Source organism: Artemia sp. Qi Xiang Cuo, chromosome 2 (genome assembly GCF_049724085.1).
Source record: "Artemia sp. Qi Xiang Cuo chromosome 2, ASM4972408v1, whole genome shotgun sequence".
NCBI lineage: Eukaryota > Metazoa > Arthropoda > Branchiopoda > Anostraca > Artemiidae > Artemia > Artemia sp. Qi Xiang Cuo.
The window spans coordinates 12939835-13084013 of record NC_142795.1 but is presented as its reverse complement, the minus strand read 5'-3'; the positions used below and the strand labels follow the sequence as shown (position 1 = coordinate 13084013).

The 144179-nt window shown below is 35.6% G+C and overlaps 4 protein-coding genes across 5 annotated transcripts in view; 1 reads left to right on the top strand and 3 right to left on the bottom strand.

Moving 5' to 3' along the window:
• Rab39 (RAS oncogene family member Rab39) overlaps window positions 1–14459 on the top strand; it is a 21632-nt gene extending 7173 nt beyond the window's left edge. The window contains exons 2-3 of the mRNA XM_089099150.1: window positions 2771–2880; window positions 11735–14459. Coding sequence (XP_088955276.1) covers window positions 2771–2880; window positions 11735–12155 — 531 coding nt within the window. The 3' untranslated portion in view covers window positions 12156–14459. The remainder of the gene's footprint in view (window positions 1–2770; window positions 2881–11734) is intronic.
• Window positions 14460–36435: 21976 nt separating this feature from the next.
• LOC148954918 (uncharacterized) lies at window positions 36436–47533 on the bottom strand. Its single transcript, XM_089107988.1, has 3 exons — window positions 47442–47533; window positions 42947–43061; window positions 36436–39072 (listed from the first exon to the last, which is right to left on the bottom strand). The coding sequence occupies exons 1-3, from the start codon at window positions 47454–47456 to the stop codon at window positions 36494–36496; spliced, it is 2709 nt and encodes a 902-aa protein (XP_088964114.1). The 5' UTR covers window positions 47457–47533; the 3' UTR covers window positions 36436–36493.
• A 9579-nt stretch (window positions 47534–57112) lies between these two features.
• Window positions 57113–98979, bottom strand: LOC148954917 (uncharacterized). 2 transcript variants are annotated; one of them, XM_089107986.1, is made up of 5 exons: window positions 98840–98979; window positions 92375–92502; window positions 67714–67822; window positions 59008–59144; window positions 57113–57670 (listed from the first exon to the last, which is right to left on the bottom strand). In XM_089107986.1, exons 1-5 carry the CDS (start codon window positions 98847–98849, stop codon window positions 57179–57181), a joined length of 876 nt encoding a protein of 291 aa, XP_088964112.1. In that variant the 5' UTR covers window positions 98850–98979; the 3' UTR covers window positions 57113–57178. The 2 variants fall into 2 exon arrangements, with proteins under 2 accessions (XP_088964112.1, XP_088964113.1); XM_089107987.1 differs by lacking the exons at window positions 92375–92502; window positions 98840–98979 and adding an exon at window positions 86271–86407.
• A 19711-nt stretch (window positions 98980–118690) lies between these two features.
• LOC148954916 (uncharacterized) overlaps window positions 118691–144179 on the bottom strand; it is a 47556-nt gene continuing 22067 nt past the window's right edge. The window contains exons 2-3 of the mRNA XM_089107984.1: window positions 124468–124607; window positions 118691–119290 (exon numbers count right to left, since the gene is read on the bottom strand). Coding sequence (XP_088964110.1) covers window positions 118775–119290; window positions 124468–124607 — 656 coding nt within the window. The 3' untranslated portion in view covers window positions 118691–118774. The remainder of the gene's footprint in view (window positions 119291–124467; window positions 124608–144179) is intronic.

The following is a 144179-nucleotide window of genomic DNA, read 5'->3' as shown; positions in this document are numbered from 1 at the left end:
TTATATAGTGTATAAAGCTTAGCATAATAACACTGGCCTTGAATTATTTACTGCTGTTCATGAAATCTTGATTGTCCATTTTGGTTTTTAAAATTTTTGAATTATGATGCCTATACAAAATTACTCTTCAGCTGGTTTGACGTTTTGTAGCTCTGTAGAAGACTAACAAATCAGTTCTCTTCAACAGTGGCCAGGGAAAGATTTTAAAGCCAAGGTGGCCCTGAATGGTCTATGTTTCCTTTCTTGTTTCTTAATGTTGGTTTGCTAAATGAGTTTGAAGAAGTATTAAATAAAGTATTGTCTGAGAAGCAGTTATTTACTCTATTGCAGTTAATTTTAAGAATTGAACAGTATAGCATAAACAAATGTTTTAGACAACTGAGAACAGGAAACTGATAAAATAAATAACACAAGTCTATCTCTAAAATCAACATCAAGAACTACCCTTGTAAAGGTAACTATCAAAATGTCAATAAAAAAGATTGTATTGCTCCAAATATAAAAAAACAACTTTTACCCAAAGGGCTCAGTAGAGAAATTTGCATACTTTGTGGAATTGCAACATAGTTTAAAAGACCATTTAGAACACAAACCTCTAATCTTTCCTATTATAAAAATATTCTTAGTATTATTTTTACTAATAGTTTTTTCTTATCTGCAAGCTGTTGCTTCTGTTTGTTATTAAAATTCTCTTTGTAATTCAGAACACTAGGGAAAATTATTAGTGAATTCTGAATGTGAAATTCAAAACGTTCAAGGAAGTATGGACAATCTTTGTGTTTTATTTTTGTACTGGCTCTGAAGCTCAAAATGATGTAGTAAATATTTTTGTGCATGTGAAGGTTTTATTTTTGAATTTCCATCCCAATCAAATTTTTAGTTACAATTAGGACAGTAGAACCACACCTTTTAACATAGTTATAAAGAAAGTAAAATAAACCAAAAGGTTATTTTGAAATTTATCAACTTAAATTTTACGAATATTTTTGCATAATCACCTTATGATAATTCAATTGCATCTTGTAATGACTTTCATTGTGTACGCCTATCACTAGATAATGCATATATTGCCAAACATTCCTAAGTCTTTCAAGTCCTTTTCCATTATTGTGTGTTGTGTTGTTTTTATGAATTAAGAAGCAAGAGAATATGTCAATTTATTCTTCTTTCTGTAGTTTTTTTTATAGGACCTTTTGGTCTAAATCTAGGATGTCCAATCTTTTATTCTACTGAGCTGCATTGTCACTAAAAATAATTTAATAAGCTGTAGAGTCTATTAAATTTTAAAAAAAATGTGTAGGCTATATAAAGAAACAATTAAAAGCCTTTAATTTCATCTTTGAAAATAGGAACAAATAAGACACAGAAAGAAAAAAAAATATTCCTTTAATACAAAGTCAATGAGATTTTTTATTTTGCCTTCACAAATGAGACAATTTATTGATTGTCAATCAAGTTTTCCAACGTGTCAGAAAACAGTGAGCACCCTGTGATTGAAAGCTTTTCAAACACAAGATTCAAGAGTAAGATTGAGTGTATGGACCCTACTTTTGCTTTAACATATGAAGAAAGGTGAGCAGTCACAGAGCTGCATACTAAAGTATTACATAAATTTTATTTAGGAAAAAAAAGGAATGTAGAGCCACATGCAACACGTTTAAAATAAAGCATTATTTTGCTGCTTATCTTGATAAAATAATTTGGCTTATAATAGATGTAATTGTGACATTGTATTTGGGTATATACCATCTGAAAATGAAGCTTGGTTGTGAAGCACCATACCAAGGTAAGAAATAAAATCCAAAATTGCAAAGAAAAAAATAATTTGAAATAAGTGTCCTCTATAGGTGTGTATAAACTGGGACTAGCCACAGCAACAGTAACTCAGGATTAAGGGAAAGCATCATGAAACATGTCAACAAGATGAATTACAATTTACTGAGTAAGACAAAATATTATCAACATCTACCCGCCAGCAGTAACATGGTAAAGAGCAATGTGCCTGCCATGTAGACTTTGTCCCAGTCACTTTGTAGTTAAGTTAAGGTTGTAGAAACTGAGGAGGGGATCATTTAATCAAGAATTGGAAGGCTACTGTGTTTATAAGGATCAAATTTAATGGGCAAGTAGCCAGACATTCTTCCTTCTTGTCCATTTTTTTGCCCCTGGGCACCCCTGTAAGTAGGCCAATAGTAAATATATACCATAGCCCATGTGGCCCCAGGAGCAAGGGCCCTAGTTATTCCTAGGCCTATTGTTCACAGATAGGTTTGATAGTAGAAAAAGGCAACTATGAGTGGTTTTGGCTGTCCAATCAGCTTGAAACTTACAGGGATAATTCTGAGACCAAAGTGCATCTCAAATTTTTATGATATATGAAGGAGAGTGTTATGGGGCCCACAATTAGCCCAACAAACCCTTTGTCTCTTGTTGGCTAAAGGTTATATTTTTAAGCTCTTTTACCATATAAGGACTACCAATGCTGCACAGCTTTTTGTTACAATTGGCAGTTTCTGGGCTCAATTGAACCTAATTTGCAAAGAAAAAAGTTCTCTGAATTCTACCAATAGGCCCTTGTTCCACAATCCTATCGGTAAGGAGTTCTAGTAAGTAAAACAAATAAAATTCTGATTTATCAAAAAAAAAAATTATAGGAAGTTCTGCTTCATCTTAGATTATTTTGTCAACTTCTGAAGTTCATATGAGATGCATTTCTCTTAGTTTTTCTCTTCCTTTTTACATTGTCTAAGATTTTACTTTTGTTTTCTAGTCATCAGACCCAACAGTAGGGGTTGATTTCTTTGCAAGGCTAGTTCAGCTTACAGATGGAACAAAAATCAAGCTGCAACTTTGGGACACTGCTGGCCAAGAAAGGTTTAGGTAAGTGCTGATCTTTCTTTAAAATGATGAATGATAAGAAATAAGACTCATCACTATTTCAAGGAATTCGCTGAACTTGAGAAATGGTCTTCTTGCCAGTTGAAGCAATGACTTGGGTAGAAAACATTAATATTGACTGTTTGGTTGTTTCAAGTCAAAACAACTGATTAAAGTAACTAGTAACCTAACTAATCAAACTACTAATATACTAATAATGCCACCCAAGTAATTAAAGCTTCTTATATCCATTTGATCTAGTTTTTTTTCGCTTAATATGACCTCGTCAACCTCATTTATTCCACGTCTAAGCAATTTAGTATTCTTAAAATAAAGCTTTAAACCTCTTATTGCACCTAGAACTCTCAAAGCCTTGGTAACAATTCTATCTAGTACATTCAAATGAACTTACAAGATTTTTTTTATCTTCGCGTTTGGCCCCCTGCTCTCCCATAGCATTTGCTGTGCTCCTTAGGGTAAAGTACATCACTATAATCATAGGCAGCGCAATAGCGCTCCCTAAGTAAAGAACAATGTTGGCACAATTAATTATTGATTTATTTTTTTTTTGGTTTCCATACCAGGGCACTTTGTATCGAAGGAGTTATCGTAGAAACTTGGAAAAGGGCTCATTCAATTGGAAATTGGAATGGCTAGTGCCCTTTTTAATGCTCAAATGTGATTGGAAGGCAACTAACACCCCTTCCACACTCAGCATTTCCCCAAACACATGCAATCAAAATTTCGAGATAGCTATTTTGTTGAGCATAGTTGATTTCCAGATAAAAATTATATTTTTGAGGACGACACTCCCCCACAGCCCCCATGGCAAGGGTTATAAGTTATGCCCTGGGTGCACATTAGGACGATGTTGGCAGAATACAATATATATTATTTTTTTTACTTTGAGCAGGGGAATTCGCATTAAAAATTTTTTCGTAAGGACTTCGAAAAGGGTTCATTCAATGGGTAACTGGAGTGGCTTGTGCCCTTTGTAATAGTCAAAAATGATTGGAAGGCAGCTAACACCCCTTCCACGCCCGCTATTTCCAGAAACACATCCAATCAAAATTTTGAGATAGCCATTTTGTTCAGCGTAGTTGATTTCCAGATAGAAATCATGGTTTTCAGGAGGACACTCCCCCACAACCCTCAGGGCAAGGGTTGTAACTAATGACCTGGGGGCCTATTAGATTTTTATAGAAAGCGTTGTCGTAGAAACTTCAAAAAAGGTTCATTCGATTGGAAATTCTAAGGGCTAGTGCCGTTTTTAATAGTCGAAAGCGATTGGAGGGCAACTACCCCCCCCCCTCTCATGCCCACCTTTCCCCAAACACATCCAATCAAAATTTTGAGATAGCTATTTTGTTCAACGTAGTTGAAAGCTCTGAAAATTAGATCTTTGAGGATGACAACCCCCCCCCAATTCCTCAGGGCAATTGTTGTAAGTTATGCCCTGGGGGCATATAAGGTTTTTATAGAAACCGTTGTCGTAGAAACTTCAAAAAGGGCTCATTCGATTGGAACTTCAAATGGCTAGTGCCCTTTTTAATAGTTGCAAATGATTGGAAGGCAAGTAACACCCCTCTCACGCCCACCATTTCCCCAAACACATCCAATCAAAATTTTGAGATAGCCATTTTGTTCAACGTAGTTGAAAGTTCTGGAAATTATACCTTTGAGCAGGACACTCCCCCACAAAGTCTTCAGGGCAAGGGTTAAAAGTTATGCCCTGAGAGCATATAAGGTTTTCATTGAAAGCTTTGTCTTAGAAATTTGAAAAGGGGCTCATTTGATTGGAAATTCAAAGGGCCAGTGCCATTTTTAATAGTCGAAAGTGATTGGAGGGCAACTAACCCCTCTCTCACGCCAACCTTTTCCCCAAACACATCCAATCAAAATTTTTATATAGCCATTTTGTTCAACGTAGTTGAAACCTTTAGAAATTAGGTCTTTGAGGAATTAGGTCTTTTAAGTTATGCCCTGGGGGCATATAATGTTTTTTTATAGAAAGCGTTGTTGTAAAAACTTCAAAAACGACTCATTTGATTGGAAATTGAAATGGCTAGTGCCCTTTTTAATAGTCACAAATGATTGGGAGGCAATTAACACCCCTTCCACGCCCACCATTTCCCCAAATACATCCAATCAAAATTTTGAGATAGCCGTATTGTTCAACGAAATTGAAAGTTCTGGAAATTATACCTTGAGCAGGACACTCCCCTCACAGTCTCCAGGGCAAGGGTTATAAGTTATGCCCTGAGGGCATATAAGGTTTTCATTGAAAGCTTTATCGTAGAAATCTGAAAAGGGGCTCATTCGATTGGAAATTCAAAGGGCTAATGCCATTTTTAATAGTCGAAAGTGATTGGAGAGCAAATAACCCCTCTCACGCCCACCATTTATCCAAACACATCTAATAAAAATTTTGAGATAACCATTTTGTTCAACGTAGTAGTAAGTTCTTGAAATTAGGTGTTTGAAGATGACAACCCCTTCCCCTCAGAGCCCTCAGGGCAAGGGTTACAAGTTATGCCCTGGGGGCTTATAAGGTTTTTATTGAGAGCTTTGTCGTAGAAACTTAAAAAATGGTGCATTCGTTTGGAAATTCAAAGAGCTAGTATCTTTTTTAATAGTCCAAAGTGATTGGAGGACAACTAACCCCCCTCTCACGCCCACCTTTTCACCAAACACATACAATCAAAATTTTTAGATAGCTATTTTGTTCAACGTAGTTGAAAGTTGTGGAAATTAGGTCTTTAAGGACGACACCCCCCCCCCCCACAGCCCTCAGGGAAATTGTTGTAAGTTATGCCCCGGTGGCGTATAAGGTTTTTATAGAAAGCGTTGTTGTAGAAACTTCAAATAGGGCCCATTTGATTGGAAATTGAAATGGCTAGTGCCGTTTTTAATAGTCGAAAGTAATTCGAAGGCAACTAATCCCCCTCTTACGCCCACCATTTCCCCAAACACATACAATCAAAATTTTGAGATTGCCATTTTTTTCTACGTAGTTGAAAGTTCTGGAAATTATGTCTTTGTGGATGACACCTCCCCCCCCCTCCACAGCCCTCAGGACAAGGGTTGTAAGTTATGCCCTGGGGACATATGAGGCCTTATAGAAAGAGTTGTCGTAGAAACTTCAAAAAGGGCTCATTCGATTTGAAATTTTAACGGGTAAAGCCCTTTTTAATAGTCGAAAGTAATTGAAGAGCAACTAACCCACCTCTCACGCCCACCATTTTCCCAAACGTAGTTGAAAGTTTTGGAAATTAGATCTTTGAGGATGACACCCCCCCCAACCCTCAGGGCAAAGGTTGCAAGTTATGCCCCGGGGGCATTTAAGGCTTTTATAGAAATTTTTGTCGTAGAAACTTCAAAAGGGCTCGTTTGATTGGAAATTGAAAGGAATAATGCCCTTTTTAATAGTCAAAAGGGATTGAAGGGCAACTAACGCCCCTCTCACGCCCACCATTTCTCCAAACACAATCAATCAAAATTTTGAGATAGCCATTTTGTTTAACGTAGTCGAAAGTTCTGGAAATTAGGTCTTTGAGGATGACAACCCCCTAACAGCCCTCAGAGAAAGGGTTGTAATTAATACTCTGGGGGCGAATAAGGGGTTTATGGAAAGTGTTGTCGTAGAGACTCAAAGAGGGCTCATTCGATTGAAAATTGAAAGGGCTAGTACCCTTTTGAACTGTCGAAAGTGAATGGAAGGCTTGACATTTGTATAGTAAAGATCGATCTTAGTACAATGTATTATTATTATTTTTTTTTTTTTTAGACCATGGCACTTCGTATCGAAGGAGTTGTCATATGAACTTGGGCTCATTCGATTTAAAATAAAAAGGGCCAATGCCCTTTTTAATAATCGAAAGTGATTGGAGGGCAACTATTCCCCGTATCACGCCCACTCACCCAATTTCCCCAGATTTTTAAAAAATAAATGTTGCCTTCAGATTAAATAAAAATGAACTGTGTTAATGCTATTTCCCAATAAGACGTCTCAGCAGTATCCCAAGAACGACTGAGGGTATTATGTTCAAACTTTCTGGGATATTTCTGCTCTTAAAATTTAACCAAATCAAAATAGCGTAAATGTATCCAAGCTATCAAAGAAAGTTAACAGATTTTTTTTGAGAATGGTGTCATGTTTTATATTTCAGATCAACTAGAGGAGGTATGAAACTAAATTAAACACTTCTATTTCTGTCTAGATTTTTAAAAGGGTGTATGTTGTTAAAAGTTGCTGAAAATTTTCCTCCAGCATAGAAATAACAGGCCAAACTATAAAGTCTTAAAAAAAAAAAGATTTAAAGTATTATTTTCTTTTTCCCTGAAAAGGCTATGTCAATATAAAACGAACATAAATTAATTAAAATAACTTTTTCCTAAAAATAGGTTTTTCAAAGAAAAGTAAAGAACTCCATTAAACCCAAAAATGAGCAAAAAATAAAATCAAATAATCTACCAAGCACGAAACCACCACAATCATCATCGATAAATAAATGAGACCCTAAACGAACAGAGATTACAATGAATAACCGATTCCAACTCAAAACAATTAGCAATTAACATGAGTAGGGCTAAAAATCCCTATGCCTTCCCAAGGCCGGAACATAATTTGCACTTTACTGAAAACAATACAAATGAATGTGAATTGTCAGGTTTAATATACATATACGGATATTTAGTAATCAAAATGTTAATATTATTTGATTTTATAAAATTATGAAAGTAAAAACATTTATATTTTTTAGTAAAGTGCAAATTATGTTCTGGCCTTGGGAAGGCATAGGGGTTTTGAGCCCTACTCATGTTAATTTCTGCTCGTTTTGAGTTTACCCCTCATGGATAAAACTCATTTGACCATTTTTCGAGTTTTAGGCAAGACAGTGTTTCTGTATCGCGCCGAAAGTCTTTGATGAATTGCGCCCCCCTGATACACCTTCCAACTACAAAAACCGAATCACTGCTCGTTGTTCCTCATTTGCGCAAATTTCTAATGGAGCGGTCATGATCTATCTACAATATAAGGAGTATACAAACTAAATTGTAAGGAAAATGAGAAGTTTTGCATTTGTAGATAGTAGCTTTAGGGCTATCATACATGTTATTTCATGGCGTAGTTTCCATCAAGATTACACCCATTTTTGGGTTAGTTTAATTCCTCTTTTCAAAATTATACCAATTTTCACGTGCTAGTAATTAGTAATGAACAACTTTAGGATTAGTGCATTGTGATATTAAAGAATCAGCATGAATAATAGACTGTTGTTGTATATAGGCCGAATGTAAACAGAACTTTGTTTTTTAAGAATTACGATTTTTATTGACAAGGGTCATCCTTCGCTTATAGTTTGTTACTACGAGTTGTTTGATCCAATACTCTCTTAAAAGTGAAGGAGGCTACTGCTCCCTCTTTCAACTTGTTTATATATATATATATATATATATATATATATATATATATATATATATATATATATATATATATATATATATATATATTCCTCTTTAATATTTGCGAAGCAATACCCTAAGAATGGCAATAATCTCTGAAAAATATATCCCTCCCAATATATTTAGTAGTGGTGGGTCGGGGGCTCTGAAATATGAAAATTAATTACAGGGTCATCATTTCCACCCTTTTCAAGGCAAATTCTTCAAATAAAACTTTTTTTTATAGGGATGTTCCCTATGGGTGCCAGTAAGGGGAGATGGCCCCCGGGAAACAAGAAGTCATTAAACAACGTATATAAAAAGGAAAATTAGGAACATTCCCATCTAAATATCAGCAAAGACGGTAGAACTTACCCTAGTCCCCTACCTTTCCGAGATAGTTCTTGGCAGCGCTTATGATATCCGCCGTCCGCCCTTTTTTGCACCTTTGTGGGGGTTGCCATGTAAATGTAAACTTTTATGTTTCTTTAAAAAAAGATTTTCTTCAATAAAAAAAGGGCTATTACCCCCGCCCCAGTTGACTCGAAAGTTTTCCCCATGAATCAAGGCTGATTATATATTAATTTGTACTACCCTTACTCTATGCCTACTTATACGTATATTTGAGGTATTTTCCCTTCTTTCGATCAATGAGGCAAATTATGTCTGGATTGGTACTTTTGGTGGGTAACGTGAATTTGGAATCGCCTTAAAAGAAAGGTTCTTTTAATGTGTGGGCTATATTGTTATCAAAACTTCTTATATTTTAGAGTTTCGATTATTATTAGCTCAAGTCGCTCATTACTTCCAGCTTGGTAACAAAAATTGTATAATATCTAAAAAATGAACATAAAACGCAAAATTTCTATTTAAACATCGATAAAACTATGTTTCTGATGACACCTTTCTCTCCCTCCTGGAAAATTTTCTTACGGCGCTCATGATGCCCTCGTCCCCCTCTCCACCTTTTGTGCCGCAATTATATGAATGTTATCTTTTATGTTACAAAGAAAACACTTTTCTAAAATAAGATGGGGGCTATCACCCCGCAGCACCCAGATTCAGGTGTAGTCCAAATAAAGGGTGATTACAGATTAATTTCTACCCCACCCCTTCTGGGCCTTTTGTATATTCTTCTGAAGGATCACGGGGAATTATAAAATTTGGACCGACTCTGCTCCAAAATCGAGTGAATTAGTAACTAAAATCAAGTGAATCAGCTTGGTTAAATGAAGTTTTAAATAAATCTCTATTGATCGTTTGTTTTGTATGGACTACGTGACTTTAGGAACGAATACGCAACCATGTGGTATTACTGCCTCCTAAACTGGGAAGTTCATAAATTTTTCAGTTGGTAGCACCTTGGTCCTCTTTGGGACAAAATCGTAATTTTGTGTCACAAAATGGCAGAAAACGCCACATTGCTGTGGCACAATATATTTTGCTGCTTAAGAAGAGCACTAGAACTGTTAGTTTCTGTTTTATTTCCTTCATATCTACGAAGTTAGTATTGCTTATGTTCTGGACATGACGACATAAAAACAGAGAAGAAGACGATATGAAATTATAAACCCAGTTTAATCCAGGATGTTATTTTTAGCAAAATATGGTTTCCTTAAATTTTATTTGGTAATGGCTCCTTAAATCACTTTGTCGCTAGTCCCTAGATCCCTATGAGCCTGTAATTGCATACATTGTGTTCAATCAATAATAACTAGGTTCTTATGCATTTTAACTAAACCAGCGCTATAGACTGTACAAAGAAACCAGACACGAAACCAGACAAACGAGTATTTGCTATATAAATTGATGGCAAAGCGTGGTTTCTCATTGAGTTTACAATTTTTAAACGATTGTTTTTTGGGGTTTAGGGGGGGGGAGTTACCTAGGTTAGGTTACGTATTTAATATATGCTATGCTTACCCCCACCCCTAATATGCAAATAAATAGCCCAAATTTGTTTCTAAACTATTATATATTCATCTTATTTTGTTTTATTTCATTAGCATTAACCAAACTTGACTTCTTTCGTATATAGCGCTGGTTTAGTTATAATGCATAAGTACCAATAACTATTAGGAGCAGTGGTGGATCCAGGGGATAGGGGGACCCTGGGGCCTCCCAAGATTTTTCTGGCGCCCTCATTCCTTGTTTTTTTTCACTCTTTTTTTTAATTTGTCAATTTGGTCAATTATTGGCACGCTTGTCACAATGCCCTCCTTCAAATTTTGCCAATTGGTGCCCTTGTCACATTACCACCCCCTCCCCAATATTTTGCTCTAGATCCGCCCTTGTGAAGGAGTACCTCGGCTGTGATAGTTGAAGGCTCTTTCTGTTCGTTCATCTTTCTCAGACGTTTTAAAGTGGAAAGTATTTCAAAAGCCTTGCTACAATCAACGTTGACGTTAGTCTTTTTTAAAATTTAAAAGAGGAATACAATTTTATTTCTAACTAGGCATCGGTAACTGATATTTTGGTTGGAGACAGGGGAATGGGCGAGACCCCCAGCCCCACCTGGATATTCCAAAAGAAATCCTCTGTAAGACATTTTAGATTAGTGACCTAACATGAACGGTTTTGGTATTAAACCCCACAAAAAAACCTTTAACCCTCCTTCCAAAGGTTCTGGTCTGTGTACACTTATGGCTCCGAACCGAGGATTAAGTTGAGCCCAGCCATTCTCAAATGTTCAGGAAATTTCAAAGGTAAAATTCGCTCTTTCAAAAATACTCCTTTTGGGTTAAAAAAAAAATGATTTGTTATTATAAATAGATGCTTGATTTGCTCTTGAATACTGCGATTTCCATGTGGTCTATAAAAAACCATAAAAATAAATTGTTGTTTGAACTTCTCGCTCCCTTAACTAAACATTAGGTCTAGAATTTCAGCTTATTTTTACCTCCCGATCCTCAAGCACAACTAAACAGAAAAGACAAATGCGTGCATTTTTTTTCACCGAATGTCTCATTCAGCGCGAATATTGGCCAATACAGATTTGACCAATAGGACGTGTATTACGTCGAAATTATTAAACCTTGTACTTTTAGGCCTCAGTTTTCTCTCGAAGCGCTCATTTGAATCAATCTGGGAGCAATTTTCCCTTTCCCTCTTTTTACAAACGCGATTGCAATTAAAATAAGTAATGTATATTCTTCATCTTTTTATTTTTCGTTAGTGTGTTTTGTGTAGTTGATTGATTTCAAGGCCGTATGCAGGGAGGGTTTGACCCCCCTCCCCCTCTTAAGTCTATGCCCGGCTCCTAAAAAAGTAACAAAAATGCATATAAACAAATGTTTGATACATTTTTTAAAGTTTTTTTTTACCCCTCCCTGTACAAAAAATCCTGGATACGCCCTTGGTGTATGTGTATGTATGTATATCAGAGGCTCTCATATGTAATTTTTTTTTGCAGATCGATTACAAGGTCCTATTATCGAAATTCGGTAGGTGTTTTGCTTGCGTATGATATATGCTCTCGTGAAAGTTTTGAGCATATCCCTCAATGGATGTCAGAGGCCAGTCAGCATATTGAGCCCCATTCTCCAGTTTTTGTACTAATTGGTTGTAAAAAAGACAAAGAATTGAACAGGGTTGTCAGCCAAGAAGAAGCTCAAGCATTCGCTGACTTTTATGGAATGAATTTTGTCGAAACATCTGCCAAGCATGGAGATAATGTGGAGTGTGCATTCAAATTGTTAACAGAAGAAATTTATTCAAGAGTTCAAAGCGGAGAGTATGTTGTGCAAGAAGGGTGGGACGGAATTAAGGCTGGGTATGTCAGAGTGGGACTCAAGGGGAAAGGAGGAGAAAGTGAGAAAGTATCTTGTTGTTAAAAATGGAAGTTCAGTGACAAAGTAAGGGAATAGGGGAGTATTTTCTCCCCGATTTCCCCAAAAAGATTCCCTGGAATAATTTAAGAGTCACGACCTAACACGAACTGTTTTTTTGTATTTAAACTACTACCCAAAGAAAAGTCTTTTCTTTTCTTTTCTTCTACCCAAAGAAAAGTCTTTTCTCTACTACCCCGTATGACTGTATAGGAGGCAGGTGGCTATGATTAATCAAAGATTAAGTTAAGATCAGTCAATTTTTCAAATGTTTATGAAATAATTCAAAAACCGAATAGTCATGAATCGACCCATATCCATTGTGCAGGCTATTTCTGATTTATATTGAATTTTGCTGTTTTCTTTGTATTTTTACTGCAGACATCGCTTTTTACTTGTTATGACTGATCTTGAACATAAAACCAAATAAGATGTTTATTTAGGAATATTAATCGATGCTAGTGAAGTTATCAATATCCGGTGAACGTCAGCATAGATTACTTTTACTGATGGCTTGAATAAGGAGTGATTAAGTAAGGAAGAGTAAATATTAAGGGAAAGACTGTCCCTTTGAGATCAGAGCATATTTCCTTTTCTTTGACCATATTAGTGGAGTTTCTGTTACATAAAAAATTAGAATTTTACTTAATGACGAAACTGATTACTAATGAAGCTATTAGTATGTGGAAAAATGCTAATCTTACTTGTAGTCAGGTAATCATGAATTATTAATTGATTTCAATATGAGGCTTATATGACAATTTTAAACTAGTTTTAGATTGGTTGTATTACTCAAGCTTGACTGCTTAGTTCAAAAATACTTAATACTAGTAAAAATAATTTAAACTGCCTTATTAGTTTGTAGAAAAATATAGGCATGGCTCCAAGCTCCCTCACAGGAATTTATTTAGGTGCGGGGGGGGGATTAAAGAAAAATCTTAAACAGGTGATTAATGTGAAAAATACTGGAAATTGTGGGTCAAGTTAAAAATATGTTGAGATTGGGTAGGGAAAGAGGCCAGATTCGATAACCTTTTTCGATTTGCATATATGTGTCTGATTTTTTGAAGCCTTGGACATTGTCCTCCTTCTTCATAATGAAGATTTTAGATAAGACCCAAAAGGGTCTTATTGGTGTATCGGTTTAGTGAAAACTAAGTGAAAATTTGTCTTTCCCTCGCTGCTAAAATTCAGTTTCTGTTTAAACTACGTTTACAGAGGCGCGTCAACTGGAAGGGGTGGCTGCCCTCCCTCACCCTAAATTATAAAAATAAATATTTTTTATTTTGATTGAAAAACAGCAACCTTGCAACCCCTAGATCCAGAGTGAATGAAATCTCATTGCATAGGTTAATAGATCGACTTAGGGTTCATGCTAAAACTGCGTATATTTATCAACCTCAAATCAATATCTCCCAGATATATAGTGGCCAATAGAAAATTTTATTTCAAAATTTTGACAGGCCCATATATAGGCTAGAAAATGCTTTCAGATGTATGGAAATGTTGTTTTTAAATCGGGAAGAATAAAGCGCAGGCAAATTTTACAACTAAAGATTGAAAATTATGTGGGAAATTACCCCCTCCCTTTGTCTTTGTAAATATCATATGGTATTGGTTTGTAAATAAGACAAAATGGCCAGTCCATCGCAAAATATGTATCTATATCGTTTATATTGTAATTTATGATCGTATCGAACTTTTCTGTAAATTTATTCGTTCTTTGTTTTAATTCTAGACCAAAGTAAAACTCACAAAAAAAAAAAAATACTCCTTCTTTTCTTTGCTTTAAGCCTTTTAATTTAAAATAAGAATTTTTATGCGAACAGCACTATAACCTTCATACGCTACTAGGTAGATGAAAGGAGATATAGCCAATTTAGGGGGAAATTGTTAAACTCTCCAAAATTTTATCGTGAATAATGTAGAATTTGCATACGTGCGTGGACTTTGGCTAATTTATAGCCATCCTTAAAATCTATTCGAGATTTTTGCTGCTATTATGACAAAAAGCATATAATTGGATTTATGGGCATAACTAGGTGGATTTCGGGGTAGATTATTCTGTGTTTAAACCTTATATTAATTAATAAGTATAAAATCTGTATAACTCCTCCTGTATATATTGTTTTTTTTTATAGTTATTGTTGAATAACAACAATGTGCACTTTTGGTTTTGGAAATTGTCCATGCTATATTAGTTTAAATCGTACTAATTTCTTTGTAGTTTTGGTATTGAAAGCGTCCACTATATATACTCGTAGTTCTTTGTTATTTAGCAATTATAATAAAATGTAATTGAGATGTCGTTTTTTTACTATTTTTTGTCTTCAAGATTGCTCATTTTACAAAATACGATACACATAATCGTGTTGACTTAGTAAAGTATGTGAATTTTTTTTTTTTTTTTTTTTAATCATTTCTCCCCTACCTTGCCTTATAAATTCAGGGGTTGGATAAAGTTGAAGGAGGGCATAAAGATTTGTTACATCATTTTGAATAAAGGTGGCATGATGAGGTTGGTCCTGGCACGTACGCAGGGGAGGAGGGGCTCTGACCCCCCCCCCCCCCGAAATCTCACAATATTTTGTTTTATTTTCCCATGATTTTCTGATTAAGCATGGGCATCGTTTCTGTTTTCTGTTCTGTTTTTAAAGTACCTGTTTCTGTTCTGTTCATGCAAAAAAACAGAAACACAACAGAAACAGATGACCTGTTTTTTATTTACCTGCTCTGTTCTGTTTCTGTTTTTATAATAGCTATTTCGTCCTGTTTCTTTTTTTTTCTACCTGTTTTTCTTCTGTTTCTGATTTTATTTATGTGATTCGAGAATGAGGTATTTGAGAATTTCGAACTTACTAAATGATTTTTTAAATCATAAATTGAAATTATGAAGAAGCGTGATTACGCCTCTTGCGATTTTTAGAATTGGAACGTCAGTAAAATGATGGAACTTAGTCTGTTTGGAAGATCTAGGGGTACCCCGCTCCACCCTCCAAGATTTTCTCTGGCGCCCTCATTCCTTTTTTTCACTCTTTTTTAGAATAAATTTGTCAATCTGGTCAATTATTGGCACCTTTTTCACATTGGGTCCCCCCAAGATTTTGCACATTGTCGCCCTTGTCACATTAGGCCTTCCCAGAGACTTCACTCTAGATCTGCCCCTGAATGTTGGTACGGTAAAGGTGCAGTTTAATTCCACTAAAACAGCGTTTATTTTACATTACGTTATTCCGTCAATTGAGCAGGAAAGTTGCACAGGAAGCAGGATACAAACAAATCACGTATTACTGTATATGTTTCCCTATGTTTCTAGGATTATAGGGAACAAGCACTATACTGAAAACACAAAATAACAGGAGTTTTGGTACAGTTAAAGCAAACCAATTAAGGACACTTTTTACGGAATAAAAATAAAGTATTTTAGGATTGTTGCTTTATTTTTTTTTATGTTTAATTTGGTATCACTTCTGCACAATGGCTCAGTTCAATGACTGGCTCTCGTTTTGGTTTTGAAAAGGACATGTCATTATTAGTTATTAGACAAGTTCGAAGTAAAGCCATCTTGATAGTAATAGGACTATAGACTAGCTTTAGAATTTGTATCATAGCTTGAAATTCACTGTTGTATAGAGAGAAATAACAGGATTTCCAGAGTTCATATTATATCTTATTTGATCTTCATTTCAAGTAATACTTAGATATATTTCTTATAGTTTAAGATTGTATATTACTTACTATTGGTATTATAGCTGGCGAGACCAAAATGCTACCTGATAAATCAATCCAATATTTCTGTTTACTGAAAGTTACTGATGTGACAACTGGTGTAAGACTATAAAACTGAGGCAGTGTCTACGGAAGAGAGTGGTGAAACTGATGGAGAAGAACAATGGGGAGCTGGAGTCTGTCAGAAAGCGAGGTTGCAGCCCAGGCTATCCGATGACCTGTTAAACTTACTCAAACATTGATAAAATCTCGAAAATTATATAGAAAACTTAAAGTTTCCGCTGTCCAGCATGGTAACTTTAAAAGATGTTACAAAAAGAGTGGCCTTCGTTCTCATATACCTCTTGACGTAAAAGTGCGATGGAATAAAACATTGGAAACTAGTAGAAAGGCCTCAATTGATCCCACGAGAACACCCTGCTGCCACCTACAACTTTTTTTAACATCAAATATGGGCATAGACTCCCTAGGGAGAACACGTGGTTAATGGGGTCAATGACCTCTTTTTCCAAGGTCGATGTTGTTGTTGTTGTTGTTTTGGCCATGTGCATAGAGTCATTAGGGAGAACACGTGGTTAATTAAAGCGATTGGGAATTTGGAACACCTGTGCTGTCAGTCATTAATCAAATTGTTTCCGGGCAAAGTTTAATAATGTCTGACAGGTACTGTCAATCATTAATCAGATTGTTTCCAGGCGAAGTTTAATAATGTCTGACAGGTGATGTCATGAGTGATTGATTGACATTAAAGGGGAATTAATTTGTTGTTTCTAAAGAGAATTGATTCACGAGAGGGGAATTAATTTGTTGTTTCTAAAGAGAACTGTCTCCGAGCGAATGTTTCGATCTTAGCAATGAAGAGATGGATTCACGTAAGGGTTTCCAAATAATTTGAAATGTATCAGCGCGGAGATGCCAAACAAAAGGAACACGCTGAAATTACATTTAGGAATTATTTGGGCGAAACTATTTTAGTCATTATAGGGAATTATTTCGGCGAAACAGTTAGAGACATTTTAAAAGAGGATTTTAGAAGAGGATTTGAGGGCGAAATTATGTGGACGTTATACTACACAAGTTCCATTTGAACAGTGTCATGGGGTCCTCTACCACAACCCCAAAGGGTTCCAATCCCCCCACCCCAACCCCGAAGGAAGCCCCCAGTACTCAAAGGTCCCCCAAGCTCCCAAAGGGCCCCCAGACCCCGAAAACGCCCTCCCCAGACCCCCAAAGGCCCTCCCCCGGTCCTCAAAGGTCCCCCAGGCTCCCAAAGGGCCCCGGACCCCCAAAGGGCCCCCGGACCCCCAAAGGCCTATCGGGCTCCCAAAAGACCACCGGGCTCCCAAAGGGCCCCCCGGACTCCAAAGGCCCTCACCCGGTCCTCAAAGGTCCACCGGGCTCCCAAAGGACCAATCGGTCCTCAAGTGCCCCCAGACCCCCGAAGGCCCTCCCCGGGCCCCCAAAGGCCCACCGGGCTCCCAAAAGACCACCAGGCTCCCAAAGGGCCCCCGGACCCCCAAAGGTCCTCACCCGGTCCCCAAAGGTCCACCGGACCCCCAAAGGCCCTCCCCCAGCCCCCAAAGGTCCCCCAGCCTCCCAAAGGACCACCCGGCCCTAAAGGGCCCCCCCAGACCCCCAAAGCACCCCAAAAGCCCCTGAGGCTCCATTTTGTCATACTTTTTTTGGCTTTATTATATCTTTTCAGAACAAGTTATTTTCTTAATGTCCATCCTAAACCCATTTTACAAGTAGAAGTACCCATCCCTTTCACCCACAACTTTACTATACTGATTTTTGAATGCTCCAACACCAAGCAATACTTTTCAAAGCCATTTCAGAACAAGTTATTTTCTTAATATCCCTCTTAATCCCATTTTAAAAATCCAAGTACCCATCCATTACACCCACAAGCTTACTACACTGATTTTTGAATAATCAAACATCATGCAATAATATTCAAAGCCGTTTCAGACCACGTTGTTTTCTTAATATCCCTCCTAAACCCATTTTACAAGTTGAAGTACCCATCCGTTTCACACACAAAATTATTTTACAGCTCTTGAATGCCACAATCCCAGGAAATGCTTTTCATAAGGCATTTCAGAACAAGTTATTTTCTTAATGTCACTTCTAAACCCATTCTCCAACTTGAAGTACCCATCCTTCTCACCCACAACTTTACTTTACAGCTTTTGAATGCTCCAACACCAAGCAATACTTTTCAAATGGCATTTCAGAACCAGTTCCTCTCTTAATGTCCCTCCTAAACCAATTTTACAAGTTGAAGTTCCCATCCTTTTCACCCGCAAGTTTACTTTACAGCTTTTTGAATGCCCCAACTCCAAGCAATACTTTTCAAAAGGCATTTCAGAACAAGTTATTTTCTTAATGTCCCTTCTAAACCTATTTACAACTTGAAGTACCCATCCTTCTCTCCCACAACTTTACTTTACAGCTTTTGAATGCCCCAACACCAAGCAATACTTTTCAAAAGGCATTTCAGAACCAGTTGTTTTCTTAATGTCCCTCCTAAACCTATTTTACAAGTTGAAGTACCCATCCTTTTCACCCCCAAAATTATTTTACAGCTTTTGAATGCCCAAACAACAGGAAATACTTTTCAAAAATTATTTCAGAACAAGTTATTTTCTTAATGTCCCTTCTAAACCCATTCTCCCACTTGAAGTACCCATCCTTCTCACCCACAACTTTACTTTACAGCTTTTGAATGCTACAACATCAAGCAATACTTTTCAAATGGCATTTCAGAACCAGTTCTTTTCTTAATGTCCCTCCTAAACCCATTTTACAAGTTGAAGTACCAATCCCTTTCACCCACAACTTTACTTTACAGCTATTGAATGCCCCAGAACCAAGAAATACTTTTCAAAAGGTATTTCAGAACCAGTTCCTTTCCTAATGTCCCTCCTAAACCCATTCTACAAGTTGAAGTACCCATCCTTTTCACACACAACATTACTTTACAGCTCTTGAAGGCCACAACACCAAGCAATACTTTCAATGCATTTCACAACAAGTTAATTTCTTAATGTTCCTCCTAAACCCATTTTACAAGTTGAAGTACCCATAATTTTCACCCACAACTTTACTTTACAGCTTTTTGAATGCCCCAACACCAAGCAATACTTTTCAAAGGGCATTTCAGAACAAGTTATTTTCTCAATGTCCCTTCTAAACCTATTTTCCAACTTGAAATACTTATCTTTTTCACACACAACTTTACTTTACAGTCTTTTGCATACCACAACACAAAGAAACACTTTTCAAAAGACATTTCAGAACAAGTTTTTTTCTTAATGTCATTCATATACCAGTTTTACAAGTTGAAGTACCCATCTTTTTCACCCACAACTTTACTTTACAGCTTTTTGGATATCTAAACACCAAGAAATACTTTTCAAAAGACATTTAAGAGAAAGTTTGTTTCTTAATGTCACTTTTAAACCCATTTTACAAGTTGAAGCATCCTTCCTTTTCACCCACAACTTTACTTTACAGCTTTTTGGATACCCCAACACCAAGAAATACCTTTCAAAAGTCATTTCAGAGCAACATCTTTTCTTAATGTCCCTTCTAAAACCATTTTACAAGTTGAAGCATCCATCCTTTTCACCCACATCTTTACTCTACAGCTTTTTGGATACCTCAACACCAAATATACCTTTCAAAAGGCATTTCAGAGCAAGTTCTTTACGTAATGTCCCTCTTAAACCCATTTTACAACTTGAAGCACCCATCCTTTTCACCCACAACTTTACTTCACAGCTTTTTGGATAACTCAACACCAAGCAATACTTTTCGAAAGGCATTTCAGAGCAAGTTCCTTTCTTAATATCCCTCCTAAAACAATTTTACAAGTTGAAGCATCTATCATTTTCACTCACAACTTTACTTTACTGCATTTTTAAATGCTCCAACAGCAAGCAATACTTTTTCAAATGGCATTTCAGAACAAGTTATCTTCTAAATGTCCTTCCTAAACCCATTTTACAAGTTGAAGTTCCCATCCTTTTCACCCACAACTTTACTTTACAACTTTTTGGATACCTCAAAACCAAGCAATACTTTTCAAAAGGCATTTAAGAGCAAGTTCCTTTCTTCAAGTCCCTCCTAGAACCCATTTGACAAGTTGAGGCATCCACCCTTTTCACCTACAACTTTATTTGACAGGTTTTTGGTTCTTTTGAATGCGCCAATATAATGTAATACTTTTCAAAGACATTTCAGAACAAGTTCTTTTCATAATTTCCATTGTAAACCCATTTTACAAGTTGAAGTAACCATCCTTTTCATCCACAACTTTACTCTATAGCTCTTTGAATGCTCCAACATTAAACAATACTTTTCAAAGACATTTCAGAACAAGCTCTTTTCTTAGTAACCATCCTAAAACCCATTTTACAAATTGAAGTACTCATCCTTTTTACCTAAAACTTTACTTGACAGCTTTTTGAATGCGCCAACACCAAGCAATACTTTTCACAGGGCATTTCAGAACAATTTCGTCTCTTAATTTCCCTCCTAAACCCATTATACAAGTTTAAGTACCCAAATTTTTCACCCAAAACTATACTTCACAGCTTTTCGAATGCCCACAACACCAAGCAATACTTTTCAAAAGGCATTTCAGAACAAGTTATTTTCTTAATGTCCTTCCTAAACCCATTTTACATGTTGAAGTTCCCAACCTTTTCACCCGCAACTATGCTCTACAGCTTTTTGGATACTTCAACACCAAGAAATACTTTTCAAAAGACATTTCAGAGCAAGTTCCTTCTTAATGTCCTTTCTAAACCCATTTTATAAGTTGAAGCATCCTTCCTATTCACCCACAACTTTATTTTACAGCTTTTTGGATACCACAGCACAAATAAATACCTTTTAAAAGACATTTCAGATCAACTTAACTTCTTAATCTACATTCTAACCCCATTTTTCAACTTGAAGCATCCTTCCTTTTCACCCACAACTTTACTTTACAGCTTTTTGGATACCCCAACAACAAGAAATACCTTTCAAAAGGCATATCAGAGCAAGTTCCTTTCTTAATGTCCCTTTAAAACCCATTTTCCAACTTGAAGTACCAATCCTTTTCACCCACAACTTTACTTTACAGCTTTTTGAATGCTCCAACACCAAGCAATACCTTTCAAAGGCATTTCAGAGCAACTTCTTTTCTTAATGTCACTTCTAAACACATTCTCCAAATTGAAGTACCCATCCTTTTCACTCACAACTTTACTTTACAGCTTTTTGGATACCTCAACACCAAGCAATACCTTTCAAAAGGCATTTTAGAGCAAGTTCCTGTCTTATTATCCCTTCTTAAAAAAATTGTACAACTTGAAGCATACATCCGTTTCACACACTACTTTACTTTACAGCTTATTGGATACCTTAACACCAAGATATACCTTTCAAAAGACATGTCAGAGCGACCCCCTTTCTTAATGTCCCTTCTAAACCCATTTTCCAACTTGAAGTACCCGTCTTTTTCACCACAACTGTACTTTATGACTTTTTTCCACACCCAAACATCAAGCATTACTTTTCAAAAGGCTTTATTATATTTTTTCAGAACAAGTTTTTCTTAATGTCATTCATAAACCAATTTTTACAAGTTGAAGTAGTTATCTTTTTCACCACAACTTTACTTTACGACTTTTAGCGCACCTCAAGATCAAGCAATACTTTTCAAAAGACATTTCAGAGCAAGTTCTTTACGTAATTTTCTTCATAAACCCATTTTACAAGTTAAAGTACTTATCCTTTGCCCCACGACTTTACTTTATGACGTTTTTCCACACCCAAAAATCAAGCAATACTTTTCAATGGCATTTCAGAGCAAGTTTTTTCTTAATGTTTATCCTACACCAAATTTATAAGTTGAAGTACCAATCCTTTTCACCAACAACTTTACTTTAAAGGTTTTTGAATACTTCAACATCAAGCATTACTTTTCAAAAGACATTTCAGAACAAGTTCTTTTCTTAGTGACCGTCCTAAATCCATTCTACAAATTGAAGTACCCATCTTTTTCCTCGCAACTGTACTATAAGGCTTTTCGAATACCCCAACATCAAGTAATACTTTTAAAAAGCATTTCAGAACAAGTTCCTTTCTTAATGTCCTTCCTAAACCCATTTTACAAGTTGAAGTAGCCATCCTTTACAACCAACACCAAGCAATACTTTTCAAAAGGCATTTCAGAACAAGTTCCTTTCTTAATGTCCCCCTAAACCCATTTTACAAGTTGAAGTACTCATCCTTATCACCACAACTTTACTTTACGACTTTTTTCTCAATGTCCATCATAAACCCATTTTCCAACTTGAAGTACCAGACTTTTTCACTCAGAACTATACGTCAGGGCTTTTCGAATGCCCACAACATCAAGAAATATTTTTATAAAATCATTTCAGAACAAGCCCTTTTCTTAATGTCCTCCGTAAAACCATTTTACAAGTTGAAGTTCCCAACCATTTCACCCACAAATATACTTTACAGCTTTTTGAATGCCATATCATCAAGCAATACTTTTCAAAGACATTTCAGAACAAGTTCTTTTCTTAATGTCACTTCTAGGCCCATTTTACAAGTTGAAGTACCCATCCTTTTCACCCACATTTACACATGATATCTTATTGAATATTACAACACCTATAGGTGCTTTTCAAGAGGCAGTTCTCATAAAGCTCCTGTCTTAGTATACATCTACACCCCATTTAACGAGTTAAAGTATACATCCTCTTTAACAAAATTGATGTGTCCGACTTTTTCTTAATGTCCCTCCTAAACCCATTTTACAAGTTGAAGTACCCAACTTTTTCACCCAGAACTGTACTTCACAGCTTTTTAAATGCCTACAACACCGAGCAATAATTTTCAAAAGTCATTTCACAACAAGTTCTTTTCTTAATGTTCCTCTTAAACCCATTTTAAAAGTTGAGGTACCTATCCTTTTCACCCGAACTTTACTTTACAACTTTTGTGCACACCACAATATCATGCAAGTTTCCACTTCAGGTCAGATTTTTTTTTGTGCACGCCACAATATCATGCAAGTTTCCACTTCAGTTCAGATTTTTCTCAAAGAGATGAAAAAATTTAAAATACTGTTCCAAATTTTTTCATAGAAGATAGATAGTTCAAGTTATCTTCTGAATTTTATTAAAGAGCTTACAGTTCAATTCTAATTTGTCCAAAGCAAATAAAAATCTTCCATTTCAGTTCTTAATTTCACAAAGACACAAGGAAATTTAAAGTTCTATTTGAAATTTCTCAATGAAGTGAAGAAAAGTTCAAGCTCTCTTATGAATTTTCTCAATGAAAAAGAAATTAGTTTTTGATCAATTCTATTTTTCCTAATAATATAAAAAAGTTCCACTTCAGTTCATGAGTTTCCCCAAAGAAATAAAGTTAAAATTCTCCTCCAAATTTTTTTGTTGAAAATAGAAAAAGTTACTCAATGTTCGTGATTAGTTCAATATGAACCTAAGGAGCAAATTTTCCCATTGATTCAAAAAAAATTTCAGATTCTTTTCCTAACTATCATATGAGAAGGAACAAGTTACATATCAATTTTATTTTTTATGAAAAATTAAAAATTTCCACGTCTGGTCAGACTTTTCTCAAATAAATGGATAAATATCAAAATACTATTCTACATTGTTAATTTAATATAGAAAAAGTTTTACAGTGATCATAAAAAGCTAACTCAAGTCTAAATTTTATAAAATTAGTCACAGTTCGATTCTAATTTCTCCAGAGAAAAATTAAAATCTTCCGCTTCAGTTCTTAATTTCACAAAGACACAAAGAAATTTAAAGTTCTCTTCTGAATTTTCTTAGAGAAAAGAAAAAAGTTATAGTTCAATTCTAATTTTTTTCAAAGAAAATAAAAAATCTACAACAAGCATGCATAGTGCAAGAGAAAGACAAAGTCGACCTGGGGGATTTTCCGGCGAGTATGGTTAGGTTAGATTAGGTTAAACTAGATTAAGTTAGGTTAGACTAGATTAAGTTAGGTTAGATTAGTTTAGGTTAAGGCAGGTAAGGTAGTTTAGGTTAGCTAGCTAACCGTCTAGTTCAAGTTCTTTTCCTAACTATCCATATGAGAAGAAATAAGTTACAGATCAATTCTATTTTTCAAGAAAAATAAAAATTTTCCACTTCAGTTCAGATTTTTCTCAAAGAGATGGAAAAATTTTAAATTACTTAAGTTACGTTAGGTTAGGTTAGCCTACGTACGCGCGCGTACGTAGGCTAACCTAATCTAACCTAACTTAAGTAATTTAAAATTTTTACATCTCTTTGAGAAAAATCTGAACTGAAGTGGAAAATTTTTATTTTTCTTGAAAAATAGAATTGATCTGTAACTTATTTCTTCTCATATGGATAGTTAGGAAAAGAACTTGAACTAGACGGTTAGCTAGCTAACCTAACCTACCTAACCTGCCTTAACCTAAACTAATCTAACCTAACTTAATCTAGTCTAACCTAACTTAATCTAGTCTAACCTAATCTAACCTAACCATACTCGCCGGAAAATCCCCCCCGGTCGACTTTGTCTTTCTCTTGCACTCTGCATGTTTGTTATATATTTTTTATTTTCTTTGAAAAAAATTAGAATTCAACTATAACTTTTTTATTTTCTCTAAGAAAATTCAGAATAGAACTTTAAATATCTTTGTGTCTGTGAAATTAAGAACTGAAGCGGAAAATTTATATTTTTCTCTGGAGAAATTAGAATTGAACTGTAAGTTCTTTAATAAAATTTAGACTTGAGTTAGCTTTTTATGATCAATGTAAAACTTTTCCATCTTCAATGAAAAATTTAGAACAGTAATTTGAAATTTATCCGTCTTTTTGAGAAAAATCTGAACTGAAGTGGAAAATTTTAATTTTTCTTGAAAAATAGAATTGATCTCTAACTTATTTCTTCTCATATGGATAGTTAGGAAACGAACTTGAACTTTTCTTCACATCAATGAGAAAATTAGCTCCTTATCTTCATAGAGAAATATTCATGATCAATGTGTAACTTTTTCTATTTTCTACACAAAATTTGGAGGAGAATTTAAAATTTATGTCTGTCGGGAAACATCTGAACTGAAGTGGAACCTTTTTATATTATTAAGAAAAATAGAATTGATCAAAAACTAATTTCTTTTTCATTGAGAAAATTCATAAGAGAGCTTGAACTTTTCTTCACTTCATTGAGAAATTTCAAATAGAACTTTAAATTTCCTTGTGTCTCTGTGAAATTAAGAAATGAAACGGAAGATTTTTATTTTCTTTGTAGAAATTAGAATTGAAGTGTAAGTTCTTTAATAAAATTCAGAAGATAACTTGAACTTTCTATCTTCTATGAAAAAATTTGGAACAGTATTTTAAATTTTTTCATCTCTTTGAGAAAAATCTGAACTGAAGTGGAAACTTGCATGATATTGTGGCGTGCACAAAAAAAATCTGACCTGAAGTGGAAACTTGCATGATATTGTGGTGTGCACAAAAGTTGTAAAGTAAAGTTGTGGTGAAAAGGATAGGTACCTCAACTTGTAAAATGGGTTTAGGAGGATCATTAAGAAAGAAAAATGTTGTGAAATGCCTTTTGAATATCAGTGTTTGGGTTCGTGTACATTTAAAAAGAATTGGAGTATAGTTGTGGATGTAAAAACATGGTTCTTCATCTTATAAAATGGGCGTAGGGTGGAAATTAAGAAAAAGATTTAAAGTAAAATATGGTTGAGAAGGATCGATACTTCAACTCGTAAAATGGGTTTAGGAGGGACATTAAGAAAGGAACTTGTTCTGAAATGTCTTTTGAAAAGTATTGCTAGGTGTTGGAGCATTCAAAAAGCTGTAAAGTAAAGTTGTGGGTGAAAAAGATGGGTACTTCAACTTGTAAAATGGGCTTAGGAGGGACATTAAGAAAAGAACTTGTTCTGATATGTCTTTGAAAAGTATTGCTTGATTATATGGCATTCAAAAAGCTGTAAAGTATAGTTGCGGGTGAAAAGGTTGGGAACTTCAACTTGTAAAATGGGTTTAGGAAGGACATTAAGAAAATAACTTGTTCTGAAATACCTTTTGAAAAGTATTGCTTGGTGTTGTGGGCATTCAAAAAGCTGTGAAGTATAGTTTTGGGTGAAAAAGTTGGGTACTTCAACTTGTAAAATGGGTTTAGGAGGGACATTGAGAAAAAAAGTCGTAAAGTAAATTTGTGGTGAAAAGGATAAGTACTTCAACTTGTAAAATGGGTTTAGGAGGGACATTAAGAAAGGAACTTGTTGTGAAATGCATTTTGAAAAGTATTGCTTGGTGTTGGTTGTAAAGGATGGCTACTTTAATTTGCAACATTGATTGAGAAAGGACATTAAGAAAAGGACTTGTTCTGAGATACCTTTTAAAAAGTATTTCTTGAGTTTAGAGCATTCGAAAAGCCTTACAGTAAAGTTGTGAGGACTCGAATAGGTGCTTCAACTTGTAAAATAGATTTAGGACGGTCACTAATAAAACAACTTGTTCTTAAATGTCTTTTTAAAAGTATTGCTTGATGTTGGAGCATTCAAAAAGCGGTAAAATAAAGTTGTGGGTGAAAAGAATTGGTACTTCAAGTTGGAAAATTGGCTTAGGAAGAGCATTAAGAAAAAACTTGTTTTGAAATGCCTTTGAAAAGTATTGCTTGATGTTTGGGTGTGGAAAAAAGTCGTAAAGTAAAGTCGTGGGAAAAAGATAAGTACTTTAACTTGTAAAATGGGTTTAGGACGGTCATTAGGAAAGGAACTTGCTCTGAAATGTCTTTTGAAAAGTATTTCTTTTTCTTGAGGTTTTAAGAAAGTCTTAAAATTAAGTTGTTTTGAAAATGATACCTACTACAACTTGATAAATTCGCTTATGAATGACATTAAGAAAAAACTTGTTTAGTCAATATATAATAAAACCTTTTGAAAGTATTTGATTGATGTTTGGGTGTGGAAACAAGTCGTAAGTTAAATATGTGCTGAAAAAAGATTACTACTGCCAGTTGATGAATTTTCCTAGAATTTAAATTATGAAGAAATGTTGATCTGATATGTTCTTTTAAAGTTAGTTTTTAGTGTTGAGTTATTCAAAAAGCTGTAAATTAAAGTAGTGTGTGAAAATGAAGTATGCTTCAACTTGCAAAATGGTTTTAGGATGGGCGTTAAGAAAGAAACTTGCTCTGAAATGCCTTTTGAAAAGTATTTCTTGGTGTTGAGGTATCCAAAAAGCTGTAAAGTAAAGTTGTGAGTGAAAATGGTGGGGACTTCAAGTTGGAGAATGGGTTTAGAAGTGACATTAAGAAAAGAAGTTGCTCTGAAATGCCTTTGAAAGGTATTGCTTGGTGTTGGAGCATTCAAAAAGCTGTAAAGTAAAGTCTTGGGTGAAAAGGATTGGTACTTCAAGTTGGAAAAAGGGTTTAGAAAGGGACATTAAGAAAGGAACTTGCTCTGAAATGCCTTTTGAAAGGTATTTCTTGATGTCGAGGTATCCAAAAAGCTGTAAAGTAAAGTTGTGGGTGAAAAGGAAGGATGCTTCAAGTTGGAAAATGGGTTTAGAATGAATATTAAGAAGATAGGATGCTATTAAACGTCTTTGTGGATGTATTTATTTTTGTGGTGGTATTCAAAAAGTTGTAAAATAAAGTTTTGGTAGAATAGTAAGAATTCTTCAACTTATAAATTAGGATTAGAAGGTATGATAAGAAGAAACTTGCTCTGAAATGTCTTTTGAAAAGTATTTATTGGTGTTGAAGTATACAAAGAGCTGTAGAGCATAGTTGCGGGTGAAAAGGTTGGGAACTTCAACATGTAAAATGGGTTTAGGAAGGACATTAAGAAAATAACTTGTTCTGAAATGCCTTTTGAAAAGTATTGCTTGGTGTTGTGGGCATTCGAAAAGCTGTGAAGTATAGTTTTGGGTGAAAAAGTTGGGTACTTAAACTTGTAAAATGGGTTTAGGAGGGACATAATTAGAAGAAATTGTTCTGAAATGCCTTTTGAAAGTGACTGATTGGTGTAATCGCATTAAAAATGCTGTCAAGTAAAGTTTTAGGTGAAAAGTATGAGTACTTCAATTTTTAAAATGGGCTTAAAACGGTTCTAAGAAAAGAACTTGTTCTGAAATGTCTTTGAAAAGTATTTTTTGATGTTGGAGCATTCAAAAAGCTGTAGAGTAAAGTTGTGGATGAAAAGGATGGTTACTTCAACTTGTAAAATGGGTTTACAATGGAAATTATGAAAAGAACTTGTTCTGAAATGTCTTTGAAAAGTATTGCATGATATTGGCGCATTCAAAAGAACCAAAAACCTGTAAAGTAAAGTTGTGGGCGAAAAGGATGGATGCCTCAACTTGTAAAATGGGTCTAGGAGGGACTTTAAGAAAGGAACTTGCTCTTAAATGCCTTTTGAAAAGTATTGCTTGGTTTTGAGGTATCCAAAAAGTTGTAAAGTAAAGTTGTGGGTGAAAAGGATGGGAACTTCAACTTGTAAAATGGTTTTAGGAAGGACATTTAGAAAATAACTTGTTCTGAAATGCCATTTGAAAAAGTATTGCTTGGTGTTGGAGCATTCAAAAATGCAGTATAGTAAAGTTGTTAGTGAAAAGGATGGATGCTTCAACCTGTAAAATTGGTTTAGGAGGGACATTAAGAAAGGAACTTGCTCTGAAATGCCTTTGGAAAAGTATTGCTTGGTGTTGAGATATCCAAAAAGCTGTAAAGTAAAGTTGTGGGTGAAAAGGATGGCTACTTCAAGTTGGAAAATGGGTTTAAAAGGGACTTTAAGAAAGGAACTTGCTCTGAAATGCCTTTTGAAAGGTATATTTTGTGTTGAGGTATCCAAAAAGCTGTAGAGTAAAGATGTGGGTGAAAAGGATGGATGCTTCAAATTGTAAAATGGGTTTAGAATTGACATTAAGAAAAGAATTTGCTCTGAAATGCCTTTTGAAATGTATTTGTCGGTGTTGATGTATCCTAAATGCTTTAAAGTATAGTTCTGGGCGATAAGGAATGATGTTTCAACTTTTAAAATGGGTTTAGAAGTAACATTAAGAAAGAAACTTGCTCTGAAATGTCTTTTGAAAAGTATTTCTTGGTGTTGAGGTATCCAAAAAGCTGTAAAGTAAAGTTGTGGGTGAAAAGGATGGGTACTTCAACTTTTAAAACTGGTCTATGAATGACATTAAGAAAAAAACTTGTTCTGAAATGTCTTTTGAAAAGTGTTTCTTTGTGTTGTGGTATGCAAAAGACTGTAAAGTAAAGTTGTGTGTGAAAAAGATAAGTATTTCAAGTTGGAAAATAGGTTTAGAAGGGACATTGAGAAAATAACTTGTTCTGAAATACCCTTTGAAAAGTATTGCTTGGTGTTGGGGCATTCAAAAAGCTGTAAAGTAAAGTTGTGGGTGAAAAGTATGGGTACTTCAACTTGTAAAATGGGTTTAGGAGGAACATTAAGAAAAGAACTTGTTGTGAAATGCATTGAAAAGTATTGCTTGGTGTTGTGGCCTTCAAGAGCTGTAAAGTAATGTTGTGTGTGAAAAGGATGGGTACTTCAACTTGTAAAACGGGTTTAGGAGGGATATTAATAAAGGAACTGGTTCTGTAATGCCGCTTGAAATGCATTTCTTGGGTTGTGGGAATACAATGGCTTTAAAGTATAGATGTGAGCGAAAGGTATTGATATTTCAACTTGTAAAATAGGTTTAGTAGGAATAGTTAGAAAATACCTTGTACTGACATGTCTTGTGTGAAGTTTTTATGGGTTTGGGAGAATTCAAACGCTGTAAAGTAAAGTTGAGGGTGAGAAGGATGGGTACTTAAAGTTGGAAAATAGGTTTAGAAGTGACATTAAGAAAATAACTTGTTCTGAAATGCCTTTTGAAAAGTATTGCTTGGTGGTGTGGCCTTCAAGAGCTGTAAAGTAATGTTGTAGGTGAAAAGAACGGGTACTTCAACTTGTAAAATGGGTTTAGGAGGGACATTAAGAAAGGAACTGGTTCTGAAATGCCTTTTAAAAAGTATTTCTTGGTGTTGGGGCATTCAAAAGCCGTAAAGTAAAGTTGTGGGAGAAAAGGATGGGTACTTCAAGTTGGAAAATAGGTTTAGAAGGGACATTGAGAAAATAACTTGTTCTGAAATGCCTTTTGAAAAGTATTGCTTGGAGTTGGGGTATTCAAAAAGCTGTAAAGTAAAGTTGTGGGTGAAAAGGGTGGGAATTTCAACTTGTTAAATGGGTTTAGGAAGGATATTAAGAGAGGAACTGGTTCTGAAATGCCATTTGAAAAGTATTGCTTGGTGTTGGAGCATTCAAAAGCTGTAAAGTAAAGTTGTGGGTGAGAAGGATGGGTACTTCAAGTTGGAAAATAGGTTTAGAAAGGACATTAAGAAAATAACTTGTTCTGAAATGCCTTTTGAAAAGTATTTCTTGGTGTTGGGGCATTCAAAAGCTGTAAAGTAATGTTGTGGGTGAAACGGATGGGTACTTCAACTTGTAAAATGGGTTTAAGAGGGATATTAAGAAAACAACTTGTTCTGAAATGCCTTTGAAAAGTATTGCATGATGTTGGAGTATTCAAAAATCAGTATAGTAAAGTTGTGGGTGTAAAGGATGGGTACTTCAATTTGTAAAATGGGTTTAGGAAGGACATTAAGAAAAGAACTTGTTCTGAAATGGCTTTTGAAAAGTATTGCTTGGTGTTGGAGCATTCAAAAATCAGTATAGTAAAGTTGTGGGTGAAAGGGATGGGTACTTCAACTTGTAAAATGGGTTTAGGATGGACATTAAGAAAATAACTTGTTCAGAAAAGATATAATAAAGCCAAAAAAAGTATTAAAAAATGGGGACTCAGGGGCCTTTGGGGTGCTGGGGGTCCTTTGGGGTCTGGGGGGCCCTTTAGAGCCGGGTGGTCCTTTGGGAGCCTGGGGGACCTTTGGGGGCTGGGGGAGGGCCTTTGGGGGTCCGGTGGACCTTTGGGGACCGGGTGAGGGCCTTTGGGGGTCCGGGGGCCCTTTGGGAGCCCGGTGGTCTTTTGGGAGCCCGGTGGGCCTTTGGGGGCCTGGGGAGGGCCTTTGGGGGTCTGGGGGGGCACTTGAGGGCCGATTGGTCCTTTGGGAGCCCGGTGGACCTTTGAGGACCGGGTGAGGGCCTTTGGAGTCCGGGGGCCCTTTGGGAGCCCGGTGGTCTTTGGGAGCCCGATGGGCCTTTGGGGGTCCGGGGGCCCTTTGGGAGCCTGAGGGACCTTTGAGGACCAGTGAAGGGCCTTGGGGGGGCGGGAGAGGGCGTTTGGGGGTCTGGTGGACCTTTGGGAGCTTGGGGGACCTTTGAGTACCGGGGGCTTCCTTCGGGGTTGGGGTAGGGGGATTGGAACCCTTTGGGGTTGGGGTAGAGGACCTCACAACACTGTCCAAATGGAACTTGTGTATTATAACGACCACAGAGTTTCACCCGCAAATCCTCTTCTAAAATCATCTTTTAAATCATCTTTTAAAATGTCTCTAACTGTTTCGCCGAAATAATTCCATAAAATGACTAAAACGGTTTCGCCCAAATAATCCCTAAACGTAACTTCAGCGTGTTCCTTTTGTTTGGCATCTCTGCGCTGATACATTTCAAATTATTTGGAAACCCTTACGTGAATCAATCTCTTCATTGCTAAGATCGAAACATTCGCTCGGAGACAGTTCTCTTTAGAAACAACAAATTAATTCCCCTTTCGTGAATCAATTCTCTTTAGAAACAACAAATTAATTCCACTTTAATGTCAATCAATCAATCATGACATCACCTGTCAGACATTATTAAACTTCGCCTGGAAACAATTTGACTAATGATTGACAGTACCTGTCAGACATTATTAAACTTTGCCCGGAAACAATTTGATTAATGACTGACAGCACAGGTGTTCCAAATTCCCAATCGCTTTAATTAACCACGTGTTCTCCCTAATGACTCTATGCACATGGCCAAAACAACAACAACAACAACATCGACCTTGGAAAAAGAGGTCATTGACCCCATTAACCACGTGTTCTCCCTAGGGACTCTATGCCCATATTTGATGTTAAAAAAAGTTGTAGGTGGCAGCAAGGTGTTCTCGTGGGATCAATTGAGGCCTTTCTACTGAAACTATACGCAAACAAAAACTCAGAAAATGCCTAAAAAATTTGTTTATATCCATTTTCGTTACATTTTTACGAGTCAGACAAGCATTTTTGGGGAGGGGGGGTGAAACCCCCCTACCCCCCCCCCTTTTGGGTACGGCCTTGGGTTTCACTACCCCTTCTCCTTTGGGAATGGACCATGAAAACGTGACTACATAATCAAAAGCATGTCCGCTCGTATTCTTAAAACCGAAGTTTAAAATAGTATCGGTTTCTATGATAGAGCAAGTGCATGCATTGGAGGAAGTATTTTCTGCCGCAAAGCAACAAAAATTTCAAAATAAGTTGTCAAGAATTTCAATTGTCCTGTATTTGCATCCCTTTGAAAACCTATTTAAGAGAAGAGAATACTTAAAAAAAAAACGTATTATGTAGCAAAGAGTCTAAATTTCTTTGAATTCAGAATTTGAGAAATGTCATATTACTTGTTTACTTAAGAATGAAGTTGGTCGAGGGCCTAGAACAATATTTTCTAGCGCAAAGCACCGTCAAATATGTGAAGTACCCATAAACCATTAGTTTTTCTTTTGAAAAACTTTCACACAAATTGGATAGGAAATAATTAATCTTAAAAGGCTGTTTTAAGCCGTGAGGTAACGAAAAATTTTGAATTGGCAGTAAGAAATGTCATTTTTCCCGTGTACTTTTCTTCTTTCAGATTTTTGTTTAAGACGGCTTCCAAACATCAGGATCGGGGGAGAGGAAAGCATGGTCTGGTGGGGAAAGCAGTCCCCACACAAATCAACTACATGCTCTGCTTAAATACTAATGACTTTGAGCTGATTGCGTAATTTCAGGATGAAAATTAATTTCTTTTCGAAATGTCTCAAGTAAATAGTATACATTTCCGGACAATTTGATTAGATTCTTTTTAAACATAGAAATGTATTTTTGGAACGGGAAAACGGGAGAAAATAACCATAAAAAAAATCATGGCGATATTTGAGTGCACAGACAATTTTTCGACTCTTTATTTGAAAAAACTGCTCTTTTTTGTGGAAAAAATTATGCAATAGTACTAGGTTTTTTAAAAAGTGTTACCAACAGACAAAAGCGCTACCAGTGGCAAGTGGCATTCCTGACAAAAAGTCTAAAAGTGAGAATGAGAGACTAAAAGGTTATTTTTTTCATATTGGAGACCCATTCATTTTATGGACTCAAACCAAGAGATCTTTCCGGAGGTGCCAGAAATCGCTAAAAAGCCTCTAGTGTACTACTACTAGTGTATCGAGCGATCATGCATTTTTGATTATTGTGCAGATTATTGCAGATTATTTCGTGCGGAAGCAGTATACCAGACAATGTCTGAAGAAGGGGAAAGCACAATTTTTAAACGATAATCTTTAAGGCTTTAACAACTGATGTTATAATTAGCTTAACGATAATAAGCCAAAAACTTATCATTAAGATTTTTTCTTTCTTTATGTTTAGGTATTCGAAAAACAGCTGTTTTCTGTTTTTACCAAAAAACAGAACAGAAACAGGTCTTCTGTTTTTTTGGTGACCTGTTCTGTTTCTGTTCTGTTTCATTCAAGCCCTGTTTATTTTTTTCTGTTTCTTCAGAAAAACAGAACAGTGCCCATGTCTAGTTCTGATACTTCTCACAGATTAAGGAATTTGAAGGGTTTGGACCCCCTCCCCGAAACAAATTCCTGTGTTACGTGCCTGGGTTGGTCTATCATAGTTGCATAAAGTGTTTATTTTAGAAATAGATAGAGCTAAAAAATTCGAAGATCCATTCTTAAATTTTAATAATTTAAAACTCTTACAAGAGGAACTTCTCCTCCTTTGCTGCTCAACCTAAGTTAATAGAACTCTCATTTGTTTGATTCCTGTGATATCGTTAAACAAGTGAGATTGTAGTCAGCATGTGTTTTAGCGTGCTCCTTGCACTTTTTATTAAATGCTTCCAGCAAAGGTGTCCTAACGTTGCCTTTCCAGGTGATTGAACCAGCAGCAAAACTGTGTTTAGGTCTGCCTCCCTAAACTCATCGGGAGCAGTGTTATCAGATGCCAGGTGTAATATAGCGCGGCCACAAAAGCAAAAATACGCTGAATGCACTGATTCTTGTGCGAAATGCGCTAAAACTTCAGTTTTTCAGAAAAAATCGCCTTGAAAAAAAAATTTGATTTGATTTGTGATTTGTAAATCAACAAGTAATTTGTTGATTTGTAAAAATTAAATGTGGAATCACCTGAAAAATGTGCCAAATGCTCTTGATCTGGTATTATTATTGATTTGTGATTATCATTTTTTGGTTCATGTTTTATTGGGGGGATTTTTTTTATATTCCTAATTTGGTAAGTAAAATGTCTAGTTATATTTTTCTAAGATATATTTGATGCTTATATAATCAATCACCATTCATAGCATAGCAAAGTGACAATGATTGCAAATGTTTCATTGTGAGTGAATAATTGTGATAATGACTTTTATGCAATTAAACCGGAAACAACTTTCAAGATCCAATAAATGACATTTTGTGAAATGAGGTAAGAATTATGTTACTACAATGTTTACATTTAAAATTTTTAGTACAAGATTTTTTTTTTAAACTGGCAAAAATACCTACAAAAACGTCCTTTCATATGATTGTGCTATTCAGCACTCTTAACATAATCTTAAGTATATTGGCGAGCTCCTTCTGTTTCTTAGTGCATCAGCAAAGGTTTCCTAACATTGCCTCCCGGGTTTTTAAAACAGCAGCAACAGTGTGGCCAGGTCTTCTTCGCTGTGTTGACTGATGCCTGGTGTAAGAAAGTGCAACCATAAGAGCAAAAATGTGCTGAATGCGCTATTTCTTGAGCGAAATGTGCTAAAATTGTAGTTTTTCAGAAAAATTGCTGTAAAAAATGCGCTAATTTGAAGAAATTAATGCGGAACCACCTAAAAAAAGTGTCTCCTATCTGGCAACACTGATCGGGAAGCAAAAGAAATTTGGTTCCCTATTACCTATGATTGCCACTATTTTTGTTATTTAACTGTCGGCTCTTTACCTACTAGTATAAACACTACTTTTGCATTGTTTGTGTCTACTCAGATATATGCCTATAAATCAAATAAAAAAAAAAAAATCATGACAAATTATTGTCACAAGCGGTTAAGCCAAGCCTCGATTGTAAATCAATAATTCTTATCGAGGCATCCTATTCTTTTTCAAATCGTGTTTTGCTCTTAAAAGTGCCTTTTGCAGGCAAAAACCGAATAATCCACTCAGGTTACTCAACCCTATTTAGTTGCATCCTTTCTTCTAATCGGCTACTCAACATCGTCTTGGATCACAGCAGCTCGTTGCTAAATACATATTTTTTATTTGAAGTCCCCCATTGTCTTGTCTTACCTGACATTTCTTGTTATCAATGCAAGCACTAACAGATCGATTGTGTGACTTCTGATCTGAAATGAAAATCCTGGTAGAGTAACCTTTTGCTAACAGGGTGTATGATCTGGAAATGTTGCCAAATTTGTAGATGAATCGATGAAAAGCAAAGTAATGGCTATTGAAATAAAATAATATTTATCTGCTTTAAAGTGACTGTTTTGAAAAGTTCATTTTAAATGCGTCATCACCTTTGCGGAGTTATTTCAGTGCTATGTTAAGAGGTGTTAATCATAGCTGTAGCGGCAGCGGTAACCTAGCAAGAACGAACCATGGCTCATGTTTACCAACAATTATTTAAAGCGTTTTAATAAAAATGGCCTAGTGAGAAAAAATTGTCATTTGTTGCTGATTCAGGAATGGTGACTATTATCTCGATTAGTCTTAATTGTAAAATGTTATGTCGAAAACAAATTTATGGGAATTTCGAAAAATAGCCTGAAACTTTTATAAATTGGCGTCGTATTGAAGAATACGCCGCTTGCACAAAATGCGAGAAGTTTAATGGTTTTTCTAAGATTTTCGATAAAGTAGGTGTTGGGTTTTTGTTTTTTACTAGGGTATTTACATCCTGGGAGGGTGTAAAAAGGGAGGCTTTGATAGAATGGGATGGAGGAGGAGCGTGCGTAGCTTTGTTGGCCTCAGGCGACTTGGTGCTGCGGCGAGTTGTTAGTAGTAGTAGTAGTAGTAGATGGGAAAGACAAACCCAAAAAATATTCTTATGATGGAAGATAAACATTTTAAAATGTCGTCTTTGGAGAAAGGGTCATATTATTGTCCGTATTTGTAAAATTGTGAACTTTTGATCTTCTAAATTGTGATAGGAGGGACGGAGGGAAAATACCTATTTTAAACCTTTTGTCAGTACCTCTGTCTTATGATTTAAATAGCACACTTTGAAATATAAAATAAATAACTGCTTATCTTGCTGTCATAGATAATAAAAAAAAACCAAGGTGTAAGAAAACGAACGTTTATTAAGAGATGAGATAACAAATCAAATAAATAACACAAATTGGCAGTGATACAAGTTTATCCTGACTCTATTGTTGCGAAGTGAGTAGCTCCAGGATTCTGTGCAAAATGAACAATTTTGTTATGAGGTGGAGCTACAAAGTTAGCACCGTTAATATTGGCTCCTTGCTGAATATTATTGTTTTGTCCAATTTCGTTGTTCTGGCTTATTGAATTATGCTGATTAATATTATTTGAGCTTGTAATTCTGTTCTCTTGGTTTATATTGTTAGCCTGTTGAATGGAATTATTTTGGGTGATGGAATTTTGCTGATTTATCTCATTGTTACTGTTGATACTGTCGGTTTGTTGTATTTTATTATTTTGCTGAATGTTATTCTTTTGGGAAATTGAATTTTGCTTTTGTATCCCATTACTACTGTTTATAAAATTCAAATCATTAATTTTATTATTTTGATTAACTTGATTGTGTTGATTTATAGCATTTGCGCTATTGGTTCCACTATTATGAGTAATTGTATTTTGCAGTCTTGTGCCATCATTATTACCTATATTATCTCCGCTGCTGATATTATTTCCCTGATTGATGTTGTTGTTTTGATTTATCTGGTTTTGGACTTTTATTTCATTAATGCTGCTAATTTCATTGTTCTGAGCTAATGAATTTTGTTGATTAATAGCATTCAAACTGCTAATGTCATTAGCTTGATTTTGGAGGTTTTCGTTGTGGTGTTTATTATTATTATTATTCTGAGAGACAAAATTAGTATTTTGACTGTTTATATTACTAATGCTTTCAAAATCCTGGTTTGAATTCAAGAAAAATTGAGGATTTGTCTGAGAATTAGAAAGATTTTCGAAATGGCTAAAGGTTGAACCTTTGCTTGGAGACTTGGTGTTGTCTTTTGCAGTTTGAGAAGTATCGACTGTATTTTTGGACCCCATTAAAGTTGGTCTTTTGTCATTGCTTGTCAACGTGGACTGACTATGGAAAATAAATCCGGCAAGATCTCCGTGATTATTTTGGTTATTGATATTTAGGTTATTGTGACTTTTGTTTGTTTGTTGAGGACTAGCATTATTCAAAAAGCTGGCTGTTGCCGCTGAATTAATTGCATTTTGCTGCTTGATGGCATTTTCGTTTGCCAACAGATTTTGCTGGTGTATTTGTGCCATAAGCTCTACGTGCTTTTTGTTACTCATCTCATTATTTGTATTGGCTTGATTAATCTGATTAATTAAGTTTTGATGCTGAACTTGATTGCTACTACTACCAACATGAAGCTGGCTTTGCGGTGACACAACTTGTTGCTTGACTGCTGATGGTTGAAAAACAACTGTACCATCTGATAATGCTGAATTACTGCTATCACTTCCGAAAGAACTGGATGCTGGAACAGTTTGAAAGAAGTCATCTTCAACGAAGGGGTTTTGCATAACGAACAAAGGGGGTGGAGATCTTTGAGGCATAGCAGAAGGTATAGATGGTTCAAATGGTTTTCTTATGTTACTTTTACTTGGCTTTGCGTTGTTATCCAGATTGATTATACTGCTTTCACCTTTGTTATTATTTAGGGAACTGGAAAAGGCCAAGTTTTGAGGCTGGAATAGACTCTGGTTCTGGATTATAGATTGTGCTTCTAAACCTTCTATTTTATCGGCATTGGGAGAACCTGTAGGCTTTGATCCACTTTGTATAACACTTAGAAAGCCTTCTTGTTGGATCATCGCATTAATGTCTGGGGAAGGCATTCCCATTTGAGTTGTTGGGGAAACTAAACTGCTTTGTTTGTGGTTTCCTGTTGCTGAAGCACCTACAGATTCACTGCTGGTGCTGCTCACCCAAATAGGTTTATTATCTTTTGTTGATTGACTGAAGAATGTGGTGAATGAATGTATTGGCTTAGTGCTATTCACTGGGAAATGGTGTACAGGAGCTTGAGATTTTGAAGATGACCCCTGGTTACCGAGAAGAGTCACTGGCTGAGACATGCCTAATTGGTCCTGTGAAATAAGAAACCCTTGATTCATTGCCAATTTTTCTGCTGATGATGGGGGCCTGATATTTACTATTGCAGAGGCCTGAGCAGTCGCTTGTGCTCCTGCCTGGGCAGAAGCTTGAGCTGACGCTTGAGCTTCAGCCATAGACAAGGAAAAGGGCTCCAAACTTCCCTGTCCCTTCTCAAAGTTGAATGATTGCTGGGACTGCGGCTTATGTTGACTAAACGACGTCGGTCTTAGCCATACTGGCTGGACAGGTAGGCTTTGTATAGGTATAAATTGTGATGAAGCTGTAAATGAAGGCTCACTTGGGAATAAAGAACCTTGCATCGTGCCAAATTGTGAGCTTTGGCTTGCACTTGCTGATGCTTGAGATTGAGAACTGCTGAAAAAGCTTGGCATAAGTTCAAATGAATTTAATCCTGACCCGAATCGCTGCGTATCTCTTTGTGCTACGGGACGCATTGAACCATGAGTGAACACTGTGTGAAAAACAGGTGACCTCTTTGATCTCAACACTATGGATTGCTTTGGGTGGCTTACTACTTGAAAAGATTCGTCGAAGTTTCCTTTTTTGATTACCTGATGATCCCCTGAACTTGTCTTGGATTGCATGGCAATAGCTCTTCGGTATTCTGAAAAAAAAATCGAGGTCAATATTTCGTCCAACACTTATCAGAGAAGTGTAATTAGGAATCAAGGGATTCATGCTTTAGACAAGCTCTCTATCTATATGGTTCAAGCTCTCTATATGTATGGTAAAATTACATATTGCTTCCCGATCCCCCCCCCCCCTGATTACCGCCTAATCACAATCTCTTGAATGATTTGTGCTAATGAAAAAGCATACTTTTTCGACAATAAAAAGGAAAAAATAAAACGCGATAAATTACTTCAGGTGTATTCTTTGGCCTTTTCGGCGTGTTTAAGATTTTCCAAGATAAATATGGTTTAGATGTGTCTTTATTTGTAAAAATCAAAAACAGAAACAAGTTTCTTCAAATAAAAGTAAAGACCAGAGCGAACAGAAATTGTTCGGTATGTGATGGAGGCTAGTGCCCCTGAACCTCCCTCATAGTTAGTGCTTAGCTGAATATAATGTTTTTTATATTTGATAGGGGCTGTCCCATCTCCCCTTAATCCCCACTCTTCACGCCAAAGTTTAACTTTTTGCTCCCTATGTTTTGAAAACGACTGCTTAAACAAGGGCAGTTGGAATGGAGAGAAATTATTTTTTTAGAATGCGTCGAGAATGGAAGAGCTTTTTGTGTGCATTTTCCTTGACCAATAAAATTTCCTATTCAAATGTTAAAACAAAAAATCGATAAACAAAACAGCTGTAATTACTCATTAACTACATTAGTTGCACTCATGAATGCTTTCAGTAGAGCTGTTGTATTAACAACAGCTGTTGTATTAACAGTAATCCTGTTGTATTGATAAAACTGTTGTAAACAGCGGGTTATTTATGAGAAAAAGGCAGCATTAGTTAAAAGATTTAGTTAAAAATTACTGTAAAGAGTGGGAAATTGAGGAACGCCCCCCTTCGTAGGAAAGGGAAAAGCTTTAGTTAAAAATTACTGTAAAGAGCGGGAAGTTGAGGAACGCCCCCTTCGTAGGAAAGGGCAAAATTAACTTTTCAAAATCTAGAGGAAGTGGGGGGGGGGGTTAATTTTAAAATTTATCAATGAAAATACTAATAAAAGCCATTTTCAATGAAAATGCCAAAAAAGGTGTTTTTTCAAATTCTTGAAGGTTAATTCCCCACCCCTATCTGCCCCTCCCCTCAATTGAAGCCATTTCAGGGAATTCGTTTGAAATAGAGCTCCTGGGGTTTAGCCCCCTTTTTCTTCCACCTTGGTTCAAGTGAGCATATCATATGATATTTATTATAAAAAATGCCACCGAGGTATTACAGCAAACAACAATAGAAAATAATCTATGAATGACCATATTATCAATATTAACAACTTTACATAAAAATTAGCCTAATATGTCCTGATTTTAAATGTACTTCATATTTATCCTGAGGAGTCTACCCAGCCTCTTAATAGTATCATGTAAATGTAGTTTTTACTTAGTACTAAAAATATTTCTGCAGTAATGAGACCATTCTCCCCTTAGCATCTATATTACATGCTTAATCCAAATTAAGTATGTAATTAAGCAACTTTATTCCAAATGAGAGGATACTAGAGATTCAATCCTCTCTACATTGGTCGGAAGGACTTCATACAAGAAATGGGAAATTTGGCCCTAAAAATTCATTTCTGAAGATTTTGGCACCCTCTCTCCCCCCCGCGCAAAGACCCACTGACCTTCTACCCTTCCACAATGCAATAATGTATAACCGTTAGCAATATTGAATATGCGCTGCAAGCAATAGAACTTCGTTGTGAATATGTTTGGGAAGGAGTGCAGCACCTTGCGGCAGGAAAACCTCTAAAACCTAAAGGATATTCATGTGGCTTTTCGATTGTTCTTAGTAGATTTGCTGTCCCAGACTTTTTGTTCGGTAGCATTTTGGCCGGGATCAAGTCAAAATTTCTGTTTTGCAAAACAAAATAGCAGAAATCAAAATGGTGGAAAAGACAAAATGGCAATTGGCTTTGGTAAGGTTTGCAACTTTAGACTATGTGTAACCTGTTCAATACCTCCAAACCCCAATCTACAAATTTTAACTTGATAGCATTTTTGTCCTCTTTAGGTCAAAAATTTTAACTTACAACCCTAAATGAGACATCAACACTTTTCTGTGGCATGATCTCTCTTGTTACTTAAAAAGGGCACTAGAACTTTTAATTTCCATTTCAATGAACCGTTTCCCAATGTCCTACGACCACTACTTCGGTATGGTCACGTCCGGAGAAAAAAAATGGATACGCACCTGTTATCAATTTTTTGGGTGGGAAATGCAGAATTTAATGTCTTCCATATATTAGCCTAAAAATCCGCTATGGAGAACTTGTGAATATGATGCTACAATTTTCGTCAAGAAAACACTTTTTTAATTGATATTTCTCCCATTCTCTCAAACTACGCAAATTTTCTCATGTTTATAACTTTCTATGGGTAATTTAAAATTAATGAGTTTCGTCTGTTTAGAATCACTATAAAAAGGGGATGCTTTTGATACAATTCCTTACCAGGTTAAGAACTCAGTCCTAACCACGAGCTGTTTGATATCAGTTAAAACTTGATAAGCATAATTTGGGAAAAAGTCTTTTCCGCACAATGTTTTAGGTTTGATAAAGTTTTGATGTCAGTTTCGATACGACACCGTTTTTTGGCGGGTTTCAGCCTCTTTTTCAAAATTCGTTTAAATTTGTATCCAAAAAATATTAAGATTAATTGAAATAAAAGTTACATTCCTGAATCAACTACAAATGGCAAGTTTTTGTCACTAGACAGTTCTTTTAAACACATTTAGATACTTTTGGTTACTATGGACCGTAGTTCATTGTTTACTAATTTGCAGCTATTAGTACAACCATTGTAATAAAGGAAATAAAACAAATGGAATATAGAGACAGAGGAAGAGAAAGAGATCGAGTGAAAGGGTTAGATGGATAGATAAAGAAAGAAAGAGGGAGAGAGAACGAGAGTGGGAGAAAAAGAGGGAAAGGAGAGAGATATATAGAGAATGGAGTTTCTAATTTAAAAGAGAAACCTGCTGTTAAGTTTAAAATAAGTTTATTCAGAATCTTAGTGGGAATTAGCAAAAGAACTAGTTTTTCTGACTAAAGTAAAGAGCCAAATTGAAAATTGACACGAACAAAATTTGCTTTTAATCTTGTGCAATGTCTATCTATAAATATAGTGTTAATAAACAGACTGTTGATAAAACCTTAAATTTTGTAGGATAATGCAAAATAGGGCTTTACGAAAACGCAAAGCCCACGCAGAGAAAACTATTGTTAAGGATAAACACAAATAACAAGTAGAAATAACAGGGAATTGTTTCCTTAAGACAGTGGAACCTTAAGCCTAAACGAATATTTCGACCCTATATCCAAGGGTCGTCCTTAGCAAAATAAATGAAAATATGGACCATAAAATCTTTTTAAAACAGTCCTAGCATCCTTACGTCCGGGAAGTTCAAACAGGACTGGTACTTCAAGTGAGGTGAAAAAAGAGAATTCATTCGAATGAACTAAAAATAAATAAAAACACGCTTTCCCTGAAGTAAGGATGCTAGGACTGTTTTAAAAAGATATTAGTTTTAGTGGTCGTATTTTAATGGGATCTGCCATCGTATTTTAATACTAAAAATTTTTTGACTTCTAGTTTTAATTTTCTTGCCTTACTATGCGCCAAAGTTAAATATTTACTAGGCTAAGCTGCTTCTGCAACGTTACTCCGAAATGATAATACAAAACAAAATGCAAATATAGGGTAAGATGCAAAATGCATAAAAATGAAAAGCACTGAAAAAGAAATTAAAATTAATTCATTCAAAAACCAGATTGTTTTTATTAATGTATGGGGACAAAAATAAAAGAGACTCACCTTTGGGATCTTTCACTAGTTGAGTCTGAACTTGTGTTTCCCATTTATCCTTTTTGGAGGTCTTCTTCTCGCTAATGATAGTTTCAGATGAAGGTTTAGGAAAATGCTCAGGCTTCTAAAATGATCAAGAAAGTTAAAAATAAATATTTCTACGTTTAAAAAACTGGAACTTTTATGCTATTAAATGCGAAAAATAAGTATTTACAAATTAATGTAAAGAGTATTGCTAAAGTTTTAAACAAACAGATATCACCAACTGCATTGAGTAACAGCAACTCAAACCCAATCTTTACGCTAAGATTTCACTTTTACTTTCCTTAAAGCATTTTCAAATGTAACAAATATAGTTAGTTGGCAACTGCAAGTGTAACCACCGCACTCCATTCTCAAGTTAAACTTTTTGCCTCAGAAGATTAATATTTAAGAACTACCGTTTTCTGTTAAAAACTACTGTTTCCACAATAAGAGAAGAACTGTCACCCCCTCGACCCCAGTATTATGCAGTTTTTCCATAAACATTCTTCCTAATGCAAGAAGACTAGGGAACACCCTTCCAAGGTGTCGAACTGATCCCCCTCCCACCAGAATTCCCCACTCGGACCTTCCCCCTAGAAAACTTCCTTTTGCTGGCAATTCGTGGAAAATTCCTCCCGTACAATCCCTTCCCCCATAAAATTCCCCAAGGATAATTTTCCTTTGAATAATTATATGAATTCATTTTTGCTCTTCTATATTTTAGTGTAGCTCTTGAATTTAGTTTGAAATATTCTTTTCTGGAAAGTTTTTTTTATTATTAATTCCTGTGTGTTTAAATTTACATAGTTTTATTGCTAGTTATTATTGGGAATATTAAAAAGAAAATAATTCAGTTTGTCTCTTTAGAATTAAATTTCGGACTGTAATTTCAATTTTTTTTTACAAAATTTGAATAGTCAGTCAAAATTTTCTATCAGCACTAACTTTGTACAAAATGTTTTTCATAATTGTTTTAGTATTGCCGAATTTTAGGTGGACGAAGAAGGGTCTATATAAAACCTGTATAAAACCTGTATGGTCTTCCGTCTTTTACAAGACTGAGCTTCATCCTGTATCTTTAACTAAAATTAAATAAAAAAAAACATATTTTTCTTCTGGCAAAAAATACAAAATTTCAGATTTTTGCAGATATGAGATTCAAACCTATGTAATAGGGTTTTCTGATACGCTGAATCTGATGGTGTGATTTTCATTAAAATTCTTTCACTTGTAGGGGATGTTTCCCCCCTCTTTATCGGGTAAATTTTCTCAGGTTCGTAGCCTTTGATTAGTAATACTAAACTTAATAGAATTTATATACTTATAATCATTATTATAAACAAATTATTTTTATATATTTATTGACATCAAAATTCTGTTTTTAAAATTTTCGATTACTTTTTGGCCGTATAAATTGTTTTTTTTATTGTTTTTTTTTTTATTATGGAGAGTTTATTAAGTATATGATGGGGGTCTCCACTAATTCAATAAACCGCTATTTACGTAAAAATTTAAAAACAAATTTGATTAAAAAACCTCTGAATTAAAAAGGCCGTTTAATTAGAATAGATAGCTCTTTTGAAAGCAATAAAAAAAACTGTAGCTTAAACAGCGAGTTATTGACTTGGGGGACAACCCCCTCACATACGTTATAATTTCTGTTCGTTTTAAGTTCTAATGTTGCTTCTGTATACTTCCCAATAACCAATATTTTATGTTAACATTGGGTAAAGATCATAACTTTTAGCCCTCCCCCAGGGGACTTCGGGGGATTAAGTCATCCTAAAAGACATATTTATCATATTTCCGACCATGTTGAACAAAATGGTTATCTCAAAATTTTGATCGGGTGACTTTGGGAAAAAAATAAGCGTGGGAGGGGGCCTAGTTACCCTGCATTTATTTTGGTCACTTCAGAAGGGCACCCCACCCCCCACGACCCGACAAAATTCCCCCCGAAAATATCTGTATACTTCCCAATAACCCATACTATATGTTCACAGTGTGTAAAGTTCACACTTTTCAGCCCCCTCCCGGGTGGTTTCGAGGGATTAAGTCATCCCAAAAGACATAGTTGTAATATTTTCGACCATGCTTAACCAAATGGGTATCTCAGAATTTTGATCGGGTGACTTTGGGGAAAAAATGAGCGTGAGAGGGGGCCTAGTTGCCCTCCATTTTTTTGGTCACTTAAAAAGGGCACGAGAACTTTTAATTTCCTTTCCAATGATCCTTCTCACGATATTATAGGACCACTGGGTCGATACGATCACCCCTGGGAAAAAGAAAAAAAAAACAAACAAATAAATACGCATCTATGATCTTTCCTCTGGCAAAAATTGCGAAATTCTACATTTTGTAGATATGAGCTTGAAACTCTACAGTTGGGTTCTCTGATACGCTGAATATGATGGTGTGATTTTCATTAGCGCTCTATTACTTTTAGGGGGTCTTTCCCCTTTTTTCGAAAATAGCCAAATTTTCTCAGGCGCGTAACTTTTGATAGGTAAGATTAAACTTGATGAAACCTATATATTTGAAATCAGAATTAAAATCTGATTCTTTTGATGTATCTATTGGTATCAAAATTCCGTTTTTTAGAGTTTCGGTTACCATTGAGCCGGGTCGCTCCTTACTTACTGTTCGTTACCACGAACTGTTTGATGAATCTGTTTTTCTGTCTAAAAAAATGAAATAGGGCGTCCCAAATAAACACGACCAGGTTTGTTTTTAGCCTACCCAGTCTACTTGGCTTGAAACTTTTTACGACAATTAGTTAATAACTTGTTCGACCTGTTCTAAGAGCTTCATGAATCAATAGTACTCTTTTTTTAAAGAAATGTTTTCTTGTTAGGTTCGTTTGGCTTAGTATACTTTCCCAGAAAGCTGCTAGCCAATAAGAGACAAGCAAATCTGGGCTTATTTGGGAGTCACGCATCAACAAAACATTTCCTCCCCACCAAAAACTTTTGTTTTCAATGAGGCCCACTTGTCTTCGTCTACATGCCATATAAGTCTAAAAGAATCAAGTAGGGCCTAAACAACAATTGTTGGCCCTACCAAAAATCGACACAGTCAATCTTCAAAATGTTCTTGTTTTCATTGAGGTTTAGGCCTACCTGTTCCTGTCAACATGCCGTGTAAGTTGCAAGTCTATCAGAGATGACAGAAAAATTCGACCCGTTTCTCGAACCCTGTTTTTGTCCTGTTTTTGCGTGTCCCAACTATTTTAGTATTTTGGCTTGTACAGATGAAAAACATTTTAAGTCAGGTAAGTGTGACCAAGAGTATCAGAAGTTCTAGCTAACTGAAAAAAAAAAGTTTTGGGCCCATTTTCAGGTGAAATTAGTTTTTTCAAGATTTTTTTTTAAGTAAAAAGGTTCCCTTGACCCATTAGCTGACGGATATAAGTTTCAAGATCTTAAGAAAAAATTGCCAGTTCTTTTTCGGACAAACAAATATTTCGAAGAAAAGATGTTTAGCGCTCTTATCCTATGTCCTAGACCTAGACATAATATTTGAAGCCTATCTGTCCTCCCAAACAGCTCGATCTCCTTTGTCGTTCTTGATATAAGACAGATACAGTGCTCTGATAACCGGGGTGAATATGCTGTCTTTTTATTTACCTCACTATAACAACGTGAATATATTCGAAGTTCCATTGGGGCCAATGCACAACCCCCTCTATTTTATGGCCATAAACATAGCAAAAAAACATGTTGCTTTCAATTGAAATGATGCCAAAAGTAGATTATCTGAGGTTTTTTCCAAGAACTTAGCAGAATAACATACTAAATCTTAAATACATTTATGAATTTATAAAACCATTAATACGTTCGCTCAGGGGTGCCAGCTGAGGTTTGGGGGTAAGGCGTGCGATTTTTTCCCCTAGATTGTTTTTGTATTGGAATAAAAACCGTAAAAATCCTTACCCCTTTCCTATATATTGATATTCTCATTGTTCGCACACTCTAGTCCCTTATTTTTGACTTTTAGTTGATTATAGTGGCGCAAGATTCCCCTTCTAAACTACCCTGTCCCCTGTTCCCCTTCTGTCCCCTGTAGGATAATAAAAATATAATTCTTAATTCATTCTTAATAGAAAAACTTTATTATTTGATTTTTTACTCACTTTCAGTTTAATTGAGCCCCTCCAAAATTTACTGATTGTGTTTGTTTTGTTGATTTTTTTTTTCATTTTGGCCTTATGAGCCGATTGTTGACCAAAAATAAGTTAAAAAAAAAGAAAACAAAATTAGTAAACTTTCAGATATAGCCTAGAGCTGTTTTTAGGCACTGGGAGGGTGGCGGGATGTAATTAAACTAATTAACTAAAAGGTGGGTATGAAAATCAATTAATCAACTTCGTTCCTGAGAAGGACGATGTAAGAATGTTTTTATTGTAGCTAGTTTAGAAAGGGAATCTAAACCATTATTACCATTGTTTTTTTAGATTAACAAAAAATAATAAACTTCTTACCGAATTCTTTTTCATGTCGAAACTACCATTTTGGGGTCGAGAAAATCCCACTCCAAAATAAAGGAGACAGCAAAATTCAACTCTAACTAACATTCTACTCTTACAATACTTTGTGTACTAATCCAGATTTTTCTTGTAAAGCCTTATATATCTATATAATCATTACTAAATGAGGCTTACGTTACTACAAAATCAATTATGTAAATCTACTCTACCCTATTGGGGTTTGGGTTGTTGTACCTTTTACCCACCCTTGCGAAAATGGTTAGCCGATTTGGGTTAGTAAGAGCCGTGATGATCTAGATCTGATCGTAATGATCGTACTGGTCTAGATTTGAATTATGTTTACAATATGTCCCTTTGCATCGCAATTGAAGTTTCATTTAAGAACTAGCAAAAAAAAAAATCTCCAAATGAAAGAAATAACCTACATTAAAACTTAAAACGAACATAAAATATCAAATATGTACAAAGAGACCTGCACACCTTCTGCCTCCAAAAAATAACTGACTACATTTGTGGTAGTTGATATATATATATATATATATATATATATATATATATATATATATATATATATATATATATATATATATATATATATATATATATATATATATATATATATATATATATATGTGTGTGTGAGTTTGAGCAATAATTTTATATTTCATTTCTCGAAAACAGCTCCATATTTTTTCGGGAAAATTGGTATTCTCGCAAAAAAAAAAAAAAACTAAAATAGGTCAGAACTTTGAGAAAATTCGTTTAGAGCCTTAATTTTGGAAAAAAACCCTGTAATAATCAAATATCTTTGAATACACTTTAGTATGAAATAAAGAACAAAATACTGGTAATTGCGAAAATATTTGCATATATTTTAACAAGGGATTACAACAATTCAAAAACCTTAAAAAATAAAACCAAAAGTTTGAAGCTGAGTAGAAATCGCTGTTAGAAATTGGACTTGCTTAATAATCAAATATCTTTGAATAGATACAGTGTGAAAAGACATTAAATGGCGTAAAGAGCAAAAACTGGTAGTTGCACAAATATTTGTATATATTTTGGCAAGGGATTACAACAATTCCAAAACCTTAAAAAAGAAAACCAAAAGTTTGAAGCTTAGTAGAAATCTTTATTTTCAGAAAAATTGACATCCTGATATATTCTGGCTTAAAAAACGATTTAGATAGGTCAGAATTTCGAGAAAATTCGTTAAGAGAGTTAATTCTGGAAAAAAACCATTTATGTTAGTGACATCATTTTTATATACATTAGTATTGCAATGACGTTGTCACACTTGTCAAACTTATGGGGAAAAATAGAAGATTTTCAGGTGTGGAGAATTACATTAAATTGCTTAAAGAGCAAAAACCAAGTACTTGCAAAAATATTTGTATACATTTTGACAAGGGATTACAACAATTTGAAAACCTTAAAAAAGAAAACCGAAAGTTTAAAGCTTAGCAGAAATCATTGTAGAAATTTGACTTGCTTAAAAATCAAATATCTTTGAAAAGATACAGTATGAAAAGACATTAAACTGCTTAAAGAGCAAAAAGCTGGTACTTACAAAAACATTTGTATATATTTTGACAAGGAATTAAAATATTTCTAAAACCTTAAAAAAGAAAACCAAAAGTTTGAAGCTTATTAGAAATCGTTGTTAGAAATTGCACACGCTTTAATAATCAAATTATTTGAAAAAATTACGTATTCTAAAGAGTTAAAGAGACTGAGTCACAAGTTCGAAACTTAAAACGTACAGGGATTAGGAGGTACAGTTGGGGGGGGAGGGGGCTGCCTCTCCCCAAACCCCCCGCTTTTGCAAGTCCTGTAGCCTGCAATCAGTTGGTCGTACCAACACGAATGAAACTGTTTCATTTTTTTTTTTAATCTTCAGAGAATTTGGCACTGACAACTCAGTCTGTTACAGTTATAACTACAAACTTGTCTCTGTGCCAGGTATAGTTATGTATTCAGTGTGATTATGTATGATGGAAAAATAAATGAACCTGAACCTACCTGAACCTAAACTGCCTGTTTATGCTGAGCCCTTCTTCTGTTCCCTGTTTTTTTTCTGTTCAAAATTGTTAAGTTCATCACAGCTTGTTATCGGTTAGGGAAAAATCTCCTGTAAAAAATCCAGCAAACAGGTTCAGTACTGTTTCTAATCAAAGAGATGCAGTAGGATGTTCTTACGGCAAAAAATTCAAGCAGACTTCGTTCGTGTTGCAAAGCATTTCTTTGCAAGGGAAAAAGCGGGTGTTGAGGGGGGCGGCAGACCCCCAAAATAAAAATATTAACAAAAGAGGCTGCAAAAGCGGGGGGTTAGGGGGGGGGGGGTGGCATCCCCCCAAATGTACCTCCTAATCCCTGTACGTTGTAGGGTTTGAACTTGTAACTCAGCCTCTTTAACTCTTTCGAAAACGTAGTTTTTTTTTCAAATAATTTCTGCACATTTTTGTCCAGTTTATTCCTTATTATTGCTTGACTAACTGTTAGCTGATCGTGTCAGGAGTTAAAGTTGGGCGGCTGCCGCCCCCAAAACACCCCGCGTTTGAAGATTCTTGTGTTAAGGCTTTTAATTCCCGAAAACTCAAATCAAATGCACAGTAAGAATTTCTTTTTTCAACTTTTCTTCGAGCATGCGGGTATACGGCATGTTATCAAAGCAGTGGAGACTTACCTGTAAGCTGAAGGCCGACTGTGATATTCTTCTGGAGACGCCTGTTGAGCCGACGGATTTAATAGATTGGATTTAAAAAGAAACTGAGTTTCTTTTTTAAACTTTAAATTTAAGAGATACTACTTTAAATTCAATATATAAAAATTTACTATGCCGGGGAATCGAACCCGGGTCTTTCGCATGATAGACAGGAATAGTGACCACTGTACTATAGGAGACTATTGTTAAATTATTTTTAGTCTCTGTAATCTGTTTTCGACGCAAGCAAATACAAAGTAAGATTTTCGTTTTCCGACAAAAAAAAATTCTGGGAAAGAGGTGGAATTTTTGGAAGCTTGCAGTCGGTCTTGTCAGGTTAAGAGGACTATTGTGATCTAATTTAATAATGAAATACTATGCTCTTAGGAATTTCAAAAATTAACATGGGCTCTTATAGGAAAACGAGGTTTTTGGTAAATGTAAATTCGGGGGATAATATTTTGGTCTGAAAATATCAAAAGGCCCTAACAGGTTGAATTCCGGTTCGAATGAGTCTTTATTCACCCGGATCCATCGCCAACTGTGGCCCGTAGGCGTGGCTAATAAAAAAATAACTTGATGAACATTAAGTGGCTATATTCGGTGTTTGGAAAACAGGAAAGGATTGATGGGATTGAGCTGAAATTTTGAAGATAAGCTCCCAGGGCCTAGGAAAGCTTAACCTCTAGATTTCAGCCCGACCGGGCAACTTTAAAGAGGGGCTGTGGTGGGAGGGTCAAAACTTCCGGCCCACTCCCCCATGAAGATAACGTCGGAGGGGGGGGGAATTTTGTATGTTTCTTACTTGGAGCTAAGGCTACGAACTGCAATCCCCACCGTCTCTCTGCGACCGCTAGGACCGGAAATCGCGTAACATAGTGGTGGGTCGCCTCTTTAAAGAGGCACAAGTGTGCCTCCTTGATATCTTTGAAGAGACTGCAGTATGAAAAGACAAAAAATTGTCTGTGGTTAGAAGACAAGGGGGTTTGAACCCCCCCCCCCCCCCCGCCAAAAAAATGTTTGTCTGATTCGTTAAAACTGAACAATAATGGATATAAACAATTTTCTTATGTTTTTTAAGGTTTTTTGTGTAGCCCCCCCCAAAAAATCCTTGTGTAAAACACCCCCCGAAAAGAAAAATCCTGGATACGGCACTGATATATATATATATATATATATATATATATATATATATATATATATATATATATATATATATATATATATATATATATATATATATATATATATATATATATATATATATATATATATATATATATATATATATATATATATATATATATATATATATAATATATATATATATATATATATATATATATATATATATATATATATATATATATATATATATATATATATATAATGGCGTAAAGAGTCCGGCTATAAGGGGGCCATAGCTTCCTTATCCATAGGATAAATTACGTTTGTTTTCAGTTCTGGTTGTGCTAATTACTTTCTGTATTATTCTTTTTCCTCCCTGTTTGAAAAATAAATCCACAATTATCTAAAATCTGAAAATGTCTACCCGCCCCCTCCTTCTCAACTGAGCTTATAATTATCTGCGTTAAAGTTTCATTATTGAAGATTAGAGCTTTGAAAATTGAAATTACTCCTGAAACAGATCAATTAGTGGGGAGGGCTTGGAACGCTCAACATGATTTTTCAGGCTATCGTTTTAAGTTTTACGAGGAAGGTGAGAGCTCCCTGGAAAAGAGTGATCCTGTTGGATATCTCCCCTACTCTTTCCATATCTGTAAAGTTAAGAAATATGACTTTACTCTATAATTTCACGCTCAAAGTACTTCCAATTTTAAATGAAGGGGGAAGGCTGTCCCCATTTAGTATCCATGCTGCACGCCTAGTCCACACACATTTTTAAAAGTAAAGGAAAGCTAAGGAGTAAGTCCTCCTCCATATATTGATCTGAAAGACCTATTAAGAAACAAAAAACAAGCTTAAGAATGCACTTTCTGAGGCTTCAGGCACCTCTTTTCTTGACAATGATATCCACTGACATTCCCTCCACTTCTAATTGCTTATGCGCAACTATTCAATGCTGTACAACCATTTGTTTTACTGCACCTATGTTTTACGATAACCGATAGAAGTCTATGATTTTTTTATTCTTTTTATGGACTTTATACCAGTCAATGCAGTAGCGCTAACTTAGCAAAGATCAGTCTCGTGTGTTTTATTTTATTTCGTTTAATTTTTTCCATCTTCTTTGCGTAGAAGGAATGGTTGTAGAAATAATCAATGACCGTGGCGCTCATTCGATGCGAAAGCTGGGTCAATGACCGCAAATGCCTTCATCACTCCATGTATCCCGGTATTCCGGACAACCAAGATGGCATCGGAAAAAAATTGGATGTTGTGATTTCCCTGAGATAAGTAAGAAGTTCAATGAAAGTCCCTCAAGAAATGACTTTACCTAAACCGCTAGAGGAGCACGGGTGTGAATAATGAAATTACCAGTATTTCACTGATAAACTTGAGAGGAAAAGGTGGATATGTTGGATCTTAGTCTCGTTTTGGGACCACCTACATCCAACACTGAGTTCAACACGGGTTTTGCAGATTATCGTTTTGAGGGCAGTGTTCAACGCGGGTGAATGTCTTCTCAGAACCCGTGGTCAACCATGCTATTCCGGCATGTTACAATTTTGACGAACCCGTGTTCAACGCGCTTGGAACTTGCAAGATGAAAACGCTTTAAAGTTTCGCTGGGTTGGACATGGAGAACGATTTTCGTCAAAGCTGCTCAAAACACAATTCAAACCCGGTGCCTGAAGACAAAACTCTTGTCTGAAGAGAAATAATACAAGGATTCTCGATCTGTGAACACATAATCCATGAGTGTCTGAGCTTAGGTGGCAATAAAAACTAATTAAATATACATAAAGTCTTCTGTCACTCAAGGGCTCCAACACTTGGGACTTCGGAGCTTGGTCTTAGGTAGTAACTTTGCGAAAAGTGCGCAAGCACTTGAACAATTGTTTGCTGTTCGACTGGCTTGATATCTACAGGACAGGAATCTAGCAGCCCAGACGAAAAGAAGGCACCACACTCGGATCCTTTCGGATCACCTCAGGTCAAAGGAACTTGCCAGAATTGGAATATTTTCGATTCACCCATACAAAAAGTAGCTACTGATTTTGGGTATTTTTGGCCACCTTAGGTAAAAAGTAGCTATCACACTAGGTATAAGACGATCAACAGAGACCAAATGGGGGCACTGGAATATTTTTGCCGATCGTGACACACACCTTGGGCTTCTTTACTACCACCAAAAGAGGTTCTGAGGATATTTTATAACTGACACAAGAACTTCTTATCGGCTTGAAACTTACAAGGCATGTAAGTGTGGCCAAGGTGACCTCAAACAACGAGAAATATTTGCCAAAATTGCAGAAGTGCACGAAACACTTCTTTGATATCCGATCAGCTCGAAACTTAGAGTATGTATCCTCGACGAATTTAACTTCAATTCATAAAATTTTTTGCTAAAATGGCATAAGCATACGAATGATGATATTTTGTTCAATGGGCTGAAAAATTGCAAGGTATGTGCCCTGGACCAAGGGAAACTCAAATCGGTAGCGGTTTTAGACGTCATAATCTAGGGGGGCAAGATATACCACAGGAGTGTAACAATTTAAGATAAAAGGAATTTAATGTCAGATGTCAAACAAACTGGGGGGGATGAGGGTACTTGCCCCCCTGCCCAGGCCTAGAACCGCCACAGCTTCAAATCACAAAATTTTCAGCTCAAAAGGCCTTAAATCCATGAAAGTTCTAAGAGAATCAATGTAAAACGACTAGATGTCATGCAAGATAATTTTGATACTCGCTTTCTTACTATCGCTTGTAATTCTCGCTGCCGCTCATCTTCTAACCGCATATTTCTTTCTTCTCGCTGTGACATATTTTTTAGCCGATTATTTCTTTGTTCGTCAGTTTTGTTTTTGAGTCGTTGTAAATGTCACTGACGCAAGCATTCTGACTGTATATCTTTGTTCTTCATTTTCGTTTATCATTAATTTAGACCATTTTTAATACCCTTTACCTTAGCTGCTCGGATTGGTTTTGTCGCATTCGATAGCCAAAGTTGTTCATATATCTTCAGGGCATAATGAAACTGCTTAAAACGCTTTTTGTAAATAGACTAGTTGCACTTGGTATTTTATACTTAGCTATGTTACTTTCATTATTATTCATGCGTAATAGATATCAAATACGATACGCTCACTCCTGGGGGGGATCATATAATTTATTCTCTTGAAATTTACTTACAAATATGCCGTTAATCGTATGATTTTCTTGTCAATAGTATGTCTCTTGTGTAATTTTTGCCTGCATCATAGACACTAAAAACGATACCACTACTGAGGCAAATATGACGAACATGCGTTTTTCGAATGTGTCCGTAATTATGATGTCACTCACTTGTCTTTTTTCCCAAAATTATGGCTCTTAGCGAATTTTTAGCAAACTTCTGACCTATATAAATCGTTTTTTAGGCCATAAAATCCAAGTATGCCAATTTTCCCGAAAAATTATCGAGCCGTTTTCGAGGAAAATAAATAAATACATAAATACATAATTATTGCAACAGTTGTGTAGTTCATGACATCTCTGTTGGTTTGTAATGGGTTTTGCGCCACATTTTGTTGGCTTCGAAGATTGTGATAAGTTGTTTTTTTAACGTAAAATTTCTTTCTTCTCCGCTTTCATTTAAAATTTGTTGTTTTTTGCTGCCGCTTGTCTTCTAACAGCACAATTCTTTGTTCTTCACACCATTTTTGGCATGTTCTAATACTCGCTTTCTCGCTATCATTTGTAATTCTCGCTGCCGCTTATCTTCTAACCGCATATTTCTTTGTTCTCGCTGTAGCGATATCTTTTAGCCGCATATTTCTTGTATTCTTGATTTTCATTTCTAATTCGTTCTTCTCCTTATTGTCGCATATATTGCAGTCGCATATTTCTTTGTTCTTCACTTTGATTTTTGACTCGTTTTAATTCTTATCACCGGTTATCTTTGAGGTGGATACTTCTTTGTTCTTCATATTTGTTTTTGATTTATTGTAGTTGTCGCTGACGCAAGTATTATGACTGTATATCTTTGTTCTTCATTTCGTTTATAATTACTTTAGAAATATTTTTTAAATGCCCTTTACCTTAGCTGCTCGTATTGGTTTTGTCACGCTTGATAGTCTAAGTTGTTCATTTGTCGTCTAGGTATTATGCAACTACTTAAAACGCCTTTTGTAAATAGACTAATTTACGCTTGGTATTTTACACTTGGCCATTTTTCTTTTGTAATGTTGCATGCGTCTTAAATACCAAAACGACACGTTCACTCCTGAGGGAGGGGGGGGGGAATAATGTATGCTTTTCGACTGTATGGGCAAAATTTATAGCTTAAAGACCTTTCCCCAGGGGTTGTGATGGGCTATTGTATCTCAAAGGGTATAATTGTTGGGTTTTTCAACTATGTTGAACGAATTGGCTCTCAAAATTTTAATCGAACGATTTAGCAAAAAAAGGGGTGTGGGATGGGGCCTAGTTGCCCTCCAATCATTTGGTCACTTGAAAAGGACACTAAAATTTCTTTTTTTTTTAATTTCTTGTCGAATGAGCCCTCTGCTGATATTTTAGGACTACTGGGTTGATAAAACAACCCCTGGAAAAAAAGAAAACAAATAAACACGTATCCGTGATTTTTCTTCTGCCAAAAAATGTCAAATTCCACAATTTTAAAGGTTTTCTTTAAGATATTTTGACTTTTGGGTGTCCCCCCCCCCTTTTCAAAAACCAGGCAAATTTTCTCAGGCTCATGGACTTTGAGAGGTAACACTAAACTTAATTAGATTTAAATATTTGAAATCAGCATAATATGCGAATTCTTTTGATGTATTTGTTGGTATCAAAATTCCGTTTTTTTGGAGTATCGGTTACTATTGAGCTAGGTCGGTCCTTACTTACAGTTCGTTACCACGAACTGTTTGATCAAGTAATTAAGCTTCAGGTTTTAACTTGTTTTGTTTTTATCAAAAATTCCATTGTTCATGAAATTTTTCATTTTTGTTTCAATCTCTGAAACTTAAAATTTGATAGAACAAGCTCCTTGTCCGTCGAAAATCAGCGCATTCCATATCCTGATAAGTGATATTAAAGTTGCTCTTTGATCTGTCTTTGTTTTTAGCTATTCATTACCATGTTTACGAAATGCAGTTTGCCGTAAAAAATTGATTTTATTTTTAAATATTGTTTTTGTTAATCAAACAGTTCGTGGTAACGAACTGTAAGTGAAGGCTACTGGGTTTCACCTCCCCCTCGAAATTTCTCTGCGACACGTAAAAAAGGTAACAAAAATACGTGTAAACACGTTTTTAATGCGTTAAAAAAAAATGTTGAAAACAAAGAGAAAAAATAATCCACCTCCCTATGAAAGTTCCTGGATGCAGCTTTGTTTGCGCTTGTTCGAAATCTCTGTCAATCTCTAAATAAAACACACATCTGATCCAGAATATTTAGTTAAGGAGAAGGGATACAGATTCCAATAAATAAAACTTGTCTTTTCCTTTTAAGCTTTAAGGCCGAATCAAATTCCATCGTAGTAAAATAAGAGCGTAACAAAATTTTACAGTCCTACTGGCTAGAAGCAGGTATGTTTAACAACTCATATTCTCAATAAAGAGCAAATTTATATTTTATCAATAATTACAGCGGTGAGCTAAAGGGAGATTTTTGATACAGGTAATTTCTTAACTTTCAAATCGCTAATCGCTACCTACTAAAGTTGCAAATTTTATTTCTTAGATGAGGTTTTTTTTTAATTTTCTTAGCAACTATAGTAGGTTACTTTGATTTTTCTGTGTTCCATTTACTAGTCATGCCATAAATGGCCGAATTTTGATCCATTAAAAGATTCGATTTATTAAGTTTATTTATAAAAATATTTTACAGTAAAGAATCGCAAAACAAAATATTAAAATTAGTCCCCACGTCCTGATGTCAAATTGACCCGAGTCCTTTCTGCTTGCTCTTGAGTCGTTGTTACTTTTTCTGAGTTTCGCTGTGACATGAAAATATTTTGCCCTCCAACCGTTCCTCCTTGCGTTTCATAGCCTTCGATTGGCTGACTCAGCAGACGCTGATTTTCAGACTGTGGTGTAACATGGGTAGGATTGATCTGGTTCCACTGGCTACTCTGTTGAGGATATCCTGCCAGTTGGTTTACATTCGGCTGGCTTAGAATTGGGGCTTGTGGATTTACCTGACCAGTTTGTCCAAACAAACCAAAAGGATGACTTTGGCCGGTTTGACCAGGACGCGAAACTCCTACAATGGGCACATAGACGGTCATTGGAGGAGGTTGTACAATAACTTCTTGGAAGTAGGATGTTGGTTTTGACTGGGGATTTGCAACAATAGGGCCAGGGTTGAATAATCCAGCTTGATCACGTTGATTGAAGCTAGCCATTGTCTGAAAAAAAAATAATGCCTTTAAAATTTTTCTACTGTAGAATAAGGTATTTCCAAATAAAAAACAAAACAAAAAAAAACAATAAAATGTGAATAGAAACTACAGATCTTTTTTCTATTTCTTACAACAGACAAATACATAAATTATTAAAAAGAGGGCAAAACATTTTCGCCCTTGCCTTTACCAAATTCAAAATTCAACAAACACATAAATCCTTAAAAAGAGGGTAAAAAATTTCGCCCATACTTTTACCAAATTCAAAATTCAACAAACACATAAATTCTTAAAAAGAGGGTAAAAATTTTGCCCATGCTTTTACCAGATTCAAAATTCGGAGGAACCGGAACGGCATTTTAGGATCAGTCAAAGTTCTACTTCAAATAAATTTAAAGATTTAATAATTGCCTCCTAACAACCTATACATGGAATTTTTTTTAACCAAAATCCAAAATCTCGATAACTACTTATTACAATAGTGCCGTATTTGGAATTCGGATTGTTAATACTATGTAACTATTATAACAAAACATTACACCGTTTTAGAATCTTTCCGCATTTTTATTAAAAGGTTATTGTCTTGGAAACTACTCAACATGAAAATACTATTAGATTGAACGTTTGAAAAAACCCTGGTACGTGCGAACAAAAATGATAAGCGAATTCCTTGAATTTGCTTTCTCATTTGCGGTATGGTAGTTAAGTCTTCTGCCGAAAAAAATAACACCCCTCCCTCAAAAAAAAGAACTAAGAGTTTCAAGTCCTCCTCCTATTTTGTCCACATTTACCTTCTTATGTGATAACATTATGATTTTATAATAAGCAAAAAGGATAGTCAGATAAGTAAAATCGACAGAGCTTAGCAGTTTAAAGAAAAAATGACATATTTTTCAAAGCTATAGGGAATATTCTTGTCCGCATTAACAGTGATTTTTAAAATGGGGCTATGTTTTATTAAAACCAAGAATATTCTTTTCGGTTATTTTTTTTTTATTTGTGACCTAAAGTAATTATTTTGTATCCCCTCTTGTAGAATTTTGGTTTCTGGACACAGTTTTTTTATGAATCCTACAGGCAACACCAGTGAAAGCTACCATTATTTGAACTGTGTCACCTTTATTGCAGCTTTCGAAGTGAAAACTACTATTCTTCGAACTGAATCCGCTTTATCGAACTGAATCACAGTTTTTTTATGAATCATACAGGCAACACCAATGAAAGCTACCATTATTTGAACTGTGTCACCTTTATTGCAGCTTTTGAAGTGAAAACTACTATTCTTCGAACTGAATCCCCTATATTGCCCGATGCACTTGTAAGAATCAAATGTGTCGAACTACCTTTGCTGCTGCTCCTATACCACCAACTTCTAGCAGAGGGTTTTCTCCCTCGATTTTCCTTTCAGCAGCTTCAAGTGCATCCGCTTCAACTGGAGTTACTCGATTTAAGTCTGCTTCTAACTTCACTGTTCCAAAATCTGAAATCAAAAGAGTAAATGAAGTTGTCGACAAGCACTTAAAACTGTGAGTGAAGAACATTTACCATTAGTAACTGAAAATTTGCATAATTTCAGAAAAACTTCAGAAGAATTAAAAAAATCATTTTTTTTATGTATTTTCACTGAAAAAACTAAAAAAAAATTATCTTCTACCCTATATTTAAAAAAATCCATTTTGTTCGTCGCTAAGTAATAAGTCCTAGGTAAAAGGCAGGTTTTATTAAAACATTTTTGGAAGAAAAAGAAGCCAGACAAGCACAAGCACCAAATAAACAATGAATTTATATAGCTTTGGTTGGGATTCATATAGCATTGGGATGAGAGGAGGGGATAATTTAACTCCTGCGACACCATCATTTCAAAGATCATTTTGCATTAAGCCTATAGTATCTTAGCTGCAGGGTGGTGTTCAAAAAGAGATACAGCTCTTTAGTATCTTAGCTGCAGGGTGGTGTTCAAAAAGAGCTGCAGCTCTTTTTGCAACGGTTATAGCTCGGGGAACTCGGTTAGCTGACTTTTTCTTTTCATTTTCTGGAAGTGATCGGTAGTAAAATATCTTGAGGGGCCTCAATCGAACGGGAATTAGGATCTCTGATGCCCTTCCAAAGAGCCAAAAGTGATCAGACGACTAAATGACACATCATGTGTTTTTTTTTTTTTGCCCCTGGAACCCATTACAGGATGATATGGCGTCCTGTTGCAATTTGAAGGTCGCCATTTGAATCAGAATGGTCTAAGTTTTTAAACATACTTCCAAAGGAAGTTTATTTCGTGCAGTTTCCGGCTGATTATCCGAACTGTATTCATTTTTACATAGTTTAGTTTACATGTACATTTGAGCGTTATGAGTACATAACACTGTCAACGCACAGTTCCATCCCTTACAATGCTCATGCTACCTGTAGCCCTTATTAGTATTCCTTACTACCCAACAAATGCAATAAAATTATACCGTTATTCTTTGAAAACACGTAGCCTGTTATTCCATTTTCAAATATGTGGCTTCCATGTACTTGTTTATATCCTTTAAAGACATCTTTACGTTTGAGTTAGAGAGTTTTAGGCTTAAGTTATGGTAAGTTCTGACTTTGTGAAATTAACATAATACTCTATGTCAATGCTTCAGAAAAAGTGCATTCTAAACGCATAGTTCCAGTCCTTACAATCCCGGTGTTTTGAATACCCCCCCCCCCACAAAAAAAACCGCGAGTCCTTGAAAACATGGAGCCTGTTACTCAATTTTTATATAATATGAGGCTTTCATGCACTTGATTATATCTTCTAAATGACATTTTTACTTTTAAGTCAAATGGAGTCTTAGGCTTGAGTCTTATTTTTTTTTATGAGTCCTAGGCTAGCTGCTACTTTCATATTACTGTGGTGCTATGGTATCTTTGCCGTTGTGTTTATCCTTGTACTGTTATTTGTTATTTTATCTTATTCTATGCCTAGTTTTCGAGCTTGTCTCACAAGGCCAATATTCCTGTCGTCGCTAATTTGCCATTCCAAACCATGTTGATGTTATAATGAAGTAGCACCACGATTAGACTGGAAAAAAGGCAGAAGTCTGGAATTTATTTAAATTATTTTTTTGTTGGGGGGGGGGGCACCTTCCATAGTCTTTCTTTCAAAGTTCCTTTTATTACAGGTTAATCAGATCCGTATTTTCTTTTGTATGGGTGTCATGTGTAACTGAACACAAATTTTCAAGTTCTCCCTTCCTGCATCTATCTTTTTCATGGAAATGTACATTTGATTAGTAATGATTAGTACTAATTTATATAGGATTCAGAATTCCTTTTCAGTAGAAAGTTGTCACTATTGTACATTGTCAAACTCGGGACCTTATGAATATTCTGATTAAGGGCATTTCAATTTTTCAAAAGAAAATGGTTTAGAAACTGCCCAAACTTAACAAAATGACTGATTTCGAATTGAAGCGATGTTTTTTTCTGCCAAACACTTCGTAAATTCGTTATTTTTTGTTTCCCAAAAGCTTCGACGATGCATACATAAATGCAGCACCGAACAGCACCTGACTACGCGAAGACCTAGAATGGCTTCAGTGACCCTTTAAGAAAGTGATTTTAAAAAGCCATAAGAGAGTATTTATTAATGGCATGTATTAAGAGTCATTAAAAAAGTTTCAATAATGTTACTCTTTAGGTAAAATTTAGAGTTTTCCTTCCTTTTAATGGTCGCATCGAGCGAGGATTAGTGGCGTGACTCTGTAAGCTTAGCCAGAAGGGGTATCTAGGATTAATGGGTATCAGCTTTAAATGGGTATCTGGAGAGATCTAGGGAAGGTAAACAGGAAGGGTGGGCAAAAGCACAGGATGGTTGGCCCCCAACCCTCCATTGCATTTCCTTGCTGAAGGGCCAAGAAACGGAGATCAGCACTGCCTGTAGGGACTGTAAAGTCCAAAGCCGTATTCTTTACTTTTTTTATGCTTTTTAAATGCTTCTTAAAAATACCCTTTTACAACTTTCTTCCCCTTATAACTTTCTTAATAAGTACCTTTTTAAGGCTTTCTTAAGCTAATTTTTCTTACTATCCCCTATAGAGAGGAACAGATATCCTTAAGAAAGTTACTCTTTAGGCGAAATCTTAAGTTTTCTTCCTTAAATGGTCACATCAGAATTTTAAAAATGTTATACTTTTTAAAGGTTTCTTATTAAGTACGCTTTTAAGACTTTCTTAAGGTACTTTTCCTTACCATCCCTTAAAGTTAGGTTCTTGAGAACACAGGTTCTTAAGGTCATTCTATAGGTGAAATCTTAAGTTTAATTCTTTTAGCAATCAGATTAGGGCAGTTCAGCGGTCAGAATATTTATCTCTATACTATAGAAAAAACACATTTATGGATTAAATGCTCTATTGTACCTTAAAAGAAAGCCCTTATCCCTCCTAGAAAGAAGGCTTTCTAAGGGGCGATTTCCCACTTTTAAGGCTAAATTTTTAACGAACAGCTATTGGAAAGATATAGGAAACAAAGAAAGAAAAAAAAAACAAAAAAAACAAATCTTAATGGTTCGAGTGAAGAATTGGATCACCGATATTTTCATTGAACAAAGGGCAATTGTATAACGACAATTCATGTTCTGAGTGAGAAGACCCAAGATATTAGGAATCCTGAAAGTACTAGCCCGTGTCTTTATTTTCAAACCGTCCATGGCAATGCATCATGATTAAAAAGACTTCTTAGTAAATAGTAAAATCCTAAAAATGGGGTTACAAAATCTTTGTCAACTTTTATGCCTAATTACCAATAATTAAAAGTTTTGAAGTTCGGAGTTGTCATTGTCAAAACTTATTTTTGTCAAAAATTTTACACAAGAAAATATGCACAGTTTTGGAGCAGAAAAAAAAATAAGACAAAAATGATCTTGATGAAAGTTATTAGAGCTAATTCAACATTCTACAAATCTAAAAATAGATTTACCTGCCATCTATCTAATAAAGCTTTATATTTTACCAGTAGAAAACGATACCAGATGTTTTTTTTTCTGGGATGGGGGATAAGATCAACTAGTTGTGGTAGAATATCGGAGAAGTAACACCGCAAAGTCGAACAAAAATTTATAAACTCTAGTGCTCTTTTAAAGTAATAAGATTTAGTCCTACAAAAACGCACAATTCTTGGCCACTTTGTGCCACGAAAAATAATTCGGTCCAAACAAATTTAAAATGCTATGGCCATTAAGACAAAATTCTGATACAGCCATACCGTTCAAACTAGTTAGAAGCCTTGTATAAATCTTTCTAGTCTCAGAGGACATATTGCCGTATGGTGATCCATATTTCGTCCAGAAACATATATGCAGTCTATATAAACACATTATACAGAATACTTTTATTACCAAAGTTTATAATTTGAGGTTTCAGCGTATGGTATATGAACAGTTGCAAAAAAATTATTAACAAAGTTCAGAAGATCCTCCTCTCAGTGGAGAAAAATCAGGACTCAAAACCGTATTTTTAGACTTAAGTTTTCTTTATAGATTCTTCATCCCAACCTGGATGCAGCTCGTCCCTCAGCATCACCATTATTTCAAATGTTAATTAAGGGGAGATGGGGTAAGAATGCCCTTCATGTTAATGAAGTTCTACATCATTCTGTTCGTTTTTGGAAAGAAGTTCGTTCTTTGTTCATCTGAAAAAAACTTGCTCCTGCTTAATTCCCTATCCACACAACTTCTCCCTAAGACGGCTACGCCCACACTTCCCTGCTTACAAAAATTTTCGTAAAAATTCGAATGACCCACCACCCCACCATATAGCTAGCCTATCAAAAAATCTTCCGCTGGATACCACTTGCAACACGAACGTATTAAATTTACTTCAAAGGGGTTGTATTTCAATTTAGGCCCCATGTTTTTAGATTTTAGGTTCAGAATCTTGAAATATCAGCTTAGGTGAAAATTAAAGCAATTTTTGCAATATAAAATTTTAAATATACGATATTCAATTTCGCTGTTCGACCTTTATATTTCGATATTAGCCTCATCAAACAGTTCGTGGTAAGGAACTGTAAGTAAGGAGCGACCCGGCTCAATTGTAACCGAAACTCTAAAAAATGGAATTTTGATACGAGTAGATACATCAAAAGAATCAGATTTTTATGATGATTTCAAATTTGTAAATTTCATCAAATTTAGTCCTACCTATCAAGCCTGATAGGTAGTTATCAAGCCTGAAGGTACTAGCCTGAGAAAATTTGGCAGATTTTCGAAAAAAGGGGGAAAGACCACCTAAAAGTACTAGAATTAGACCCCGGCACCGCCCCAATGAGGGAAGACCGACGGTGGCGAGGCCAAAAACAGCGTGAAACCGCCGCACCACCGGTCAGATGTCGGCGGCGAGCCGCCGGTAAGATGTTGGCGGTGCGCCACCGGCGCGATCAATGTTGACCGCAAACATTAATGTTTTCATCCGTCTTTCTCAAATCCCAGCTTATATTTACAACAGATTCGAGCCTATTCATGAGTTCAAAATTTCACAAGCTGCTGACTGGAAACTTCCTTGTTCTGGATGGAAACTGACTGTTCTGGATGGGATGTTCTGACTGGAAACTTCCTGGAAACTTCTTCTTCCTTGTTCATCAAGAGGAGTAGAAATCCGATAGAAACGAAATGGTTGTGGCGTTTCAGAACCCTTGCATAATAGTTGAAGTATCTATTAGCTATGTATTCTTAACATAAATAATTTTCAAAATTAGTAGGTTTTTTCATCGAGCATTGCTGCATACAAAACTTCAAATACCGTATCACAAAATTTTTCAGTTATCTGGGTAAAAAGTTTGAACATAGAAGCTTAATTTTTAGCCTATTTATGTTTTGTCAACTTTAAAACAGTTGAAATGGGCGACTTTGATATTGATTATTTTTTTTTTGCTCTTTTGGATTCCTAAAAAACCTTCCTTGTATTAAAAACTGGTTTTTAATAACAATTTAAAAAAATACCTTACATTTTGAAGTTTTTTATGCTTCTTTATAGAATATATGTCATGTAGGCTAAGGCTGAACTGCTGGTTTTTTTTATTGCTTTTGGCTGCTCTTTTGGATATTATTCATTTTTTCTTTTGGGGATTCATTCCAAATTATAAACTCATATATACCTAATATAAGCTAAATTATAAACTGCGTCTAAAAGGAGTAAATTTATCAAATTGAAAAATACATGATGAACACTTCATATGAGAACACTTCAATTACAATGAAACAAAAAACACTTAAAACACAAAAAACACTGGTTTATTCGGAATGAAGAAAATTGAAGTGCCAGATATTTTCTTAGGTAAAAATGAAAAGCTCATCCGTTTTAAATGTAATTAAAAGAATAATAAGCAGACCAAAGTAGCTCCAGGAAGATGTTGAGATTTTTTTCCTAGTTCGTCACTTTTAATCTTAGCAAAATGTTAGGAGACTTAGAATCAGTTATTGAGTTCAAGCTTTGATTTCCAAATGCTCACAAAAATTACAAAATTTAAGAAAGTCGCAACAATAAGTCACCTGTGGCCAAAATACTCAAAGAGTCCTCTTCGATCCCCACCCAGGCTCATAGCTTCTACTATGGTCATATCCATGGAAGTCTCCAAAGCGTTTCTTTTTAAAATAGCTTTCAAGCGTAGTTAGGGGTATTTAGCCTTTGTTATATTTGTGCATATTTTTGGTCATCATTTGTGGGGAGATTGAAATTTTTAAACCACTGTAGATACGTAAGAACATTGCAACATCTAGTACTCTGATGTCATAAGACTGTCAAAGACTCCTCCTTGAACCTCCCAAATTGAAAGCTTTTATTATGACCTGGCCTTTTAATGTTACTTGGGCATGGGACCAAGGGTGCCTTTTCCTTTTGGACGATAAACTATACAAGTGCTGTATCAAGTATAACTCTCGAAAATCTTGTAAATTTTTGTCAACTTTTCAGCTTTTTGGCATTCCTGCTTTTAATAAAAAAAAAATCAAGGTAATATTACTTAAATATAATAACTCCCTTAGCCCCCCCCTCTTGATATCATCTTGATAGGATACCGTCTCTGCTTTAAATAAAAAAAAAATAATTAACTCATTGGCATCCCTGCTTTCAAAACAAAAACTTCGAGGTATTATCATTTAAATATGATAGCTCCTTACTGGATACCACCTTGATAGGATGCCGTCTCTGTTTTAAATTAAAAAAAAAAACTTTGCCATTTAAATGTAATACCTCCCTACCCCACCCCCTTCTGGATACCACCTTGATAGGATACCGTCTCAGCTTTATATTAAAAAAAATTTCAGAAATTTTTTTTAAAAATTTTCAGAAAGAAGATTGTATTTTCCTTAATCAATCAGGCGTTCAACATTGAGTGTTAAACATTAAGAAAATCTTATCTAAAAACAGCAAAAGAAAAAAAAATTCTGACAATTCAGCTGCAGAAACAATCTGTCGGCTATTAGTTTCAAAATCCAACTGAAGGCTGAATATGTATAGTAGTGAATGCGTTCCATAATCCTATTCAACTTGAAAATATAATTCTTGACTACTAATGATGTAAAAAATAGCATTTGGGAAACTGCATTTGAAATGATTTGAACTCATTTAATGAAGACAATACTTTTTTTTGTCAAAATGTGAAGAACTGTGTATATTGTAATATTTGTAATGGCATATTGCATCTGTCTGGTCTTCATGCAAAGTAAAAAAAAGAGACGAAAATTAACGAACAAGAGAGCAGTGAAGAATTATGGTATGCAAAGTAATATTTGGCAGGGAAAGTCACTGGTGATAAATCGCTAGGGGTGGCACCGTGTTTGCGTGATTTTCGGGGATTCGGGGAACCAAATTCTTTTTCGTGATGACGTATAGATTTTCGGGGAAACACCCGAAAATTCGGGGATAGTACAAGCCCTGCTTGATCTCTAATCAGGAAAATTGAAATACTAAACCACACGAGAAAAAAAAGCTCCGACTTTGCGGTTGACGCAATAAAGAATTGCTGCAAAACTTAATTTAAAGTCCAATAAGAGACCCCTATGCCTTCCCAAGGCCAGAACAAAATTTGCACTTTACTGAAAAAATTAATAAATCCAATAATATTAATATTTTGATTACTAAATATCAGTATATGTATATTAAATTTACAATTCACATTCATTTGTATTTTTTCAGTAAAGTGCAAATTTTGTTCTGGCCTTGGGAAGGCATAGGGGTTTTGCGCCCAACTTATGTTAATTTCTGCTCTTTTTTAGTTTGACTCGGTTAATTGTTGTAATTTCTGTTCGTTTTGGGTTTCATTTATTTATCAATGCTAATTTGTGGTAGTTTGACGCCTGGTAGATTATTTGATTTTATTTTTGCTCATTTTTTGTTTAATGGAAATCTACTTTTTTTTTGAAAAACTTATTTTGGGGAAAAAGTTTTTTAATTAATCAGGGAAAAAATTAACTTGAGCACCGGCAAAACAGGAAGCAGAGAACATTTTTCAATTTTACCATTGACTAGACTCACATGTTTACTTGATGATAAGGTTGTTTTAAAGGCAGTGTATATGGACAAATATTAACGTGGAACATTTTATAAAGTGTAATGGACCGCTATTTAATAAAAAAATTATCAACTCAAAATTAAGGGCAAATTTGACACTTAAAACGAGCAACAGTTTTTAAGGTACTTAACAAATTATAGTTGTTTTTTTCCAAATGTATAGGGGGGGGGCAACCGTCCCACTTGCCCCCCTTAAGTTTACCATCCTATAACTGCATGGTTAAAAGTATGCTTTAATCTTATTGTTTTACATCAGTGACGTGTTTTTGTGAGTCAACAATATTATCCTTTAATTTTTGCAATTTTCTTGGAGACAAATTCACTCCACCTTTTAAAACCTTATCGATTCTTCAGTGTAAAATTAAGCCAGTAAAAAGAATAAAAACTCAAATTACACCGGACTGGTTCTTCTAGTGTGAAATTTTCAACCAGCAAAAGAACAGAAAAGCTTTGAGCCACTAGATGTTCTGTAAGTATTTCTCTGTTTCTCTATGGTTAATAATTTTTGATGATTACCTTGAGTTGCTTTCCCAGTGTTGGGATCTATGTTAGCAGCATAATGAGCAATAACAGGCTCCTTGTCGATTGGCATGGAAGTGAAATTCTCGTTTTCATTTGCTGCCGACTAAAAAAAAAAAAAAAAAAAAAAAATAGCTATTTAGTTTAAGTATGTAATATTTCTAATAAAACAAATTGCAACTCAAACTTTTTACGTAGGTGTTCACAGCAAAGTTAAACGAAACAGAAAAAAAAATCATACCTTAAGCCTTGCAAGGTGTATGTGGGCAGTGTCCTTACAGTAATTTCTGTTACTTTTAAGTTTTGATTATTTTTTTATATTTTATTTTCTGTTCATTTTAGGTTGTATTTATTCATGTATAGTAGTATCTATTAATATTAATTATGACCTGATTATGACTCCATTTCTGTTCGTTTTTAACTTCATTTATTCTTTTATTGCTATTTCGTATTATTTTGAGCTTGTCATATTATATATTATTTTGAGCTTGACTTGACTTATTTTATTTTTGGTTTATATATAACTTCAATTTTCATTCAAAAACAGGCTGAGAACACTTTCTCTTTCAAATAATTTAGTTTAACAATCCAATATTTTCCACATAAAACATCACATACCAGGCCTTATATATTGCTTTACGCAAAAGAAATTGAGCATTCAAATGCTAAAGTAAGGATTATGGAACATAAACTCAGGGAAAAGAAAAAAACATTAAAATTAATGAATATTGACAAGAAATGCCTCTTTAGCACCTCCAAGACTCCAAAGCGGTGATTATACCGCCAAAAAAAAAAAAACACACTAAACCACTTTCTCGATCAACAACCCAGTAAAGCCGGTGTATTGTGACAAGCAAAGCTGTGGCACTTTCTGATAGGCAGAGTAAACGTCAGAAGCTGTGGCACTTTCTGATAGGCAGAGTAAACGTCATAGCAGTTAAACGGCAGAGGCAGTAGCACTTTCTGACAGGCAGAGTAAACGTCAGAAGGTGTGGCAATTTCTGATAGGCAGAGTAAACGTCATAGCAGTTACTCTGTCTGATAGGCAGAGTAAACGTCGTAGCAGTTAAACGGCAGAGGCAGACAGGCAGAATAAACGTCAGAAGCTCTGGCACTTTCTGATAGGCACAGAAACGTCATAGCAGTTAAACAGCAGAGGTAGATAGGCAGAGTAAACGTTATAGCAGTTTTAAAGTGCATTGTCATATTTTCACCTAAATTGTTAATTTTTTACGTCTTTCGTTTAGCAAAATAGGATGTTTAGTACCAAAAAATGAATTATAAATCAATTTTGGTTAGTCCTGAGTCAAATTAATCTATAAAGCTACTATAATTATACCAAAAGAAACAAATTTAAAGAATACTTTTTACATGAATTAACAACATTAGCATATATGTTATATATATTAGCAGAAATTAATAAACGAGTACAATCTTATCTACAAAGCTTTTTTCTTTGAACTGTACGGCTATTTTTTCAGTTCTCGTCTTCTGTATTTCAAATTGTGTTCACTTGCTGGAACTGTACGGCTATTTTTTCAGTTCTCGTCTTCTGTATTTCAAATTGTGTTCACTTGCTGAAACTAGATTAGTTAAGACGTTTGTCGAACTTTTTTTGGATTTCTTCCAAGTCTGACAATGTTTTCATGATCATATAATTAATTATCATCTTGTACTACTTACTATCTTGAATAAACAAATATATAGGGCCGTTTTTTCACTCATCAATGTGCTAAGATCTTACATCTTTTGTCAAAAAACGCTTAAAAGTGAAATCTTTGAACAAAGATCTTACATCTTTGGTCGTTTTTGTGCAAACGTCTTTCATCATTCTGCTCTGATCAGCGGTCTGAGAACAATGATGAGTATATCATGAAAGTTATCTCATCATTGTTCTATATGGCAGAACAGCGGCGGTTTTCACACTTTTTAGTAACATCAGTGAGCTGTAAGATCTTAGAACAAAGATGAGTTAAAAAACGATAATCTTTGCAGAAAGATGTAAGATCTTAGATGCAAGATCTTAGTGCTAAAAAACGGGCCTTATTTATGTACGGTATCTACCGTTGATGCAGTGGCGGTTCTGGCCTCTCTTGCACCCAGGACAAAATCTTGATTAAGGTCCCCCTGTCTCCCAAAAAACTGTCAGACCAAATTCTAACGGAATTTTCATTTATTACCAAAATGCTTTTATTTTTAAGGAGCGATGATGAAGATATAGAAAAAATGAAAATTCGGATTAAATTTGCTTATACTTGTTTCCAGCTGCATCATCTGCTTTAATTTAATAAAAATAAAATTTCAAAAAAATACAAAATAATTGTAACCGTTATATCATGTATTTGTATTTTGAGCCTCTAAAATTTCTGCGCCAGAGACAAGTGGCCCCTCCCCCTAAAACTGTCTGTGTTGCTGTCGCTGTTTAATGGGTATTTGGGCCTCCAAATAAATAGTCCATATAAGGACCAAGGATTTCCATGAACATTGAATGCAAAATCTGAGAGCTATTTTAAACAACATATCTTTTACTTGATTTTCTACTGTGCTTTTCTTCCTCACTTCTTTTTTCAATCACACTTAAAAATACACGAGTTCATGTTTTGAACCCCTTCTATTTCTTGTTTGACTTGCGTTTTTTAAGTTATTTCTCTCCAAAAAACTTTACGAGCTATGTTTTAAACCTTTTCCCCATAAAAAACAAACAAACCCATGAACAACCAAAGTGTTTTTTAATGGCATTGGCGCTCCATAATTTTTCTGCCATCTGTAAGAAACATAAAATAAAAGTTCAAAATAGGGATAAAATCCTTTTTAATAGACAGTGTATAGAAATTCACAAAAAATACCAGATATTTCTGTCACATATAGTGACCGTCATCAGTAGTAAAACTCAGAAATTATCTACGTAAGAAACATCGATTCTTTCAACGAAATAAAAAAAACAAGTTTTTTAACTGAAAGTAAGGAACGACTTTAAAACTTAAAACGAACAGAAATTATTCCGTATATGAAAGGGGCTGTCCCCTCCTCAACGCCTCGCTCTACGCTAAATTTTTTCACTGTTAAAAAAAAATAGTTGTGAAAGTCAAACTTTAGCGTAAAGAGCGAGGCGTTGAAGAGGGGACAGCCCCTTTCATATAAGGAATAATTTCTCTTCGTTTTAAGTTTTAACGTCGTTCCTTACTTTCAGTTGAAAAAACTTGTTTTTTTTAATTTAATTTTTGAACGTTTTTTAATTGATGCAGGTTTTGATTTTGGCTCACCGTACATGAATAATTACAAACAAATTTGAATATTAATTTCTTTTACTTGGTTAAATGGCTTTCTCGAAACCTGTTTAATTCTATTTACGAACGTTTTTATTAATAATAAGTATACGTAACTTACGAATTAACTTACGTAACGAACCTCTATATTCTTATATTTTTAATACGTATATTAGAGGGTTCGCCCCCTAATCAATACCTTGCTCTTTAAGCTTAAGTTCAAATTTTGTTCCAATTCTCTAAAAATGACCCCTTAATCACAAATGCCGTTAATTAGAATAAATAACCCTTATGAAAGTACTAAATAATCTTTGGCTTAAAGAGCGAGGTATTGACTAGGGGATGAACCCAATCATATACGTAATGTTTTCTGTCGTTTTAAGTTTTGATGTTGCTCCTTACTTTCAGTAAAAAACTTGTTTTTTTATATATATAATTTCTGATCTTTATTTAAATAAAGCTGGTAAATCCGGCGCCCCCTTCATAGCAATGTCCCTTCTCCCATGAAAACTTCCTTCATGGTAAGATCCTCCCAAATAACCCCCGACCCCCACCCTACTACCAGAAAAAAATCCCCTCGTCTGTATACTTCCCAATAACCAATAGTATATGTTAACATTGGGTAAAGTTCATAACTTTCAGCCCTCCCCCTGGGGACTTCGGGGGATTAAGTCATCCAAAAAGACATAGTTATCATATTTTCGACCATGCTGAACAAAATGGGTATCTCAAAAATTTGATCGGATGACTTTGGGAAAAAAATGAGCGCGGGAGGGGGCCTAGTTGCCCTCCATTTTTTTGGTCACTTACAAAAGGTCCCTAGTAATTTTCATTTCCGTTCAAATTAGCCTTCTCGCAATATTCTATGACTGCTGGGTGGATACAATCACCCCTGGGAGAAAAAAAAACAACAAATAAACACGCATCCGTGATCTTTCTTCTGGCAAAAAATGCAAAATTCCACATTTTTGTAGATAGGAGCTTGAAACCTCCGCAGTAGGGTTCTCTGATACACTGAATATGATGGTGTGATTTTTATTAAGGTTCTACTACTTTTAGGGGGTCTTTCCCCCTTTTTTCGAAAATCAGCCAAATTTTCTAAGGCGCGTAACTTTTGATAGGTAGGACTAAACTTGATGAAACATATATTTGAAATAAGCATTAAAATCTGATTCTTTTGATGTATTTATTGGTATCAAAATTTTGTTTTCTATAGTTTCGGTTAACATTGAGCCGGGTCGCTCCTTACTTACAGTTCGTCACCACGAACTGTTTGACTAGCTGAAATTTGAATCCTCAATTCACACCCCTGGGGGGTCATGTCTCCAGAAACAGGTTGTAGCACAGTATATAAATAATAGATTAATTATTTATTATATAAATTATAATTATATAATAGATTAATTATATAAATTAATAGATATTAATTATCTTTATACAGTGATTTTTAGTTACCCGAGTATCTATTGAACAATTTCTGCTGTGATATAATAATAATTAATTTTTAACCCACATCATTTACAAAAATGATGATTTTGGAGTATAAAGAAAAAAGTATATAATACAGTACATACACGAGTACATAAAACTTATAAACTTCGCAAGAGCAGAGTAACCAAAGAAAAGAAAAACGTTCAAGATGCAAAAAAAAACTACAGCAAACGAGTAAGGCCACTGTGGGCTGGCAGATACTTACATGTAGACTGGGGTAGTTTGCCGGCAAGTTCCCTAAGCCTTGACCCTATATCCGGAAGACTGTAAACAGACATGAGATTCCGATTTCTATACCCATGGATGCAGATACAATAGAAAGCGGAAAAACCGGAAAAAATATGAATGAAGTGATCTGATGTCTTTTTGGTGAAGAATAGGGTAAATTCCAGACAGAAACAAAATCGAATGATCTGTAAAAACCGAATATAATTTAGCAAGACTTTCTATTGTATCTACCTCGATTTGTGACAATTTTAGAATAACTGAATTTTCTTCTTGCAATCAGTGACGACAAGCTTTTGGAAAGATTTTAGTGTTTTACTAACATTGATACCCAGCCACCGGAAAGAAAGAACTGACGGGACAGAAGCTAAGATCCGCAAACTAGAGGGGTCATATTATTACTATTAAATGAGAGATATTCACACTTTGAAAGATTAAGAGAAAGTCCAATCGTATGAAGTTTAGATGCAATTGTTGAGACAGACAGGGAAAGCCCCTTTTTAGTCCCACTGATCAAATGATATCATCTGCATAAGCAAGATGAGAGATGTTAACGGAATTAAGAATGCAAGTGGGTGGGATAGAAGAAAGAACAGATGATATACAAAATTTAAAAATAAAAGGAGAAAGGACGGCACCCTGCCGGACCCCACGCCGCACTGGAATTTTGCTTTCGGAAACACTCATGTCCGTTTTGATCCGCAGAAAAGAATTGGGATACCAATATCTAAGAAGAAAAATTACCGAAATGTTAATACCGAGACTAAAAAGGAAAAAAATAGCTTGGGAATGGGTAACAGTGCCAAAGGCCTTGGAGAGATCCAAGGCGCATAAATGTAACTCGAATCCATTTTTAGTCCGCTCAGTAAGATAATTCGCCCAAACTCGGTGTGTTTGCTGGCAACCTACCCCAGCTGAAAACCCGATCTGGTTTTCACCAAAGTATGCCGAAGAGTTAACTGAAGGGAGGAGAATATACTCGAAAATTTTACTTATAGTGCAAGAAACCGTTATTGGCCTGTAAGATGCACACTCAATCGGAATTTTTCCTTTTTTCAAAATTGAGGTAACTTTTCCGCACAAAAAAACTTTCAGGCACAAAGGAGGTACATAAACACATTTGGAAAAGAAGTTGTAACTGTTGGGCAAGAGCTGGACAATCAACCTTTAGGTATTTGGCACTTATACCATCACCATCATTAGAACTTGAATTGAGTTTCTTCATAGCTAGTACCACCAAAGAGGAATGAACTGGGAGGATCTGGTTCTGTCATAGTGAGGTAGGAAGTGCAAAAATAAGAAGCTTCATAAAATTAGCATGAACCAGATGGTTTACGGTTCTAAGAATCCGACAATGATATTTCCACTTAACAGCAGGGCTAATTGGGTTACTCGTTGAAAAAGAATCATCAATTTTATCTGAATTTTCTACCTTTTTCCAGTCTAAATTACTTGTCAGGAGCTTACAAATTTTAGATTTTGCAGATCGTAAATACTTTTTATACTCTAGTTTAGTTTTCTGTTTAAGTTCAAATACTACGCCATTAAGTGGCCGTCCGCAAGAAACCCATATAAGCAGCCAAAATTTGGATTTATTTTTCACTGTTTTTAGACCTGGGTCCCACAAACATTCTGGCTTCCACTTATTAAATTTTACACGTTCCTTGGGAACGGCCACTCTTTTGGCTTCCTTCATACATGATATAATATCAAAAGAATATTTGTTCAAAAAATTATTTTCATTTACAAATTTCGATTCAACCTGAAGTAGCTGAAAGGGAACTTTTATGGTAGACAAAAGAGCTGTAAGAGTAGAAATGTAGAGCGCCCAATTAGCCTTATTCCAATTTCGCCCGGTAAATCATCTACGATTCACGCGTGAAATATCTGGTGACAGAGAGATATCAAAAGAAAAGGAAATTGGTAGGTGGTTTATATCACTTTCTGTTTCGTGAACAGAAACAATTGAAACCGATAAATTTGGAGAAAAAAGAACGTGGTCTATAAGTAGTATGTTACCTTATACTTCTAGTACACTATGTTCCTCCCCATGCTATTTGCCTACAGCTCTAAACCTTTTCAGAGTGAGTATCCTCTCACATGGCCTTCCATTTTGCTGGGACGAATAGGAAATCCCATACTATTTGCTGGGACCTCTACACCTTTTCAAAGAGAGTGAGTACCCCCTCATATGGCCTTATACTTTGCTTGGTTTATGTTCCTTCCTGTGCTACTTGCTTACTTTACGTTCCTTGGCACCTTTCCAGAGCATGTATTTATGGATTTGCTTGGTTTATGTTCCTTCCTATGCTATTTGCTGGGACCTCTACACGTTTTCAAAGAGAGTGAGTATCCTATCACACCTATACTTCCTTGGCACCTTTCCAGAGCATGTACTTATAGATTTGCTTGGTTATGTTCCTTCCTATGCTATTTTCTGGGACCTCTACACCTTTTCAAAGAGAGTGAGTACCCCCTCACACCTATACTTCCTTGGTACCATTCCAAGCAAAGTGATCAAACACGTTTTGAAACTATAGTTGAGATTGTATAGTGCATGGAGAAAAACAGTAGCTTAGAAATTTAGGACTTTTTTCTCATGAGAAAGATGGAGTTCAAGGATGATTTACTCCTCTCTCTCTCTCTATCCCACTCAATTTGTTGTTGCTAGCTCAGTTTCATTGTGGCAGCGAGTGTCAACACATGAAAAAATGTTCCATACATGTCTGCTATGCATGTACACACTGGGCAGCTGGTCATCATGTGAGAATTGTACAATGATTGATGAGTATGATGAAAAGTGCAGATTATGCAACCCGTGTAAATTGCATAGAGGACATGCTGTACAACTTACAGGTTGTAATTCCTGTCTTGAAGAGGTGTGTGACTCTCATCCTAGAGGGCACCTATGCTCCAATTGCCACTATGATAAATGTAATCAATGGCAGAAAACATATCCTGGTATGATTGGAAAGAATCCTAAGCGTGATTTTAGTTTATTGCTAAGAGATTGGTATCGTCGTGGCTTTAGAATGTTCTGGGAGAAGGAACCGGGTCAGCGATTCATCTGTTGGAACGACAAAAGGATTTGGTTTCTACGTCATCGTTGTGAAGACAATAGCTACTATGATTATAAACCCACTGATTTTTATTTGGCTGTGATGGAATGTGATTCACCACTTGAGGACACTGTTTATGACATTGCTTCAAATAAGCAAATTGAAACATGTGAATTCTATAAAATGAATGAGAATAGTATCATTGACTATACAAAGAGATATGATAAGAGTGAAGTTACACTCTACTGTAGAATTAAACTGTAAATTCAGATCCATCAGTATACTGTGAATTCAGATAATCTACCTACATTAGTTATTATCGACAAATACCTATACCTAGTAGAAGATGAAATCTAAAGAGTAGAAAAGTCGTTTTTGTAATGTATATAAATTCTTCATTTATTAATAAACAATTTCAAATAAATTTTTATAAAATTTTATTCGTAGGGCACTAAAATAAATATTAAACACGCTTGAAAGTATATTTCCAACTAGAAAGTCGTTCAATCGAAGTAAGTCAACGCAAATGTTGAGAAACTGCTTGTAGATATAGCCACGACATCTAAACATGAAAAAGAGTAGTGCATGAAAGCCACATGTCTTAGTCGTTAAATTCTGTACTCTTCGTTGATTTTGAATGTTAGTTTTCCTACTGCTTTCAATAAAGTTGCTGATGTGTGGAGTGTAGAATTCATATGATAGGCCAAGAGGATCAAAAAATTCAATGTGCTTCGCTGTTTGAAAGATCCATAGCCAATGGCCTGTCTTCAAAGTCGATGGACTGCTATTAACAATGATAAGGGTATTGTTAACACTTGGAATTTTTTCAATGAAGTCCGATGGTATGCAATAGGACGTACTGGGACATGTATGGGTCCATATTAAATACGTTGATTATTTGGTTTGTGTTCATGGTGCTAGGTCTAGTAGAACACTGCCGTCGGTTGTGATTTCCCAATAGGTTTCAAATTGACTCAATGATATTAGCGTGATACTTTCAGCCAAAGCATCGGCAAATGTGCACTCTAAACGTAAATTCCCTGTTCGTACTATGCTCATATTCTGGGTCCCCGACAAGTCCAAAACAATTACGCCAGGGTTTTTGTGAAAACATTGAATCGGTTATTCCATTTTCAAATAGTTGGGAGTCATGATCTAGGTATTGCATGGTCAACTCATATAGAGTTCTTATGGGTTTTTTTGTCAAATGATACAGTGTACAGTGGAATACCATTCACTTTACACACAAGGCTTGATAGACAGAAAAAATTAAAATCATGGGGGGATTCAGTCCAGGATCCAACGGCACTGCCACTCTTTACAAAGGCCAAAGCCAGTTTTAAGTGATTTCTCCATTGATAAATGATGAATCGGTATAGCTACGAGAGCCGGTGGCAATTTGACGCTAATATGTGATTGTTTTGGGGACAAGAAATTTAATATTGCTGCCATTGGCTCTTAGATTTTCCACTTCCAATGTAACAGAGCTCAGAGCCTTTTTTTTTCGAACATGGAGAATTGCCGATGTAATAATGGCTTTTGCATCGGGTGCTGCAGGAAGTGTTTTTCTCAAAATGAAATTCGATGGGGCCAGTTGCAACTTTATGTCAATCTTGACATTGGGGGGTAACTATTGGGATATAATGAATATCTCATGATTTAATTTTCCAACCAGAACTCCTTATAAGCCTTTGGTGTCATCATCATAAATTGTATGTAGCTTGCACAGTTGGATAAGTTATTGCTAGTGCTCACCAATGTTCCATTAATAAATACATTAATTTATTTGAACATGTTGTGTAGAATACAGTTTTCGTAGGAAAGACCATCGGCAGCAGTTGGAGTTGTATTATCTGACTTTCTTCACCGCAACATTTAAATCAATAAATGTTGATGAAAAATCAATGAAATAGTCTTCATTGGAAAATATTTTAAATTGTATATTTTCCGAGAGGGGTTGCTGGGGATGAAATTGTTCATGGTAGCCATACTTGAAACTGACATCAAATTTTCAGCATTGAACAGATTCAATGAGGAACTGACTGATGGATGTGATTCCTTGTGAGGGAGATAAGTCATCTTAAGAGAAGAAATCCTTCTTTGATCTAACAATCTTTTTCTTCTGCTTATTGGTCTTCGTTGTTTTATTTCTCAGTCCTTGTTGATGTCCTTCGCTTCCCGCCTGGGTAGAGACTGATGAGTGAATGAAGCGCACGCATCATTTTCAATCCCTTCCCATTTTGCTGAGATTTTAATTCCTCACCAACGGCTCTTGCTGAAGATCTAATATTTTCCTTAACACTCTCCTTGAAATTCTTACCCGACCCCCAGTCCTGTAGTGTTGAGGCATCAAAATTTGATGCAGCAGGTACAAGATATTTTCTGGCAAGGGGTAGTGCAGAACGAAATAGCGTAGCAAACCCGCTACCAAGACCATAGCCAGACATTGTAGTATGCCCCTTGTAGTAGTCCAATTTATTGCCTATTTGACGTGGACTCAGGGCACCAACATAGCAATCGATATCGGGACAGACAAATGGAATTCTTCTATTGTTCATTGTAGATGATGGTGCTGTTGCCGACTATGGGTCGAAAATGACATGTAATCACTGCTAAGCCTTTTGTTATTGCTAGAGGATCACCCAATTCACTTCTTAGTGTTAACTGACAGAGTTCCAAATACGAAGTGTTTACAGGAACATACTGAAGATGCTTTATATTATAGTGATGAACAAGTTCATGGGTTGTTTTTCGTTCAAGAACACGTAGGAGGGGGACATTTGAATTACCAACTCTCGATATTTCCACAAAGGATGCATAAAAAAATATGCAAGAGTCCAAGGCGAAACCGGGTGGAAAATCAGCAAAAATAAATTGATCCATCGTGTAAACAGTGCCAGCGTTTTTCCCACTGATCATATTCTGTTTAAAGCCAAGAATGTCTCTCAGATTATCATTGAGAATAATTATTTCGGTGTCAACAGGTGAGCTAATGTAAATCCTATCGTGTTCCATTGAATAAATAAAATGGAGCTTACTATTCCTACGATTTGAGATTTTTAAATTTATTTTACAATACAAATCTGTCATGACATCATTTTCTACGTATTTTAATTTAACTTGTGGATATTTACTAGATTTAAGTGCTTCAACCCATTCATACTCTACAAAGAGTGACCAATTGAGTGGTATAACTTTTATGTAATACACACGATGCTTTCTCAGGATGTCATATATTTTTGAGAATAGTCGACAAGAGCCGCTTCATACTTTCCGTCATCGAATTTGATGGCGGGGGAGAGTTTCGTTCAAAAATCACTTGTTTTAATCAAGTAATTGTAGAGAGAATTGGAAACTTTGGACGTAAATAATACAGAGAATCCATTGGGCATTGCCAGTATTTTCAACCCCAATCCAAGAATCAAAATCCGAGCTGTATCCTAGCCACGGAACGCGTGACTATTTTTTACCCCTGTGAGTACGAGTCTAATATCTTTTCAATTTGATAGATTTCACCATTAGTTTTAACTTTTTGTAGTTCTTAGTCATAAAAGCCGCCAAGAATTTCTTCATCTTTGGTATCGCGCAAACGATAAGCTATGGGTTTAGTGTCTAGGATTTTTGCCACTTTAAAAATTTCTGTGGACCACAAGTAATTACCCTTTTCAAAAACATTAGTTGTTCTATTAATTCGAACAGTATCACCAACATTGAATTTTTTCTTCTTGACAATCGTTTCATTGGAATATTGTTTAAGAAAAGTGTCAATTGTATCATGATCAGAATGATGAACTTCCGTTAGGGTTAAATTGGACAATGATCGATGAGGTCGTTTATTATAAATCAACATGATTTTATCTAAATCAGGAATAAAAACAGATTTATTTTTCAATTTATAATATCTTGAAATTAAAAGTCGAATAGTTCTTATCGATCGTTCGGCCAATGCAGCATTTGTAGGACTATGACTATGATAGAGCAGTGTATTATATTTCGCTAGTACTATTGCAACATGGGGATTAACAAATTCACTACCACGATCCGCTTGAATTTTTTTATACGAATACTGTTCGAGAATACTTTCAACGGCCTGAGCAACCTCAACGCCTCTCTTTGTCCGCAATGGGATGGCATATACATAGTGACTAAGACACTGATTGCAAGTAGAATATATTTGTAGGGTGTATTGTGACGCCTTTGAATCTCATCTATAGTTAAAGAGATCTGCTTGCATTATTTGCAGTGGGAAAAGGGCTTTTGTTTTATGATAATGATTACCACAAACCTTATGATTTCTATGTAGAGTGTACCTTGATTCATTTTGTAGATAGTCTTTTGCACTTTTAGTGTGAACACCAGTGACTTTGGAAAGAGTGGTGGGGGAACTTAAACTCCCCACTTCACCGACATTTTCATAAACACGTTTCAGAAATTCAACCATTTTGAATGTAAACACGTAGTGTAACGTCCGCTACCCTTTTGTATACTGGTGGTTGGTGGTGGTGATGATGGTGACATTTACTTGATACGTACTCGCTTTTGTCTAGCTATCAGTGGTGTGCTGTTCCTCCTCCTCACCATTGTCAATTTTCCACTTGGTGCGCTAGTATTTTCCAGAATTGATTTAAAATCTTCTTCTTCATGTTCATATTTTAATGGTGTTGATGATGCATGCTCATTTATTTTTTTTTGAATTTGTCTATTGCTAATAAGGCTTTTGGGGAATTTTAAAGTATTTAGAAAGTTGTATATATGAGCGTCAAATGATAATAGTCCTTTACGATTTTTAATCATATCATAGATTAAATCAAGTAGATTATAGCTCTTTTCCTTTAATTATAACTTGCTTTATACTCATGTCAATCTTAGTGTAGTCCTAAAATCTGATCATGAGATATGTTATTATTCGCGTGCATAGTTCACGATAATGGCGGGGCATAAGTATTCCAATGACTGACAATATGTAATCCAATTCATTCTCTGCTCAACTTGTTCCAGCAGCAGCAGCAGCAGCAGAAGAAAAATTCCGAAGAGATAATTCTTTTTTGTGATTAGCAATGTCGCTCCTCGCAAGATAGGGCGTGTTTGTCCACTCGGCGAAGTGTATCTTGAAGTAAAAGCAGTTTTTTATCATCCTCAATATTCTCGTTGTCAATGAATTTACTCAGATTGTCCTCAAAGTGTTCCACGAGTGAGAGAGCGAGTTCTATTGGAGTCAATTTATAGGGTTTGGCCATCTAGAGAAAACTGTTTACAAGTCCTGCAATTATCGGTAGTAAAAGTATAAAAAAGCTACCACCCGCCTGAAGATGTTTCCCTTTAAAATTCTTTCCTTTGTTTTTAGAGGCAAATGTACGTACAATGGAACGATGTCGCTTTGCCTGTTGCTTAACTACTTCTGGCAGTTGAGCATTGCTCTCGGTTAAATTTAAACAAAGTTCGGATATTAGATTAATGAAATCATTGTCAACACCATGTTTGAGTATGGCTTTCCTAAATGGGGGTTTTGAAGTGCTTAGGACTGAAAATAAATGTCTATTTTCATGTAATTTCTTCAGTTTCATGATAGCAACTAATAGGTCTTTTTACTGTTCACGGGGAGATATACTGTAATTTCACTGTCAAAAATATATGTGACTACACTCAAATCCTCGGGTATATTTTGAATAAGATCCAATAAGTTATAGCCGTAGGTTTTACTCGTTGCCTGTCTATACGCTGAGAACAGAAATGTAGAGGTACCGGGGTATAATTGTCTGTTTAGAGTTATTATAAAGCTAAAATCACTTACAACTCTGTAGGTTATATGATAGGTGCAGTTCAAAGCAAATATTCGCATACATTTGCTCTGATGAAAGAGATTGTGTAGAACCAGAGTAACGGAAATCTGTTCATGATGAGAGCGAACGGTTAACAATCGCAACATTTCCTGGGACCATTGTTCAATAGAGTCAGGCAGATCGTCAATAATCAACCAAGAGTTTGGTTCAATAATTTTGAAAACATCAAGTCCCTGCATGAATTTTATATACACTAATTCCGCTATGCCAATTACTTTTATTTTATCGTATGACTCCTGCTAAAAACTCTAACAATAGTAGATTTTTTTTGGCTTTTTGACAAAAATTTTGTCAAAATTTTTTATTATTTTAGTTGAGAGTGTTGTTTTGCCTGACATTGATGGACCTCACAGAAACGATCTGAATGGTGTTTTAAATTGATGCATGTTCCCTTCAACAGTTCACTTACAACTAACTGTAGACTATAGTTGTCTAATGACTAAATATTCTTCCCTACTAGTCCGTTCAAGAATAATGAGAAGAAGAAGAACAAAATCAATAAAGAATCAAATTTCTTGTATTATTAACACAAAAAACAGCTCTTTACAAATAATACATTACAGAAAAAAACAAGAAAAATACATTAAGATTTTTTTTTTAATTTATTTATAATAAAAAAACATTTATTTTAAAAAATGCACTAGAAAAAGCACTTTAATAAATATACTTTATTTATTTATAAGAAATGCAACATTTAATGAAAAAACACTTAGAATAATATCACTTTTTTACATCATTTTTTTAAATTTGAATGCAACATGTATATTTACAGAAAAAAAATCTGCTCTAAGTCGAAAAAGAAAAAAGAAACCTTTGGTAGTGGCGGCGCCCCCGCTGGTGACCGGCCGGGCGACCCCCCCCCCCGCTGCGAGCCCCCCTCCAGGCGGTGAGGCCTTCCCCAAGGTTTTGGGAAATTTATTGGACTTTACTCAAACCAAGACTTTCCCTATGCCTAACACATTCGGCTTGATCGGAAGTTAAATATTACCCCAGGGGGAGGGTACTCATACCGTCTTGACAAACATAGACCTTGTCGGAAATGGTACTTAGGTCAATTTTTTCTATTTTTTCAGTAAGGTTCTTGTAATTTAGCGACCAAATTGCCAGCAATTATGCTGGTGGAATTGTACTTTCAACATTACAATTCCTACAGATGTCCATGTCGAAATTCTTATCCACATAGCACGTGGGTACTCCTTTGCAACGTTTTTTGATTTCATCGTCATTTGTCTGTATAAAGTACACCTTCGGACTTACAAACATACCACGGGAAATCATGTCGCTTCCCGTTTCTGATTTAAAAAATAAAAGCTGATTTGGCGCCCGACGTTTCACTAGCTCTGGGTAAAGCCCACTCCAATTGGTGCAGTCCATCCGCGAGCTGATGATTTCACCGTGCGCCAAATCATCAAGTAGGTTTGGAGTTTGACTTTTAGCAGTAGAGAATCTGTGTCCCCGTAGCAGACCTCTACTTGACCCTTCTCTAGCCACTGTACCCTAGCCACATTGTAGTAGAATTCCAACATGAGCTTTTTAGAGATCTCTAAGATGGCACTGCCTGCAGCAATACTTTTATTCAATACAATGCTTCTTTTTTTCCTATTCAATAGTACCATGTCCGGGCCAATGATTGTAAAGAAGTGTAATTTGGATTGGCAATAATTCGAGCACATTTTTCGGGATCGGTCACGACGTCACAACGATTCCTATTGCGAACACTCTCGCACATTTTACCAAAAGCTGAATTCAAAATGAGCTTATAAATTTCTTTTTCGGCTTTCGTCTGCGCTTCAGAATGTTTCTTGACAAGTGTCAACAAACGTTTTCAGATAGGGTTTTTGACTAAACTGGAGGGCTCTATGAACCTTTGTGCCGTTGAAACCGTTGTTGCACATCCATTTTAAAGCCACTTGATGTATAACAATATTTTTTTCGGCAGAAGGTCGGCAATAAGTTTTTGTTTTGAAGGTGACCAATGCAATCCGTCCACCTCGACCAAACGTCTGTTTCGGGGGCTCAAAGATTCCCTATACATAGGTCTATTGATGCATGGAAAAACAAAATGCTTTACCGAATCGTGAAGTTCAACTGGTATCCCCCCATCAATTTCGAAAAACCATCCAACCGGCCCATTCTCCTCAACACTGTCAATGTTGGGGAAATAAAAGGCTTGACGGTCATTGAGCCATTTATAGTCATCGCAGGGTAGCGCATAATGGGACATGGCCGAGGGGTAGAGGGAATTCATATCAAGGAAAACTGCATCTGATTTTGTCCCCGTCTTCTCTCCAGTTGGACCAGTTTCCAAGATACGATCCCCGTGAAAAACGTATCCACCCCTCATTGACCTCTCTATGAACAGGTGCTGATCGATGTCGGTGATCAGCCCGATTTTTTCCCGACTAATTTTTAGGATGAGGTCCATTACCAGATGAGGAGAAGAAAAATAATATCCTAAATCAAGATTAAATTCCCCATATATTTTGTCCGTATTTTTTACACATAATGTCTAACAAAGTTAACACATCACTCAACAAATACAGCTTGCAGTAGTCAAACCCATTTTTACACCCTCCCTCTGCCCACACTTTTCTAGCAAAACTGTATTCATCAGGGGAGCACCTACGATCGTCTAGACTGTCGTAAAACGATTCGATCGAGGGAATAGTTTCCTCGGGGAATCTCGACATGGAGCAGTAATAATCATAAGGATATATGCCCTTGACCGTCAAAAAATCACATAAATCATTTGGAAATTGTTGCTTGAGAAGGGGAAAGCGTTGTAGCCGTCATTGTATTTCTGCAGTTGAATTAATTCGCTCAAAGGTTCAGGGAAAAACTGCAGAAATCTAAAAGCGAATTTTACTCTTTTACCCAACTTAGTCTTCAACTAATTTCCACATAAATTACAAAATAAACGATTTTATCGACGATTTAGAGATGATTTTGTAGGAAAAGCTATCTATCAACCGTGCATTATCCACTGTTCCGTTTCTTTGAAGATGTGCCATTGCTGGTAGCACATACTTCAGATCGTAGTTAGAGTTAAGTATAAAAACCGGAAGAAAGAGTTGCTGTTTCATTTTTAAATTACATGAATTGTGAGCCCACCCTCGAAAGTTACTTTTTCCCGTTGAATTGGGGTCAATAAGATGATTTCGATCCTGGACAGCGTCTTTTGGGGCAAGAGCACCCCTACAAACCCAACAAATTGTCCCCTTTTCTAGTGCCCGTTGCTTCTTATCTGATAATGACACTGGTTAGTAGGAGTGAAGCAATCTTGAAATTGCACCGTTCCCTGTTTTTATTGAAGACACCAATAACCTCTCCATGCTACCCTCCTCATCCATAGTAAAAAAAAACTTCCAATTGCATTTCGTTATTGGAATCGCGACGGGCATGCGCATAGGAACAAGCAACTAGTTTGTGTTCCTTGACTATATTTGGCCTTGATGGGTCCGATACCTCCACCAGTCTTGATTCACAGTCTAAAGATACTTTATCAACATGTAGCAGGGAATTTTGGAAGTTTTTAAATTGTAAAGTATCTTTGCCTTCTGCCGGCATTTCTATTCCTTGATTGCCATGAATTTTGCAATATCTCATGTGATCTGTGAATGTTCGTTCAGTTGTAAATGGGGAAAGGCACATTGGTCAATAGTGACGTTCCCCTTTCTTCAAACCTTGAGATAAGAGTCGACTTATTGCCGTAACGGGGAAAAAATTACCATAGGAGTTTACATCTTCGGGAGGCTCATAGATATCCCAAGCCCAATTTTTAACATTATCTACCAACGGTGTCCTAACTGAATATAAACCCCCTTTTTTATTCCGTTTCTTTCCCCCATTTACAAATTCTGTGTCATACTGGAGAACAACCACCCCCAACCCAAGATTTTCATTTGCTTTTTCAAATATAGTTATTTCTTTTAAGGACACCGGATACTTTCCCTCTAAACAATCAAAATTTACTTTAAGGAAATTGTCTCCACCGTTACGTGCAAGTCTGTCGAGATTTTTCATTCTTGAATCACTTCTTAATGTTTATGGGCTGCTGCTAAAAATGCATATTTAAAGCATTGCAGCCCCGTGTCAAAATAGAAACTCTGAACTCCTTTGGTAGCCGAAAAATTTGGGTGTCATTTTATTTTTCTATCCGCCCCTCTTAAACTAACGTTTTTTTAAATCTATTGAGATTCAGATCCATGTATTCAATGTATAAAATGGTGGACCCGCGTCCCCTCTCGTTGAATGTCTCCAAAGTTGATATTAATTTATTGACCCAATTGAAAAAGTTACCCTCAAATTCATTTAGACCAGGGTAAAAAGTTTGGTTGCCAGTTGAAAAATGAAAATAAAAAATGTCCCCAAATGTTCCCTTTTGTAAATAAACTTTTTGATTGACTGATGCTTTACTCCCCCCTGACCCCCCCCCCAATTCTGAATCTGAATCTCAATAAGTGCTTGAATTCGGTGGATGTAGGTATGAAGAAAATTTACAAGGTCTGTTAAAATGACACTCCTGTCAACCAGGTTTTCCTCGGGGGGATTAAAATCTATCCTATGTGTTTGCAAGTGACCTAGAGCAGACTAACAAATAAGAACAACTTCCATAAGGGTATTCATTTCTTCCGTTGTAAATTGAAAATCCAGGGGGATACTAAACGACGTACCTTCACTAACATCATCCGGCGACAGTGGACAATTACCCATGATATTTTGAAGTCCTGGCCCAGGGAAGGAAGTTGTTTTTGCAGCTTCCCCCTGACAGTAAAATGAATGGATTGAGTTTTTTTTCTTTGAGGGAAGTTTTATCACAATTATAGCACACTATTTATTTTTTTTCTTAGTTTGATTTGTGTTCGTATTATTTATCAAGCAAATGTTTTTTTTCTTAATTGGATTCGTATTTATCAAACAAATGCATAATAAATTAAAAATTTTGTTTATAGAATTATTTATGACAAGTGCATAATAAGTTACAAATTTTTTTAATAGCACACACACACACACACATACGCACACGCAAACACGCACACATTCACACACACACGCAAACACGCACACATTCACACACACACGCACACACACACACGCGCGCACGCACACACGCGCACACACACATACGCACACGCTCATACGCACACGCACACACGCACACGCTCACACACACACACATCACAACGTTTGACTACTAGCAATAAAATACAGTAAAAAAAATCAACTCAATAATTGTCTTAATACCTCATTAAAAAAACTTACTTTTTCCTACAAATCTAACCATCCATAAAACATAGAGATTAGACTAAAAGCAGATTTCTTTTCCTAAAAATCTACCCGTTTACAAATCTACTATTTGTAATAGCAATCACGTAAAATACATTATAAAAATATTCGACAAGGAACTGTGATTAGTTCAGAAAGAAGCAATAGCCTTATTTGTCCTGAAGCATTTTAAGCCAGATGTTTACCGGGTTATTAAATAAGTAGCATTTTCATACCCCTCCTCAAAACTTAATTTCCCCTCCTAGCATTATTTTAACTAAATACTTGCCTCCATCCCCAGAAAGTTCAGAAAGAAGCAATAACCTATTTATCCTGAAGCATTTCAAGTCAGATGTTTACCGAGGTATTAAATAAGTATCATTTTTACACCCCCCTCAAAATTTAATTTCTCCCTCCTAGAATTATTTTAACTAAATACTTGCTCCCTCACTTCATATAAAGTAACCAAAATGGAACTTAGTTACTTTTTTTAATTACACTAAAAAAATGAACACCTAAAAAGCCCCCCGATAAATATTCGCTAGTTCTGACTGCACTTGTGTGCCTGAAGGCCCTGGCAAAGCATGAAGGGGGGCAACCTCACAATCTTGAGTAGACAGCGCTGAGGCATTATGAGAAGCCGCCCACTCTCTTTTCAATTTTCTACCAGGTTGCATATAGGTCTGCGCAGGTAGCGCAGAGCTGGCACTGGCATGAGAGGCTCCGGGCATTAAAAGTTGAGTGGTCAATGGGTGGCCCAGAGCATGTGTAAAGGGATCGGCATATCTTATGATGGAAGGCCTTGCAGCTTGCATCGGTGTGGCATCGTTTCCTCTTGCTCTATTTTCAGGGGGAGAGCATTTGTCGGGATCCTCCTTAAAAAATAAGAAAAATTTAGTATATGATAATAATATTAGAGAAGAAAGATTTTTATAAAAGCCTCTTGATCATCTACAAAATCCACGAATTCGAAAATAAGTGCATTTAAAATGTCCCATCCCTTCCTTTCCATGAAGGTAAAACTTTGAAAATTTAACTGAAACATTATTTGCTTTCATCAAAGACATTTGAAAATAGAACACTCCTCTCATTAGGTGTAATTCTTCCATAATTTTCTTAAAAAAAACTAGTTTACATTCAAAAACCCTAATTAGTTCAGATTTTACGGAAATAGATTATTTCTCGAACCAAAACTGAACTTTTTTCTAACCAAAGTTTCACATTTGAACCAGAGAAATGTACTTTCCATAATTTTCTTACAAAAAACTAGTTTCCGGTCAAAAACCTTTATTGGTTCAGATTTTACGGAAATAGTTTATTTTTCAATCCAAAACTGAACTTTTTTCTAACCAAAGTTTCACATTTGAGCCAGAGAAATGTATTTTCCATAATTTTCTTACAAAAATTTTGAGTTTACAGTTAAAAACCTTATTAGTTCAGATTTTACGGAGATAGTTTTTTTTTTCGATCCAAAACATAATTCACCCCTTTTTCAAATCGTGTAGAATAACGCAAAGCATGTAGCCTTAATCATAATACTATTATCATATACAAAATCCAATGAATTCGAAATCAAGTGCATTTAATATGCCCCATCCCTTCCTTTCCATGAAGGTAAAACTTTGAAGATTTAACTGAAACATTATTTACTTTCATCAAAGACAATTTAAAATAGAACACTCCTCTCATTAGGTGTAATTTTTCCATAATTTTCTTAAAAAAACTAGAGTTTACAGTCAAAAACCCTTATTAGTTCAGATTTTACGGAAATAGTTTATTTTTCGTTCCAAAACTAAACTTTTTTCTAACCAAAGTTTCACATTTGAACCACAGAAATGTATTTTCCATAATTTCCTTACAAAAAACTAGAGTTTCCGGTCAAAAACCTTTATTAGTTCGGATTTTACGGAAATAGTTTATTTTTCGATCCAAGACTGAACTTTTTTCTAACAAAAGTTTCACATTTGAGACAGAGAAATGTATTTTCCATAATTTTCTTACAAAAAATTAGAGTTTACAGTCAAAAACCTTATTAGTTCAGATTTTACGGAAATAGTTTATTTTTCGATCCAAAACATAATTCACCCCTTTTTCAAACCGTCTAGAATTACGCAAAGCATGCGGCCTTAATCATTTCCGTTCCTTTGTTTTTATAATTTGGATAATGCGCGTACGAAGGCTGTTTACAAAATCATCCCTCTTGTAAGAGGATTAAAGTGTTAATCACACACGGTTTTATCTAGACCGCAAAGAGAGCACATTCTATTTTGATAATTTTAAATGCATGATGGGAAAATGAAATTTTTGAACGAAATAATTATTTCTAATGAATAAATTAAAGTCATAAACAGAGGAGGGAGGGAAGATGGGGTTTACGTAAAGGAAAAAAGAGCGTATTTTGTGCTTTCTATCGAGTATAAACATCATATAGTAGAGTTTGTATTGTGGGAGGGGGGTATATCCCTGAATTTGAATTTACTGGAGGGGTGACTATGTAAAGTAATTTTATTTGGAAATAAACTACGAAAATTTACTAAACTGAACTCACATTATAAATTGCTGTAGCCAAAGCTACCAAGTCAATAATATCAGATGCTTTATCCATGATATCTTAGAAATTTATGAAACTTTAATCATAACGCATGTCCGCTATATAGAAAATCTCAAGGGCGAATGAAAATCACTCCTTTTATTTGAATCCAATCACTAATCGCTCTCTCTGATTGGCCCTAAAAAATGGGTGTTGCCTCTAAAACCAGTCTGGCTGCGTTATATAATCTCAACCATAGTTCTAAAACGTGTTTGATCACTTTACAGGTATATAATATAAAAAGTTTGGTTGCTTTTTACAATGTGCACGTCAAACTACACTGCCTCAGGCGTATGTTTTCTTGTAGGTTTTCAATCTTATACACTATCATGATGAAAGAAGTTGCTAAAGACGTGTTTTTTTATCACTTTGTTTGGAAAGGTACCAAGGAAGTATAGGTGTGAGAGGATACTCAATCTCTTTGAAGAGGTGTAGAGGTCCCAGCAAATAGTATGGGATTTCCTATTCGTCCCAGCAAAATGGAAGGCCATTTGAGAGGATACTAACTCTCTTTGAAAAGGTGTAGAGGTTCTAGCAAATAGTATGGGAATTCCTATACGTCCCAGCAAAATGGAAGGCCATGTGGGAGGATACTCACTCTCTTTGAAAAGGTGTAGAGCTGTAGGCAAATAGCACGGGGAGGAACATAGTGTACTAGAATAGCACGGGAAGGAACATAGTGTACTAGAAGTATAAGGTAACATACTACTTCTATATTAGTGTGGCTCGCAGAATGATGGATATATGAAAATGAACGATTCTTATTCAGTAGCTTGAACTCGGACAAAGACTGGAAAACTATATCCGATCGGAGGTTTAAACTTAATAAATCAACATTAAAATCCCCAGCAACAACAAATTGGTGACCAAAAGATGATGCAGAATCTGCCACTTTATTCAAAACACTACAATTTTTGGCAAACTTATTCAGTGACTGAACAGATTTATGATCACAAGGAAAATATACATTTATAAATACAAGATCGGCAATCCGCATGGCCAAGATGTTTTCTTAATTTCTTCACTGTGGAACAGCACTGGCGTCGCAGATGAAAAAGAACTACGTTTCAAAATACAGGCGAGGCCTCCGGAAGGTCTACCAAACGTACACCGTGCAGCATTCACAAACACAATGTGATTCCCAATCCGTCCCATCAGATTGGTATTAGCTGATGAGAAAAGATGCTCTTGAAGACAAGCAATATCGTATTTTGTACGAAAGTTCGTCAATGATATTCTCATTCCTATGCGCTCCGTTTATATTCCACGAAATAACCTAGACCTTTTGCAACATAATTTTTTTACACCAGCCGCAATACATGATTTGAGCACTAAGACACAATAGACTATATGAAATGTGTGACCCGCCACAGTTCGTACAATTGGGGATGTTAGTACAGGACGCATCTTTCGAAGAAGAGTGATTGCCTGCACAGCGCGCACATTTTTCCACTTGACTGTTGCTTTTGTTTAGAACGTGATCAGGAGACCTGCAAATAAAGCAAATGCGCGGTACACTTATAAAGTCATAAACACTGAAAATCTCGTATCAGATTTTTCAACCATTTTTTATCGCGTCACTTTTACCAGACGAGTCCGAAAAAAACAGCGTGATAGTTTGGGACGACCCAAATCGACTTGCATCCTCGACTCCAGGGTGCATTTTAAATTCACTAGCATTAAATGACAGCGGGATTCCTTTTACTATTCCGAGGTACCACTTCTGCAGAATCTTCGTGCCAGCACCCGAAACAACAGGCTTCACAGACTCACAGAAGTCAAAAGCTACATATTTCTCAATATTCACAAAAAGTTTATCTCTCAAAGGCCGAATACTAGCAATCTAATCATGACCGCTTAAATGGTCAATAGAGTCCTTACGGCTTGTCGGATCACTAATAGATGGTGAGAATTTAGAGACAACAATAGTAGAGTAGTTATTGGCTGGTTTCGAGGGGCTAGCTCCAGACTGTGGTAGTGGCGGGAAATGGTGCCTCAAACTGATTGGAGATTTTCTTTAACTGGACATGTAGCTGATTCACTCTCTAAAAAAGAGCAGAATAAGCTGTGGTTGGTATTGATGGCACTTAATTGGGGCCTAGAATAACAATTACTGGGATGTCAAAATTGTCTGTATTTCCATTCTTGATAAAGTCCAGAATACAACCTAGATGGTTCAGTGACGCTTTTGATCCAGTTCACTACTGAAATAAAGCTCCTGGATATAGCTTGGACCCAAGCCATTTCTTTGCCTTCACAATATCATCAACGTCAAAAAACTCCGCACCAAACTTCTTAATCATCGCATCATCGATTCCTTTCTCACCATTTCTCTGACCGAAATTCAGCACTGGACAACATTGCAAATTTTCTTCATCTTCTCCGGATATGATAAACAGGTATAGCGTACTCACAACCCTTCTTGCTCGTTCTAGTGGTAGATGAATATTGAACTAGCTAGGGGGGAATCAGAGATTAAAAAACAATTGATGTGCTCGGAGTGCGGGTTATAATAGGGCCTTCCCAAAACGACAAGGGAAGTGTCAGCCCCCGTTCACCTTATCCCGCTATTTAAGGGAGGCTCTCCCAGCAGGTACAACAGCGCTTGCGACGGGGGAACTGCCCCTCTCCTGCTTGCCTAATTAGGGTTACTAAATTGCTTATAAAACCACTTACGTCTTAATTAAATGAGCAAAGGATATCCAATAAAATTCTATAATCACTTGGTCACTGAATTCATTGATAAACGCAGGAGGATATATCTAATGTATATATCCTTAGATATCTATATATCTAATGTATTTTATAAAATCCAGTTTTAACTTGAACACAGTTTGATCAAGAGATCAAACATAACGCATTCGAAAAAAAACAGGCAGATAGAAATGACAAATAAAACACAAAAGAATAGAAGTCAGTTACCTGAGCAGCGGGACCAAGACACCCAGGAGGGGAGATACCTAAAATTTTCCCTTCTAGACTCTGAATAGCTGCTGCTTCTCTCCTTCTTATGTGTGCCAAGTCTGCCTCGATATGAATATTTCCTACGTCTATAAGTAACAAGGTGCTTGTATTAATAGAGTTTAATAAGTTAGTATTAATAAGTTTTAATAACAGCATTAATGAATATTAGGAAAGACCGGATGAAATTAATAAACTTATATGACAATTAATTTTATAAAATCATATATGGTATTCTCTTTATGGTAATGAACAGTAAATCAGGGGTGCAATTTGTTATGGAGTAGGAGGACAACTAACCCCCCCCCCCAGACACCGGTTTGTCCCGCAGCGGAAATATAGTTTCTTCAAAAAATTTGTTATGGAGTAGGAGGACATCTAACCAACCCCCCCCCCCCGACCCCAGTTTGTCCCGCAGTGGAAATATAGTTTCTTCAAAAAGGTTGATCAAAGCTAAGAAAAGCCTGTATAAATATTTGCCACATTTAATTGAAACCTAAAATAAACCAAAGGAGTCTAAAATAAACTGTTGGCTTTAGCTGTTACAAATACCAAGACCCTTAATAATACACAGATGCCAGTACTGGCGTTATATAAAGCTTTCAATTATGAAGAACACACCAAAAACTTGATTTCTTGTATATAAGAGACACAGTATATAAATAATAGATATTATCTATTATTTCTTATTATCTGTATACAGTGATAAGAGAGCACAACAAAAACAATTCAACTTTTTTCATTTTATTGTTTTAATCTAAACAATTTGATTAATTATTTAAGTATTTAAAATTAAGTAACTAAAAAATAATATTAAACAAAATTGACTAACTTAAAAAATCTAGTTTGAATTATTAAATTAATTTTTCACTATTTGAATTAAGAGATTTGCCTCTTATTCATTTATTTTCATTTTATTCATGAAGGAGAATTTGGCAAAGATAGCCAAAACGCTACCAACCACAACTTTAGAGATAGGACAAGTCAAAAAGGTCAAAACCATCAAAAAGAATTTCTGAAAGGAAATCCAAGCTCGTAAGGACATATCACTTTTTAGTGGCACTTTTAATCCCCTAACATGAATTCGGTGTATAAGAAATAAATAATTATAAAAAACGATTTGACAGCTTTAATTGATTAAGTTAATTCATAGGAGAATGACCCTGTATGCAAAAGAAAAATGTTGCAAAGCCATATTACCTTTGAAACGAACCAAAAGGGTTGCTATCCTGTACTAACAGATAAATATTCCTTTTATCCTTAAAAACCTTTCCCCGGGGTTCTGGGGGATCGTGTATCTCCAAAGACATAGTTATTGGGCCTTTCAACTATGCTGAACAAAAAAGCTACTGTATAAATTTTGATCAGACAATTTTGGAAAAAATGGCATGGGAGGGTGCCTAGTTGCCCTTCAATTTTTTTGGTCACTTAAAAAGGGAATTAGAACTGTTCATGTCCGTTAGAATGAGCCCTCTCCCGAAGTTCTAAGCCCACTGGGTTGATACGATCACCCCAGGGAAAAACAAAAAACAAACAAACAAATAAACACGCATCCGTGATCCTTCTTTTGGCAAAAATTACAAAATTCCACATTTTTGCAGATAGGAGCTTGAAACCTCCACAGTAGGGTTCTTTGATACGCTGAATCTGACGGTTTCATTTTCATTAAAATTATATGACTTCTAGGGGGTCTTTCCCCCTTTTTTTTTAAAAAGACAAATTTTCTCAGGCTCGTAGCTTTTGTCTGGTAGGCCTAAGACTAAACTCAATGAAACATATATATGGAATTAGCATAATAAGCCAATTCTTTTGATATATCTACTGATATTAAAATTCGGTTTTTTAGAGTTTGGGTTACTATTGAGCCGGGTTGCTCCTTACTTATAGTTCGTTACCACGAACTGTTTGAAAATACTTTTCAAACAGTTCGTGGTAACGAACTGTAAGTAAGGAGCGACCCGGCTCAATGGTAACCAAAACTCTAAAAAACGGAAATTTAATACCAATAGATACATCAAAGGAATCAGATTTTAATTCTGATTTCAAATATATAAGTTTCATCAAGTTTAATTTTACTTATCAAAAGTTACGTGCCTGAGAAGATTTGGCTGTTTTTCGAAAAAAAGGGGAAAGACCCCTAAAAGCTATAGAACCTGAATGAAAATCACTCCATCATATTCCGCGTATCAGAGAACCCTACTTTAGAGGTTTCAAGCTCCTATCTACAAAAATGTGGAATTTTGCATTTTTTGCCAGAAGAAAGATCACGGATGCGAGTTTATTTTTGTTTTTTTCCCCAGGGGTGATCGTATCGACCCAGTGGTCCTAGAATATCGTGGGAGGGCTCATTGGAATGGAAATTAAAAGTTCTAGTGCCCTTTTTAAGTGACCAATAAAAAATGGAGGGCAAACTAGGCCCCCTCCCACGCTAATGTTTTTCCCAAAGTCACCTGATAAAAATTTTGATATAACCATTTTGTCCAGTATGTTCAAAAATATTATAAGTATGTCTTTTAGGATGACTTAATCCCTCGAAGTTCTCGTGGGGAGGGCTGAAAGTAATGAACTTTACCCAATGTTAACATATAGTATTGGTTATTGGGAAGTATACAGTACAGAAGTTTTCAGGGGAGATATTTCCTGTTAGTGGGGGGGGGGGGTCGGGGGTTATGTAGGAGGATTTTTCCATGAACGAAGTTTTCGTGGGGTAAGGGACATTGCTATGAAGGGGACTCCGGACTTCCCAGCATTATTTAAAAAAAGATAAGAAATTAAATATAAAAAAACAAGTTTTTCAACTGCAACAGCAGCAACATCGAAACTTTAAACGAACAGAAAATATTACATATACGATTGGGTTCACCCCCTAGTCAATACCTCACTCTTTAAGCCAGAGATTTTTTAGTACTTTCATAAGAGCTATTTATTCTAATTACCGGCCTTTGTGATTAAGCGGTCATTTTTAAAGAATTGGAACAAAATTCGAACTTTCGCTTAAAGAGCAAGGTATTGACTAGGGGGTGAACCCCCAATTACTTATTAAAAATACATGAATATAGAAGTTCGTTACGTAAGTTAATTCGTAAGTTACGTATATTTATTACTAATAAAAACGTTCGTAAATAAAATGAAACAAGTTTCGAGAAAGCCATTTAACCAAATAAAAGTAAATTAATACGAAAATTTTGTGTTAATTATTCATGTACTGTAAGCCAAGATCAATACCTGCATTTATACAAAAACGTTCAGAAATTAAATAAAAAAAAACAAGTTTTTTTTAAACTAAAAGTAAGGAGCGAAATTAAAACTTAAAAAGAACAGAAATTATTATGTATATGGAAGGGGCTTTACCCTCCTCAATGCCTCGCTCTTTAAGCCAAAGTTTGACTTTCTTGCAACTCTATTTTTTTACAACAATAAAAAACTTTAGCGTAAAGAGCGAGGCGTTGAGGAGGGGACAGCCCCTTCATATACAGAATAATTTCTGTTCGTTTTAAGTTTTAATGTCGCTCCTTACTTTCAGTTCAAAAAAACTTGTTTTTTTTATTTAATTGCTCAAAGAAAAGCCATCTTGTGTTCCATGTTGTGTTACTAAAATATCGGAAACTTTTGGAATTCAGTCGAATTCTGCTACTGGAGGCTTTAGAACTTTTTCCATAACTGCCCCCTCCCCTAATGTGCAAATATATAGCTCAAATATAAACTGAAGGTTATGTTTCATTAGGATTAAGCTAAGTTCACTTCTTGGGTGTTTCGCTTAATTAATTAAAAAAAACTTTCCGAAAAATAAGTGTTCAAAGAAAAGTAAAGGACATTTTAAACTTAAGCTCAGCAGATACAAATATCTTTTAAAATTCAAAATCAAAACGACCACAAATTACTATTAAAGAATAAATGAAACCCAAAACGAACAGAAATTAAATAATTTCCTATTGAAGTATAAATGAAACTTAAAACGAACAAAAACTAAATAAACAATCAATGCAAACAAACATACAATAGATGTTAATGTAAATTAATAAATAAATCTTAAAACGAGTGGAACTTAAATTGAATACGCAAATCAAGCTTGAAACGACAAAAATCACTACAAACAAGTTTGGGTATCACCTCCTTCTCTCACTGTAAAAGTCTAAAACCTACTGCGTCATTGGCGCTTTACTGAAAACTAATTTTATGACAAATATTTTCTTTTGTACTTAATATTGAAAATAAACATTAAAATTATACTAACATTTTGAACTGATGAGCTTTCAGCAAGTAATATCATTATACATCAAATATTCAGTTTAATAAATTAGCTCTTTTTAAAGTTGTTAACGACGAATATAGTTTCCCTACAAACAAGTGTTTGAATACTGCCTTCTTTCCTAACTGTAAATAAAAACCAAAAGCCTACTGCGTCACTGGCGCTTAACTGAAAACGGATTATAGTACAAATATTTTCTTTTCCAGTTCTTACAGTATTGAAAATAAAAATACAATTACAGTGAAATAAATTCTTGAACTGATGGATCTTTCAACAATTAATATCAATACATATCAAATATTCAATTTGATGTTGTTAATACTTTCCAAGACTGTTCAAGACGCATATAGTTTTCAGTAAAGCGCCAATGACGCAGTAGGTTTTAGACTTACAGTGAGAGAAGAAGGTCATACCCAAACTCTTCGTATGTGGTGATTTTTGTTCGTTTCAAGCTTGATTTGCATATTCAATTTAAGTTTCACTCGTTTTAAGATGTTCTTAGTAGTTTACATTAATATCTATTGTATGTTTGTTTGCATTGATTGTTTATTTAATTTCTGTTCGTTTTAAGTTTCATTTATACTTCAATAGGCGTACTTTTTCTAAGTTTAATCTTCATTCACTGATTTCACTTTATGTATCCACTGTACGTCCAGTACTTGAGTATTGCTCATGGGTATGGTATCCCCTTAATAAGAGAGATATAGAGAGTGTGGAGAGAGTTCAACGTAGGGCCACCAAACTCATACCATACCTGAGTCATCTACCTTACCACCAGAGAATGCAAAGAAAACAGTGGCCTATTCTCCAGTTCAGACGTGATAGGACCGACCTAATAAAATCATTCCGCATTGTTAGAAATATTCATAGTACCACTCCCACTCACTTTTTCACTTTTACAGAATAAAGTAGTACCCGTCAACACCAACACAATTTACCCACCATGTTCACAGAAAAGAATAGGCCAAAACTCTTTGTCTAGCCGAGTTTGGAAGACTTAGAATTCACTTCCATCAGAAATAGTTGCAAGTACCACGGTCCAGTCCTTCAAAAGTAGTTTAGCCTCTACAGATTTCTATACTGGGTCCTAGCACAATCCATTTTGAGAAGTTTTTTTTTTATTTTGTATTAGCTGATTTGTGACAGTATGTTTTCAGTTATTTTGTAGGCTTACTTTTTGGTAGGTTTCCATTATTAACATATATGTTTCAATTAAGTTGGTATGCTATTGTATATTCCAGTAATATTGTTTTCAATGTTTTCAGTTACTGTATGTTTTTGTTATGTCATTGGCATTGTTATAGACTTTTTTTTTATAATTGTTTAGTGCGACAAGCTTGTTAAAGCTTACCGTATCTTGGTATTAATAAATAAATAAATAGGAAAATATTTTTTTTCATTTTAAGCTTGATATTCATATTCAATCTAAGCATTACTCACTTTAAGATCTATTATTTCATTTATATTATTTACTTGTTGTATATTTTTTCTATGATTGTTTATTTAATTTCTGTTCGTTTTGGGTTTCATTTATCCTTTAATAGTAATATCTGGTTGTTTTGAGTTTGAATTTTTAAAAGTATTTGTATCTGCTGAGCTTAAGTTTAAAATGGCCTTTACTATTCTTTGAAAAAATTATTTTTCTCATTGTTTTTTAAATTAATTTTTGTTAGTTTTTGATTGCAAAAAATTCAAGTTTTTTAAAATTCCTTATTTAAAAATCGAACCTTAAAAAAAAATCAAATATTAATCAAAGTATCAAACCTGATATCGAAGTAACAATATTAAAGTGAAAAATGGGTTTCGTGTCAACCTTGGAGTTTTTATTGTCTGATGTTTGAACTATTTTTAACAAAATTGCTTTCTCAAAATTTTTATCGGATGGGTTTGGGGAGAAAGGGCGTGGGGGACTAGATTGAGCTTCTGTCTCTTTAAAAGTGAGCCAGAACTTGGAATCATACAGAAAAGAAGCTTCTGATATTCTATATTTCTTAATGCTTTATTTAATACTTTTACCAAAAATAAAAATCCCAACCATCGCATTAGTTTCCAATATCTTCCCCCCGGTTAGAAGGGCATTGAATGGAGAATTTAATGGTTTATTCCTATATTCTAAAATTTCATTTAAACTTCGGAATCAAATTCAAAAATATTCCACAATAAAAATAAGTACTTACTTTCAGCCATTATTCCCTCATTAACCAATAAATTCTGTTGACTTGTCTAAAATGAATGAGATAGCCTAGACAGAAGTTTCGTTTATTACGTTTCTTTTACGTTGATCATTCAGAAACGTTGGAGAGACCTATGTAATAATGCCGCCGCAATAATGACTAACAAGATAAGCATTGATAGAATGTGTGATGTCAGTTGGCTAATAAAATTTATTTTTACGGGCCATTTTAGACACGACCCGGCGGCCGCATACAAAGTTATGCATCCCCAATATTAGTTTTACCATAGAAATCATTCGGAGAGAAAAATTGAAACATAATTTACCAGTACTGTTATATTTACTATTACTGTTGCAAGCAAACGTAAATAACGGAATAATAATAAACTAAACAGAAAAAATTTCTACGGAAAAATTTCAATTTCCGCATTGATCGGAAAAACAACTAGAAATTAGTCTTTTTCAAATGAAAGTATGCTAAGGATAATTTTAGGCTGAATCTTCTGCAAGAAATTTTACAGGGGGGGAGATCTTCAGTTAGGATGGACTTGCCCGAAAGGAATTTTACGGGGGCATGTATTTTACGTTGGAAGAGCTTTCCATGGAGGAGTTTCCCCTGAGGGAAGGGTATTTTTCACGGAGGGTTAGCCAGATTTACTGGCATTATTTGAAAAACGATCAGAAATTAAATAATAAAAAAAAAAGTTTGTAAACTGAAAAAAAGGAGCAACATTAAAACTCAAAATGAACATAAATTATTCCGTAAATGAAGGGCTTGCCCCCCTCCTCAATACCTTACTCTTTATGCTGAAGTTTGACTCTTTGTGCAAGATGTAAAGAGCGACGAAGACCACTCTGCCCTTCCATCATAAACAAAACGTAGAACAATAGGGAAATAGTTTATATAACACAGTGGAATGCAACTTTAAATGAATATTTTGACCCTATATCCAAGGGCCGTCCTCAGCAAAATAAATGAAAAAGAAAAACAAGGAATATAAAAGAACTCACATTAAAATACAATCTTTAAAACTAAAATATTTTCAAAACAGTCCTAGCATCATTACTTCAGGGAAGTTCAACCAGGACTCAATGCTAGGACCGTTTTGAAAATATTTCAGTTTTAAAGATTGTATTTTGATGTGAGTTCTTTTATATTCGGTTTTTCTTCCTTTGTTTTGCTTAGGACGGCCCTTGGATATAAGGTCGAAACAGGCACTTACGCAGGAATTTGTTTCGGGGGAGGGGTGAATCCTTCAAATCCCTTATTCTGTAAGAAGTTTGAAAACTTATGGGAAAATAAGAAATCGTGAGATTTGGGGGAGGGGGGGGGGTTGAGGCCCCCTGCGTACGTACCAGGGTCGAAAGATTCATTTGAAGTTGCATGCCACTGTCACATATAAAAAAAATTCCTTTTGTTCTACTTGCTGCTTACTGTTTGTCCCAATGTTTCGAGAACGACTACTGAAACACAAGAGCCGTTTAATTAGAATAGGAAGCTTTTTTAAAAGTGCTAAAAACTATAGCGTAAGGAACAAGTTATTGAAGGGGGAGGGGCAACCCCTTTATATACGGAATAATTTCTGTTCCTTGTGAGTTTTAATGTTGCTCCTTGGTTTCAGTTGAAAAAACTAAAGTTGTTCTCAAGAGGAAGACCAGGAGGGAGTGGAGATGCATTCTAGTCCCCTCTTTGAGAACAACCTAGCACAATGGTCGGCAAACTTATTAGCCAAATAGCCAAATAAGAACATTTACAACAATTTTTAGTGAATTTGGAGCCAAATCTGCTTGTTTAGTAAACTTTTTTTTGCACTAAATAAGTAATGCACTAAATAAAACTATATTTTATACATATTAAATATTTGTTAATGCAAAGAATATGCTTGCATCTCCTTGTAAAGTTTGAGTCAGTCAGGTCTGTATGTTGTTGGCATGATTTTTTGGCATGATTTATATATATATATATATATATATATATATATATATATATATATATATATATATATATATATATATATATATATATATATATATATATATATATATATATATATATATATATATATATATATATATATATATATATATATATATATATATATATATATATATATATATATAATTGTAATAATTATGATCCAAAATCCTTAACTCGAGGTTTACAAGAACACCTCCCGCAGATTCTTCCTCCAGCCCCCCTTAATAAGCTACGCAATTAAAGACCTACAAACACCAATATATTAAATTAGACTATTAAAGGCGTGGTTCTCTTAGTATATTGCTCGACTTCAAATGAGATTATTATGCGTTCGATTCCTCCTTGAATTTTTTTTTTTCAATCATGTTTTGTCCCTTCTTATCATTACTTTTTAGATGATCCACTATTTTTCCAAATGTGATGTACTCATTTTTCAAAGTACTCAATTATACTTTCAAGATTTTCCACTTAAGAAGTGGCACCAAAAGCGTTGTTTTCAGTGCTATCTCACTTACGAATTGTAGAATTGATAAAAACACGTAGAAATGAGCAGAGGTTTTGAAATGAGCCATAAAACATCATTCTAAGAAGTTGTGGTAGCCCACTGGCCCCATCTTTTCCGCTTCAGACACGGCTCAGAAAGTGCTATTTTTAGTAGCCTACCATTTGAAACTTGCAGATAATGGAATTTATAATAAGGACGTAAATATGAGCAATATTCTTTATATGAGCTATCAAAAATATATCTACGATGGTTCTGGTTGCCCGCTAGTCCCACCCCTTGAGAAATGGCATAAAGTGATCTTTTTCGTGTCATATGGCACTTGCGTATAGAGGAATTTATATAAACCACGTACATAAAAGAAATAACTTTTGAAAGACCTCTTAATAAAATCTCTCTATGATGTTCTAGTAACCGGCTAGGCCTGGAAAAAAAAGAAGAAAAAAAGAGCGTTTTAAGGTTTTTTAACTTTTAGTCACTATGGGCTGTGGTTTGCTCTTTACTAGGTTGCAGCTAATGCTTCAACCTTGACATTGAGTTCATGTCAAATTCTCCCAAGAAACTAGTTCATATTGAAATCCTTGAAATCTAACAGAAGATAGAATTTGTAAAACCCTAGTAAATATAAGCAAAAGCTTATAATTAAGCCATTAAACATCTATCTACGACGGTGTGGTAGCCTGCTAATGTTTCAGTAGCTTACTGGTGAGCCCACCATCTATAAAATTTACTAAGGAGGCTGGAAGAGGGAGGGTGCGGGAAGTGTTCCTGTAAACCTCTAGTTAAGGGTTCTGGAAAATAACTATCACAATAGTACCTGTTTTGTACTTCAGAGCTTTTCCACTTATGAAGTGGCACCAAAAGTGTTGTTTTCCGCGCTATATCGCACTTGCTGATGGTAGAATGGATAAAAAAAAGCACGTTGATATGAGCAATAGCTTTCAAATGAACCATTAAAAATAGCTCTTATAAGTTCTGCTAGCCCAATAGCCTCGGCTTTTCCACTTAAGACATGGCACAAAAAGGGCTGTTTTTAGTGCCATTTGGAAATTTTAGATGGTGGAATTTATAGAAAGAACATAGATATGAGCAATATATTTTATATGAGCTATAAAAAAAACTGTGTACGATGTTCTGGTAGCCTGCTAGCGCCATCACTAGATATAAGGAATAGCTTTTGAATGAGCTATAAAGCATCTCTCCATGATGTTCTGGTGACCAGCTAGGCATGTAGAAAAAAAAACAGAAAAAAGGGAGACAGATCAGTTCTGCCGATGCAAAAAAAGCTATTTTCCTTGTTGTTCAAGGAGGGGGACTGTATAATTTCCCTGTATAATGTTTTTGGACAGTTCTGATTCCAATGTTACACTTTTCATTCTGATGCCATTTTGGAGGGGTTTCAGGCTTTTTTTCGAAATCACCATAAATTTCTTTTTGCAATAAACTTTTACTTTTAAGACAAACCAAAATAATAGTTAATAACTATAATAATAATTTATCTATAACCCACTGCACAAACAATGTGAAAAATAGTGGAGTAAAGAGAAACAGGAAAGAAAAAATAAACCCACACAGCACTTAGAGTAAGATAAACAAATAAAAAGAAAATTCAGCGAAACAAATGAATGAGACCATGGTGACAGGAAAGTTTTTTATAGGCATTTGCAGACAGTTTTATATGTAAATCACGAAGTTTTTTCATTTATATCAGGTGCGTTACACTTTCTGATAATACGGCGATTACGAAATGACAACGGAAGATACAACAAAAATTTGCAATACCAATAATGGTATTTCCTTAATTTAGATAGGTCATTCTTCCTAAGCAAAATGTAAATCCCTGAAAGGTAGAAAATAGCATGGTGACAGAAAACAGAATACAGCGACACTAAAGCTTTGCGATTGTATTTCGACCGGTTTGCAACAATCTTGGAATACCAGCATCTAATCTTGGTACATGCGTCCCTAACAGCTGATGAGCTGACTGACGAAAACAAAACATATTATTACACAGAGTAATCCCAAGCCAACGCAGGAAATCAACTGAACGTATAGGAGAATACTTACAATTCAAAGGAGAATTCGTAGCATTACCGTTGAAACAAAGATACTGGCACTTTTCAGCATTTTAATTAAGTCCGATATCTAAAAAACCTTTTCTCACATTATCCACCATTTTAGACAAAGAAAATTTGATCCTACTAATAAGTAGGATGTCATCCGAGTAAGCAATATACGATACATCAGAAAAACAAAGAAAGCAAGTATCAGCTATCTTAGAGAGCACTTTAGCAATACAAAGATTAAGAACATAAGGGGATAACACACCGCCATGGCGTACGCATCGAACACGAATATTCTCTTGGACGTCAACCCCGTTCATGGACATTAACCCCGTTACCATTCGTTAATCAGTGTCAGATGGCAAATGTTCAATAGGCATTTTTTTTCCAAACGCGGTTTTTAACTTTTAGTTACTATGGGCTGTGGTTCGCTCTATACTAGGTTGCAGCTATCGCTGCAACCATGATACCAAACAGTCGAGAAGTTTGCTGAATGTACGATCTGAGCAAACCGGTTTCATAGCCATATGGATAGATGACGGGAAACAGAATGCATTGGACTTGTATAATTTGGACTATATATTTGCACATTAGAGGGGTGAGGTTAAGGTTAGGTTGAATTAGGTTAACCCCTTTCTGAGATTTATTTTACCCTCCCCCCTTAATGTGCAAATATTTAACCCGAATTATATTATTATATAAACTAAACTATTATATTTTCATCATGCTATGGCATCTTTCATTATGATTAACCTAACAGCCCTTCTTGAGTGTGTTTGGAATAATACATAAGTACCAGTAATTTTTCTTTCAAGAAAGCAGAGACTAATGCTACCAATTTTCTGTGTTTTTTTTTTAAGTTAATCGCTGATGGTGGAATTTCTAGGAAGGACATAGAAAAGGGGCGTAGTTTGATATGGAGCCGGGAGGTGGAAACCGCCCCCTCCAGATCCAATTTTGCCCCCCCCCCCAGCTGAAATTTAGTTTCTGCAAAAAATCTCGTCAAAACTAAGAAAAGCTTTCATAATTCAACCATCCAGAGAAATAGGTCAATTTTCTGTAGTGTATCTTTGTCTCCATGAGAGTATATGGCTCATTTTATCTTCTGCACTCTCATTTTCACTTGATTTGGGAAAATTTGATCCAACCTTGCCCCCCTAAGGATTTTGAAGAAATTACGCCACTCACCTAGATATGAGCAATATCTTTTATATGAGCTATTAAAAATCTGTCTAGATATATGCGATACCACAATACGCCCAATAACAATACGCTCAAACCGATACGCGTGATATAAATACGCCCGATACCGATACAATGTGCAGCCCTATCTCCAGGGACTGTGGAGGGTCGTATCATTACCAAAACCAAAGATATTTGACCTTTGAGCTATGTTGAACAAAATGCCCATCTCAAAATTGTGATTGGATGACTTTGGGGGGAGAGGACCTTCAGGGAGGGGAGGCTAGTTGCCCTCTAATCTTTTTGGTCACTTAAAAAGGACATTTAAAAATTTAATTCCCTTTCGAATGAGCCATTGCACATCTTTCTATGATGCTCCGGCCACCCCGTAGCCCTGCTAGAAAAAAAGGATAAAAAAGGGAGACAGATCAGTGCTACCGATGCAAAAAATCAATTTTCTTTGTTGTTCAAGGAAAGGGGCTGCAATTTCCCTTTAAAAGGTTTTCAAAAATTTAATTTCCGTTCGAATGAGCTATTATACATCTCTCTGATGTTCTGGTCACCCCCTAGCCCTTCTAGAAAAAAGAAAAAAAAAAAAACAAACAAACGGGAGACATCAGTGCTACAACAAGGAAAAGGTCATTTTCCTTGTTGTTCAAGGAGGGGGACTGTAATTTCTCTGTATAAGGTTTTTGACCATGGTGATTCCAATGGTAGACTTTTCATTTTGATCTGACGCCATTTTTGAGGGGTTTCAGACTTTTTTCGAAATCCTCATAAATTTCTTTTCGCAATAAACTTTTACTTTTAAGACGAACCAAAATAAGTTACCATTCCTGAGTCAGTGTCAGATGGCAATTTGTTTCCACTAGGCAGTTTTTTCCTGAACATGATTTTTGACTTTTGATAATGACCGTGTTAAAGTGTTTATATTAAATTCTCCCAACGGACTAATGAGACTTGCTAAAGGGGCTGGGAGGGGGAGTATACGAGAAGGGTCCATTGTAATTCTCCAGTTAGGGGTTTTGGAACATAAAGTTTATTACCATGAACTGTTTGATCAATCTTCTAACACAGATATAAGGTAGCAGAGTATAAAATAAAGACCAACCGTTAAGGAGAAGTAAGTCTGAAAATAATTTAAAGCTTCACAAGAAAACAATCTAGTAAAGTAACCAAATCTTTGGTTTTGGCTACAATGGTACCGTTTTATACTTCGAAGCTTTTCAACTTAAGAAGTGGCACAAAAGGTGTCGTTTTTATGCTATGTGGAACATACGAATGGTAAAACCTGATTAAAAGCTCGTAGATATGAGCAATAGCTTTCAAACCAGTCATTAAACACCTCTCTAAGAAGTTCTGGCAGCCCACTAGCCCCTAGCTTTTCCACTTGAGACATGGCATCAATAGTGCCATTTTTAGTGCCATTTGGCTGCAGGTGGTGGAATTTGTAAATAAAAAATAGATATGAGAACTAGCTTTAATTTGATGAGCTACTAAACATCTGTCTACGATGTTTTTGTAGCCCGCTAGCCCCATCCCTAGAGAAATGGCACATAACGTGCCATTTTTGTGCTATATGGCACTTGCAGATGGTGGAATTTATAAAAAGCACGTAGATGTGAGAAACAGCTTTCAATTGAGCCATTAAGTAGCCCTCTATGATGTTCAGGTAAACCACTAGCCCTGAAAAAACAAAACAGAAAAAAAGGGAGACAGATCAGTGCTACCCATACAAAAAAGTGATTTTTCTTGTTTGTCAAGGTTGGGGACTGTAATTTCCCTGAATAAGGCTTTTGACTATGTTGATTCCGATGGTACACTTTTCATTTTGATCTGACGCCATTTCTGAGGGGTTTCAGGCTTTTTTCGAAATGACCATAAATTTCTTTTCCCAATAAACTTTTATTTTTAGTACGAACCGAAATGATAGTTACCATTCCTGAGTCAGTGTCAGATGGAAATTTTTTTCATTAGGCAGTTTTTTCTAAACGCGTTTTTTAACATCTGGTTACTATGGGCCGTTGTTCGCTCTTTACTAGGTTGTAGCTGCCGCTGCAACCATGATTGTTCACATATCAAACAATTCGTGGTAACAAACTATAAGTAACTATAAATCGGCTTAAGAGTAACCAAAACTCTGAAAAACAGAATTTTAATATCAATAGATACATCAAAAGAATAAAAAAATATATACATCAAAATTCATCAAGTTTAGTGTTACCCACCAAAAGTAACGAGCCTGAGGAAATTTGCCTGTTTTTTGAAATAGATGGAAACACCCTCTAAAATTACACCCTCGATACTCATTCAAGAATAGTAACTGTTATTTTGGTTCGTCTTAAAAGTAAAAGTTTATTGCAAAAAGAAATTTTTGGTAATTTCAAAAAAAGCCTAAAACCCGTCGAAAATTACGTCAGATCAAAAGTGCACCATTGGAATCAGCATGGTCGAAAATCTTGTATAGGGAAAGTACAGTCCCCCTCCTTGAAAAACAAGGAAAATCACTTTTTTGCATCGGTAGCACCGATCTGTCTCTCATTTTTTCTCCAGGCCTAGCAGGTTACCAGAACAACATAAAGAAATGCTTAATCAATCATTCAAAAGCTATTTCTAATATCTACGGACTTTTTATGAATTCCGCCATCTGCAAGTGCCATATGGCACTAAAACGGCGCCATTTCTGCCATTTCTAAATACTTTTTGTGCCATTTCTAAAGGGGTGGCACTAACAGGCTACCAGAACATCGTAGACAGATTTTTTATAACTCATATAAAAGATATTGCTCATATCTACGTTCTTCCCAGGAAATCCACCATCTGGAAGTTCCAAATGGCACTAAAAATAGCACTTCTGGTGTAATGTCTCAAGTGGAAATGCTGAGGCTATTGAGCTAGAAGAACTTGTAGGAGTTAAGTTTAATGGCTTATTTGAAGCTATTTCTCATATTTATGTGCTTTTTTTTATCAATTCTGTCATTCGTAATTGTGATATAGTACTGAAAACAACACTTTTGGTGCCACTTCTTAAGTGGAACAGCTCTGAAGCGCAAAACAGGTAGTGTTGTAATAGTTATTTTCAAGAACATTTAACTGGAGGCCTACAATATTGCTCATGTCTACGTTCTTCCTATAAATTCCAGCATCTGCAAGTTTCAAATACCATTAAAAATGGCACTTTTGGTCTCATGTCTCAAGTGGAAAAGCTGGGGCTAGTGGGCTACCAGAACTTTTTAGAGTCATGTTTAATAGCTCATTTGAAAACTTTTGCTCATATTAACGTGCGTTTTATCAATTCTACCATTTGTAAGTGAGCACTGACAACAACACTTTTGGTGCCACTTCTTACGTGGAAAATCTTGGAAGTATAAAACGGTATCATTGTAATAATTATGGTCCAAAACCTTAACTGGAGGTTTGCAACAACACCTCCCGCATGTTCCCTCTCCAGGCCCCCTTAATAAGCTACGCAATTAAAGTCTTACAAACACTAATATCTTAATTTACACTATTAGAGGCGTGGATCTCTTTTTACAGCGCTGGACTTCAAATTAGATTATCTTGTGTTCGATTCCAGCTTGGATTTTTTTTCAATCATGGTTTGTCCCTTCTTTTGGTTACTTTTCAGATAATCCACTATTTTTGCAAATAGTATGCACTCATTTTTTAAAGCATATTCAGGGAAGGCTTATTTTATACCCATTACTCCTATCTACATGCTTTTTATTAATTTTATCATCCATAAGTGCCATATAGCACTAAAAATGGCACTTTTGGTGCCACCTCTTAAGTGGAAGAGGTTGGAAGCATAAAATGGTACCATTGCAAGAATTTTGGTCTAAAGCCCTTAACTGGAGGTTTATAAGAACCCTCACATACACTCCCCCTCCACTCTTAGTATAACTTGAATGATCAATAGTTTTCAATTGAACCTTCAGACTTCACTCTGCAATGAAGCCTGTGTGGTAGTTTTAATGGTGGTACTTGAGGGGAAAGGACGTTCTTGACCCTTTAGTTTTTTACTCCTGCCTAAGTTTTGAAAAACACCTTTTTTTGGTCATTTCAGTTTCCATTTCAAAAAAAAATGGGGGAAAAACCGAAAGTGCACTTTGTTGGAATGTTCTATCAAGTCAAATTTATAAAAAGCGATTAGGTATAAATATAAGCTTTTAAATGAGCCCTTAAACAGCTTTATTTTGTTACAGTAGCCTTCTAGTTTCTGCTAATCAGTAGGCGATTTATAAGACTCTGTCTACATTATGGCTTTTTCAGGCGAAGTCGGCCGAGTAAAAGTAGCTTTTTGTTAATCGAAAATCAAACTTCCCTGATAAACATGTATTGTTTTGGGAAGTATGGGTAATGAGCTTTATGTTATAGACTGAAAGTTTTTCGTAGCTGTCAAGGTTGTCTACCGTAAAGTGTCTTATCTTCCCTAGATCAGTAAATAAGAAATTATATTAAAAGTAAGTTTACAACTGAAACTAAGGAGTGACATTAAAACTTTAAACGGACACACATTACTCCGTGTGTGTCTGTCTGTGTGTCTGTGTGTCCGTGTATCCGTGTGTCTGTGTGTCCGTGTGTCCGTGTGTCTGTCCGTGTGTCTGTCCGTGTGTCTGTGTGTCTGTGTGTGTGTGTGTCTGTGTGTCTGTGTGTGTGTGTGTGTGTGTGTGTGTGTGTGTGTGTGTGTGTGTGTGTGTGTGTGTGTGTGTGTGTGTGTGTGTGTGTGTGTGTGTTTGTGTGTCTTTGTGTGTGTATAACGAAGGGGTATAACGAGTTCATGTCAAGGAAAACTGCATTTGACTTTACACCAGTGTCTTTGCCCACTTGGATCTGTTGTCAAAACGCGATCTCCATGAAAAACATACCCACCCCTCATTGATCTTTCTACAAAAAGGTGTTGATCCACTACAGTGATCAACCCTATTTCTTCCTTACTAATTTTTATAATCAAGTCCATCACCAAATATGGTGTGGAAAAATAATAACCTATATCTAACTCAAACTCTGAATAGGTTTGGTCAGTGTTTTTACAGACAATATCTAACAGACTTAAAACGTCACTGGTCAAGTACAGCCTACAATAATCCCACCCATTTTTTCAATAACCCTTTTCCCAGGCCCTCTTGACAAGTTCGTAGTCCTCGGCAGGGCATTGACTGTTGGTGAGTGAATTATAGAAAGCTTCAATTGGAGGTAGTTTCTCCTCGCTTAACCGAGCGAAAGAACAGTAATAGTCGTATACATATACACCTTTACAGGTCAGTAGGTCATACATTTCACGGTCTGGAAAGTGCTTTTTAAGCAGAGGAAAACTATCAAAATTGTCGATTTTCTGCAATTGAATCAATTGACTCAATCCCTTGGGGAAAAAAACTAAAAGAATCTAAAAACCTGATTTATTTCCAGCACGTATGCCCGTTATTCACTACCTGCCATTTCAGCTCGAAAAGCACCAACTTCTCGGCTGATTTGGGGATAATATTATAGGTAAATGAATTGTTTACCCATGGACTATCGACTCCCCCGCCTTCGCTGTGCATACGTGCCAAAGCCGGTAAAATAAATTTTAAATCATAATTTACGTTGTGAATGAAAACCGGTGTAAAAAACTGCTAGCTGACATACACAATACAGGATTGATATGTAGTATCTTGAATATTATGAACCCCTGATGATGGTTCCCCCCCGACAAAATCGTGGGTCCTGACTTTCCCCTTCCCCCCTCTTTTCCCTCTAGTTTCTTTCTCTTTTTCCCCCTCTTCACATTCGCTCTTTCAAATCCCACAGTTTGTCTGATTTTTAATCTCGAGACGATTTTCTGCAGACAACAAACTCGGGTAAATGGTATTTTTCAAACGAGAAATAGCTCCATTTGCAGTGGCGATTAATTTGGTCAGAGCCTTGATCATGGAATCCTCCTTATCCAATGCTTCGACTATTTCTAACAACTGCATATTGTTAGAGTTATCTCTTTGTGCGTGGGCATAAGAGACTACAATGGCTCTAAGTTCTTTGATTCAACTCCGAAATCGAAGATCGTTCATATCCACTAGCTTTGCTTCACAATCCAAAGATATTTATTGCTTTGTAGGAGTGTATTTTGGAAATTTTTAAAACGTAAAATGGCCCTACCACCTGAAACCGTTTCCACTGACTGATAGCCATGCCGTCCACAATGCTTCATATGATTTTGTAACTTTAATTCAGTCCAAAATCTAGACAGGCATGTTAGACAGTAGAAACGTAATGCCACGTTGGTGTGTTGTGTTTTGGGAGCTATTATGATAGGTTTGGCTTGCAAAAAACTTGAATCAGAGGGCTTGAAGTATATTTTTTAACAAAGAAATTTCTGTAAAGTGTCTTGGGGGGATGGGGCACTATCGGAGGGGTGGTACAGAGCAGTAATAGTTTGATATTGTTGCATGCTTTGTCTTGGACCAGTACACTCTAGAGCTTAAAGATAAGGTGGGAGACGTTTATTGAATTTTTCGGTAGAGGGGGACTGAAATCTAACACACTGTTTAAGAAACGATGAATTTCGTTAAAAGTCCTTCAAAAATACCTCTTAATATGGTTTTAAGTTCTCCACTAATATCAGCTCTCCCTCATAAAATGATTGTTAGGGGGCGGGTGAAACCGTATATTGTCACGATATTGTGAAATATTCATAAGTTTAACTCAAAGAAATGGATATTTTTCATTAAAAGTCCTTCAAAGATACCTCTTAAAACGCTTTAAATCTATCTAAAATATCACTCCTCCCTCCCTAGAATTGTCTGCTAGGTCCAATACCTTTCTTCTATTCACGCGTGCTTTGGTTTTTGCATTGCATAGTCTTGTCTCGAAAACACAATTTTCAGAATTTCCCTAATTGCATATTTGCCTTGGGAACAGTAATTTCTCGAAATAGAATTTCCCCTTTGCGCGTTTTAATATTTTTGCTGAAAAAAAAATACCTCCCTGGGTTGAATGAGGGCCCGAGACAAAAGGAGTTTATGCAAAGATCGGGGTTCTGTTGAGCGTTGGTTCAGTTAAACGGGCCCAGTTGTACAGTTATAAACATGGATTGTGCTTGCGAAAATTTGAATCATGGGGTTCAAAGGCATAATTTTTAATAAAGAATGCCTGAAAATGTCTTAGGGGGAGAAAGGGTGACTTCAAGAGGGATTGCCCACAGAGCAGTAAGTGTGCCATTGTGGGGTGAATTGTTTGGAGTATCGCTCTCTAGCAAAGAAATGGGCGACTTCTCGGTGTTCAAGTAAAAAACAATGTTTAATGAGATTCACTAGCTTATTTTCAGAGCAAAATGGTTGAAAATGTCGTAGGGGGCGGAGGGGTGGTACCAGTCTGGATAATGGAGGGGGCCTGGTGTGTATTGTCACAGCGGTGTGGAGTGTTTTGGAGGCTATCATGATAGGCTTGGCTTGTGAAAACCAGGAATGAATAGTTGAACCATAATTTTTTTTACAAGAAATGGCCGAAAGATGTCTTGGGGGAGCTGGGGCGATGTCGGAGGGGGTCCAGAGAACAGTAATACTATGGTGTTGTTGAATGCGTTGCCTTGTACTAATACACTCTAGAGCTTAAAGATAAGGCGGGAGGCGTTAAATGAATTTTTCGGTAGAGGGGGACTGAAATTTAACATTCCTGTCTAACAAAAGATGCACTTGGTTAAAAAAGCTCTTAATATAGTATACATTTTACTCCATTATTAAGGCACCCCTCTTCTGGAACTACTCTCTTGGACCCGTCTTCTCCCATCCTTCTTTAATTTATGCATGTTATTGTTTATATTTTTTCCCTTTGTTAATCTTTTCATGTTTTGTTTTTCCATTCGCAGTCTTGTCTCAAAACATTGTATTTTCATAATTTCCCTAATTGCATATATTTGCCTTGGGAAGAATAATTTCTCGAAATAGAATTTCCCCTTGTCACGTTTTGATATTTTTGCTGAAAAAATGTGCCCTGGGTTACTTGAGGGCTGAGACAAAAGGAGGTTATGCAAAAATCGGGGGTTCTGTTGAACGAGGGTTCAAAAAAACGGGCTCAGTTGCACGGTTATGATCATGGATTTGACTTGCAAAAGCTTGAATCACGGGATTTAAAGGCATAAATTTTTAATATGAGATACCTGAAAGATGTCTTGTGGAAGATGTGGCGATTTCAGAGGGGTGCTATATGCCATCCATAGTTTGCCATGGCGGTATGCATTTCCATGACCTAGCATACTCTAGAGCTTAAAGATAAGGTGATAGGTGTTAAATGAATTTTTGGTAGAGTGGGAGTGAAATCTAAAATCGCTGTCTAAGAAAAGATGAATTTCGTTATTAAAGCTCTTAATATAGCATAAATTTAACTCTATTATCAAAGGCGCCCCTCCTCTGGAACCACTTGCTTGGACCCGTCTCCTCCCATCCTTCTTTAATTTATGGATTTTATTGTTTATATTTTATCACTTTGTAAGCCTTTTCATATTTTTTTTGTTTTTATTTCGCATCGCTCTGTGACAAAACGCTGTATTTCTGTTAATAGCTATATGAAATGCTTTAATTATGCCTAAGAAATTGCATCTAATATCAAAGCCCCCTCCTCTATAACTACTTGCCTGGATCCCCATCGTCTTTCTATAATCTATTAATCTTTTGCATATATTACAAAAAGCCTTTTTCACCCTTTATTTTTTGTTTGTAGTGTTTTTTTAACTGTTTTTTCTGTGTTTTTAATATCGTTTGTAAATTTGTTTGAAATAATAAGACTTTTATTTACAAAGTCTGTGTTTTTAAGATTTATTATTTTGGACGAATAAAGAGTTTGCACAATTTAATCACCCCTTAGTCTTTTATTACTAAAAATACCTTGAGAGTGATTGTCTCCGAGAGCTTGCCAAATTTTGACTGTAACACGTCGTTCTAGCGTTTGCCAGAAATGGGGAATCTCAGGTGTGACGTAATAGGTTAACTTTAGAATATAATGAGTAGGACAAAATATAAGGAATGGCTTTTTAGTCATGTTGCTTAGAGCGCGTTTCCCTTGGAAGAAAATTGACCTTTCGAGTTCTGACAGAGTCAAGAACTAAAGAAAAAAAAAGAAGTAAAGAAAGGAAAAAAAGCGTTGTACGTTTCGAGCGAAAAACAATATGCCAAAAAGGGTATTATGTAGCAGGGATGTGTACCGACATTGCTTAAGATGTACTGGCCTTACATAAAGTGTGTGCTGCCATTACGTAAGGTGTGAGCTGGCGTTACGTTACAAGCGGGGATTCCCCCACAGGTTCCTGTTGCAAGGTTAAATAAAATTGCGGCAGGCATATGAGACCTGAGCGTTTGGAACGGGCTGTGTTGTGACGTCATTGGAGTCCAGAGAGGTGTGTCGTGGAGTCTTGCCAAATGTATTTCCTTTAATAGAACCGGTGAGAGTGTTACACAGGTGTGACGGCTTGAGGGGTTGGTAGCTCCACAGACTTCCTATCTGACCCTTTAAAATCCAGTGATAATTTCCCTATGGCTTCCGTGACGTCAGAGGGTGGGAATCTTGCCAGGTGACCACCAGCAACAGGGATGATGTGACGTCAGAGGGCTCCCAGGGAATAGCCTAATACCTAGATCTCCTACAAGTAAAAAAAAGTGTCAGGATCGGGATTCGAAGGTGGTGGGCACCCTTTAAATCTTAAATTCCCCCACTACATCTATTCTCTTACTAATATGAATTACATTGTTACCAGTTTATTAAAATAGAATAGGAGAAAACTGTTTCATGTTGCCAGTTTTGTCATGTTGCAAGTACAAAAAGAATTACGAAAAGCAGGCCGTCCAGACGCATTATATTAAATACCTAAACTAACTTTACCAACTCTATGCAACATGTATGCCCAACCCCTCAGATGTATCTGCTAAGTAGATATTAAAGGTACTGTTTTAAATGGCGGTGTTCCTCTCTGTAAAATAAGTCCAATTCTTTTAACCTTTTTCTCTCTACGAAAATTTGAATAATATTTTTGTTCTTATATATTTGGATTCTGGTTGCTATGAGCGGTTGTTAGGGCCTCTTTGTTATTTTTAGTCCGCCTTATTTGGAGCCCCGTTAGTAACTTGAGTAGATATATCGTCATAGGCTATTTTTAGATCTCGTGTGTAATCAGCCCTGTCCTCACTACCATATCATGACATTGTAAAATTATCATAGTATCAGAAGCTGATCGTGAAATAATTCCCAGATGGAGAAGGAAGGAAGGCTAAAATTTTCTGGTCATCAATGTCCAATTTTTTAAGAGGGTTCCAAGGACAAATTTTGTTTTCAGGAAATACCTCTCCATCCCTCTCCCTTCTATACTGGTTTGCACAGAAGAACTGATAATGTAGAAGTACAAAATGTAGGCATAGCTGAAATACACACATAAAAATCAAGGAAGGTAAAGGGATTTCCGTTTAATGTTTTGTGAATAAGGTATGTGTACATTCTCCCCTATCCCCTTCCTCCATATTTATCCGAGTTACATTTTCCTGAAAGTCAGAAAACATGTGCTTAAAAATGACCTTTTGCCGCTTCAGATGCCACCTTCACCAACCAACAGAAGCATTAACCGACCTATGACCTCCTAATAGTGGGTGGACGCTATATATAACTTTACACAATATAAAAAAACACATAAATTAATAAAAAAAAATCAACTGTCAAATGAGATTAAAATTGTTGTTTAACAACCGTTTATTTGGCTTGGAGGTCATCCATCTTTTCAGACAAATGCAACATCTTTTGGGGTTTTGACCTTTAGAGCTGGGATGTCGAATGAATAGATTTTGGTTGTTTTCAATATATTGACAATCTTAGAAAATTTTCATTCGATATCGTTTTGGACCTCATAAGACCAAAATTATTTTGCATCATCTAATGTCAGAAAACACCCATTAAACGTGGCGCGGCCTTTTCCGCTGCTACAAAAGCCCACTAGAGCTCTTAATATCCGAGTAAGAGGTTTTTTCTGATCTTTTATTGTCGCTGGATTGATAGTCACCCCTGGGGAGAACGAAAAAGAGAATAAAACATCAAACTATGTACGAAGCCGTGATTATCATTAGACCCCGGCGCCGCACCGGTGGATCGACCAAACGCCGCCAACGGGAGGACTGGTTGACTGCCACCAAAGTGTCACTACTCCACCGGCGCGCTGCCGCCGGCAGAGGTGACGGCGTTTGGCTGACTTTGAATTTATTTTACGGCAATTCTTTATTGCGTCAACCGCAAAGTCGAAGCTTTTCTTTCTCGTGTGGTTTAGTATTACAATTCTTCTGATTAGAAATCAAGCAGGGCTTCCACTATCCCTGAATCTTCGGGTATTTCCCCGAAAACTATGCGTCAACCCGAAAAAAATTTGATTCCCCGAAAATCACCCAATCACGGTGCCACCTTTAGCGATTTATCACCAGTGACTTTCCCTGCCAAATATTACTTTGCATACCATAATTCTTCACTACTTTCTTGTTCCTTAGTTTTCTTCTCTTTTGTTACTTTATATAAAAACCAGAAAAATGCAATTGCAATATACACAGTTCTTCACATGTTGACAAAAAAAAAGTATCGCCTCTATGAAATGAGATTAAATCATTTCGAATGCAGTTTCCCAATTGCTATTTCTTACATGATTCGTAGTCAAGAATTTTATTTTTAAGTTGAATAGAATGCATTCACTACTGTACAGCTTCAGTTGGATTTTGAAATTGATAGTCGACAGATTGTTTCTACAGCTGAATCGTAAGTTTGCTGAATTTTGTTTTCTTTTGCTGTTTTTAGATAAGATTTTCTTAATGTTTAATGCACAATTGTTGAACGCCTGATAGATTAAAAAAATACGATCTTCTTTTGGAAAATTTTTTAACCCCCCTTCCCCCCCCCCAAAAAAAAAACCCTTCTATTGTGACAAAATTTTGCTATAGAATAAGCTACGTACAAGGTTGGGGAATTAAAGATTCAAACGGAAGTTAAACCCAAAAATATGATTCATAAAAAATATAAATTATTGCCTTTAGGGGGGGGATAGGGGGCTATCGTTTTTAATAATAATACCTCATTTTTTTTTTAATTGAAAGCAGAGATGCCAAAAAGATAATTATTTTTTTCATTTAAATTGGAGACGGAAGAAAATGATATCAAATTCCCTGGGAAACCATTGAAATATTTTGATAGATCCAGGGCCCCCATTAGGACTTGTTCATTGTCTTGGGTATTTTGTAATTTCTCATAGGCTACTGGCCTAATTTGGCTTTTGTGTGTACTCCCTTTTAATTAGATTCTTTGGATCTTATTGAGTGCCACGGTGAATCTATGACTCAGTTCTCCAATAATTTTACGTATATCTCAATAATTTCGATATTATTTTTGTTGTCATTGTATCCCTTTACTCATACCCTTATATTTTTTTTCAAGGAACACTAATCTGTTTAACGTTATTTCGCGTGTTTGTTTGAACCATATAGTTACCTAGTTAATTTTTAATTAAATTATTTTTTTAATGTAAAGCTGAGACGGTATTCTATCAAGGTGGTATCCAGAGGAGGAGGAGGGGGGGTAGGGATGTATTACTTTTAAATGATAATATCTTGAATTTTTTTATTGAAAGCAGGGATGCCAAAAAGTTAATATATTTTTTTAAAATTTAAAGCAGAGATGGTATCCTATCATGGTGATATCCAGAGGGGGGGGGAGCTATCATATTTAAATGATAATACCTCGATTTTTTTTAAAGCAGGGATGCCAATAAGTTAATTATTTTTTTTTTAATTTAAAGCAGAGACGGTATCCTATCAAAATGGTATCCAGAGGAGGTGGGAGGGCATAGGGAGTTATTATATTTAAGTGACAGTATTTTGAATTTTTTTTTATTGTAAGCAGGGATGACAAATTTTTTTTTTTAATTTAAAGTAGAGACGGTATTCTATCAAGGTCGTATCCAGGGGGGGGGGGTAGGAAGGTATTATATTTAAATGATAATATCTCAAATTTATTTCTTTTTTTAAGCAGGGATGCCAAAAAGCTGATTATTTTTTTAATTTAAAAGCAGAGATGGTATCCTATCAAGTTGGTATCCAGAGGGGGGGGGGTTAGAGAAGTATTATATTTAAATGATAATATCTTGAATTTTTTTTGAAAGCAGGGATGCCAAAAAGTTAATTTTTTTTTAATTTAAAGCAGAGACGGATCTTATAGAACATTTTACGACTGCTTTAAAAAAAATACAAAAGGGTGTGTGAAGGGAGTTGAGAGAGTTCTACAAGAACATGGCAGTTTGGCTGCTACCAGTAGTTACTAGGTGGAGTATCCTGTGAAAGTATACTGCCAATGAGTAGAGAAAATAAATTTGTAAATATAAGCTGTGATTTGAGAAAGAATGATGGAAACATTAATGTTTGCGGTCAACGTTGTTCGTGCCGGTGGCGTCCCGCCGCTGCTGTTTTTGGCCCCACTGCCACCGGTCGTCCCTCATCGGTGCGGCGCTGGGGTCTGATTATCATGCTCAAGAAAAATTCTAAATTTCCTGTTAGTGAAAATGGTGACTTGAGATCTCATTTTGAATTTAAAAAATGTTTTCGAACATTTGAATTTGATGGGTAATTTTTATTGGGATTATTCCCAATTACGGGGTGGGCTTCAGTCTTTTTCAAAATTTAGTCAATTTACTTACGCTTATAATTTTCTTAGATAACTTTAGACTTATTGCATTTTATATATCACAATAATAAGGAGATTCTTTTGATCTATATATTTTGTTGTAATTTTTTTTTGGGAGGGGGGGGGGTTACGGTTAGTATTGGCATAAGTTGTTCTTTACTTTTATTTTGTTACCTTCAATTGCTGGAATCTAAATTAGTTTCCCGATAGACAAATGGGACCGATTTAAAGGGCAATTTATCAAAAATTCCCAAAGACGATTTAAAAAGTTTTGAAGTTTTTAATAAGACAGTTTAAATTAATGAAGGTTAGTTAATAATTCAATCAAAAGAGTATTGCTAAGAGTTTTACCCTCACACTTGAAAGTTTAACTTTAATTCCTGTCTGTTTATTAATTTTACGAAATTGAACAAACATGAAAAATGAATCTAGAATATTTCGTTGCATAACCATTCACGTCGAAAAAATAATTAGAGATTTAGTATTTATGGATAAAGATTACACAAAAATTAACACAGATACTGAAATGGACAAACACATAACTTGATATTAATCATTTCTGGCTGAACTAATTTTTCGTTGAACCTCTGGTATCTCTACTTTTGGAAACATATAATTCTCTGGAGCTACAGTTTTTCTTCTGTTTAGCTCTTCGTTTATAAACTTCTCTGATGATCTGTTCAGATCTTCATCTGGGTATCGACCCAATATCTGGTTGCTTGACAGAGGAAAATTTCCTGGATAAGACGACCGAGCTCCAGATGGGAAATTTCCTTGTCCCATCGGCTGCAACACAGCCTGGAATCCAGCTTGATCAGCTGGCTGAGAAAAATACTGAACATTTTCTTGACTGCTTTGATTCAAGGATGGTTGGCCGGGAGCAATGTAAATCTGGTCGTCTAAATTGACTCTGTAGTTTATTGTGGAAGATGGTGCATAAACAGGCACTGATGGTAGCACTGCCACAGATCCTGGCACATATTCTACAGTTCCGGGCTGTAAATTACCTGTGCTACCGTTAGCTTCAGAACGTTCCTTAATTTTTTTATTTGATTGAGCCATTGTCTGGAAAGAAAATAATTTAGAAAAAGTTTAAAACACGACTTGGTCATTTGAGAACAAAAAAGGAAAACTAAAAAACATCAGAAAAATAAGCAGCACAATAGCGTTGCCTTGGAAAAGAGCGAAATGGGATCTATGTATTGCAATTATTTTGATATGGAAGGAGTTTTAACTGAAACTTCAGGAGCTCATTCGATTGGAGATTGACGTTTCTAGTACCCTTTTGAAAATTAATTAATTAAAAAACATTTCTGGAAATGAATTTTTTTCACAGGATTGAAAAGAGCCACATTACACTTAAGGCCAGAAGAAATAAATTTACATGACAATTCAAACACCAAACGACCAGAAATTTCTATTAAAGAGTGAGTGAAACCCAAAACCAACAGAAATTAAAATAAACAATAATAGCAAACAAAAAGATAACAGGTACTAATACAAATAAATCTTGAATCAAGTAAAAATTAAATTTGACATTCAAGTCAAAGTTAAAACGAACAAAAATTACTACAAACAATTGTTCGGCTACGGACCCCTTCTTCTTCCCATAACTGTTCTAACTGCAGAAGTCTAAAGCCTATCTAAAGCCTACAAAAATTTAAATTTAATAACCCCAGCCTTTTGTGAGATGTTCGAGATAAACCCTTTTGACAAACTGGATGTACTATGCCATTCTGACAAGCAGGACGCAGTTGAACTCTTTTGATTTAGCTCAACAGTTTCAGTTGTAATATTAAAAGTTTCAGTAGTATTTACAGGCACAGTCACACGTAGTCATAGTTGCGACTGGTCGTAGTAGCCGTCGAGTTGCATTTGAAGTCGCAAGTAGTTGCATTCAAGTAGTTGCATTCGAAATCATAAGTTATCGCAAGTAGTCGCAGTCGCAATTATTTGCTGGCTTACGTAGTCGCAAGTAGTCATAGTCGTAAGCTGTCACAGTCGCAAATAGTCGCAGTTGCAATCAGTCGTAGTCACAAATAGTCACAATCGCAATATCAAGGGGCATTAGTCACAGACACAAGTAGACGCATTAACAGATACAAAAATTAACCACCGCAGTCAAAATTAGTTGCAGTTGCAAGAAGTCACAGTGGCCATAAGAAGTAATTCAAGCCGCAAGCAGTCGCAGTCTTGGTCTGAAGTAGAGATGGTCGAAGTCACAAGTAGCAACAAGTGTTTGTAAGCAGCCCCAAGTAGTCACAGTCGCATCACAAATAGTCGCAATTGCAAGCAGTCGCTGTTGCAGTCACAATAGTAGTAGCAATTGTGATCCTGAAAACGTAAAAGGTAATACCCAAAGCCACTCCTAATACATTGCATATATGCCCTTTTTATAACCTAAATTCAAATAATGTCTTTTGATTTGGTTTAACATCCCCCTCAGCATTTCCTGAAGTGTCACTTTAATACCATTAGATTTTTTGACACACTCAGGATCAAACATTTTCCCTCTCTCACGATGATAGATCCTGCATGTAAACAATTGGCAAATTGCAAATTTTACTACCCTTTCTCCATCGGCTATGGGGGGGCATTTCATCCTCAGAGGCATAGTTATTAGACTTTTTGACTATTTTGAATGAAATGGTTGTTTCATAGTTTTGAACTGTGTTTAGGGGACCTAAAAGGACAAGGGAGGTCCTTTGCCCTCCAAACGCTGTTGAACATACCCTGAAGTCTCAGCCTAATACCCACAGCTGCTCCTGGAACATTGCTGATGCGCCCTTTTGACAATCAGAATGCGCATAATGTGTTCTGATTTTAAACAACACCCCTTCAGTATACCCTGAAATTAGTCAAAAACAGATGTAGTCGCAGTTACAGGAAGTCACAATCTAAAGTTGTCACAGTATAAAGTTGTCGCAGTTTAAAGTAATCACAATTGTAGTCACAACTGCAGCCGAAATAGTAGTAGTATTAGTAGCTGCTCTGAAAGCTTCAATATAATATCCTGACCAATTCTTAATATATTTCAGATTCCCTGTATTGCTATCCTGGATAAACACAGTGTCTTTTTATTTAGTTCAGCATCCTGCTTAACTTTCGCTGAAGTTTCCTTTAACACCATTAGCTTTTTCGGACACACCCATGATCAAACATTCCCCTTTTGACAAGGATACATCCTGCATATGAATAATGCACAAATTGTATAATTTACAACCTTTAGCTTGGCGGCTGTGGGGCGCTTCGTATCCCCGGAGGTATTGCTATTAGACCTTTTGACTATTTTGAACAAATGTCTCTTCAAAATTCGATAAGTGTTGGTGAGGGGGCATCTAAAGAGGGTAAGTAGGGAGGGGGCTTGCTGCCCTCTTATCACTTTAAAGCAACTCCTAAAAATACCCTGAAACCTTCAGCTGAACATCCCCCAAGCCTTCACCAAGATATCGTAATTAGCCCTTGTGACAACCAGTATGCACATAGGCTAGCATTTTTTTGTTCAATAGCCCCCCCCCCCAAAAAATAGTCAGAAATTTTGTGTTGAAAATTTCCATATAGTGCATTTTGGTGTTCTTCAATATCCCCCTCTGAGATTCCTGAAAGTTATCGCAAATAAAAGTAATCGCAGTCAAAAGCAGCTGCATTCACAGTCACGAGTAGTCGCAGTCACAGTAGCAGCTTTGGTATTAATGGCCACGAAAGTTCCAAGCTAATACCTTTTCCCACCCTTAATATATTGCACACACACCCTTTGTATAACTTGGATGTCTTTGGTTTTTGTCGCACATAATGCCTTTTGGTTTAGCCCAATGCCCTTGATTGAGGTGAAATTTCCCCTCAATACGCTTAGTCTTCTTGGATACGTAGGGTCAAACATTCCCCCCTTTCCCAATGATAAATCCTGCATGTAAAAATTGGATAAATTGCATAATTTGCACTCCTCGCCCCAGGGGCTTGGGGGGGAGGGGGACGGTGTCTCTTGAGGCATAATCATTAGTCTTTTTGACTGTTTTAAATAAAATAGTTTTTTTAAATTCTAATCTATATTAAAGAGGATATTCGAAATGGCAAGAAAGGGGGAGGGGGCTGATTGCTTTCTGATCCCTCTTCAACATCTCCCTCAACATGCCTTGAAAGTTTCACCATGTTACCCTTAGCCTTTTATTATATATTGCTGTTGCGCTCATTAGAAAATCATCTAGCATATAGTGTGGGTTTATTTTGTGCGACATACCCCTCAATATTTTCTAAGAATTCTACCTTAATACCCTTAGCTTTTTTCGAGAATTGTAATACAACTGCGCCGTTCTCCCGGTAACCAAGCTTATATATAAACAATGGTAAACTTACATAGCTTACAACACATGCACGAGGGGATGGGCGATGTTATGTGATCCCCAGATGTATAATTTTTTGATCCTTGCTCTATTTTGAACAACATGGCTATTACCGAATTCTGATAAAATGTCTTTGGAGGTAGGACATCTAAGAATGCATGTGGAGGGAGGGGGGGGGCTGGTTGCCCTCTGTTTGCTTTTCAACCTTCCCCTCAACATGCCCCGGAAGTTTAAACTTAATACCTCAACCGTTCTTAATATATTGCAAATATGCCTTTTTGATAAAACTGGATGCACAGTGTCTTTTCATTTAGTTTAACAATCCCTCAACATTCCCCTAAGTTCAACCTCAATACCCTTAGCCTTTTAGAACACACGCAGAATTAAACATCCTTCATTTTCCTAAAGATAAGTCCTGTATGCAGAAAAAGAAAATTGCTTAATTTATAACCCTTGCCCTGGGGGCTGGGGACATTGCATTCCCGGTGGCAGACATTCTGACTATTTTGAGCAAAATCACTTTTTTAAAATTTCAATCAGTATAGAAGGGAGGATAATAATCAACATATTTTAAATGTTTTAATCGAATAGTCTCAGTCGCTCTTTCGATATTACAGATACGCCCTTTCAACAACCAGCATGCAGATAGTGTTTTTTATTGTGTTCAGCATCCTTCTCAAAAGTTTTGTACAAGATGGACTGGAAGTTTAAACATAATACCCTTTGCCCTTCTTAAGATATCACAGATTGCCTTTTTGATAACTTTTTGATAACATACCCCTTAACATTCTCCAACGTGAATACCCTTAGCCATTTCAGACACCCAGGATCAAACATTTCCCCTTTTCCTAATGATAAATCTAACATGGAAACAACAGAACAAATGCTTAATTAATAGTCCTAGCCCTGGGGCTGTGGGGGCCATAATATCCCCGGAGGCATAGCTATTAGACCATGGCTATTAGCTATTAGGCAAAGCAAAATGACTATTTCAAATTTTTTATCAGTAGTGAGGAGATGGACACCTAAAATGAAACAAGGAGAGGGCTGGTTCCCTATAGTCGCTCTTCAACATCACCTCAATATACCCTGGAAGTTTCAACTTAGGACCCTCAGCCGTTACTTAGATGGTTCTGATAATCCTTTTTGGCAATCAGCAAGCACATAGTGTGTTTTAATTGTATTCGCCATCCTCTCATATTTTCTTAAAGTTTGACCTTAGTACTAACCCTATTTGGAAACTCAGAATAAAGCATGTTGTCTTTTTCCAATAAAAAACTTTATATGTTAGAAATGGACAACTTGCATAACTTAAAACCCTGGGGGCTGTGGGGGTTATGTTAACCCCAAAGACATAGTTATTTGTGCTTTGGACTATTTTGAACAAAATACCTATTTCAAAATTTTGATCAGACGCATTTAGGCAAAGCCTTATGGTTCTTCACAATAGGTGACGCTAGAGCCTTGGTTTTGAATTGATTACACCTCAAGTAGAAACATTCCTTCGCAATCCTAAATATCTCAACTATATATGAAATATTGACATTGAAATTTATATGAAATATTGAAATTTATATTGAAATAACGAGAAAACCAGGTTTATTGATGCTTACGACTTTTCTTCTAAACAAAAGAGTACGTTGAACAAGATAAAATTAAGATTTTGACATCATAAGGGCCAAATTTGGAATTAAGCAACACAACTAATACGTTTAGTTTCCGTCTGTAGGAAACACTCACACCAGAATTTATTGGGAAAAAAGAGCAGATTCAACATTGAAGGGAGGGTAATTATATTGTTAGGAAATCATTGACAATAATAGGAATGTTAATGATAAGGTAGAGTAGTCTTCATCAGTTCTACCGCATCACTAGCTAGAACTATAGTCTTGAGGATTTTACCTGTGCTATTCCTCCAAGGCCTCGAATTTGTTGTCTCAGCGGATTGGGTCTCTCTATCTTTATTTCAGCCGCCTGTAGTGCATCAGCTTCGTCCTGCGTTATTCGATTGAGGTCAACTTCAACTTGAAAAGCTCCATAATCTTTGAAATAATAAGATAAAATTAAAAGTATAGCTTTTTTTTGATCAATTTTATATACTTAAGTAATAAAGAGATGCATAAAAAAATTAATAAAGTAAAATAAAAAAAAGAAAAACTTAAAATAAATTTAAACTAAAAAACTAAATAATTAAATTTAATAATTTAATAACTTAAATTTAATAACTAAATAATAAATTTAAATTTAAAATAAACTTAAATTAAAAAATAATAATAAATAAACATAAAATAAAATAAAAAAAGTTTAAGACAAGAACAAACGAAGGCATTTGTTATTTAACACAGCACATATTTTATAGAGAGAGAGGGAATTCATTAGCCTCTTCCTTCCACCGAAAAGAAAAACACGAGGGAATGTGCAAAAACATAGACAATGCAAGGCACATTATAATAATCTCACATTTCCTATAGTTGGGCCTAAAGTTTCGTATAAATCTTCAAGATATTACTGAAATAAATATTTAGGATTAAAAAGGACCAAATCCAATATGCCAACAATCGAATTATACGGTCGGTTTGAGCACAAAAAAAAAGACTTTTCAAAGAGGCACACTTGTGCCTCTACAAAGAGACGACCCACCACAATGTTAAGCGATTTCCGGTCCTAGCGGTCGCAGAGAGACAGCGGTAATCGCATTATGTAGCCCAAGCTCAAACTAAGAAACTTGCAAAATTTCACCCCCCCCTCCGACTTTATCTTCATGGGTAAAAGTTGGCCGGAAGTTTCGACCCTCCGACCACAGCCCCCCTTTAACGTTGTCAAATTGGGTTGAAATTTAGAGGTTCAGCTTTCCTAGGGCCCGGGAGCTTATTCTCGAAATTTCAGCTCAATCCGATCACTCCTTCCCTGTTTTCCAAAAACCAAATATAGCCACTTAAAGTTCAAAATTTTTTTTTTTTTGTTAGACACGCCTACGGGCCACAGCTGGCAACTGATCCGGGTGAATGAGGACTCATTCGAAGTAAAATACGACCTGCTAGGGCCTTTTGATATTTTCAGACCGAAAAAATCATCTCCCGAATTTACATTTACGAAAATCATCGTTTTCCTATAATAGCCTATGTTAAACTTTCCCACCACAGCCCTCCTTTAAAGTTGTCTGATCGGGCTGAAATTCAGAGAATAAGCTTTTCTGGGGCCTGGGAGCTTATCTTCGAAATTTCAGCTCAATCTGATCACTCCTTCCCTGTTTTCCAAAAAGCAAATATCAAGTTTTGTGGGGATTTGCTTGCGTCAAAAATAGATTCCACTTACTAAAAAACAATTACAATTGTGTCTCTTTAGTACAGCAGTCGATACTCCTAACTGTCAGGGGGAAGACCCGGGTTCGATTCCCCGTTAGAGGAAATTTTTATATACTGAATTTAAAGTTTAAAAAGGAAACTCAGTTTCTTTTTTAAATTATTTGAAAAAAATTACACTTTCTAAAGAGATAAAGAGGCTGAGTTACAAGGTCGACCCTTAAAACGTACAGGGATTAGGAGGCACAGTTGGGGGGCTGTTAAAGAGGCTGAGTCACAAGTTCGAACCTTAAAACGTACAGGGATTAGGAGGTGCAGTTGGGGTGCAGTTACTTTAACTCCTGACACGATCAGCTAACAGTTAGTCAAGCAATAATAAGTAATAAACTGTACAAAAACGTGCAGAAATTATTTGAAAAAAACTACGTTTTCTAAAGAGTTAAAGAGGCTGAGTTACAAGGTCGAACCTTAAAACGTACAGGGATTAGGAGGCACAGTTGTTGGGCTGCCGCCCCAAACCCCCCGCTTTCGCAGCCTTTAAATAAAAAAAAAGTTTTTTAAACTGAAAGTAAGGATCGACATTAAATCTTAAAACGAACAGAAATTATTCCGTATATGAAAGGGGCTGTGCCCTCCTCAACGCCTCGCTCTTTACGCTAAAGTTTGACTTTCTCACAACTCTTTTTTTTAAACAATAAAAACTTTAGCGTAAAGAGCGAGGCGTTGAGGAGGGCACAGCTCCTTTCATATACGGAATAATTTCTGTTCGTTTTAAGATTTAATGTCGCTCCTTACTTTCAGTTTAAAAAAACTTCTGTTTTTTTTATTTAAAGGCTGCGAAAGCGGGAGTTTGGGGGCGGCGGCCCCCCAACTGTGCCTCCTAATCCCTGTACGTTTTAAGGTTCGACCTTGTAACTCAGCCTCTTTAACTCTTTAGAAAACGTATTTTTTTTTCAAATAATTAGGAGGAGAGGGGTAACACCTTCGATAAAACACAAAGTATAGGCGAATTACATAGAAAAGAAGATATAAGAACGACCGTAAACATCTCAAAATCTCAGAGGAGGGGGGGTAGACCTAAGACCCTCCTGTGCTTATACTAAACTTAAACTACACGCTTGTTACTTTTACGAGTAATTAAGGTAAAATATAAATACGAAAAACGGGTCTATTTCCAGTAAATGAAAACGAAGAAAAAAACAAAAGCGAATATTTCGCCCGTATCAAACAAGGCGTCTTCAGCGTAGAGAAAAATTAAACTAAAATTTTTTATTAGAATTAAAAAAAAAATTATTAGAAATTAAAAAACATATTTTTGCAGGTTTATCAATTAATAGAGATACTGGGAATATAAATAATGATCCTATTATGATACTATTTTAAAAAAGGAACCCATATTTAAAAATGAAAATAAGGTATTGCAAAATGTCCCAAGGGTTAGTTCAAATAATAAATCAAAGCGAATAGCAGCATCAAAAGCTTTGCATAAAATTATGTCGCTATAACTTATTCCATGTTCATTTGTTAATTTAAAAGGTTTAATCCAGTTACTTCTGTGAGGTTGTTTCACCAAGGTAGCTCCAAATTGTGAATTTTCAGCAACTGTATATTATAATTTTAGGTGAGTCTATTTTAGTTTTATGTATATTTTTTAGTTTTAGTCTTTTTTTTTTCTCTCTATGCTGAAGACACCTTGTTTGATACGGGCGAAATATTCGTTTTTGTTTTTTTATTCGTTTTCATTTACTGGCTATAGACCCGTTTGTCGTATTTATATTTTTTCTGTCATGGCTGGCCAGTTCGGCATTAGATCTTTTATTGGTAATTAAGGTACCATGGTTTCTGGAAATCTTTTGAAATAAAAGGAAGAAGATACCCTTAAATAAAAAAAACCTTGTGAACAGTATTTCACTTATTCAACGAAATTTTAAATCAAGCTCTTGGTGAGAGGAGAGGAACAAACCTGAAGCTCCTACCTTTTTTTGCCTAACTTCATCCCTACGCATGTTTTACTACAAGTAGTGAGTGTGTTAGTGGTTCTGGTCTTTTTTTTCTGACAATGACGACTTCAGTTCCCTTACATACCAAGTCCTGTGAAGATCACTTAATACACACAACGAATTTTTAATTTTAAAAGTTTGACATAAACAAGCATCAATCCGTCTGGTATTTATAGCAAGATGAATATCGGGTTGTCGCATAGTATCCTGCGAAAAACCGAATAAATTTTTGAAATAAAAGAATGTTTTTCCCCAAGATGCTACCTCGATGGTGTTTGAAAACACTCACTCATCTGCTAAATATTATTAAGGCTTCAGGACCCGATAGAGTTTCTAGCACTGTTCTCTAAATATGTGGCCCTGAAATTTCTGTCCCTGCTATATCTCTTTCTAGAAAGGGTCTTGCTTCTAGATTATTTAGATATACTTGAAAGCTGCTCATATTCTCTCAGTTTCTAAGGCAGTATTTTCATGCTACCCCGCTTGTGTAGGATCATACCAAACGTCCTAACGTCCGACTAAACGTCCTGGTCTACGCAGGGAAACTATGTTTGTATCATACATAACTCGCTGCATGATTAACTGGAGTCAGATCAGTTGCTAATTCACTTTTTCAAATCTACAGTTCAGTCAAATCTAACCTATATTAGATTGTTTGATTGCAAGGATATGGGACTGAACTGGATTTTTGTTTCTTTGAAAAATGACATTAACATCCTCTACTATTGCTTCGTAATAGCTTTGGATCGTGTTTGGCATCCTGTTCATCTTTGCAAGCTTTAAGGTTGTGAAGGTGATAGTTGAATGTTTCATGTCCTTGCGGATTTTTTTCGTCAACGAATCATTATGAGTTGTCCTTGACATAATAATCTCGAAAAAACACACTTCTACTAAAATACCTGTAGAAAGCATTTTAGGTCAATTAATTAAAAAAACTTTGTCTACAAAATAAGCTTTTCAAAGAAAAGTAAAGAACTCCATTAAACAAAAAATGAGCAAAAATAAAATCAATTAATGTACAAAGCGTGAAACTACCACAAATCAGCATCGAGAAATAAATGAAACCCAAAACGAACAGAAATTACAATAAATAACCGAGTCAAACTCAAAACGAGCAGAAATTAACATAAGTTGGGCTCAAAACCCCTATGCCTTCCCAAGGCCAGAACATAATTTGCACTTTACTGAAAAAAATATAGATGTTTTTACTTTTATAACTTTAATAGATAAAATAATATTAGCATTTGGATTACTAAATATCAATATATGTATATTAAACTGACAATGCACATTCATTTGTATTTTTTTCAGTAAAGTGCAAATAATGTTCTGGCCTAGGGAAGGCATAGGGGTTTTGAGCCAAACTTATGTTAGTTTCTGCTCGTTTTGAGTTTGACTCGGTTATTTATTGTAATTTCTGTTCGTTTTGGGTTTCATTTATTTATCAATGCTGAATTGTGGTAGTTTCACGCTAGGTAGATTATTTGATTTTATTTTTGCTCAATTTTTTGTTTAATGGAGTTCTTTACTTTTCTTTGATAAACTTATTTTGTGGAAAGTTTTTTTTTAATTAATTTCTGTTCGTTTCATACTGACATAGTCTTTTAAGAGACAAAAAAAATAATACTTTAAATCTTTTCGTTTATTAAGAATTTGTAGTTTGGCCTGCTATTTGTATGCTGGAGAAAATTTTTCAGCAATTTTTAACAACATACACCCTCTTACAAATATGGACACAAATGGTAGGGTTTAATTTAGTTTTATACCTCCTCTAGTTCAACTGAAATGGAAAACTTGATACCATTCGCAAAAAAATATGTTTACTTTCTTTGATAGCTTGGATACACTTACGCTATTTTGATTTGGTAAAATTTTAAGAGCAGAAGTAGCCCCGAAAGTTTGAACATAATGCTCTCAGTCGTTCTTGGGTAATTGCACTCTTTTTTGAACACTTTTATGAAATGACGATAGAAAAAGTATTAGGCGAAATAAAAAATTAAACTATTTAAGTGCAAAAGATTAAAAAAGCTAGCCGGTATGATCTCTGTTATCTATGTCTGGGCTGTCCCCCAGGCGTCTTTCTCGCTTTGTCAGCCATTATCAAGAAGTAGATCAAAGCATTGATTACCAGTGAAAATGTGGTAAATTCAAATCAAGTTTTATAAAAGGAACTTAAAAGCTGTTGAGCACAACTATTCTTCTTGGAAATGAAAAAGTGAGTATGAAACATGAAGTAAGGCGACGTTGAAGCAACAACCAAAATAAACCTACTAAAGTCTAATCTCAAACTGAGAAAATTCTGCAAAGGCTTTAGGCCTGTTCTCCATTTTAAAGCGTGAATGACCCATATCTTCTTGTGATAGCCTTTTCTTTTAAATAAACATCTTATCTTACCAGCCAGGGATCTGAGTATTTGCTTTGGATGGAACCCATACTATCAAAATGATATAAAAGGGTAAATTAGGAAAATATGGGGTAGCCTAAAATTGTAGTTTAGACTTTAGACACGTCTTGCTATCTCGGAAAGCAGTTGAGTTGGGTGAATGAAACTTTCAAAAATGAATCCAGGGCAAAAAATATTCGAGCCAATTGAAAATGACAATATAAAAAGGGCAAATATTGAGCAGTTCATATTTTTCACCTATGAATAAAGTGAACATACCACTCGATGCCTTTTCTTATGCTCTTTCCGAATATAATAATCGTTTTTGGCGCAAATTCACTTCACCCCATCCAAAGATACCAATTCAGGGTATATAGTTGCACATTGGGTGGGGGTGGGGGTAAAGTTCAAACTTACCTCTATGGTCAGAATTGCATCCTGAATCCAAATTTAACATTCCTTTGCGTCAGAAATGAATTTTAAAAGCCCCCCCCCCTAATGAGTAAATAAGTAACTTAGGGGTTGGGAGTAAAGAGAATTTACGCCAAAAGCAATTAGTATATTTGGAAAAAACATAAGAAAAGGCATCAATTGGTATGTTTACTTTACTCATAGGTCAATAATGAATAAAGCTTTGCTTATGGACAAAGCATGGCAGAAGAAATAAGTGCTTATATTCTCAATTTTAAGCAAAGCTGATTGTAGAATAAGCTAATCACCCCTTTTAACATTCCCAAGAGCTTATACAGTAAACAAATAATCTTGTACAAGAGACAAAGAAAAAAAGGTGCCTAGTATTTCTGTCCAAGCCTTTTTCCTTTTTCGCATACTTATTTCAGCCTTGGTTTTTAAAACTATTAAAAAATAAGAAGCAACATTAAAACTTTAAACAAACAGAAATTACCACGTATTTGAAGAGGGTTACCCCCTCCCCAGCACTTCGCTCTTCACGCTAAAGTTTTTTAGTGTTTTTAAAAAAGCTTCTTATTGTTCTACTTAAACGACCCTTGTGTTTCAGGAGTCTTTTTTAAAGAATTGGGGACGAAATTCAAACTTTAGCGTTAAGCGTGAGGTGTTGGCGAGCAGGCAACCCCCTTCATATACGTTGTAATTTTTGTTCGGTTGAAGTTTTAATGTTGCCCCTTACTTTCAGTTGAGAAAATTTGTTTTTTTTATTTAATTTCTGATCGTTTTTTTAAATGATGCCAGGACTTAGCTTACTGTAAATTTTGTTATAAAGACATAATCGGATGTGTGGCAAACGTGAAGTGCCATCTTAGAACAAACTTTCACAAGGGCAGGGTCAGAACAATCAGACATCAATGCTGCAGTATGAAGACCTTCCCAAAAAATTACATGATGAGTCTATAATTAAAGCCAGCTTGAAGCTTACGTCGTGGGTCGTCTTGGAAAACATTCCCATTAGTAGAATGGCCATAATATCTCCCACGAGTACAATACCCATTCGAATCCCGATCCGGACACATTTTTTAAAACTCCCACGAGTACACCATATATGGGCATAGAGTCATTAGGGAGAACACGTGGTTAATGGGGTCAATGACCTCTTTCTCCATGGTCTCTTTCTCCAGGTGTGTTTTTGGCACGCTCTCAGCGAATGTTATGATCCAGAAATAGTATTTGTTGTTTCCGAGGCAAATGTCAAGGTCAATGTTGTTGTTATTGTTGTAAGTGCACGCTCTCAGCGAATGTTATGATCCAGAAATAGTATTTGTTGTTGTTGCTCGAGCCAAATGTTATGAGTTTCCCGGAAACAGTTAGATCACATGTTTCCTTCTCAGCCAATCAGCGAGTCGGTTACATCCCCCTTCTCAACCAATCAGAGGGCTTGTTACACATGGTTTTCCCCGTTACATAACAATTCGCCCTTGAGATTTTTAGTTTATTATTTTATTACCTATTTAGTTTAGATTTTTAGTTTATTCTAAGTTTATTTATTACCTTTATTTTAGTTTAGTTTTAGTTTGGTTTAGTTTAGATTTTAGTTTAGTTTTAGTTTAATGTTTAGTTTAGTGTTATAATTTATATTTTGTTTAGTTTTATTTTACTTTTAGTTTAGTTTAGATTATAGTTTTAGTTTAGCTACAGTTTGCTAAAGAGTTTTAGTTAAGAGTTTTAATTTAGTAGCTTAGTTTGGTTTTAGTTTAGTTTTAGATTAGTGTTTAGTTTTATCTTAGATTTTTAGTTAGTTTATTTTAGTTTTAGATTAGTGTTTAGTTTTATTTATAGTTATATTTTAGTAGTTTAGAGATTAGAATTTATTTTTATTTTAGTTTTAGTTAGTTTAGTTTAAGTTTAGTCTAGATTTTTAGTTTCAGTTTACTTTTAGTTTAGTTTAGATTAGAGTTTTAGTTTAGCTACAGTTTGCTAAAGAGTTTTAGTTAGAGTTTTAATTTAGTAGCTTAGTTTGGTTTTAGTTTAGTTTTAGATTAGTGTTTAGTTTTAGTTTAGAGTTTTAGCTAGTTTAGTTTAGTTTTAGATTAGTGTTTAGTTTTAGTTAGAGTTATAGTTTAGTAGTTTAGAGATTAGAATTTATTTTTAGTTTAGTTTTAGTTAGTTTAGTTTTAGTTTAGTCTAGATTTTTAGTTTTAGTTTACTTTTAGTTTAGTTTAGATTAGAGTTTTAGTTTAGCTACAGTTTGCTAAAGAGTTTTTGTTAGAGTTTTAATTTAGTAGCTTAGTTTGGTTTTAGTTTAGTTTTAGATTAGTGTTTCGTTTTAGTTTAGAGTTTTAGCTAGTTTAGTTCAGTTTTAGATTAGTGTTTAGTTTTAGTTAGAGTTATAGTTTAGTTTAGTTTAAGATTAGTGTTTAGTTTTAGTTTAGAGTTTTAGTTAGTTTAGTTTAGTTTTAGTTTAGTCTAGATTTTTAGTTTTAGTTTTAGTTTACTTTTAGTTTAGTTTAGATTATAGTTTTAGTTTAGCTACAGTTTGCTAAAGAGTTTTAGTTAGAGTTTTAATTTAGTAGCGAAGTTTGGTTTTAGTTTAGTTTTATATTAGTGTTTATTTTTAGTTTAGATTTTTAGTTAGTTTAGTTTAGTTTTATATTAGTGTTTAGTTTTATTTAGAGTTATAGTTTAGTTTAGTTTTAGATTAGTGTTTAGTTTTAGTTTAGAGTTTTAGTTAGTTTAGTTTAGCTTTAGTTTAGTCTAGATTTTTAGTTTTAGTTTTAGTTTACTTTTAGTTTAGTTTAGATTAGAGTTTTAGTTTAGCTACAGTTTGCTAAAGAGTTTTAGTTAGAGTTTTAATTTAGTAGCTTAGTTTGGTTTTAGTTTAGTTTTAGATTAGTGTTTAGTTTTAGTTTAGAGTTTTAGTTAGTTTAGTTTAGTTTTAGATTAGTGTTTAGTTTTAGTTAGAGTTTTAGTTTAGTTTAGTTTTAGATTAGTATTTAGTTTTAGTTTAGAGTTTTAGTTAGTTTAGTTTTAGTTTATTTTAGAGTTTTAGTTTACTTTATTTTTTTAGTTAAGAGTTTTCGTTTTACATATGAGTTTTAGTTAGAGTTTTAATTTAGTAGCTTAGTTTGGTTTTAGTTTAGTTTTAGATTAGTGTTTAGTTTTAGTTAGTTTAGTTTTAGTTTAGTCTAGATTTTTAGTTTAGTTTTAGATTAGTGTTTAGTTTTAGTTTAGAGTTTTAGTTTACTTTAGTTTTTTAGTTACGAGTTTTCGTTTTACATATGAGTTTTAGTTAGAGTTTTAATTTAGTAGCTTAGTTTGGTTTTAGTTTAGTTTTAGATTAGTGTTTAGTTTTAGTTAGTTTAGTTTTAGTTTAGTCTAGATTTTTAGTTTAGTTTTAGATTAGTGTTTAGTTTTAGTTTAGAGTTTTAGTTAGTTTAGTTTAGTTTTAGTTTAGTCTAGATTTTTTGTTTTAGTTTTAGTTTACTTTTAGTTTTTTTAGTTAAGAGTTTTCGTTTTACATATGAGTTTTAGTTAGAGTTTTAATTTAATAGCTTAGTTTGGTTTTAGTTTAGTTTTAGATTAGTGTTTGGTTTTAGTTTAGAATTTTAGTTAGTTTAGTTTAGTTTTAGATTAGTGTTTAGTTTTAGTTAGAGTTATAGTTTAGTAGTTTTGAGATTAGAATTTATTTCTAGTTTAGTTTTAGTTAGTTTAGTTTTAGTTTAGTCTAGATTTTTAGTTTTAGTTTTAGTTTACTTTTAGTTTAGTTTTAGTTTAATGTTTAGTTTTCTTTTAGTTAGTTTATTTTTAGTTTAGTTTTAGTTTATTTTAATTTTATTCATTACCTTTATTTTTATTTTAGTTTTAGTTTAGTTTAGCTACAGTTTGCTAAAGAGTTTTTGTTATAGTGTTAATTTAGTATCTTAGTTTAGTTTTAGTTTAGTTTTAGATTAGTGTTTAGTTTTAGTTTAGAGTTTTAGTTAGTTTAGTTTAGTTTTAGATTAGTGTTTAGTTTTAGTTAGAGTTATACTTTAGTAGTTTAGGGATTAGAATTTATTTCTAGTTTAGTTTTAGTTAGTTTAGTTTTAGTTTAGTCTAGATTTTTAGTTTAGTTTTAGATTAGTGTTTAGTTTTAGTTTAGTTTTAGTTAGTTTAGTTTAGTTTTAGTTTAGTCTAGATTTTTAGTTTGAGTTTTAGTTTACTTTTAGTTAAGAGTTTTCGTTTTACATATGAGTTTTAGTTAGACTTTTAATTTAGTAGCTTAGTTTAGTTTAATTTTTGTTTAGTTTTAGTTTAGAGTTTTAGTTAGTTTAGTTTAGTTTTAGATTAGTGTATAGTTTTAGTTAGAGTTATAGTTTAGTAGTTTAGAGATTAGAATTTATTTTTAGTTTAGTTTTAGTTACTTTAGTTTTAGTTTAGTCTAGATTTTTAGTTTTAGTTTTAGTTTACTTTTAGTTTAGTTTAGATTAGAGTTTTAGTTTAGCTACAGTTTGCTAAAGAGTTTTAGTTAGAGTTTTAATTTAGTAGCTTAGTTTGGTTTTAGTTTAGTTTTAGATTAGTGTTTAGTTTTAGTTTAGAGTTTTAATTTAGCAGTTTACTTTAGTTTAGTTTAGTTTTATTTTAATGTTCTAGTTTAGATTTTAGTATTGTTTAGTTTAGTTTATTTTTAGTTATGGTTTTGAAGTGCCTAAAAGGGAAAATAAATGCCGTTGTTCTTGTAGTTTGTTCAATGTCATAACTTCAACTAATAGCCTTTTCTACTATTCACCAGAAGATATACTGTAATTTCATTGTCGAAAATCTCGGCGACTACACGTAGATCCTCGAGCGTGCTCTGATTAAGATCCAGAAAAATGTAACCGTAGGGCTTGCTAGTCGCCTGAGTGTACGCTGACAACAGAAATCTTGGGGCATCAGGGTATATCTGTTTATTGAGAGTTATGAGTGAGCTAGAATCACGAACAACTCGATAGATAATATAGATAGTACAATTCAAAGCAAGGGTTCGCATACATTTGCTCTGATGAAACAGATTGGGTAAAACTAGGGTTATGGAAATATGTTCATGATGAGATCGGACAGTGGACAATTGCAGCATTTCCTGTGAGAACTGTTCAATGGATTCAGTTAAATCATCAATAATCAGCCACGAGTTCGATTAAATACTATTGAAAACATCAAGTCCTCGTATGAATTGTATTGGTATGCTGTGGCAATAGCTTTTATTTTATCATAGGACTCTTGCCAAATACTATAGCAATAGTAGATTTTTTTTCGGTTTTTCCAAAAATATTTTATCGCAATTTTGAATTATTCTAGCTAAAAGGGTTGTTTTCCCCGACATTGAGGGCCCACAAAGAAATGATCTGAAGGGTGTTTTAAATTGATACATGCTGTTGACAACAGTCGGACTATGACTAACTGTAAACCTTATGTGTCCCAAGAGTAGGTAGTAATTTTCCCATAGATCTATCTATTCAAGAACAAAAACAATATTTCATGGCAAAATTTATTACAGCAATATGAACACTTATTCAACGTGATAAAATTTCATGGTCAACATGAAAACTCTATTTGTTCAACATGAACAATGATAACACTTTTTGTCTTTAAACACTTTTGTTCATCTACAGCACTTTTTGTACATCAACACTTTTCTGTACAACACTTTTCTATACAACAACATGAACACTTGTTCAACGTGACAAAATTTCATGGTCAACATGAAAACTCTATTTGTTCAACATGAACAATGATAACACTTTTTGTCTTTAAACACTTTTCTGTACAGCACTTTTCTGTACAACACTTTTGTCCATCTACAACACTTTTTGTACAACACTTTTCTGTACAATAGCACTTTCTATACAACAACAAAAAATACACTTGGAACATGAACTAGCTCAGTTGAACGTTATGAATTTAAAATAGGGTCCCCCCCCCCCCCCCCCGGCCGGGGGGCCGAAGGCCGGCCGGCCGCAGGCGGGACCCCCCCCCTGGGCGGCCGCGGGAAGGGCCCCCCACCCCCCGGGAATCGCGGGGCGAAAAAAAATAGTTGTCGTCACTGCTACGGGTTAGTGGGTGGGTTAGTGGTGGTGGTGGTGATTAAAGTAGTGAGATTGGGTTAGTTAATTTATGAAAGGTTGAGTGGTTAGTTGGTTAGGTTAATTTATCTAGACCAAGTTGATTACGATAGTCTACGCATTCAACTCGGTCTGAAATACGATAGTGACCATGAGGTAGGATACTCACACCATTCTCGAGCACATAGACTTTGTCGGATATACACGACATTGCATTTTTTTCCACTCTCACAGTATAATTTCTATACTGTAGAGAGCGAATTGCAAGCACTTGTGCTCTTGGCACTAGGCTACTTTCTACACAGTCTCTGTACACGCTCATGTTGAAATTGCTCTTTACCAAATGCGTAGGCATCCTTTGACAAGCCTTCTTTTCATCCCCTCTCTGAGTTTCCATGCACCAAACTTTGGGGCCGGGGAACGCCCCCCTGGATATCAAATCACTCCCCGTCTCTGATTTTAATTTTAATACTTTGCTGGAGACTTGACGTTTCACCAACTCGGGGTAGAGGGATGGATTCCAGTTGGTGAAATCCATCCGCGAGCTGATGTACACCCCATTTTGCAAATCACCCAGTAAATCTTCAGTCCCATTTACCTTTAACAGCAGAGAATCTGTATCCCCATAGTAAACTTGAACCTCCCCCTCCCGTGGCCATTGCACCTTGCACACATTGTAAAAGAACGACAACATGAGCTTTTTTGAAATTTCTAGTACTGAACTGCCGCCTGCTATATTCTTGTTCAGTACTACATTTCGCTTTCGCCTGTGTAGAAGAACCATGCCGGCCTCTATGCTCGTGAATGATGTAAAATTGGGGTCGGCAATAATTCGTGCACACTCTAGAGGGTCAGTCACGACGTCGCAGCGAGATCTATTACGTACGCTTTCACATATTTTGCCAAACGCTGAATTTAGGATGAGCTTGTACATTTCCTTCTCCACCTTTGAATTTTTCCCTAGAGTGTTTATCGACAAAAGTATCGATAAACGTTTTCAAGTACGGTCGCTGATTGAACTGTAGGACCCTGTGTATTTTGGTGATTTTGAAACCATTGTTCACCATACAGTGCAAAAGCACATGGTGAACAACGATATTCTCTTTAGGGTCCAAATCAGCAATCAGTTTCTGTTTGGAGGGAGTCCAATACATCCCCATATCCTCAACCAATGATCGATTGCAGGGGCTCAGCGAGTCTCTGCTCACGGGTTGATTGATACAGGGAAAAACAAAATCTTTGACTCAGTCGTGAAGCACCAGCGGACTTTGACCGTCAATTTCAAAGAACCATCCTTTTGGCCCATTGTCCTCGACGGTGGTAATGTCGGGGAACTCACAAGGATTCTCAACCCATTGATAGTTCCCACACGGCAAAGAGTAGTGAGACATTGCCGAGGGGTACAATGAGTTCATGTCCAAGAACACTGCATTTGACTTTGCACCGGTGCTTAGTCCGCTCGGATAGGTTGATAAGATGCGGTCCCCATGAAAAACATACCCCCCCCTCATTGAACACTCTACAAAATGGTGTTGATCTATGTCAGTGATTAGGCCTATGTCCTCCCTGCTAATTTTTAGAATTAAGTCCATCACCAAATGGGGTGTAGAAAAATAATAGCCCATATCTAACCCGAACTCTGAATAGATCTGGTCTGTGTTCTTACAGACTATATCCAACAGAGTAAGAACGTCACTGGCCAAGTACAGTCTACAATAATCCCCCCCATTTTTACAATCCCCCTTGGACCACACCTTCTTAGCAAACTCATACTCCTCGGCTGTGCATTCACTGTTGGTCAGTGAATTGTAAAAAGCTTCAATTGGAGGTAGTTTCACCTCGCTTAAGCGTGCGCCAGAGCAGTAATAGTCGTATGCATATACACCTTTGCAGGTCAAAGGGTCATACATTTCACTGTCTGGAAAGTGCTGTTTAAGGAAGGGAAAGCTATCAAAATCGTCGTTTTTTTGCACTTGAATCAATTGACTCAATGCCTTGGTGAAAAAACTAAAGGAATCTAAAAACCTGATTTTGTTCCAGCACGTACGCTCATTATCCATGAATTTCCATTTCAGCTCAAGAAGTAACAGATTCTGGGCTGATTTGGGGATGATATTATAGGTAAATAAACTATTCACCCATAGGCAGTATACTCCCTTACCCTCCCTGGGCAGAAGTGCCCGTACTGGTCAAATGCATTTTAAGTCATAATTGGAATTGTGAATAAAAACGGTGAAAAAAAAATGTTGGCTCACATTTAAATTACACGATTGATGAACCCCTCCCCTAAACTTACTCCCTCCCGATGGTAGGTCCTGCCATAAATGATTATGATCGCTAACTTTCCCCCCCCCCCTCGTTGCCCTTTAGCCCCCTTTTCCCCCGCCACAGACTCTCCCTTACATAGCCAACAGTTTTTTTTATTATTAATCGCGAGACTATCCTGTGCAGACAACACCATTGGATAAAGCGTTTTTCCTCAAAGGGAACTATCACCAGTAGCCGTGCAAATCAGTTTAGTCAGTGCGTTGACCATGCACTCCCCCTCATCCACTGTTTCAACTATTTCTAACAACTGCATGGTGTTAGAACTATCTCTTTGTGCGTGGGCATAGGACACTGCAATAGCCTGATGTTCTTTGACTCGGTTTGGAAATTGTGGATCATTCACCTCCACCAGCTTAGCTTCACAGTCTAAAGATATTTTGTTGCACTGGAGAAGGGTTTTTTGGAAATTTTTGAAACGTAGAATGGCCCTATCCCCTGAAACCGTTTCCACTGTCTGATATCCATGCTGTCTACAATGCTTCATGTGACCCCGTAGTTTTATATCACTACGGTATCTAGATAGGCATGTTGGACAGTACAAACATACGCCCCGTCCCGGTTTACCCTCCCCCCGAAGTAGACTACTGTCAGTGATAGGGTTAAAATGGACAATTGCATTCGGTTCACTAGGTGGTGTGTATAAAAACCAAACCCAGTGTTTAACCAAATCAACTGACGGGCTTCCCCTGTCTGATATTCCCCTTACGGGGAAAACCATCCCCTTCTTTATTGAGCAGGTTCCATCTTTAAATTATGTTTCATATTGTACCACAGTAACGCCGATATTTAAATGGGCACTGTCCCTTTCAAACATATCAATAGATTGAAGCTTTACTGGATATTTCCCTTCTAAGCAAGAAAAATCTACAACTGGGAAATCGGACCCATTCTTCCCATGTACAGCCATGTGATCTAAATTCGTCTTGGTAGCGTCATCTGCTAGAGGCTGAAAGGCTGAAATGAGGAAAGCATACTTGAAACACTTTTGATCTGTTTCAAAACAGATCTTCTGGACACCACGACAACCTACTAGATCTGGATTATATTTTAAAACTACTGCTCTTGGTCCACCTGCCCCCCCTCTTAAAATAAAATCTTTCTTAAATTTACAAATATTTATACTTAAATTTTCAATAAATAAAACTACAGACCCGCTCCCATTTTCGTTATAATTCTCGAGATGCGCTATAATTTGTCCTACCCACTCACTAAAAACTCCCTTAAAATTTTATAAATTTGTATAAATTACGCGCATCTCGTAATGTATAAAATGATAGTAAACCTCACTTTTCCCCTCATTCAAATAAAAAACCTTTAAAACAATTGAAACCTTAATTGATTCCCTACCCCCCCCCCCACAATTGAATCTGGTTCTCCAGAAGTGCACGAATTTTATCTACATATGCATGCACAATCTCTACAGGGTCATAAACAAATTTTCCCCCCATTAGTGTATTAAAAGGGTCTCCAAAGGTCGCAGCGTAAACAACTATTGCATTTAAAATTCTGTTGGTTAATTGAAAATCGGTAAAAGTTATACCCCCCTCCCCCTCTTGTATATTATCACCTCCCCCAAGTTGTTCAACAATATTTGGGGCATTTTCCACTTTAGTTGTTTGAAGTGGACTCATTAGGGTATCGGAGGCTGGAGGAGAAGGGTTCCCTGTGAAATCATTTAAAGGCTGTATTGTATTTGGGCTCAAGTCTACCAGCTCAACTGTGCTAGCTTCTACATTAATATAATCAGCTAAAAACTCATCAATATCGAAAGGTACTTCAATGATTTCGTCCCATGTTTCATTGTCTTGAAACTCCACTGGCGGTGTTAGAATTGGTTCTGCCTCTTCTTCACTGGACGGAGAGTAGGGGACCAATGGTCGTCCAATCTATAAATGAAAAAAATAGCTTATTTTCAAAGTGTTCAAATCACCCCTACTGTTTTTAAAATTTGGATTATTATTTAAAGTCAGCGCTTAGTAGTAGTAGTAGTAGCAGTATGAGCATATTCGCATTTGGTTAATTCAACTTAAATAAAATCAAACTTAATATAAGATAAATAAAAACTAAAACGCCGCTTTACATGGTAGGCTGCAATTTGATTTTTTTAAAAAAAAATAGCTTATTTTAAAAGTTTTCAAAACATCCCTACTGTTTATTTATTTATTTTTTTTTTTTTTTGCGGCGCTTTTCGGAGCCCCAGCGCATCCTGTGGTGCTTCTCTGGCCCACAGCGCATCCTGCGGCGCTTCCCTGACTCGTGGCGCTTCTCGGGCCCATAGCGTTTCCTGCTGCGCTTCCCCGGCCCATAGCATATCTCATATTAGTTTAAGATATTTACAGTCTAAAACGTCGCATGACATAGAAGGCGGCAATTTGATATTGTTCAAACAATCCCTCCAAATAAAATTTCATATTAATACTCTTTATCAGCCCTGGGGGAAAAACAAAACAAAAACATGATTTTAAAACTATGTGAATGGAAATTAAAAGTTCTAGTGCGCTTTTTAAGTGACCAAAAAGATTCGAGGGCAACTAGGCTCACCCCTTTTCAGTAATGTCATAAATAGCAATTATTATTTTTGGTGGTATAAGTTGTTTCGCTCCTACATAAAATTCCAATTTCCTAATTTTGCAGACAATTCAGAGCTAATTTTCTTGGCCAAACAATAGAATTATGTTAAAAGCATTGAAAAGCCTAGACTTGGCAGTCTAACCCTCGCTAATGATAGAACAGGAAAAGGGGATGAAAGAGATATATTTATATGCTTGTGCGTAGCTTTAAGTCAAAGATTAAAGCAAGATAATATTCAATTGTGAATTGAATAGCATTTTGAGTTTCAAAGGCGGTGATTATTAATAGAAATTACCTAAGAATATTCGCTTATGAGATATCGAAGCGATAGCAAAGATTAGAAAAGAGCGGTTTCTTAGCAAAAAATTACATTTAGATATGTAATAGGGGTTAATATATCGCAGCGATAAGTTTATATTGGGATTGAAAAGGACTAAAACATTAGAGGTAATAGATAGGTAGGAAAAAATGCTTACATTTGCATAATACGTCTTGGCTTGGGTGCCCGAAGGACCAGGTAGTGCATGTTGGAGGGTGACCTCATGATCTTGTGTAGGTGGGGCAGCTCTTGAAGGCCCAGGCAACGCATGATTGAAGGTGGACGGGCCGGCGGCGTAATATTCTTGTATAGATTGGGCTGCGGCTTGTGCAGGCAGCGTCGGTCTTGAATAGCCGATATGGGGGTTGGATGGGCCAGTGTATTTGATAATTGATGGTCTTAAAGGAGAAGCCTCACCCTCTCTTGCTCTTTTTTCAGGTGGAGGGGCACATTCTTCACAATTGGCCTTAAAAGAAGAGAAAAAAATTAGTATTGAAATAATGATTCCCTTTATTTTAAAGAAAGAAAGTTATTAACCTCATCCATATAATTTTGTTTAGAAAAGCATTTATCTCTTTTCAGTAAAGCAAAAAGTAAAAATTTCGCGAGAAATATATTAGGCTTAGAAATCAAACGTTTTTATTAGACAATCAGTAGTCTATAGCCATAGGATAGGAGTCATTGTTTCTATTTTTACCATTTAGAAAAATATTAAATTTTCCGGTCTATAGGCTTTAAATTAGATCGTTAACCCATCGACCTATAGGCCTATATTTTGCAAACATAGGTTAAAATGCTATTCAATTTATACATAATATAAGCTTCATGCAACTCCCAAAGACTTTTCTAGCCCTGCACTGTTTGTTTTCATTTTATACTGATGGCGGTAGAATTGAAGGCATTGCCCTCCCCTTTACATAATTTACTTACAACGAAGCTGTTAGAAGCAATGTATTGCCCCCCCCCCCTTTCACATAATGTTCTAAATATATTGTTAAACTTAATTTGAAAATAATCTCTTTCACCGGTTCTCCGACAAATACAAGGCCCTTACTATATATGCGAATAAATAGTTTGTTTTCATTTTAAAATTATTTCTGTAGAATTGAAGGCTTTGCCCTCCCACTTTACTTAAATTACATACAACTAAGCTGTTAGAAGCAATGTAGTGCTCCCTCCACCCATTCACAGACTGTTCTAAAAATAGTGTTAAACTTAATTTGAAAATAATCTCTTTCACCGGTTCTCCGACAAAAACAAGGCCTGTACTTTTAATGCGAAGAAATAGTTTGTTTTCATTTTACACTGATGGCGGTAGAATTGAAGGCATTGCCCTCCCCTTTACATAATTTACTTACAACGAAGCTGTTAGAAGCAATGTATTGCCCCCTCCCCCTTTCACATAATGTTCTAAATATATTGTTAAACTTAATTTGAAAATAATCTCTTTCACCGGTTCTCCGACAAATACAAGGCCCTTACTTTTAATACGAAGAAATAGTTTGTTTTCATTTTACACTGGTGGCGGTAGAATTGAAGGCATTGCCCTCCCCCTTTACATAATTTACTTACAACGAAGCTGTTAGAAGCAATGTATTGCCCCCTCCCCCCTTTCACATAATGTTCTAAATATATTGTTAAACTTAATTTGAAAATAATCTCTTTCACCGGTTTTCCGACAAATACAAGGCCCTTACTTTTAATGCGAAGAAATAGTTTGTTTTCATTTTACACTGGTGGCGGTAGAATTGAAGGCATTGCCCTCCCCCTTTACATAATTTACATACAACGAAGCTGTTAGAAGCAATGTATTGCCCCCTCCCCCTTTCACATAATGTTCTAAATATATTGTTAAACTTAATTTGAAAATAATCTCTTTCACCACTTCTCCGACAAATACAAGGCCCTTACTTTTAATTCAAAGAAATAGTTTGTTTTCATTTTACACTGATGGCGGTAGAATTGAAGGCATTTCTCTCCCCCTGTACATATTGTACTTACACCGAAGCTGTTAGAAGCAATGTATTGCCCCCTCCTCCCTTTCACATAATGTTCTAAATATATTGTTAAACTTAATTTGAAAATAATCTCTTTCACCGCTTCTCCGACCAATACAAGGCCCTTACTTTTAATGCGTTGAAATAGTTTGTTTTCATTTTACACTGATGGCGGTAGAATTGAAGGCATGGCCCTCCCCCTTTACATAATTTACTTACAACG

Coding starts and splice junctions, on each gene's coding strand:
- LOC148954918 (XM_089107988.1), bottom strand. Junction 39,073..42,946: donor ACTAGTGAAAGATCCCAAAG/GTGAGTCTCTTT, acceptor TTTTTTTTTCAG/AATACCGAAGAGCTATTGCC.
- LOC148954917 (XM_089107986.1), bottom strand. Junction 59,145..67,713: donor CACTGGGAAAGCAACTCAAG/GTAATCATCAAA, acceptor TTTTGATTTCAG/ATTTTGGAACAGTGAAGTTA. Junction 57,671..59,007: donor GTATAGGAGCAGCAGCAAAG/GTAGTTCGACAC, acceptor TTTTTTTTTCAG/ACAATGGCTAGCTTCAATCA.